A 114,554-nucleotide genomic window follows, 5' to 3' on the forward strand; every position below is an offset into this window, starting at 1 on the left:
TCTACTGCCATCAAAGTTGGGGAGGGGGATGGGCTACCCATTATGTATCTTCATAAAAAAAAAACAACTACTAAGATGTCAAAAGTTAGGTTCTTTTACCCATCAGAAAAATGATTTGTATTTTTTTTTAACTAGTACAGAAAAAGTGAGAGGGGACTCGGCTAATGTGATATAGTAACTAAGGCCATGTTTGGTTCAACTCTCATTCTTTTTCATTTTTATCCAAGATGAAATTCTACAATAGACAATAATGGATAAAAATGGGTAGTATGAGAAAATATTGCTATGAGCTAAACATTTTTTTCCTAAAAATGAATTCTTTTTAAACTAGCAAGTGTCATATGCTCCTCATTGTCGGTATAGATGCTTACCAATGGATGGCCGACAATCAATGCTTGTTGGCATAAGTTTCCACAACAATTTTCCAATAAACATTCATGGTGGTGGTTTATAGACCCACCTCATTGTTGGCATAAAATTTCTTTAAAGAATGAAAAATGAGTAAGATGGGGAATGATTATTTTTCACGTTGCAGGCTATCTCGATTTTTATGCTATTAATTGATTTTTTTTATGAAAATAAATGAAGCCCATGACAAGTATTTTATAACCAAATGCTCTAATGTTATTTATTCTTACCCATAATAAGTGAGAATTTAAAAAATGAGACCTACTAAAAGAGCAAACCAAACAAGGCCTAAGGTTCTTGTTTTATCAACTCAACGTCCATGTAATCTTTTCCCTGACAAATGGAATACATAAAGAATTTTTTTAGTTAAAGTGGGGCTTTGACTCATTAGCCTTCAGGAATGCTGAGTGAGTAAAATCTATGTAGTTAAAACCTCTCCTGCCATCACACCTTGTATAAAGTTCTATGCGATACACGTCTCCTGATCAAAATCAAAATGGTGCACATCACTTTGGAGGGATGCGACAGGATTAAGGCTCTTCCCTAAAATAATAAAAGATTGTCTCAACTTTTGTCTGTAGTTTAGTGGTGAGAATTCCACGTTGTGGCCGTGTAGACCTGGGCTCGAATCCCAGCAGCCACAATCCGACCTTAGCTCAAATGGCAGAGCGGAGAACTGTAATGGGAATGACCTTTTGCCATCCTTAGGTCGCTGGTTCAAATCCTGCAGGTCTCACATTTTTCATTTTTTATTGTTGTCAAGCGTTTTTTCAAGCAAACCTGCATCATAGATGGAAATTTCAAATTATAGTAATTATTATTATTATTAATATTAGGGTAAAATACAAAAACCTCCCCTCTATTTTTGAAAAATTGACAAATACCTCATTTTCATCAATAACCAAAACAGAAATCATGTATAATTACATTTTTATCCTCTTCTAAGTTATTTGCAAAATACCATATCTGATCATTTATCTCTAGTCCTTTTTCATCCCTTCTAACGCCTCCTCTGCCCCATCTCCCTCTTTTGCCCTGGCTACTATCTCACCACTTCTCTCTTTCTCTCTCATACTTCCAATTCTACATCAGCTAAAGGGAAACGAAAAAAATATGGGTTCAGATGGATGAATTGTTATCTTCGTCTTCTTCAAAAGAGAAAAAGCTGCAGCACCAGAAGATATGTTGGTTAGGAGACGAAGGAGAGGTAATGTTGGCAACCCGAAGAAGACACACTCCTCCGCGCGTACGTTAAATAATATGGACCAAAGGAATGGCAGCTCATCTCTCAACGCATGGGCAAACCTCTGGACTGAGACGCCAAATCCTGTCTCAAGTGGTGGAAGAACTATCCCAAACCTGGTATCAAGAAAGGTTCCTTATAGACCCTAGAAGAACAGAACCTCATCATCTCTCTCCAAGCCAAGTACGACAACAAGTGGAAGAAAATCACCTCCGAAGTCCTCGGTCGCACTGCCAAGCGCCTTGGCAAGTGGTGGGAAGTCTTCAAGGAGAAACAACTCAAGCTGCAACAACAACAGCAATAGAAAACCCAACAATAGCAATGTTTCCTCCCCTTGAACCACCCTGACCCATCTACACCCTTGCCAACCCCACCACCCACCACCACTCCTGAACACTCTCTACACGGCCAATACAACCACATTTTGGAAACCTTTGTAGAAAAGTATGTTCAACCCAAGCTCCTCAAGCTCCAGCAAAAAAGTATATTAAATGTTGTTTCACATTTCCATAAGTAGGTGATTTAGTCACCTTGAATAACAGTAAAGCTAAGTCTATTTTTAATGTTTGTTCTATTTCGATACAAGTCGTTGTATCTTCCAAAGTAATTCAGTTCCAAAGTCTGCCGATACCTCTACCTAAGTGAATTAATGAGTCTTCGTTCATGTACGTCGGTTCACTTTCAACCGACTCCATCTTCTATATATCCCCCTCTGTACTGCTTTGGTTAATCAGAGAAAAACATCAGAATACAACTTCATTTTTTCTCTCGATCCATTAAGTTCTATTCAGTTTTCTCTGTCATAATTTTTTGATTTTAGTGTTACCATCATCCGCAAACCATCAAAATACGACCACATTCTTGATGCCTATAGTCATCTCCCACTCATGGGACGACAACTGTGGTTTGTTTTTTCTAGAAAATTACCTAGTTAGGATCCTTATGGAACAAAGAAAATCAAGATCTCCTTTCTAAGAAAATTACATTCTTGATGCACTCTACATTCTTATTTCTTCTACTATTTTTTTCCTTCTACCTATATTTCAGTGATGCACTCATGCTTGATCTTGAAACAATGTCATGGAGCACCCGTGTAACTACAGGTCAACAGCCTGGTACAAGAGACAACATAGTTTTAGGGGGTACCAACGGCCCCAATAAGGTAAATGACCTTCATATATTGGATCTTAGAATGGACCCAACCCAAATGTGAAGGGACCCCACCTTTCCCTCATGAGAGTCATACTACCACAATCATTAGCGATGATAGATTTGTGATATTTGGAGGTAGTGGAGAAGGGGAAACTGAGTTCGTTCTTCCTGGATTCGTCTCTTCCTGGGTTCATTCCTCTTGAGGGCAAAGAGTATAATATATAGATAGGGGTGTTTTAGTAAAAATATGTGTACATTAATTCATAAAAGGGTAAAATGGGTATTTAAAAATGATGATCGATTTAACGTTTTCCATCCTGGTCATTGATGGGAGATATTTGTCAATTTTTTTGAAAATAAAGGGGAGGCTTTTGCTAAAGTGAAATTATCGGTGAGGTTTTTATGATTGTCAAAAACTCCAGGGGAGGTTTTGGTATTTTACCCTTATTATTATTATTATTATTATTATTATTATTATTATTATTATTATTATTTTGTTTTCTTTGAGCATTTTATTAAATTTTGCATTCCACTTTCATCATTAATAAAAGTAATTTTTATTTTAACAATTATTTTTATTTAATATGATGAATATATAACATTAGAAATGTTTCCAAATGTTTTTGACAAAATTTTGTATTTTTATATTTTTTATATTCTATCTTTTCTAAATATTTATTATTCAATTATGACATCATAAATTGATTTGAAAATTTGGATCATTGACCTATCATTTATTATTCAATTTTTTTTCTTATTTTGTTTGTACATTTTTATTTTTTTTTAATTTATTATTTAACTATCATGTCATCAATTAGCCCATTTGACCCAAATTGCTAACCCACCACCCAAAAATGATTAAACCACTAACCGAAAACCGGTGGCTAAAACGGTTTAGGTTCCAGGTTGGTTTTGAAAACATTGCTTGATAAGAAAAAGAAAATTCAAAAAAAAAAAACTTTGATTATTCGTACACAAAAAACAGGCAAGAGACACACTCCTTTATTTTACGAGGTGAGAGAGAGAGCACTTGAAACATGAAACATACCTAAAATAAGCATATTACAAATAGACCCAATTACAATTCAGCTTTCAACGATGGCTCAAAACCTAATAAACCATGCATTCCGCCAAGACTTGGTCGGATTGAAAAATTGTTGAACCAAATTCAACTAGAAATACTAGAAAGTGACCAACTCAGATCGAATTGGATCAGTTTCATGAGTTTGATGAACAATCTTAATTGAAATTAATTATTGTTAGTTTTGTATTACAAAAAATTATTAAAATAACATTTAACACACAAATAATTATTAATTATTTAAAAATTAAAATATAAAATAATCATCAACTCTTATGTATTTATATTATTTAACTTTTGCTTAACAATTCCGTACATCACATTGCACCTACAATAAATCAATTCCTATTGTACCAACAAGGATACGGTATAAACAATCACCTGAACTACTTGGATGACTAGGATTGATTGATTATTGAAAAAAATGTACATTATTCGGTCATATAAGGATTAATTTCAATATTCCATACAAGGAAAAGGAAATTAAAAAACAAAGTTTGATTATTCACATACACAACCCAAAAGTGACGACGATATATTACAATGACATAGACATAATTCTCCAACTTGGCACACAAACAGTACTCATGCACTTCACTCCCTCCAACATGATTTCTGCATATGACTTCTTCAACCAAGCTCTTTTTACTGCTACAGCCTACAGCTGCCACTAGAACTTAATTACTTTCCAACGGTAACACAAAACCTAAACCACGCATTCCTCCAAGATTTATTCAACAACAAATTAATACAAACTCCCAGAAACCCAACTACAAACCCTGCAACCAAGCCGATGTAGAACCACAGTGCTTCATCTTCATCATCATCTCCTTTTCCACTTGGGCTACCAACCAGTTCTGTACCATTATTAACCAAATCAAGTCCTGTGCATCTCCTTCCGGTTGGAGCTCCACATAAGTCGGGGTTGCCCATGTAAATGAGTGAGTCGTCAAGGGTTTCGAGCTGACCGGTCAGTGGAATTGGGCCGGACAGGTTGTTGAAGGATAAGTTCAGGCGACCAAGGAAGTGAAAGCAGACACGTTTGGAGGGATTCCACCGGAGAGTTGGTTTCTCGATAAATCAAGAGATTCCAAACTTGTTAATCTGTCGATGTTCTTTGGAATCCTTCCGATCAAATGGTTTTCTGATAAATTCAAACTCTGCAGTCTATGAAGATTTGTTAGTTCTTCTGGTATCTCTCCACCCAAGTTATTGTTTGAGAGGTCCAAGCTAGTTAGAAGCGAAAGTGTCTTGGTATACTCAAGTTGTCTTCCTTTTGTAGAGACATCGATCTTCTCGTCGTAGCTGAATTTAAGTAGTCTATCATCCAGGTTTCTTTGATTCCAGTGAAAGGCTCCATCCATGACAACATGCAGCTTACCAAAGTCGAGATTTAAAATATCTTTTGTGGTATTCGGATTCAAAACCATGGCAGTAAGATTGCCAAAACAACGAGGGATGGTTCCAGATAGATTATTGTGTGCAAGGTCTAATATTTGTAGATGCTCTACTTGACAGAGTTGTGGAGGAATACCACCATGAAAATTATTTGACCCAAGTCTGAGAATATGTAGATTTGTTAGGTTCTTGCCCATCCATGGAGGGATTCTCCCAGATAATTCATTCTCACCAAGATCAAGAATAATCAATTTTGTTAAATTGTTCAAAGCAAATGGGATCTTGTTGGATTTTAATCTCATAAGAGATTAAATCCAATGGGTTTGATTGGTCAATTACATGAGAAATTGCACCTGCACACTTGGTTGAAAAATCAGTTTTTCTCTTACAAAAAAAAAAAAATCCAGTTTTGAATTTGTCCCACATTGGATAATTACAAGGTTTTTTTTCAGTATTTCAATAGGAGTTGATTTACACTCCTTAGAATTAGTAGAGGAGAGTATGGGGATTCGATACCATGCAATGCGTGCGCACGTGTGTGTATGGTGCAATGAGGCGCTTTAGAGGCGCACTTTGCTCGCGTGCACCTGCGTGGCTCGTGATGGGTGGCTTTGGTTTTGGTGCATTGATGACCGTTGATCACCATTGATGAGATCAACGGTCACGGTTCGATCGGGTGTGATCAAGAGGCACAATTCAAAGTTAACAGTCAACTTTTTAAACAGTCACACCTACCTTTTCCTCATACCTCTTCACAAATTATTTAAGGAGCATGAATCAGACTCCAAAAAACACAATTTCGAAATTCACTATCTCTCTCTCTCAGTCCAGTATGCTACAGTCTCACTGAAGGTTTCTTTGGAGACTCTTCAACTTTGCTGGTTGCAGATTCACACCCAAGGCTCTGTTGTATCCTGTGAACAAATTTGCCTGTAACCCAACAGCAAACTCAGTAAAACTGAGTGGGGGCAAATAACGTTCTAAAGACAGTGTCTTTAGATGCGCCTCAGAGCTTCTCCTCCTAAGTTATAGTGACCCCATCTTCCCCAACAATTTTAGAATGTTATTCTGCAATGGAGGCGGAAGCAAGCATGACTTCGATCAAGATAATGAACCAAGATCTTGTTCGACTAGACCAGTTCGATGGAGCAAATTTTAGCCGACGGCAAGACAAGATGATCTTCTTTCTGACCACACTGAATCTATACTATCTGCTGGACCCGAATCTGCAATCACTTCCTGAACCCACTGACAAAGACTCTGAGAAACTAAAGAAAGAAAGAACAAAACGGGAAGATGACTCACTTCTGTGCCAAGGGCACATACTAAATGCCTTATCAGACCGGCTCTACAACTTCTACAAGAAACTTACATCTCCAAAAGAAATCTGGAAGGCACTGAAATTCAAATACAAGGTGCAAGAAGCAGGTACGAATAAGTATCTTATTGCAGAATACTTTGACTTCACCATGAACGACCATAAACCTATACTGGAGCAAGTTCATGAACTACAAGTGATAGTCAATAAAATTCGATCCCTTAACATCATCATTCCTGAATATTTCCAAGTGGGAGCAATCATTGCCAAACTTCCACCCTTTTGGAAGGATTACAGGAAGAAGCTTCTGCACAAGGCTGAAGAACTTACCTTGGAACAAATTCAGCAACACCTTCATATTGAAGAAGAGTCTCGATTTAGAGACAATAAGGATAAAACCCTAGCTGAAAGGAAAAATAGAACACTTATATAAATGATAAACTACATGTTGTTAAAAGCTAATGCACCCTTAAAACTATGGGGGGAAGCACTCCTAACAGCCTGCCATTTACATAATAGAATTGTTTCTAGAGTTAATAACAAATGCCCATATGAATTATGGATAAGAAGAAAACCTAATTTAGCATATCTAAAAGTGTGGGGGTGCTTAGTATATTATAGAGTTTCATATCCTAAAATAACCAAATTAGGAATCAGAGCTAAGAAAAGTATGTTTGTTGGATATGCATAACATAGCAAGGCCTATAGGCTTCTAGACTTAGAGTCCAACATAATAATTGAAACTAGAGATATTGAATTCTTTGAAAATAAACTGTGTTCGGAACCTGTAGAAAATGAATCCATAGAAAATGACAGAGAAACTCAGATCTCAATACATGTTGATAATAATGAGACTTAAATAAGAAGTGACACAACTATAACACCTACAATAGGACTTAGAAGAAGTCAAAGACAAAGAACAGAGAAACACTTAGGTTCAGATTTTCTCTACTCAGTCAATTGTATTTTTGGTTGAGGCTGATAGAGAGAATATTTTAAATAAAATACCCATTGTCCTAAACTTTGAAAATTACCCAAAAACCTATAGTGAGGCCATGACCTCTAGAGATGCTACCTTTTGGAAAATTGTATTTTTGGTTGAGGCTGATAGAGAGAATATTTTAAATAAAATACCCATTGTCCTAAACTTTGAAAATGACCCAAAAACCTATAGTGAGGCCATGACCTCTAGAGATGCTACCTTTTGGAAGGAAGCTATAAATGATAAAATGGATTCAATAATGTCAAATAAGACATGGGTACTAGTAGATCTGCCTCCAGGATCAAAACCAATAAAATGTAAATGGGTGTTTAGAAGAAAATACAACACTGATGGAACTGTGCAAACTTTTAAGGCTAGATTGGTAGCCAAAGGATTTAGTCAAAAGGAAGGGATTGATTACTTTGACACCTATGCACCAGTGGCTAGAACAACTTCTATTAGAACACTTATAGCATTAGCATCCATTTATCAATTATCTGTTCACCAAATGGATGTTAAAACTGCTTTCTTAAATGGTGATTTAAATGAAGAGGTTTACATGGAACAACCAGAAGGATTTGTTCTTCCTGGAAACGAGAAGAAAGTCTGTAAACTGGTTAAATCACTATATGGATTAAAACAAACACCTAAACAGTGGCATGAAAAATTTGATTCTTGCATTCTAGCTTTTGGTTTTAAACATAATAGTGCTGACAGATGCATCTACTCAAAATTCACTAAAAATTATGGAGTAATTGTGTGTCTTTATGGATGATATGCTTATTGTGGGTACAAATATGGTTGGCATAAATGATACTAAAAACTACTTATCCTCTGTTTTCAAGATGAAAGATTTAGGAGAAGTAGATACCATCTTGGGAATAAAAGTTAAAAGGCATAAAGGTTATGCACTAAGCCAATCACATTATATTGAGAAAGTACTTGAGAAATTTAAGCATTTAGGTTTTAAAGAATATAGCACGCCATATGATTCTAGTATAAAACTATTAGAAAATACTGGTAGAGCAATTGCACAATTTGAGTATGCTAGTGCAGTAGGGAGCTTGATGTATGCTATGCTTTGTACCATACCTGATATTGCATTTCCAGTAAGTAAACTCAGTCGGTTTACAAATAATCCCGGTGTAGAGCACTGAAAGGCAATTGGGAGAGTTCTTGGGTATCTCAAGAGAACCTTGGAACTTGGCTTGTTTTATTGTGATTATCTAGCTGTACTAGAAGGGTACACTGATGCAAGTTGGATTAGCGGTAATGGATATAACAAGTCCACATCTGGATGGATTTTTGTCCTTGGTGGGGGTGTGATCTCTTGGGCATCCAAAAGAAAAACTGGTATATCTCACTCAACCATGGAATCCGAATTCATAGCCTTAGCGGCTGCTGGAAAAGAGGCTGAATGGATTATGAATTTATTATTAGATATAAAACTTTGGCCTAGTCCTATGCCTCCAATTTCCATTTACTGTGATAGTGAGGCAACTCTGTCAAGGGCCTACAGTGGTATCTACAATGGTAAGTCCAGACATATAAATCTGAAACATGAATTTGTTACGCAACTGATTCAAGATGGAGTCATCACTATAACATATGTGAGGTCAAGTAAAAACTTGGCTGATCCTCTTACCAAGGGTTTAGCCAGAGAATTGGTAAGAATGACAACCAAAGAGATGGGATTAAAACCCTTTACTTAGTCACCTGTAATGGTAACCCAACCTGAACTGAAATGCCATCAATATTGGGTTTAATGGGTAACAACAAGTTACAGCAATGTGACTGTTAGCACTGACATTGAGAAATTTTCCATCACAACATAAACAGTGTTGTCCATTATGATGAGAGGTTGAAATAAACTCTTAATGAAGTTCTGAAATGTGTCAAATAACGGAGCACATAGTGGAACTTCACCTATGTGAACATAGAAATGGTGTCGCTTCTCATGAGGGTTTGGGTTTGCTCTCGGGATTATTCATGAAACTAGGAAAGAAGCACATGGCCATAACAGTGCTGAGCAAAATTTGAAGCTCTTGCAGAGACTGAACATTTTTATGGGTATAGGTGTCTCCAGTCTGTCTTGAGAGTAGTTGGTTTAATGTCTTACCACCAATAACTTTGACAAGGCTCTGAGATAACTATACTAACAAGAGGTTTAAGTTGATAAACACCTTTTGTATGCATAACTGTGTCATAGTAGTTTGGATTGAGAGAGAACTATGTAATTGATCAATCAATGTGGGGGATTGTTGGATTTTAATCTCATAAGAGATTAAATCCAATGGGTTTGATTGGTCAATTACATGAGAAATTGCACCTGCACACTTGGTTGAAAAATAAGTTTTCCTCTTACAAAAAAAAAAAAAAAAAAACCAGCTTTGAACTTGCCCCACATTGGATAATTACAAGGTTTGTTTTCAGTATTTCAATAGGAGCTGATTTACACTCCTTAGAATTAGTAGAGGAGAGTATGGGGATTAGATACCATGCAACGCGCGCGCACGCGTGTGTGTGGCGCAATGAGGCGCTTTAGAGGCGCACTTTGCTCGCGCGCACCCGCGTGGCTCGCGATGGGCGACTCTGGTTTTGGTGCGTTGATGACCGTTGATCACCGTTGATGAGATCAACGGTCACGGTTCGATCGGGTGTGATCAAGAGGCACAATTCAAAGTTAACAGTCACCAACTGTTAACAACTTTTTAAACAGTCACAATGGTTGAAATTGTGACTGTTCAAGGTGTCTTCTCTAAACCAGCACCTCCCTTTTCCTCATACCTCTTCACAAATTATTTAAGGAGTATGAATCAGACTCCAAAACACACAATTTCGAAATTCACTATCTCTCTCTCTCAGTCCGGTCTGCTATAGTCTCACAGAAGGTTTCTTTGGAGACTCTTCAACTTTGCTGGTTGCAGATTCTGGCCCAAGGCTCTATTGTATCCTGGGAAAGAATTTGCCTGTAAAGATAGTGTCTTCAGATAAGCCTCAGAGCTTCTCCTCCTAAGTTATAGTGACCCCATCTTCCCCAACAATCTTCGCAAAAATTGTTCTTGCTCAAATGTAAAGACACGAGACCATGTAGAGAACCTATTGAACTTGAAATTTGTCCTGATAGATTGTTACTTGCCAAATCCAACATAAACAAGTAATCGAAATTCTCCCAACACTGAAGAAGTTGTCCAGATAGCTGGTTGTTTGAGAGATCGAGAAACATCAACTTTCTGGCTTTGTAAAATGACACGGGTATGCTACCTATGATCCAGTTATCAGAAAGAATTAAGAACAACATCTCAGGAAGAAAATAGCACATGCTTGAGGGAATATGTCCAGAAATCAAGTTGTTGGAGAGATCAAGGTACCAGATGTTATCAGCTATACTAGGGAACCAGTCAGGGATGGTGCCTGAGATATTCGTGTTGGACATGTCAAGAACAAAGAGGATCTTTTGTGTTTGAAGCCACAAAGGGAACCCTGGCCCCAATTTGCATGATGCCATTCTAATGGATTGCAACTGGAAAGGGGGAGACCATTCCAAGCTCACATTCAATTTCAACAAATTAGAGGAGATAGCTAGCACTTTTAACTTCACGAGATTAGTAAAATGAAGTTCATATAAGACGCCATTCAAAGAGTGACGCAGCGTGGAAGTAATAAACCGGGCTGAGTTCCTTGCTTCCTGCATACTAAGAACCATCTGTACATCAATTTTATCAATGATAGATGGTCTCAAACCGCTTAGATAACGGGTTGCCTGCTGGTTATCACTTTCAGATAATTGATTTCTTTCAGCTAATCTCAAAAATTCAGATGTATATTCATTAACACTACGGAAATCCTGCGCACACCATTGGTAAGATTCAAACATGTATTGTTCATAATCTGGGGGTAAAAATCTACCTCTTATTAACTGTTTCATGCACCTCCAAGTTCGAACAGGACCTCTTCTTTCTCTGATCTAGGTCTCCCTCATCCGTTCCCACCAAATAGATGCACCTCCCTTTAACCTAAAAGCTACTAATTTTACCCTTCGTTCTTCTGGTGTCTCCATGTACTCAAAGAAACGATCGACTTCTATGATCCAATCTAGAAGTCCCTCTATGCCAAGATTTCCACTAAAAGTAGGAATATCTACCTTGAGTTTAAATTCATCATAATTCTTACGGGGATTGAAATTACCTTGATTGTGCCAATTTCTGTCGTTGCCGGGGAAAACTGGAGCACCATCGAATTCTAACTCATCATCACTGTCATCGTCAAGAACTCGACGTCGGACTACAGCGTTGACGGGTGGTTTGTCGTGGTCGTTTCCTTCGATTGGATGTGGATTTTCCCGATTCCGTGGAACAACCTCCCGTAACAAGGTTCGCAGTTGTTCAGCCATCTCTGCCAACAGTTGTTCGATGTTACGTGTGGTCGTGCGCTGCTCTTCGATTGCTCTCCAAACAGCTAGGAACCCCTAATCTCCGTCATGGGGTGGGTTGCGACTGCTACCGTCTTGGTTGGCCATCTGACTGAGCGAACTCCCTCTCTGATACCACCTGACGCAGCGTGGAAGCAATAAATCGGGTTGGCTATGCAAGCATCGGGCGAACACAAGCTTCTAGCGAAGCAAGAAAGAAAATCTCTAGAGGAGAGAGAAAAGGTGGTGAAAATTGAAGAATGCATCTGGCAATTATAGAAGAACTAGGAAAGAACAACTAAGATAAATATCAAACATTATCAAACATCTAATCTGCTATGACCGAATTCCTCTTGATCTTGGTCTTGATAGGATCGAATTCTTTGGCTTGGTCTTCACCGTCCAATCTTCCTGGATCTTTCCCATGAATCTTGGAAATCTTGGATTATCTTGATCTCTAGAATTCTTGATTATCTTGAATTCTTGAATTCTTGATGGATCTTGAATTCTTGAATTCTTGAATTATCCCTTCTTGAATTATCTTTTCTTGAACCTTACCCTTACCCTTATCCTATGAGCTGCCGCCCCATATGGTGAGATGGGCCTTGGGATGGGCCTCCATCAAACAGTTATTTGAGATATCCAAAAATTCCAGTTCTGAGAGTTGGCCAAGGCTTTTCGGAACAGTTCCACTAAAATTATTAGAATAAAGATCTAATGATTTCAGGGATGAGAATAATTCAAGTGATGCAGGGATTTGTCCGGAAAATGAGTTGAAAGAAAGGTATATGTACTCCAAGGAAGGCCCCAGATATTCAAATCTCTCTCCCCTAAGTCTATTTTGTGATAAATCTAATTTGCGCAAGTTGCAGAGGTCCTTCAATGTACTCGGTACCTTTCCTTCAAAGCCATTTTCACTTAAGTCGAGTTGTTCAAGGTTGGTAAGATCAAACAACCAAGCAGGAATTATGGAATTGAATCCATTCCGACTAAGATCAAGGACCACAAGCGATGTGAAGTTGACATGGAGAGGAGGAATGAGGATGCTAGCAGCAAGTCCACACTCAGATAAGAATACTTCTGAAAGAGAAGGAAGAGAATTGGACAGCTCCTGCAACGTACTTGGTATCTCGCCTTTGAATTCATTCCTACTTAGGTCAATTTGTTCAAGGTTGGTAAGATTGAACAACCAACGAGGAATCGTGGAATTGAATCCATTCCCACTAAGATCAAAAACTGCAAGCGATGTGAAGTTGATGTGGTGTGCAGTCGGACTCGGGATGTTGGCAGCAAGTAGTCCCGAATCAGATAAGAATAACTCTGAAAGAGAAGGAAGAAAGTTGGAGAGCTCCTGCAATGTACTTGGTATCTCGCCTTTGAACTCATTTTCACTTAGGTCAAGTTGCTCAAGGTCGGTAAGATTTAACAACCAACGAGGAACTGTGGAATTGAATCCATTTCCACTAAGATCAAGAACTCTTAGTGATGTTAAATTCACATGCAGAAGAGGAGGAATGGGGATGTCGCCAAGGTGACAATCAGATAAGAATAACTTTGAAAGTGAAGGAAGCATGTTGATTATATATAACCAACCACTCACCCTCTGGAACATAGCTGTAGACAAACCCAAGTGCTGCAGGGAAGACAGATGAGAAAGCCACTGTAGGTTATCAATGATAAGGTTTGGATTTCCTCCAAGATCAAGCTGTTTTAAGCTTGAGAGGTTTCCAAGATGATGAGGAACGACTCCAGAGAAGAGTGAAGAGGAGAGATTAAGGTACCTCAAATTTTTCATGGAACCCAAGAAACTTGGGATTTCACCTAGGAAAGTATTACCGCTTAGATCCAGGTAATTCAAGTGTTTTAGATCGAGTAGGAAGGGATTTACCTCACCAGACAGTTCGGAGCTATGAAGGTTGAGCTTCAAAACATGACCTGTAGTGTTATCGCATCCATCTCCAAACCATGCACAACAATCTTCGCCCACCCAAGACGACACTCCGCTTAAGTAATAATGGAGACCTTTCTTGAATTTGATAAGTGCTTGTCGCTCTCTCCTTAAGCAACACGAGTTTGGAAGTACTCCTTTGCTTTTACTAAACTCGTCTGTTAGGAATACAAGCATTATCAGAATTGAGAACCAGCAACTTTTCCATGTCCCCATGGCGTTGGCGTTGGCGTTGGGTTGCATGAATGATTCACAAGATGATGATATTCTTATATCTAGATTAATAGTCAAGCTGGCATCTGCTGTGACTATGGTCACAAATTAAAACATGACATATATCTACTGATTTTTTTCTGAAGATAATGGCGTACGTGTCAGTACCTGCAAATTGCTTTGTGTTTCAGCAACTTCAGTCGTTATCAAGCAGTCCCTTAATTTGTTACTTGTTTCCCATTACCAATTTACCATTTCACAAGGCCAAGATGCTTGAATTTAATTGTACATTAGAGCTAGCTAGTTTCGGGTGTGCTGTACACATGCATGCTTTCTTTGCATCAGTAATAAGGATCCATTTGGTTTGCGGGAATGAATAAGGTTATGGAATCAAAATTAGAATGGGCCATTTCGATTCTAGCAGTTTGGTTGGGTGGAACGGTTATTCCCTTCCCTCCCTTGGTATTGAAATTCAATTCCAGCTGATTTTAATTTTCTTTTCGATCCCTATTTAAACCAAACAAATTATGGGAATGGCCCATTCTGATTCCAACTTTGGTAAATTTTGATTCTTCTGATTCTGATTCCAATTGCAAATTAAATCAACCCTAAATTTGTTTTCAATGTTTTTTAGTTCATTTTTATTAATGGCATTATCCAGATTTAATTTCCCATCCTAATCTAGTCTATATACACGATAGATAAGATTTGGATTCAAAAATATTAATGCATCAAATTTGGATGTAAGTATATCCGTATTAATCTAATCCCTCTGATCTAAAGCCCTACTAACTCCACTTCATGTTTTAACTTTCAGTTAATTTTCAATTTTTTTTCTAGCAAATAGGTTAGAAGGCCTTCGATGTGGATGGTTAGGTACTTTTGAATGATGCCAATATCTGGATCACCACAGAATACAAAATAATGAAATATATTTCATTTTCTAAAAGTAATATTCTATATCTATGCTACTATAAAAAGTGTGAATACCTCTCCATGGCTTTTGGATTTTTTTTTTGGATTAAAATATCCCTACTTTTGAATTTAGTTACTCTCCATTGAGAAGGCAGAAATTATAATTTAGATATTACTCTTTAGTGCATTTCATTCTCTCATTAAGCCTCATATCTAACCCATTAACTCCTCATTCTCTCTCTCATTGAATACTATAGTTAATGTATTCATATCTATCATCATTAAATTTCACTAATTAATTAATTTATGAACACTGGTATTAATAGTATAAAGTTTTTATTGTTAAAATCAAATAAAACTAAATTGGTTTTTCTAAGTGGCAAGTAAGTAGTTCTACCATTTGGGTCAAAATAGGTGAATCCATCCATGATGCCATAATTAATACTAAAAATTGAAAAGTAAATAAAATTACATAAATAGAAAAAAAAACTAAACCAGATTTTCTTATACCTTTGTATCTTTTTTTCTTCTTTATTTATATACTTTACCTTTCTAAAAAAAATGAATAGAAAAATTAGAAAATTTAGGCACACATTTAATATTATATATTGTCATATTAAACAAAAATATGTATGATAAATAAAAATCATTTTTATTAATTATGAAAATAGGATGAAATTTTGAAAATTGATCAATGAATGAAACCATTTTCCTTCCTAAGTGGTGGGTCATCAACCTGTGATGTCATAGTTACATAATATTTAAAAAATAATAGAAAAATATAAAAATACATACAATAGAAAATTTTAGACAGATCACTTGTATTATATATTAATTCATATTTAAAAAAGAAAAGTGTGGTAAACAAGAATTATTTTTATTAATGATGTAATAAAAGAAAAGATTTAAAACCAAATGAGTCAATCCATGCTATTATAATTGAACAATAAAAATAAATAAAAAATAAAAAACTTTAGTAGAGAATTTGGCACATTTGTAATATTATAAAGCCATCATATTAAAGAAAATAAATGTGATAAATAAAAATTAATTTTATTGATGGTGGAAATGGAATACAAATTTTAAATTTGTATTGTAAAGGAAATGTTTTCCATTCTAGGAATGGGTGAAGAATTCAATAGTCTAGGTTAATCCATGTTGTCACAATTAAATAATAAAAAATAAAAAATAGATAGAAATACTGAAATCTATAAAAAAAAAGGCAGAAAATTTATAGGATAATTAGGAGATATCCTGATATTATACATTCAGCATATAATACAAAAAAAATAGTATCATAATTAAATAATGAAAATTTAAAATTAAATATAAACATAAAAGATTATAAAAGATTATAAAAGAAAATAAAAAATCTAGTCACATCTATGATAATATTATTCTTATTACAATTATTATTATCTAAAATTGTCATATGCAATGCACATACACATTTACCAATATCTTAAAAGATACATTAGCTCTAGAATATTAATTAAATGCAAGCCCTTCATTTCAGGGAAGAAATGTATAATAAACATAATTTTTGGTTCATTATTTCGAAAGCTTTCCACCCTGTTCACTAATTGTGAACCCCATTTCTCTTAAATAACAATAAAAGAAATAAGTAAATTAATTAATAGAAGTGAACAAATAAAGATTTTACTCAAATATAAAAATTTCTTGAAAACTAATAAATTCCTTTAAGCTGTATTTGGTTTGAAGGAAAAAGTAGGGAAAGGAAGGGAAATGAAGGGAAACCTTTAGAAACCTTGCATAGGTTTCCTATGTTTCCCTTCCTTTCTCTACCTTCAAACCAAACATAGCCTTCTTTAAAATTAGTCCATGTATGATTGATTATAATCTCACAACCCCCTCATTATAATGAGCTAATTTATTGGATGGTTCAGTTTATTAATAACGTTATTTGAAATTATTTCTAACTTTATTTTTAAGCCTGCGTTTGGTTGCAGTGCAAACTTTGATTTATTTTTTGTTCTAAGTTTCATCTTTCTTATTTTATTTGATTGCAGTAAAAATGAAGAAAAATAAGACCTAAGGCTGAGTTTGGAAGGAATACAAATGCAAATGTGTAGAATGCAAAACCTTATATTTTGTATTATTTTATATGTATTAACACTGTATATATTTGCATTTGTATTGCTTTTAAACTGAGCCTAAAAAGAATAAAGTAAAACCCAAAACAAAATGAAACCAAAGCTTACATTCTTCTACTTTTATGCATTAAAATTACATTGCAACCAAACAGCTTAAGGTTCATATACTTCAATCTTCTCATAGGTCAACTCTAAATTGATCCCATCTATCAATGTCGGAATTAGTTCCAACTACCAAATACTTAACTTACGTAAATGTTAGGAACACGTCATCTCAATTCACCTGAACCCGCACAATACGTTGGATTGTTACCAGCCTACTGAGGACTGGGGAGGACCAGAGGCGCAAGCCATGATCCCAAGGAATAAATAATGGTATATAAGAAGACATAAAAAGAGATTCGGTCTGATCCCAATATGTTCTTGATATGCGGCTGTAGTGGCTTGTTGGGATGGTTGGTGGGATCATCAGATGCGAACTCATAAAATCATTAATTAATGTTGTTAGTTTCGGGTCAATGTAAAATTATTTCAAAACCAAAAAACTCCCTTTGGGTCTTCTTCAAAACCACATCTCTTAAAGTCCAAACAAGTTTCTAGTAAGTCTATCATAAATTAGAACTGAAGTAGCTGTAGCTTATAAATTGCTAGACCTTCTAGGAGGGGCTGACCATGTATGCTTGATGTTTTTGAGTGGTTGGTTCCTTTATTATTTTGCTAAAAAAATCTACAGTAAATTAATGCTTCCTTTAAGAGCATCCCATCTATCAATGTCTAGAGGAAAAGTATAGTCTTTGTGGCAAAGAAACACTTAAATCATCCCAGATTCCCAGACCTTCAGGTCATAATACTTTTCGGGTTACTAGCCTATTGCCAATTGAGGAAGAACAGAGATGCAAGGCATTACTAGCTAGAAGGGTAAATGAAATTAGCTAGATTTAAGAGATCGGGAAAAGATAGAGGAATTATCATAATAACACTCAAATTTTATTATCTATTTAATTGGGTTAGATGATGATATGAGAAAAACTTAACCAATCAACCCGTATCATAGAATTAGTGGCCAATCAAATATCACAAAAGGGGAATCAACTTGTGTTGAAATAAACCCTAAAATAAAAGATTTAAACCTAAGTAGTCATAGTTACAAAACTCATGATCTTATTTGACCATTGAATCATTTAAGTGGTTTAATCATTTATTTTCATTTTAATATTTGAATGTATGTTACAAGTAATGTAATAGGTAATATTTACAAAGTTTAAATTATAATGATAAATTTTGAAGCATATATTAATATATTACAATAATCTACATTTTGACTTAAAAAAGATAATATACATATTAAATTAGTCAATTTAATCAATATATATACTATAACTTTTATTATATTTATTGAAAATCAAGTTTTTGAAATATATATTTGAAAAAAAAAACTGAACCCAAAACCACCAAGACCAGAGAACTAATCCTAAAACCGACCTTCACAGACCAATATAAAAATTTATTCAAAACCAATAAATTCTTGTGGGGCTTTCTTAAAACCAATCCATGTATGACTATAACCTTACAACCCCCTCATTACAATGAACTAATTTATTGGATAGTTCGATTTATTAGCAACAACATTGTTCGAACTTAGAGGCCATATCCAAACAATCTTTTTAGTGGATCAACTCTAAATTAATGCTTACCATTATTTTTAAGGATCCCATCTATCAAAGTCCCCATGGATATAGTTTTGTGCAAAATATTCATTTCCACAAGTGATCTATTAGGCCCCGTTAGCTTTTCGGTAAGTTATTTACCCAAATAAATGCAATTATCTGGGTAAGTTTTTTTTGGGAAACACTTACCCAGGTAAGTGATTCATGTTCTTTCATTTCCCAAGTAAAAAAGGAAATGATCATTTTAACCATAAAAATTCATTATTAAAATGGGCATTTTTATCCCATTCAAGTATTAGAAACTTTCCCCCCAAGTGAGAAAGTTATTTACCCACCTAGGAGATGGGTACCCAGGAAAATAAACTTTCTCTGGTTCCCACATTAATTTGAAAAAGGAACATGGGGTTCTTGGTCAATGGGAACTGATGGTGCGCGATCCAGTCTGTCCTAGTTGCCGGTTACCTCGCTTCTGACGAGATCGGAGGTGCCTAAAACAAGGAAGAAAATGGAGGCTTCCGAGGAGGAACCCGGTTGGAACACTCCAAAGCTCAAGTTAGTGTTCTTCAGAAGACAAGGGAAATGAGGAATTCTAAGACCAGAAAACGCAAGAATCACATACCCTCTTCTTTGTGGGATGGGGGCCTTTTATAATTACCCTATACACTCACTTCCATGCCTCTACCAGGCATCATTACATCTGCCAGATCGGGTCACTTCCTCTGCTAATTGCCAGTTCGGGTGTCATAACCTCCACTGCCAATTGCCAGTTCGGGTGTCATAACCTCCATTGTTAGTTGCCAGGGCCGCCTCTGTCCGTCTGGGATGGTGGTTGTCATGTGTCGGTCCCCTAATCAGTCAGGTGCGCCGCCTTCGAGTACGATCTCCTAGGCGTTAGGTACAGTTGTTCAATCAGGCGACTTGGAGCCGAAGTGGTGTGCGAGGTGAAGTCTTGAGTTCAGATAGAAGTATGGCCCGAACTGCCCCTGGGCGGACAGTCGGTTTTTTGCCTTTGGTGCTCCTTGTAAGGCTCAGGACCTCGAAAGGAGAGCTCGGGACTCTTTAGTTCGGAGCTCAGTTTGTAGGTTCCTTCGAGGGAGCTCGGCTCTTTAGTTCGGAGCTCGGGTTGCAGGTTCCTTCGAGGGAGCTCAGCTCTTTAGTTCGAAGCTCATGTTGTGGGCCTGCTGCCGTGCCGAGCTGGCATTTCTGCCAGGTCACTCTTGGTTGCTTCCATGTGTCGCATGGCCAAGGGGTCGGGTCAAATCTTCCTCCATCAATTGCCCCCCACTCCCCGTGCTCAGGGTCTTGACCCGGCGTGGGGAGTTCACGGGATGACAGGTGGATTTGCCTCGAGACACTTTGGCCTTGATCAAGAACTTTTCTGGTTTGATCTGTTTATGTTCTCGATTCAACCGGGGTTGGCTTGGCTCGACCAGGGGTCAGTCCCGGGCTGCATGTGGCTCACATGCACCAACGATTTTCAAATTTTTTAATTTTTGAAACGTGCGCGCCAAAGTGTCTTTTCTTTGGGGAGTGCGCAACTGACTTTGCGGGGAGCCGTTGGATGGTTTTGATCTTGGCCGTTGATGCGCATGTACAGTGGCTTTAAATAGTGGGAGGACCCCCAGCCACTTTCCTCTGTTATCCTTTAGCGTTTGTTCCTTGAGCTCACGTCCAAGCTGGCCAGCTCGCGTTACTCGTTCGTAGTTCGGTAGCTTTTCCTGGTGAGTCCTCAGCCTTCTTTGTTTTTGATGTCTAGTTTTAGTAGCACGGATAGCCCTCTGGGGGGGTCAGACGCTAGTTCTACGAACCAAGCTGCTGCCCCCGGTAGCCATAGTGAGTTCGAGGCGGGGCCCGAGGTAGAGCTCAAGTTTGAGCCCATAGGCCGAGTCACCTCAGGTAGTTTGGCATCCACCTCTTGTCGAGGTCGGGTGCTAGATAAGTTCGGACCCTCTACTATGATGTCCAAAAGTCTTTGGTCCCTTATCATTCAGTACAACCTACCCGGGGAGTATACTTACTTTTTACCCCCGGGCGACTTTCCTTGGGAGCACGGTCTAGATAAGATCGTGATATTTCGGGAGCAGCTTTTTGTCGGGCTGCGCCTTCCCTTCCATCCCCTAATCGTTGAGGTTATGAACCACTTCGGCGTCACTATAGGTCAGCTTCACCCGAACTATATCCGCAACCTTGTCGGGACCATCTCCCTTTGCTGTGAGCATTGTCTTCCTTTGGACTTAGAAATTTTTTCCGCTATTCTCATGCTTAAGAACCAAGCGGGTCCCCTGCCCGGGCGTAGGAGGGCATACTACTTGTCACCTCGCCCGAGATTCAAGCTCTTACACAATCTCCCAAACAAGGTCCCTGCGTGGAAGCGGGACTATTTCGTGGTTCAAAGTGCTACAGGGAGGTCGTTTCCTACTTAGTGGGGTTTGGCCGCTCCTGATCCCGGTGTTGTTTTAGATGAAGACACAGTGAAGGGCCTCCAGGACTGGGCCCGGCTTGGGCTAAAATGCGAAGCCTATCTGACGGAGGATAAACTCATTCAGGTTGGTCTGAGTTCGGGTAGGTTTCTTGATCAGATAAAGATACCTTTGTTTCTATTTTTATTCCCGTCTTTTGACGCCGAGCTCCTTTTTGCAGGTGTTATGGAGGCAGACAAGACTCGAGGTGCGAACTTGTTTGCTGGCATGAAGCAGAAGAAGCGAGCTGCTAAGCGAGTTCACACCGATCCTTCCCGGGTGGCGGAGCCCGAGGTACCGAGGACAGAGCCTCCTGGGGAGCCCGAGGTGCCCCCTTCAGTTCAGGAGGCGGCAGGGGCTCCCTATGCTGGGGCTCCCTATGCCGACTCTGCCTATACCCGGGCTGCGCCTTCAGGCTCGGGGAGCCACGGTGGGATTGGGAGTGTGCTGACACCGGGCTACGCTCTCCGAAAAGCAAGGCCGCTACTTGTCCTGAGGAGGTCGCGTAGTGGGCCGATCTCCGTACCAATCACATAGGTGCTCGAGCTGCAACTCACACCATGGTGGTAAGTCGGAGTGGGTTTTTTTTTTTTTTGTCGAGCTAATTTGTCCTCGTTCTGGCAGGTGAACTCCTCTATCACGCCTTGGCAATCTAGGCAGAGAGACGCTTGAGACGGGCAGAAGCTGTCGAGGCGGCTTCTCGTGCTATGCGGGCTGAGCTATCAAGGTTTCAGAGGGACAAAGAGGCCTTAGGAATGGTGGTGAGACATATGGCCGACCTGAAGTTGGACTTGGAGCACGAGGTCGAGTACCTTCAAGAAGACATTAGGGAGAAGATGCAGATCTTTTCTCAGGTCATTGAGGAGGCGAAGGTGAAAGACGTTGAGGATTATATCGCCTCGCCACACTTTGACGACATGATGGTGGGCTCGTACAGACGGGGTTTCAAGTTGAGCTGATGGATGATAAGGAACACATACCCTGACCTCAATATCAGTGCCATAACCACCTCGCGCATCATTGAGGAGATGGCTGTCGTAGCTGATGACGATGCGGATTCCGAAGACAAAGCGGGTCCTTCGGGTGTTGTCGAAGTCCCTTCTGAAGGTGAGGAAGATTGACCTCTGGGCTTGTGAGCTCGTTTGTGTTTTTTGTTTGTTTGTTTTTTTTAAACACTGTAAAGCAAACATTTAGCAATGAAGTATTTTTTCTGTTCAAATGTGTTGTGCAAATATTCTCCATTTGCCGAAGTGACTATACCCGAGCTGCTAGACTTGTGCCCCGAGGCGAGTTAACATAGTAAGGCTATGTGCCCAATCTGTCCTCTGCCTCAGGATCCATACTTGTACAGATTGCTTTTGTCGATGAGGTGTCGGGTCATCTTTAGCTCGGTATTCTGCCCCTTTTGGTGCCGAGGTCATCTTTAGCTCGGCATTCTGGGCCTTAGGGTACTGAGGTTTTTGCTAGCTCGACAGTGGCTCATGGCCTGCTTAGTTTGATAACTTATAAGTAAAATCGTCTTAAGTTGACGATGTTCCATGCCCGGGATATCTGCTTACCTTCCAGGGTCTCAAGCTTGTACGCTCCCCCGAGTACTCTCTTCACTCGGTAGGGTCCTTCCCAGTTTGGCCTGAGTTTTCCAATGCCGGGCTCAGGTACCATGATTTTGCGGAGGACAAGGTTACCAACACGAAAGTCTCGTTTCTTAACTCTAGCATTGTAGTACCGAGCTACCCTTAGCTGGTATGCTGCGGTTATGATGTATGCGAGGTCCCTCGCCTCGTCAAGTAGGTCGAGGTTGGTACGTAGCTTGTCGTTATTAGTATTGTCGTTGTATGCTTCCAACCGAAGTGAGGGGATCTCGATTTCAGCTGGGATGACTGCCTCCGTGCCGTAGGTGAGGTTGAAGGGAGTTTCTCCGGTGGTGGTCTTCTATGTAGTTTGGTAGGCCCATAGGACACTGGGTAGCTCGTCCGCCCATAGTCCTTTAGCTCGGTCTAGCCTGACTTTTAGTCTGCTAAGGATAGCTCTGTTCGTGACTTCTGTCTAGCCATTTGCTTGTGGGTGCGCAACCGATGTGAAGTTTTGTCGTATCCCCATGCCTTGGCACCACTCTTGGAATTTGATGTCTTCGAACTGCTTACCGTTGTCGGAGATCAACACCCGAGGTAGCCCGAAGCGGCATACTATGTTCTTCCAGAAGAAGTTCTGGGAATTCCGAGCTGTGATGGTTACGAGAGTTTCAGCTTCAACCCACTTGGTGAAATAGTCTACTACCACTATTAGGAACTTCTTCCCTCTTGTTGCTGGCGGGAATGGCCCGAGTAGGTCGATACCCCATTGTGCGAAGGGCCATGGGATAGTAAGGTACTTGAGGTCAGCGGTGGGCTGATGGTGAATATTGGCGTGTTTTTGGCACTTCTCGCATTTCCTAATTAGCTCGACGGCGTCTGCTTTCATTGTTGGCCAATAGTACCCCTGTCGTAGTGCCTTCTGAGCGACGGCCCTTCCCCCCAAGTGTCTGCCACATAGGCCTTCATGAATGTTGCGGAGTACGAGGTCAGCTTCGGGAGGTCGCAAGCAGCACAGGTAAGGGAGCGTGTAGGATCTTCGGTACAGTCGTCTGTCTATCATAACGTACTTGGCTGCCTGATGCTCTACCCTCCTGGCGGCATTGCGTTCTTCGGGGAGGGTTCCATGTAGCAGGAAGCTCACGAGTGGATCAATCTAGGTCGGTTCTGCTTGGGCGACAGGAGCGACCTCCTCTGCTCCTCGGAGAATGCTGGGCCGAGGTAACTCCTCTATGTACACAGTTCTCATGGTGTTGTCATCGGTGCTGGCTAGTCGGGACAGGGCGTCGGAATCAATTTTCTCTGACCTCGGGATTTTCTTGATGAAGTGTGACTAGAAGCTAAGCAGTGCCTCTCTTACCTTTGCCAAGTAGGCGATCATAGCTGGGTCGCGGGCTTCATATTCTGCTGTAACTTGGTTGACCACGAGCTAGGAATCACTGCAGATAACTATGTCTTTTTCCTTTATTTCTTGCGCTAGGGCAAGTCCGGCTATCAACGCCTCGTATACTGCCTCATTGTTGAATGTCGCGAACTCAAAGCGTAGTGCGTACTCCAGTTTTGTGTCACTCGGACCGCGGAGAACTACACCGGCTCCGCTACCTTGCTGGTTTGAGGAACCATCTACATGAAGGATCCAGGTCTTTTCATCCCAGTTCACACTTGTCCTAACCAGGAGAGATACCAAACTAGGTGCGACCTCACAGGGCTCGGACTCAGCTAGCCTGGGAGCACCGAGCTCACCCAAATTGGGAGCCATGTGCTCAACCGGGCCAAGGTCCTCGGAGCTGAACGTGCATTTTGCAACGAAATCCGCCAAGGTTGGGCTTTGATGGCGGTTCGGGGCTTATACTGAAGGTCGTACTCACTGTGTTCGATGGCCCACTTTGTCAATTGTCCATAAACCTCGGGCCTGAGTAATACTTGCCTCAAGGGTTTGTCAGTGAGCACGGTGATGGTATGAGCTTGGAAATACGGGCGGAGTTTGCAGGCCACAATGACCAGCGCATATGACAGCTTTTCTATCTCTGGATATCTCATTTCTGCTCCCTGCAATATCTTACTAACATAGTAGATGGGTCGTTGGACCCGATCTGCTTCCTTTATCAATACCGAACTGACCACTTCGTCGTTTGCCAAAAGGTACAGTTCTAAAACATCGCCCTCTTCGGGTCGAGTCAACACCGGGATGATGGCAAGGTATTTCTTGGGCTCGTCAAATGTGAGCTGGCAGTTTGGGTTCCACTTGAACCCTTTGCCTTTTATTGCCTTGAAGAAGGGCAAGCAACGGTCTGCTGACTTAGACATGAAGCGACTTAGAGCAGCTATCTTGTCATTTAGCCTCTGAACCTCTTTTACTTTTCAAGGTGGTCTCATATCTAGGATGGCCTTTATTTTGTCCGAGTTGGCCTCAATACCGTGCCAGTTGACGATGTACCCTAGGAACTTACCCGAGGTGACACCACACTTGTTTGGGTTTAGTTTCATGCTAAATTGACGCAGAATTTGCAAGACATAATGCAAGTCTTGTATTAATTCATGCAAAAACTGTGTCTTGACGATCATGTCATCTACATAGCATTCTATCTTCGTGCCAATTAAGGGCTGAAACAGCTTATTCACAAGTCTTTGGAAGGTCGCCTCAGCATTTTTCAGTCCGAAGGGCATGACCTTGTAGCAGTACAGGCCGAACTCGGTTATGAAGGTGGTTTTTTTCTCGTCGGTCGGGTCCATCCTGATTTGGTTGTAGCCCGATTAGGCATCCAGGAAGCTTAGCAACTCGTGTCCCGATGTCAAGTCCACTAGGCGGTCAATCCTGGGGAGGGGGAAGCAATCTTTTGGGCAAGCTCGGTTCAGGTCGGTATAATAGATGCACATGCGCCACCTGTCGTTTGCCTTTTTTATCAGAACTGGGTTGGCTACCTAGCTCGGGTAATGAACTTCCCTTATGAAGTCTGCTGCGAGGAGCTTCTCGACTTCCTCATCAACCGCCCTCCAGCGTTATGGGGCTAGGTTGTGTTTCTTTTGTCTAATGGGTCTGACTACAGGGTTAGTATTGAGCTTGTGAGTTATGAGCATAGGGTCTATGCCAGGCATTTTTGCCGCGAACCAAGCGAAAACATCTAAGTTACTGAGTAAGAAATGCACCAGTTTGGATCGCAAGGGTTCTTCAAGGGATGCTCTGACCTGAAGTAGTCTGGCGGGGTCCTCTGCCGAGACAGAAATGGGAACAGTTTCCTCTGTTCCTGCAGCTCGCTCCTCCTTCTGTTCCGTAGGTCACTCCAGTTCGAGGTCGCTGGTTATTTTGGCCTTTCCCTTGAGGGTGGCAGCGTAGCACTTGCGGGACTCGAGTTGGTCGTCCCGCACTACCCTGATGCTGAAGTCCGTTGGGAACTTCATGGCCAAATAGTAAGTGGACACCATAGCTTTTAAAGCATGGGTGGTCGGCCAACCTACTATGGCATTGTAGGGGGAGGGGTCGCGACCACCAAGAAATCGTGACTGAGTCTTACCGTGCTAGGCCACATGCCGACTTCCACAGGTACTGTGACTTTTCCCAGGGGTCTGACCTCTTCTCCGCTGAAGCCGACCAGCGAGGTGTTCACGGGCTTCAAGTCACTCTCTCGAACTGGAGCTTGTCGAAGGCCGCTTTAAAGAGGATGTCTGCCGAACTACCAGAGTCAATGAGTACCTACCGGACTTCGAAGTCATTGATTTTCATCTTTATGACAAATACATCATCGTGGGGGTAGTGGACCCCGTGTGCATCGTCTTCGGTGAAGAATTTAGGGTCTTCCGTCCTTAGGCCGCTTTGGGGGATTTCGTTTTTCTCTGGCGGCTTCTCGAGTTGACGCACGAGCTACTGCCGAGGTGCACCCTGCCACGACCAATCCTCCAATGATCACGTGGGTTGTTCCCCGAACTGGTCTTTCCTCTGGGGGATGCTTCTGTGGTTCCGCTGGCTGGCTACTGGACCTGGGAGCGTCTTTGTTGTGCTCTCCCTATCGACCTGGCTTATTACTATTATTATTATTATTATTGTGTTGTATAAAATTTCGTAGATATCCGCGACGGATAAGTTTCTCTATTTCATTTTTCCCTTCAGACGGGGTGGCCACTTCACATATGGGGCGTCTTTGATCGTCATTAAGATCTCGCCCCGCTTTGCATTTAAGGGTGTGTAGCCCGTCCGAACTGCTAAGGGAGCTCGGAACGGCTGGCTTGGCTTCGTCCCTCGAGCTGGGTCTTTCCTTCTTCTGTCATCTGGATTGGAGGGCTCGCCTTCCCTCTTCCTTTTCTCGATCCCGCTTTTGGTTCTTTGGTTGATCTTCTCCTCTGTTCTCATGAATTTGTCCGCGAGCTTGAGGAATTCAGCCACGGTCATGGGCTGGTTAATTACCATGTGCCACTTGAACTCCTTGTGTGTTACTCCTCTCTTGGCTGCCGCGAGCTGCACCGCGGGGTCCAATCGCGATATCTGCAAACATGCATCATTGAACCGCTTGATGTAGCCCCGGATGGACTCTCCTTCTCTCTGGACTACTCCGAAGATGCTCTCCTCGGTTCTGGGGCACTGCTTGCTGGTAACGAAGTGCGCGGTGAAGACCTGCACAAACTGGGTCCAACTTCTTATTGACTCGAGGGCCAGGTTCCCGTACCAGGTGCGGGCCACCCCCTTGAAGGTGGTGGTGAAGGCCACACACATGTAGGATTCATTGGCCCTTGCCAGGTGCATTTGGGACTGGAAGGCATCGACGTGGTCGTTGGGGTCGAAGGACCCATCATACTTGTCTAGAGAGGGGAATTTGAAATCCCTGGGCATAGGGACTGCAAGGAGTTCTAATGAGAGGGGGGAAGGGACTGAGAGAATAGGGGCAGCTTTTACCTCGTCCGAGCTTGTCTCTTCTTTACCTTGGAGCTCAGGCAGGATGCGGGTGGAAGTTCGGCGACTTCGCCGGCACCTTCATTGCTACTTAGAGGGCCTAGTATTAGCGTTGCTGGCTTCGGTAGTGCCGAGCTCGATGGGCCCGGACTGTCGGTAGTCTGTTGACTTGAGCGATAGCTCAAACTTGGAGTGCCGAGGTGCTAACTTGGCTGGTAAGGAGGTTCCTGATCCACCGGCGAGTTGCGAGGCGGGGGTGATTGGTCTTTCCCTCCTGCCCGGGGATGAGGCTTGGCTCTTGGAGGGGTTCTAAAGTTGGGAGGCTTCTCCTCGGTGGAGGCATCTGCCCTGAGGGGAGGGCTTGACCGGCTTCGGAGCGGGGTGCCGAGGTGGAAGTTGTGGTTGGTTCAGAGGCAGTTGGGGGAACTGCTGTTGATAGTGATACTGAGAGATGTGGTGCAGTACTTGATGCTAATGGAGCTGATGGAGCTGATGCTGCTAGAACTACTGCATTTGGGCTTGCATTGCCCACATGCACTGCATCAAGTCATCAAACTGGTTTTGGCTAGTCGCCAGGGGGACAGCAGTTGGTTCAGTAAAGGCTGTCTCGACAAGGAGAGGAAGGGGAACATTCACAGGTGCACCATGTTTGGTGCGTTGAGGCTAGGGATTCCGTCCGTCGATAGGGAAATGATGAATTGTCCTATGCACACGGTGGCGGGCTGGGGGTGTTCCCCTACAACATTCAAGTCGGCGTTGTGCCTGCTGTTGCTGGGAGAAGCCATGGAAGCTAAGGTTTCTTTGAGAGAGAGAGAGAGTGTGTGTGTGTGTGTGTTAAAGGTTAGGGGAGGCTTTTTGAAGCATTCCCACAGACAGCGCCAAATGATGGTGCGTGATCCGGTCTGTCCTAGTTGCCGATTACCTCGCTTCTGACGAGATCGGAGGTGCCTGAAACAAGGAAGAAACCGGAGGCTTCCGGGGAGGAACCCGGTTGGAACACTCCGAAGCTCAAGTTAGTGTTCTTTAGAAGGCAAGGGAAATGAGGAATTCTAAGACCAGAAAATGCAAGAATCACATACTCTCTTCTTTGTGGGATGGGGGCCTTTTATAATTACCCTGTACACTCACTTCCATGCCTCTGCCAGTTCGGGCATCATTACCTCTGCCAGTTCGGGCATCATTACCTCTGCCGGTTCGGGCATCATTACCTCTGCCAAATCGGGTCACTTCCTCTACCAGTTGCCAGTTCGGGTGTCATAACCTCCACTGCCAGTTGCCAGTTCGGGTGTCATAACCTCCACTACCAGTTGCCAGTTCGGGTGTCATAACCTCCACTGTTAGTTGCCAAGGCCGCCTCTGTCCGTCTGGGATGGCGGTGGCAGGTGGCCGTTGGATGGCAGTTGTCATGTGTCGGTCCCCTAATCAGTCAGGTGCGCCGCCTCCGAGTACGGTCTCCTAGGCGTTAGGCACGGTTGTTCAGTCAGGCGACTTGGAGCCGAAGTGGTGTGCGAGGTGAAGTCTTGAGTTCGGATAGAAGTATGGCCCGAACTGCCCCTGTGCGGGCAGTTCGGGTTTTTTGCCTTTGGTGCTCCTTATAAGGCTTAGGACCTCGAAGGGAGAGCTCGGGACTCTTTAGTTCGGAGCTCGGTTTGTAGGTTCCTTCGAGGGAGCTCAGTTCTTTAGTTCGGAGCTCGGGTTGCAGGTTCCTTCGAGGGAGCTCGGCTCTTTAGTTCGGAGCTTGGGTTGTGGGCCTGCTGCCGTGCCAAGCTGGCGTTTCTACCAGTCACTCTCGGTTGCTTCCACGTGTCGCATGGCTAAGGGGTCGTCAGGTCAAATCTTCCTCCATCAGGAACCAAAATCCCATTGACCAGATTTCCCCCTATCAAAATCCAAAAAAAGAATGTCCTCTTAATATTATCATTGAATTGATCTCAACCATCTAAGTGATGCATCAAAATTTAAATTAATTTGGGCTATTAAAGCAATTTTTTTTCAATATTTCAAAAATCTTGACCAATTAAACTACCCTTATGGTTTAGCTAGTGGACTAATTCATCCTTATTGTTTACATATTGTCTTGAGTACCTAAGTTTTTTGACAATTGTCTAAAACCTCCATTTCCCTTAACTTTCCGTCAAATTCCATTCACATGTAATGTCACGTGATTAATATATTTTTTAAAATACCTAAAATATGCTTTTCTCGTCATCTTCTCATCAAGAGCTTTTTTTTATTCCAATTTCTGCTCCAGAGTATAGATTTCTCAACTGCAGCACCGTCACCAATGCAACCCCGTTGAGTATCTTGCCTTCGGAAGCTCACCGGTGCAACACCAGCAAACTAGAGACAATGAAAAAATTTCTATGCACTCCCATTCATAGTCATTACCGTTGAGACCGTCACCAGATCTCTCATGATTTCCAGGGAAACTGGACAGAGAAAATAAGGTGAAATATCCAAATTCAAGGAAATCCAGAAAGAAAATCCGAGCTCAAGCGCAAGATTTCAAGAGAAAACAGAGAAAGCTTTACTGATGAAGAAAATTAGGAGATCATCATCTTCCTTCGTCTCCACCTCACAAATCCCCACTTCCTTCGTCTCTGCCTGTTGTTCTTCTGCCCAAGATGATGGACACAGTCCCCCTTGTCACCCCTTTGGCCGAATAAGATGAGGAAAAGAATAAGAAAAGTTGGCTTGCAAAATTATAGAAAAGGAAAGGAATCAGAAATTCTCTTGTTGTATAAAACCACGTGTTCTCCCTTCCCCAAACGAATTTAGAATAAACATTTAGTGTCTGTTTGGCATAGTTGCCGTTGTGGCGCCGCATCAATGCCACATCAGAAAAAATGGTGGTCCGAAAAATGGGTATTTGTTTAAAACCATTTTTCATAAAAAATAGTGCTCCAAGTCATGTGTTAGAAATTGGGAAGGCATGGCTTGGAGCAACACTGAATTTAGCGTTTTCTGGAGTTGCAGCTTGTTGCTACCAATATGAACGTAAGGTGGCATTGGATAATGGGCACCAGTGCTGAAAACGTTTCCTGGAACATTAGTACCAAACAGAAAATATTGCTGTTGCTCCGGGAAACGTCCAACCTAGCAACAACATTTCCAAACATTAAAGAAAGGGCACCGTTTTCTGTGCTTCCAATCACACATCAACAGATCTACAGCATTGATGCCAAATATATACTTAACTTCCAAATTCCAACAGCATCATCCCCAACCTTTAATCGAATCCTCACGTTTTTCCTCTTAAATTTGGGTCAAGTCAAATTCTAGGCATTCCTCATCAGTAAAGTTTTTTGGTTTTTCTTTGATTGAAGCGTTTTTTGAGCAAGATTTTGTAAAGCTTTCTGGGTTTCTTTGATTAAAGCCTTTATGAGCAAGATTTTGTAAAGCTTTCTAGGTTTTCTCTAATTGAAAATTTTTCCTTTCGACGACTTCAATGCTGTAATTCTGTGGGCCTCTATTGCCCTCGGCCCTCTTTGTAACTCTGTTGAGGAGTGAGTCGAAATGAAGACCCCGGCCCTATGCGCTTAATTGAGTACGTTTGTTTTTGCTTTTTGAGTTAAAAGAAGTGCATCGTCTGCGAGAGTCTAGTATTCTGCTAATAGAGAGGGATTGCTAATGATATTCTAGAAAGTCTCCTTTCATGGGTGTTAATTTAATGGGGAATGACGGAAGCTCCATTTATTATCACAGACACTTGCCAAAAATGACACAGGAATTCATCATTTTCGCTTGACTGGTGTTGCTTCATTTTGAAAATTTGGAGAATAATGGGTAAAATAATTTTTTTATCTTTCGGTCAATAAACATTAATGGCAAAAAGGATTTAATCAATTATCAAAAAGCTTAAAAATACTCAAACAATATGTAAATTGACTAAACTTACCCTTAAATAAATCATCAAAATTTCTTATAAATATTAGTAGAAGTAATGTACTAAATAAAATAAACCAACTTCAACCATCCAAATCTTGTTCCAATATTTCATTTAATCCATTGATCTTAGTAGATCACTTTAATGGCTTTGATACAATAATTTGTGATTTCATTTAAATTAATGGACAAGATTAATTGAAATCTCGATGCATTATTTGGACGGTGAGATTAGTTGATTGATCTTAGGAGGCTAGTATATGAAGCAAGTATGAGGTCAGCTCATAGAGAAGCCATCTGCTCCGACATAGCTCCATCTGCTTCTAAATTTCTTGTTATGCCTCTCACGTTGTTTTTGCTGTAGTTGTTCTTCCAATTGATGTACTGGATCTGATCCTTCAACATTGAAGTACCCAACTCTCAATGAATAGTTCCACCCATTCTCCATTGACCCAGGCTTTGTCAGTCCGGATGACCTGGAGATAAATTATACACATCTGGCTGAATTATCTATCATGGTTGAACCGTTGGTGTTTAATACAGTTGGGTTCCAGAGTGAACACTGACATGTTCAACCGTGATAGGTAGTTCAGCCGGGTGTGTATGTTTTTGTCTCCAGTTAATCCATTCCCAGGCCTCGTCAAATCTCTTGTTGATATTTATTTGTTTGCCCATGCAGTTATTGGGTTGGTGTCCTTGATATGATTTAATCTGATCCATTTATAGTCAAATTTGTTGATCCATTTATAGCCTAATTTGTCTTCCCCAACAGGCAACAGGCCACTGACCATTGGCGCTGGGGGTGAAGGGGAAAGCCCAATTAATAGTCATGCAAATATGCACGTTTTCTGTTGTTAATAGTTCTCTCCTATTGTTGTTAGTTGTTACTGGTTGAAAGTGTTACCGGTTCTCACTTTTATGAATCATATGTTCACACAAGAGTTCAATACCACACACTCTCGACACTCTTTCACTTTCTGTTTTAAAACGGTTTGATCTAATACCATAAAGACATTACCAATACCAATCGAATTCTATAAGTTCGGTCTTCAGGAATGCTAAGTAGAATTTACCAATATAAAGTTCTATGCGATACACGTCTCCTGATCAAAATCAAAATGGTGCGCATCATTTTGGAGGGATGCGACAGGATTTCTTCTCTTTTATATAATAATAAAAGGTTGTCTCAACTTGTGGCTGTAGTTTAGTGGTGAGAATTCCACGTTGTGGCCGTGGAGACCTGGGCTCGAATCCCAGCAGCCACAATCCAACCTTAGCTCAGTTGGTAGAGCGGAGGACTGTAGTGGGAATGACCTTTAGCCATCCTTAGGTCGCTGGTTCGAATCCGGCAGGTTGGATCACCTTTTTCATTTTTTCTTTGACCCATCGAATTAAACATACCCTAATTAATAAAAATGTTGATTAAGAACCGTTTAATATTTGTCATCATGTTATCCTTTCAAAATCCTTATTTTGCCCTTACACACACACCTTATCAATAGTTGAAATGGGTTTATAAATTTTTCAAAGACCAAGTCACCCAGTTGCCACCATAAAAGGCTTGGGTGGCTCATATCCATTCCTAACGTTCCTAGATAGCCCACCACAAAAAGACGGAGTGACCTGACTTCCCACCCAGTTGTCTATATAATCGAATCGGATGGGCTCGACTCCAGAGAAGAGTGAAGACGAGAGATTAAGGTACCTCAACTTGGGATTTCACCTAGAAAAGTGTTGCCGCTCAGATACAGGTAATTCAAGTGTCTTATATCGAGCAGGAAGGGATTTACCTCACCAGACAATTCGGATCCATGGAAGTTGAGCTTAATTCACAACATGACCTGTTGTGTTGTCGCGTCCAACTCCAAACCATGCACAACAATCTTCGCCCACCCAAGACGACACTCCACTAAAGTGATAATGGAGACCTTTCTTCAATTTGATAAGTGCTTGTCGCTCTCTCTCTCTCTCTTTCTATGTGATTTGGGGTGACCCAACCCAGCCTATTTGACTCAGCCCATGAGCGTCAAATCAGAGAACGAGATCTACTACAACAGGGGTTACCCTATCCCCACCGTACAGAACCAACTACGATGCACCCACATGACCCTACCAGACCTGTTGTAGGGATACGGCTCTCATCTCAAGCGTTCATCTTCACCTATCTTCGGGCAGTTCAAGTATAAATAGGGGTACTCCCACTCCAGGTAAAGAGGTTACAGAAACTCAAGACCTACAGCTACTGTCATAATGGCTATTATAATAATTGCTATTGTGACTTTAGCCTAGAACTATCTATCAGGATCCTATCTTGATACTCTCCTTTTGTACCCTGTACTAATTTGACCGTCGGAGACTCTGCTTTGGATTCTCACCCGGGGCCTTTGACGAGTTCTTACCTTGCAGCACTTCATCCATCTACCCTCGGTTTCTATCATACTCGGGGTCTACTCCACCTCGGTTTCAACAACGACCTCTCTGAATCTTCAAAGCCTTCAACCAACCTTCAAAACCCAAAGACAAAATTACTTTATTATCCCCGACCATACTGAACACCAAAACTATGTAACTCGAGTGAGTTTGAAAGTGCTCCATTGCTTTACTGAAATCATCTGGAAGGAATACAAGCATTATTACATTAATAGTGGAACAACATTTATTCCATGTCCCCATGGCCGGCCTTCCTGCCGCTTGTTTCATGAATTAATGACTCACAAGATGAAGATATATATACAATTGTATATATATAATTGTATTTGTCGGAGTAATTTGCATTATATCTGCTATTACTGTGGGCCAAAAACAAAAAACATATATCTGCTATTACGTACTGTGGTCGCAAAATATCATGTCAACTGATTTTTTTAAACATATATAGTACATTTACATTTCATTGCAAGTCAACTTTGTAAACAGTATAAGCACAAATGTTTGAATTATATGTTATTTCGATGATTTAGATTAATTCAACTTAAGTGGGTCCAGCTGTAGGTAAAATAGATGACTAATTAGGTACTCCCTGGTTATTTTGTTAGAAGGCCCAAACGATTAATAACTTAGGTTTAGGCTTATTTTAAGTTTTACAAAAGCAGCATAAAGTTCAGGTGATGCAAGTGGTGAGGAAGGACACTAGCCCATTTAGTATTAAGTCAGGCTGGTTCAGGTCGGATTGAGGTCAACCTAATCTAACCTGAGCTGTTAAACCACAACTCTAAGACTTGGATTGGATTGGGTTTAGGTTGATCTGACTACCTTCACTACTTTCTTTTGTTAAATGTTCTTATTTCCTACCCTCAATTAAGAGTTAAGTTAATTGAATTTTAGCATTATTACTTGTAAAAGAATATACTTATCATGTTTTAGAAAAATTATGCCTTTAAGCTTAAATTTTGTGACATACAATACATACATAAATGCATAAATATATACTAGCAAAAACTACTTATTTAAATGCATGAATATATGCATATATATACAGATATACATAAATGCATACATAAATATTTGTTTAATTACATAACATTTGTACATATAAATATGAAGTTAAATCAGTTTTGGATTGTATCGGATTGGTCATGCCTCAATCCTAACCCAACCCCAAGTTAAGTTGAGTTCATACTTTTCAACCCTAGTCCTAACCCAAACTTCAACTCAACTCAACTTTTTTAAGCTAGAATTAGGTTAAATCAGCCCCAAATTGCAGCCTTATCCATGAAGAGACAAATTTTTATGAGTATGCGCACATAGCAATTAATTTTGGGTCTTGGTGCATTAAACGGATGATCGTGATCAATATTTAGATCTATGCAGCTATTAGAAAATTCAATTTAATAGTTGGATTTGAGCATAACAATGGACAGCCAAATCAATGCACTTCATTTCCTTCTTATTCGTGTAATGTGTGCTATGGTCTACATAAGCTCTGATCAATAAAAATAGATAAAATGGTAGTAACTATGTAACATATTTTTGGGGTAGAAAAGGAGAGAGATGGTTACCATGAGCAAAGCCCCTTGGAGTTACTTTCCTCAAATTAAGAAATAGATGAGATGCCATTGAGTAGGTTAAGTTCATTTTTTATTTAAAATTTACTTTTTTTTTAGATCATAAAAAATATAATTCACAAAATATTCAATAAGAGATTCCATGGAGCCTTGGAGGCATATAAAAGATTAGGAGAAATTCAAAGTATCAATGCATATCATACAACATATATCAAGTTTTTTAACCCATCAAAATGTTATTTACAATTTTACATAGATTCTGGGGTGTCTTTATGTTCAAATATAAGAATCAAAATCAAGTTTAAAATATCGTAAATTATAGGTAACCATCAAATGTATAAATTTTTGAACCACACCATTTAAAAAGATTTGGGGGTGAGTCTTGTAATTAGTAAATGCTTATGAACATCCACATGCACCACCGGGGCCAAAACAGTAGAATATTTCACAATTCATACTGGCTTCGCATGCTAAGATTCCATTTGAAGCAAAATGAGTGCTCTTTTCATACCCAATTTGTTTCAAATGGAATCACAGCATGCAAAGGCTATATGAGCTCGTGTGAAATATTCTACTATTTTGACATTAGTAGTGCATGTGGATGTTCATGAGCATTTACTAATTACAAGAATGTTATTATTCGTTACTTTGAATTTTTTTACTAATTACAAGAGTGTCATTGTTTGACACCTTGTGGTTTTTACTAATTACAAAAGTGCCATTGAAAAGTAAATCATTGTCTTTTTTAGTCTTGCATATAGCATTAAGTTTTCATGTAATTACAAAAGTGCTATAAAAAAGTAATGATTAATCTTTCTTTTTGTTGTGTGTATAATCTTGATTTGTTACTTAATTTTAATATTGCCACAAAATTGTTATTACTCTTTTTACTTTTCATTTATTACTTCAATGGGTCAGGTTGGATCCAAACTAATTGAGACAGTTTGGTTCTTGATATATTGTCCCAATTATTATCGAGTCAGAATTGGTTCCACTTACTCTTGAATTGATTCAGACCCATATATATATATATATATATATATATTAAACGTATAATATGTATAGTATATTGTGTATGCATGTATGTATTAAATGTATAATATATTAAATAAATTAATATTATATACAATATTTTTCAATAGGTTAATTGCAATTGGCTCCATTAGGTCAAACTTGATTGTCCTGAGAATTGATCGGTTGAGTTTTGCGTCTAAAGTTACAGACCCTATCGGGTCCAATTCAATTCCGGGTCCTTAGTAATTCTTGTTGGATTGGTTCTAGTTCTACCTAGACCCGATCCATTGATAACCCTATATCTCTCTCCACTTCCACTATAACACCATTTTTTATTTTTCATTTATCTTTATTTTCAAGTTTTCATTTATCTTCAACCACTCTCTCCATGAATTTTTAATATTATTTACAAGATAATAAATATTTTTAATATATTTTTTCAATTAATAAATATAATTAATTAATTAAGTTTTCTAATCATGTTCCATCTAGGCAAGCCCCGAATTGGGATTGTAGTATTAGAAACAAAACCAACTTGGAAACTTGTGGACCTAATGCACACTCAAGCCCGGGGCCAAGCTTGAACAAAAAACCTAGGCCCAAGCTTTGAAATTTTTGGGTTAGGCGGCTTAAGTTGGTCAGGGCCAAGCTTGACTTGGAAATTTGTGAGCCAAATGTGAGCTCAGACTGGGCTAAAGTATTTGGCCAAAGCTTGGGCTAAAAATTTGTAGGGCCAGGCCCAGACTAAGTCTAAACACAAAACTTTGGACCAAGCCTAGAATTTTTGGGCGAAGCCAGGCCTTTTCATCAACATCTCTTTAATATTTCAATTGAATTCCATGGAAAAAAAAAACAAACTAATATTTTAAAACATTGTCTCTCCTCTCACTCTCTTTCTATCTCCAACCACACCCCTCCCTCTCTCCCTCCTTCCCCCCACCCCAGTTTGGTAAAATGTCTTAGTGCATGTCATATATGATTTTAGTAATTATGCATTTGATTAAATTAATAATTAATTCATTAATCATATTTAATCAATTAAGTTAAATTAATTAATTAAATTACTCTAAATTAATTTGTTTCATTTACCCAAGTAGTTGCCTAGGTGAGGAGCGAGATGTGTATTCTCATGCACGAAAACATGAGTGCATTTACCCACGTAAGCTACCAAAAAACAAAAGGATCTTAAGCAATGAAGTATCATTGATTTAAAAGTTACTAGCTGGGACCCATGCGATGCACAGGATTTGTAATTGAAAGATAAATAATAAAAAGGGTCATTTACTAAAACACCCCCTATAGTTTTATGGATTTACTAAAATCTATCATATAGTTTGTATTTTACTAAAACACCACTTATAATTTGCAATGAATTTAACCAATCTTCCATTAGAGGGTAGTGGAAAATGACAGGGTTGACCCTAATGTTCATTTAAATAAATTTAATCAACAGAAAATAAAAATAAAATACAATTTTTCCCTAATAAGACACAAACAACCACTCTATTGGCTATATTTGGTCAATTTTGTTTTTGTACAAAAAGTGTTAAGGGTATTTTTGGAATAAAAAATCATAGGAGTAATGGCAAAACAAACACTCCTTAATGAAAGGTTGATTAAGTAAATAAGTTGAAAAATATATGGGATATTTTAGTAAAATGAAAACTATAATGTAGGTTTAAGTAAATATGTAAAACTATAAGGTGTGTTCTAGTAAATGACCCTAATAGAAACACATAAGAGTATGAAATTATTTTATATTTTCAAATTTTTCAATAATTAATAATTATTCATATTTTATATACTACTTTTAATAAATTTTTTATAATACAAAAATAATAATAATTAATTTCAGTTAGGTTTCTTCGTCAAATTGATGAAACTGACCAACCTGATCAACTCAACTTGAGTTGGTCAGTTTTCTAGTATTTTTAGGTTGGAATTAGTTTAAAAATTTCCTAACTTGACCAGGTTGGATCATTTTCGCTTTCGCCATTTGTAAACTAACCAAAATCAAATGACCTGACAGTTGATATATATTAATATTTTATATTTTAAATATAAATTTTAATATGGAAAAGTGGGAAATTTCCCATATTTCATAATCTAAAACGTTTTATATCATAAATTTAATTTTTAAATCTAGTTTTTAATAATTGCATTGTAATTTTTAAAATTAAAATTTATTTTTTAAGTTTAAATCTTTTGAACCAACTAATCAAACCAAAAAATCAACCCAAACCAATACAACCTGAGTGGGTCAGTTTTCACAAATGGTCTATCGGTTTTAGCTGACCAACTCCCTAACTTGACCAGGTCAATTTGACTGACCAAACAACCTACGGCCAAACCGAACCAACTCATGAACACTCATAATTTCAACAAAATTAATAGTCTCATCTCTAACAAATAATAATAGTTTAATCACCAATAATTATTGAAAATTTATAGCGAAAATACACAATTATTGAAAATATATTGATAATAAAAAATACAATAAGTACTAAAAATATATTAAATTAGTCAATAAATATTATAATCTCAAATAACAGTTTAATCTCTAATAAATATTAATCAATAAGTTATAACAAAAATACAATAAGTACAATAAACAAAATTTAAAATTTTCAATAATAGTAGTTTAATCTCCAATAATTATTGAAAGTTTTCTGTTAAATAAAAAAAAACAAAAGTAAATTTATACAAAATTATTGAAAATACATCTATCACAAAAACTAATAAATAATTACTGAAACATAATAAATATTAATATTAGTACATATAATTACATAATAAATATATATTAAAAGTTTAAAATTATTATTAATAAATATTAATTTTTTTGAAAGTTATTTTCTTGAATCATTACTTGATATAAGTGAAATTAGTTATTTACAATATTATGTAAAAATATTAAATTATTATTAATTTTAATATTATGTTATAATTATTTTTCTACTTTTCAGATTTTTTAAATTTATTACATAATTTATTTATTTTAACTATTTAAAATTAATTTTTGTTAAATATTTTATTATTTAAAATATTTAGTTATTTAAATACTTAAATAATATATAAAATATTAATTATTTATTGAATTTAATTATCTATAAAATCATAATTTATACTATTATTACATAATTTCATTATTAATTTGATAATATATTAAATTATTATTAATTTCAATATTATGCTTTAAAGAATTTTTTTTAATTTATTACATAATTTTATTATTTTAACTATTTAATATCTAATTATGATAAATATCTAGTTATTTAAATATTTAAATAATATATAAAATATTTAAAACTAGAGTATCTAGAGGTGTAGATGCGTGAGTGGGATGATTTAAGTGTTACTAACACTTGCAGAAAAGAGTTTCTTGCATGTAGAGTATCCAATTGCAAATTTAGGACACTGTGCTTATATTATATAGATTTGTTTGAGTTTCTTACATGTAAATAGTTAAATCTTATTGTTTTTCTTTTGATTTTAGGGGAGGAATTAATTACCTCAAAAAAAACATTCGTAAAAATGAAGTCTTTTGCACGAAAACCATACCCAAAAACAAAGGAAGCATTAAACTTAGAGATGACCTATTAGAAGCTTGTTTGGAGCGTATGAACTATGGTTTTCAAAACCGACCGGACCAGATGGTCGGACCAGAAAAACCAGGAGTGACCAGTTCTGTTTTCTTCCAAAAATCGGATTTTCCCCCAAAACTGTTGATTTTGGTCAGCGAACTGCTGAACCGGGCGGTTAACCATTCGAACGGTTTTGACCATTTTTTATCTTTTAATTTTTTTTAAAAACTTTTATATTTTCTTATCAAAACAGGCCAAGCATTCAGTTCGAATGATCGGACCATTCAACCCGATAACCAAACTCTTGACCAATTCGGTCTCCGGGTCAATTTTAAAAACCATCGTATGAACCCTAAGAAATAAAATAAGAAAATTTTCAATTAACGTGTTTGATAAACTGAACTAATAATATCTGTTATCAGATAAATTATTTCATTATAATGAAGGGATTGTAAGGTCATAGCTAGTGATACATACATGCACCGGTCCTCTCTTCAATACCCATTGTCTTTACTGCCCTAACCCATGGTATAAGTAAAGTCAATAGATGGTGACTGGTGAGCCTTGCTGACTGATGAATTGCTTTTCCTTTCTAATTCTCATTTTCTAAGTATTAGATTGCAATAATCCTCCATAAGAACCACCTATTTGTGGCGGGAAATTTCTAATAAGTCAGGAGATAGATGCAGAGCTTAATAATGTTTTGCTTTTTTTTCCATCCCAAGTCTCAACCATAATGCAATTACACTCACTAATTATTTGGACCTAAACCAAATCTCTAATAATCCGATCATGAGGTTAAATCCTCGTCTAAATTCAAATTGATCAGAACTTAAGCCAGTATAAAATTATTTTTATGAAAGTACTTTTATGAAAATATTTTTATAAAAATATTTTTACAAAGTATTTTTATGAAAGTACTTTTACAATATCAATTTTATAAAAGCATTTTTACAAAAGCATTTTTATAAAAACATTTTTATAAAAATACTTTTATACGAAAGTAATTACAAAAGAACTTTTATGAAAATATTTTATAAAAACACTTTTACATAAATACCTTTATAAAAATACTTTTATAAAAGTACTTTTATACGAAACATCTTGAAATGGTGACTGATGAGATAAATCCTTTCTTACTTGAATTGAAACATTTGAATTATTTGGACCTAATTAAGCGGCAACGACTTCAGAGGAACTAGTGTCCCCAGTTTCCTTGGCTCCCTGAAACGTACAGTTGACATATCTTAACCTGAACATATTTCCAAGGGATGGTTCCACCTCATCTTATTGGAAACCTCTCAAACTTGCAATACCTCGATTTTAGTGGTATCCTAGGAGTAACTTTTAACAAACTGGATTGGCTCTCTACTCTATCTTCTCTTGTTCCTAGACCTCTCTGACAACTATCTTTCGCATGTAAATGGGGCTGGTTGCATGCAATTAATAATTTAATATGCTTACTTCCCTTCTAGAATTACACTTAACTGCTTGTCAATTTCTCCTGCTGCCTCCTCTGTTGCACGCCAATCTCACATCTCCTACTGTCCATGATCTCAGGTGGAACTATATTAATTCCACTTTTCCTCTGTCTCTGGTTGTTTAATCTTAGCCACCTTGAGCATCTTGATCTTAGTTGGAATGGTTTTCATGGTTCAAGTGCAGATAATGCTGAGCATCTCGATCTTAGTTGGAATGGTTTTCATGGTTCAAGTGCAGATAATGCTTTTGAAAGCATGACTTCCTTTACAGGTTTTCATGGTTCTTCTTTTTTGGCCAACAAATTTATTGGATTAAATCATTCTCTTCGATTTTTCTTATTTCCCCACTTTAGTGGATCCATCTTTTCCTTTTCCTTGTTGGAGAACTGGATTAAAGGGTAATGTTGATTAACAACATTGCTCTTTTGGATGGGCTAGTTAATGGTGCCACTAGTACGATTACAGGTTTTATCAAACTGAAAAGGATGGTGGTCATGGATATATGTTGCAGTCGGATTTTACCTGTAGCCAAATTTAATTTGGGATTAAATTGGGACGTTTTAAAAATTCAGGTACTGAATTGACATATTTTGAAATTTGGTTATCAAAGTGAGACTAGGCCAAAGTATAGGGTATTTATTTGCAATTTACCCTTTATATTTCAATGACCTAAATCCGACCGACAAACTTAAAACACTAACCAGGTTGGGTCGAATCGGGCTGGTTTGATGAGTTTGGTTCTCTTTGTGAACAACCCTATTGCAAGCTCTGGAATCTTAACCAGGGGTTTTCTGCAGATCCATACATGGGTTTGGGTCCTCCATCACTTGCCACCTGTACAACACAGAATTTGGAACCACCACTAATGGTAACCTCTTTAAATGCATTTCAATGGTTATAATTAAGGACTTTTCACAATCCACTCCACCCCAGAATTCACTTATTAATTCCCCAAGGTTGTGTTTATTTTCTGCGTAAATACGGATAGGTGTAAAACTCTACTCCCGATCTGTATTTGGCGGTGTTTGTTTTGAATGTGATTTTATATTGAAAATCGACGACAATTCCACTCACGGTAGAGTTTTACATTGATAAAATCGATGTACATATTTACATCAATAGTCATGCGTTTTCACTTTAGTTCAATCATTTAAACCGACCTGTATTAAACTCACCGAAAACCTATAACTGCCTGCTAGACACATGATTACACCGCCTATTATCCTATTATAAATTTATAATAGTCAGGCGGTTGACTCGATAGGTTTATGGGCTGATGCAAGGATCCCTGGGCTTCAGGGTGAGTAGATGCAATGGGCCTATGGGCTTGGTTGATCAATACAAATTTGTGAAAAAAAAAAGATGTTGTCACGTTATATAAATGCATTTCAATTAGAAAACTGAATTTGTGAAAAACATCAAATTCAAAGTTGCAAATAGAAATAACAATATGTATTGACCAACTCAAAACGTTTCAAGTAGAACAATCTCTCCCACACAAACTTATTGATCCACCCAAAAAGAAATGGTTATCACTGTACCAAACACCCCCTTAATTAGAAATATTAGAAAATTTGTTGAAAACGAACGTGAGAAAATTTTCCCCGGAAGATAGTTAATGGGTAATTTTTAAAATACATCTGTACAGTAGAAATTACACAGTTCAAACAGCAGTTCGTTTTTACAGAAAGCAGTTCGCAGTGGACCAATTTCCTCTTCCCTGTGTACACTGAAATAATGGTACACAAGGAAATTTTCAATTAGGACAAAAAAAGGAAATAAATAGTAGATGGTAAGGGATTCGATTAAGTCGTGTTCCCTTGCACTTTTTCTTCTCCAATGATCCATCTTGTCAATCTGCTTGGATCTTCGGAAATGTATTTACATGTGGTCGGGAAAATTCCGAGGTCTGCACCAATTTGATTGTACTCTTTAAGAGCAGCTTCCATCTCTGCTTCAATGGCTGCATCATCTGCACCATCTATGTCATTCATGGAAAGAAGATCCGCATAGTATTTCTCTTTATCATGATCGTGTTCAAAGGGTTCCATTGCAGGGCCCTGAAGAATAAAAAGTCAAATAAATGAATGACCACAAAGATAAGGTAAGCAAGTCCATGCATAAAGATTATATGCACACTGTGCATAAATGGATTTCTATGAGAACTGTTCCGAGAAATTAGAAAAGGATAACAAAAAAAATCATGAGAACTGAGTATTAGTGGTGAAGGAAAAGGAAACAAATGCAACAAATGTGTCTTTGAGAGAGTTGACTCTAGAAATTTTAAATTCAAAGGGACACGAAAAGGGAGACTGTTTATAAGCTTTTCAGCTCCGAACTAATTAATTTGCCACATGGTTGATTCCTCAGCCTTTTAGACTTCTTGCTTAAACAACCTGGCTAGCTTGCCCAATCCCATGTACAAATTTAAAAATAAGAGTTTTAAAGTCATAAATACATGAAGAGAAGACTACCATAGTAATCAAAATGTCACCAAGTCTTTAGGACAATTGAGAGTAAAAATTTTGAATTAAAAGGAAAAAACTCTAGTAAACGAAAATAAGTAAAATTAAACAAATTCACCATGAAAACAAAATGAATCAAGAAAATTTTATATAGTATCACCAAATGAAAGATTGGATTGTTTACCTGACACAACTCGGCATAATGCTTGTATATTTCACTGCTTTCATCTTGATCACCTAAAAGGTTTCCACCATACCAACCATTGGCTTCGTCAACTGAGGTCATTGCAAGATACCTGACAAGAAAAAGAAATTAGCATGTTGTTTTTACAGCCTATTATTGGATTATGCAGAACTGATCATAAAGAAAATTATTGGATAATGCAACAAATACCATTCCAGAAAAAAAAAAACAGGGAAAACTGTGAAAGATAAACTGACATGCGAAGATAAGGGAGAATTGGGGGAGAGGAAAAAAAGAAAAGAGATTTCATGCATGTGTGACAGGGTATCTGCTGCTCTGTTGGAAGTACCCGACTTATATTCAATCACAAAATCAAACCCCACGAGTTTGTAGGCCCATTTAAGTTGAGCATTTGTATGGACTTGTTGTTCAAGCAAATGTTTTAGACTTTGTTGATCTGTATGGATAATAAATTTATGACCCAATTAGTAGGAACTCCATTTCTAGGCTGCAAGAAGAAATTGCCATTAATTCCCTTTCATATGTGGATTTATACAAGGATTGTCCACTGAGGGCTTTGCTGAAGTGTGCTATTGGCTGGCCCTCTTGCATAACAACAGCACTTAGGCCACCCCCTCAAGCATCACACTCAAGAATAAAGATTTTATTAAAATCTGGTAAAGCGAGTGTGGGGAGGGCTGGAGAGAGAGTGCTTCAATTGATCAAATGTGGACTGGGCCATGTCAGTCCAGACTCCAGACAAAGGAATCTTTGTGCAAGAGTAAGGTTAATGGGTCTATCATCTGTTATACCCTCTTGTGAATCACCTAGATACATGCCTAGAAATCATCTTAGGCTTTTAACAGTCATGGGCTATGACCAAGACTTGATAGCAGTCACTTTTTCTAGGTCGGCTAAGACCATGTTGTTGCTTACCAAATGACCCAAACAATGAATTCAGGTACCAGGTTTCTAACATTTGCGGGTGGATCTCCCAGGATAATGGGGATCCTGTGATCACTTTGTCTAGATGGTGGTATCCCCTAGGGTTCCTTGAACACATCAGCAAAATCCCCCAAAAGTTGTTAAAGAGCCATATGGTCCTCGTGATGTTACTGGTCCTGAGTTGTTACTGTGAACACTGGGTTATCTGGACCTGGGCCCATACTCATCAAGAAATGGTGACCCGGTTGTCTGCAACGTTTGAACATGGACTGGAGGCCCTAGGCTCAGGAGCCCAGATTTCCTACTCACTTTTTCTACCCACTCTCTGCCCGCCGTGAATTGCAGCCACACATCTCTCAATTCATAATAGAGATGTGGAATTTATTATTTTCGCCTCTCCAACCTCTCCACAAGAATTGTCTCATTTTCTTTTCTATTAGATTTGCCACGCCAGCTGGAATTGGAAAAGCCAACAGCAAGTGAGTTGGGAGACGATAGGACACTTTTCAGCAAAGTGAGTTTGCCACCATAAGAGAGAGATTTTGCTTTCCACAAAGCCAGCCTTTTGTCTATTCTTTCGAAAATGGGCTCCCAAACTGACTTTGATATGCATTTTGCACCTAGAGGCATTCCCAGATATTTCAGCGGGAGCTTCCCCACTCCTCCGCCCACCTTTCAATCTCCTGCACCTGTCCCACAGCAACCAGTTCACTCTTATGTAGGTTGACACGCAAGCCTGATACAATCTTGAACCACCTGAGGAGGGCCATTACAAAATCAAGCTGTTCACGGGAGGCTTCACACATCAGCATACTGAAGTAACAGGACCTTCACCTCTCCCTCCCCAACAGAGAAACCCTCAATGAAACCCCCTGAAACAGCCCTATTCACCAATCTGTTGAGAGCTTCTGTCACACAAATGAACAGGAAAGGAGATAGGGGATCCCCTTGCCTTAAACCTCTTGAACTCAAGAATCTCCCACAAGACATACCATTAACTAATATAGAGAAGAAAGTTGGGGTGGTGGGGCATACCTTCATCCAAGTCCACCACTTGGAGCCAAAATTCATTCTACACAACACGTAATCTAGGAAATGACATTAACATGATCGTAAGCTTTTTCAAAGTCCACTTTACATAAGAGCCCAGCCCTCCCACTTCAGAGCCTTGAGTCAATCAGCCCATTTGCAACTAAAACCCCATCTACCATCAATCTTCCTTCCACAAAGGCTCCTTGAGCGTCCACAATGATGCTTCCCATGATAGGTTTAAGCCTCCTAGCCAACACCTTTGCTATTTTTTAATACACACTCCCAATCAGACTGATTGGTCTAAAATCCTTGGCTCTTCTGCTCCTTTCTTTTTTTTGGTATGAGGGTGATGAAAGTTGAGTTTAAGCTTCTTTCAAGGGCTGCTGACTCGTGAAACTCCTTGAAAACCTTCATAACCTCCCTCTTCAAGAAACCCCAGCACCGCTTAAAAAAGGCCATAGTGAAGCCATCCAGCCCCGGCGACTTGTCCCCTTCCATTTCCATGATTGCCCCCCAAACTTCCTCTTCCGTGAATTCCCTTTCTATAGCACTCGCCTGATCTTCTGACAAACCATCAAACAACAACCCATCAAGCTTGGGTCTGACTGTCCACACTTCTTCATACAAATTCTCATAGTAGCACACGATATGTCTTTTAATCAAGCTGTCATCCTCAACCACTTCTCCATTTAAAAACAGACTTTTAATGGCATTTTCTCGTCTTCTTGCACTAGCCATCTTATTGAAGAACTTTGTGTTTCTCCCTCCTTCGACCAAAGGCATTTGGAACGTTGCCTCCATCTCATCTCCTCTTGGAAAGCGAGTTTGTCAAGGTCCAGTTTTGCTCCTCCTCTCCTCTTGAGAGAGATATCTTTCTTCCTCAGACTTATCAAGTTCTGCAATTACCTCCAAACAGCTCTTTTTTCTCTGATCTGCCAAGTTGAGGGCCTCCTTTTTCCAAGTTCTGATCCTCTCTTTCAATGTCTTTAGCTTTTTGCTCACCACATGAATCTCTTCCCACCAACTTCTTCAAAGATCTACAAAACCCTCTTCTTCAAGCCATGCATTTTCAAATTTGAAGGGAGATGGCTTTGATTGTAAGCCACTACAGTCTAAACAGATGGGTGCATGGTCAGATAAAGGCCTTGGTAAGGCTTCGAGAGATAAGTTGGGAAACCTATCTACCCACTCCGTAGAAACCACAAACCGGTCTAGCTTGACTAAAGTAGCCTCCTCCTGGATGTTTGTCCAAGTATACTTGGCTCCCAAGAGAGGTAGGCCCACCAATTCCCACCTTCCCATAAACTCGGCTAAGCTTCTTAAGCCCCTACCTGGTCTGCCATTTCCTCTTTTCTCATGAGAAAACCGGATAGTGGTAAAATCTCCCCCTACCGCCCAAGGTTTGTCCCATTCCTCTTTAACTGCACTGAGCTCTGCCCAGAAAGCTGCCCTTACACTATTATCATTCGGGCCATACACAGCTGAAATAACAAACTCCCATCCATCCTCCAATACCTGAAACCATACTGAAACGAAAACTGCCCCACCTTCTTGCCTTTTGCCTCCACTTTATTCACATCCCAGATCACCACCACACCACCTGCAGTCCCAACAGCTGGGCAATACTTCCCAATTACAATCCTTTTCCCCCCAAACATTTCTGATTGTTTGAGGCTCAATTGCTTCCATTTTTGTTTCCTGTAGGCAAAGAATATCAGGATTTCACCCCCTTATAAGAGAGCCAGCCACTACACTTCTACGCCTTGAACTTAAACCTCTAATATTCCAAGATAACAGTTTCATTATTAACTTTTTACAATAGAAAAGCAGAACTGAACAGAACTGGCCCTGGCACTTTCCTCCTTCACTCCCTTCCCCTTCTTCCTACCTTCCCACCCCTGTTCCCTGTCCCTGCTGAATCATTTAGACCCCACACAAGTCTGAAAAGCTCCCTCTCTGTTTTTCTACCCTTTCCTCCTCTCTCTTCTAAGACTCTCCTCTCCACCTCCATTAGGTAGGTCTTAGTCAGTTCTTCCATACCCTTTAAGGACACACCCAGAAAAGCTCCCACCTCTAGGAATTTCGATAGAACCCAAGTGGAAGGCTCTTCCATAGGAGGGTTCCCTTATGCAAGCTCACCCCCAACCCTATAATACCTACTGAAATGGCAGAAGCTTCCCCTACCGTTGGCCATTCCCCTGCTCATAAGGAAGCCAAAGGGGTCGTGGTAGGTGAAACTTCTAAAACCTCCAGGTCCCCTCCTCTAGATTGAACAGCCAACTCCATCCTAGGCTCTGTTGGGTCCCTGTAGCGAGGCTCAATTTCTGGCACAAGCTCTTATTCCTGGCAATCTCCCTCACAATGATCGGGCGCACTGATAAACGGAGAAATGGACACGGGTAAAAGTTTGCATGAGTCAAGGGCCACAACGACTCCTCCCTGTGAAGAGGACGAGGGAGACTCACTGGTAAGGCTTTCAATGAACCAACCAGACTCGGCTTGGGGTCGAGTCAAGTCAAAAAATGGATAGCTTGGCACCCAGTTCCATCTGATGATGTGGAGATAATACCCAATGGTTCGCACATGCAACCGTCTCGTGAGTATCCCCCTTCCACCATGCAAGGCTCATCTTGGAAATCAATAGATCTCACCGTCAACCATGCCACTTGTCCCAAGATCTCCTTCCCAAAGTCCATCTGTCTTAATCTTTCGAGGCATATGGACATCAAAGCCTCTAAAACCTCCTTGTTTGAAATTTGAAACTCCCACTGAGACACCCTCGACTTAGGCCCACCAAGCGCCCGCCTCTCCACAACCGAAGAGGGTTCCCCCAAGCCAATCCTTTGGAAAGGCGCCACGTCACCCCCATCGATCATTGGCGCGCGACGCGTTGTCTATCTCAACATACCGTCCACACATGTCTCCTATTTTCTCAACCAACTTAGAGTTCCAGAGGTGTAGGGGTAAGCCAAAGATTTGCATCCATAAGGTTTTCCTTGCCTCTTCATCCCAACAGAGGTCTGCCATATCCCAAGGGACTAGTCGTAGGAGTTCACCGTCTACGTTTCTGCTCCCTGACTTCCAAATCCTCTTTGCTTCTTTTTCAGATGCAAATATAAAAAGAATCCTTGCATTCGGTAACCTTCGTAATCTCAACCCTCCCGAAGGATCCCACTTTTGAAGATCCCAAGCTTTCAGATCTTCTAAGGATTTGGAAGAGATCTCCATCCCCACTAGACATGCCTTCAAAAAATCCACTCTTCTGCCATTATCTAAACCTCCGGCGGTCACATAAAGGCCATCCTTGCGAGCTCTAACCTCCGCTTCTTCCTCCAACGGCCAAGAAGAACTGCTGACAGCTTCTGCGTAAGTTCCCCTCTTCTTTTTCTAGTTCGTCTCTCTTACACCATGAACAGGGGAACTTTGAACACCTTGATTGCAGTGATCATCTGCCCATCCCTTCTTCCAATTCCAGTTGCCTCTGAGAGGTCGTCTATCCTTCAACCAGTGGCTCCTTCGGTTCCTCATCGTCAACGGTCTCTCATCGTCAATCACTTGTCGTTAGTAACACAAGGGAAAAAATAATTTATTATCCCAAGTAGAGATGCAAATCGGCCAGCTTATTGAAAGGATTTTCCAACCTTGGCATCCTTGCCAACCAACTTCTCAATCTCCATACTACCTTGCTCCTACACCCTATCCTTCCAAGGATACCTCAAAAACTCTTTCTTCAACTTCACTATCGCCTTCCCTATTCTTCTCCTCCGAAACTCCACTTGTCTCCACCTCCCCTATAAGCGAACCCAACGCTTTCATGTTCCTACAACTGAAGTTTAGCTGCACAAAAAATTATTAATATAATATAATTAAATTAATAATAAATTACTAACATATTAATCATTACATAATAATAAATTAACTTTAAAATAATAAAACAAAAATAATAGAATACTAATAAATTAATGATAAAATAATAAGTTATTAATAAATATAATAATAATATTATTGTTTAAGTAATAATAAAATAATAATCTATTAATAAAATATTCACAAACTAATGATAAATACTAAGATATTCATTATTAAATACTAATAAAATAAAAATTATATATTCATAAAATATTAATAAATTAATAATAATTAATTACAAATAAAATATTAAAATAATATAATTAAAGTAATAACAAAATACTAACATATTAATTATTAAATAATAATAAATTAATTTTAAAATAACAAAACAAAAAATAAAATATTAACGAAATAATAATAAATATAATAATAAAATATTCATAAATTAATGATAAATACTAAGATGTTAATTATTAAATACTAATAAAGTAATAACAACAAAGCACTAATAAAATAATAATTATGTATTCATAAATATTAATAAATTAATAATAAAATAACAAATAGACTAATACAAAACTGAAAATTCAGTTGATTCCATTCCAACTCCAAATGAACCAAACAGCAACAATCAGAATTCGATTCCAATTCCCAAATAAACCAAACAACTATCAGGAATAGGTGATTCCGGTTTGATTCCTAGGGGTTCTGATTCCAATCCTGTCCGCGAATCAAATGGACCCTAAATTCATCCTCTCAATTGAAGTTGACCTACAATTTAATGCCACCTAAGCAATCATAGCATTTGGAAGCAACAGCACCAACAAAAGCAATCACTCAATATGACCACATGAGCAAAAAAAAATGCAGAAATTTTGATGATTCCTTGTATTTTCCTTCCTGTTCAACTTTCCTTGCTTTTTTACCTCATCTTCTCTACAACCAAATGCTAAAGAAAATCTCTTTCTTCAGTAAAAATGTTATTTTTGTTATTTACCCTGCTTTCTTTTCCATGGTGGAAGTTTTGTGGTTTCAAATTCCCTTTTTCTCCTCTTTAAAACCAAATGCAGTGCAAAAAAAAAAAAAAAATCTCTTTCTCTAGTAAAAAATGAGGAAGAGCTCAAAAGAATTACCTTTGGAAGATATCCTCCTCAGAGTCTTCACCAATAGGAGACAACCAATTTAGGTCACGGAAACAGTTAGCATTTGTCCCATCTTGGGATCCACCATTTGCAATATCTTGTCCAGCAACTTTGGTAGCAGAACCACTATCTTCAAATTTTCTCTGGCCAAAGAGCCAATTTGGACTTTTAAGTTGTATTTCACTGCATAAGATGTATAAAATTTTCAGGAACATTATAAAGCATTCTTTCGGTGTCTAAAATGTTGTCAAGCATTAGAACATAATGCTCTATTTCACCTCACCACTAAAGATTGATTTGTTATCATGTATATGAAAGACAATTAGCAATTTAGCACTAAGATGTTTGTCCATATTTAAAGAAGACCAACAATTGTACCATATTGAACAGCCAGTTCCCAGGATTTATATTAAGTAATTGAAAGATAAAATAGCACTCTCCAACATAATAAGAGAAATAGTGCACATTAAAAAGAATATGGAGATTTCCAGATTAAGAACATGCATGGTATCTGAAATTAATTGCTTTGTCTAGGAAATTACGCTGCATCAGGTGCCATGCCAGAGTTTCCTGCTCCACCGCCTACTTTTTGGTCTGGTTCACTGCAAAGTCTTACATTCTTTATTGAGCTACATGTTCTCTCTATTAGCTTATCAAATGATGTCAATTTCATCCGCAAGAAGTCTTCTCTGCAAGCTGGAATTGGTGCAAGAGTAGTTCCTTTCACAGGTTTAGCATCTGCTTCTGAGCTGTAAAAGATAGAGGCAATAGAAATCAAGGAATAGCAAGAATTTTTAGATGAAAACCCTAATGTGTCTATATAGAATTATATATCAAAATAACTTTGAATAAGTAACTATCTGACTTATACCTTTGATCCAAAACAGGTTCATCTCCAATCCCAGAAACATGGAGATAATAGTCAGAATCCAATTCCCAGAGAGCAGGCTTTCCTTCCTGGGGTTGAAAATAACCCAAAAATCTGGTAAAACCAACAACTAACCTAAGAAAAATTGATAGAAAAATGTGTGAAAAACGAGGTATTAATCCTTACTAAATACCAACAAACTGAAACTGGCAATCCTTATAAAAAAAGAAATTGAAGAGCCTAATGATGGTGATTTTGAAAACTATTGTCCAATTATGGTGATTAAATAAATTTATGTCTGCATTTAGAAGAGCATGCAAAGAAAATAAATAAGAGGATCGCTATGGAATAAGGATAAATTCCTTGAATCTAAAAGAAAACCAAGAAGGAATAAGTACAGATTTATTGCGTCTTGCTTTTCACCATCCGTGTAGGCATTGCTGTAATATCGTTTTATAGATTTAAGAAACTCCCTAGACTGGGTAGTAGCTTTCCATTTGCCTTGCCTCTCTGGGAAAACCTGAGAATCATGTCACAGTGTTGCTGATAACAACATCCAAATATTCAATGACATCAAGAGTATCCAGGTAATAATAAGGCAATGTACCAAGAAACTAAAATGAATATAACAAATAAATCCAAATTCCAAAATAAACAACCCATCAACAGATCTATGTACAGAAAGATCATACAGTGTTGTGAGCTGCAGAGCCTCCATATTGCTGGGCAAGAGCATCACCCATGCTCTGATACATATCCATGAGAGCTGCAGCTATGCTACTATCAGGATCAACCTTAGGCATATCTGTCAAACCCATAGCATGGAGTTGTCTGCCTAAAGCTGCTAAGCCATAAGCATACTGAGCTACATTTGTACGATCCAAGCAGTCAATGCAGTTGGTGCGTAAAACTCCACTTTGAAAACATGGTGCCATGCCATTTTGACCATCTTTCTTGGATTGTTGATTAATCTCAGACTCCCTGTCTTTAATCAAAGAGTTCAGTGCCTCATTACTACTTCCAAGCCTCGCAACATCACCAGAATTTGCTCTGAGGTCACCTAGAGAAGGATCTCTGTAAGAGATGAAAACAACATTTTAAAAGCGCATGGCACAAGAAAAGCACAAAGACCTTATAGCACCAAAGGCACAAGACAACAGGCAAGACCACAGATTTGGGTATGAGAGTGAACACTTCATGAGAATAAAAAATGCAGAGGCTTAGATCTGTATCTAGTCCACCTCTCTCAAGACCCCAGATAGCTGGGACCAACATAGGATATTGGCCTTGTTACATTGCATATATACTGCTTTAGTCCTACTCATTTTAAAACCTTCTGTTTTAAGACATCCGTCCATCAATCAAATTTTGCATTTTATCCATCCTTTGGTTTGCAATATTAATAGAAGTGTACTTTACATTTTCTCAACAAAAAAAAAAAAAAAAACAATTTCCTAACCCAAGAGTTGCACTCTTACTCAAAAGGCTTTCCATTTGATCTGTTGATTGAACAAGGTATTCAATCTCAACTTTCTTCTTTTTTTATTGTTTCAATTTTTTTTCTTCATTATTTTGAACTTGTATAAACAAATCTTTCGCACTCACCTTCATATTATGAAATTATTTTTAGGAATCATAAGAAATTTACCCCCAAAATTTGCATTTTGCTATCTTAATTGTGGAAAAAGCACAAGTACTCATGCTCTGTTGGTGAAGTCGGTCGATCTTGGTTAGAAAAATGTCAAAATCCGACTATTCAATTCAGTTGCGAGTAATGAATTTAAAATATGAATTAAAACCAACCCGACTATCATACATACATACATACAATGGCATAAAGCCTTTCCTTTATTATTTGACTTGTAAAGCATAAAGCCTCACCTCTATTATTTGACTTGTAACAGCCACTCAACTGACATCTCTAAGACTCTATTAAGTTATAATCATTACCCTACAAAAAGTGAAAAAGACAAAATAGTTAAAAAGGCTGCAAAGTTTGAAACCTTACACTATATCGAATTGTGTTTGGGATGGTTCTCTTGACATTACGACCAGCCACGTGTATGTCTATAAGTGGAGGTTTTAATTTGATTTTGGTTTAAATGTTTAAGTCTACAGGTAGGTTTCTAGACGGTACAATTTGATTAGGGTTTAAGTGTAAAGACAGGTCTATAAATAGGCCTATAGACAGTTCAGACTACACAGCTATGACTGCATTAAAAGTTGCAAAAGTTGATTTCGGTTCGGTTTAAGTCAAACTGATTAAACCGAAGTCGATTTAAATAACGTATGTAACTCAGTTTTTGCATATGACCAGTCGGTTCCAGTTGGTCTTAAAACCAACCCAAAAGTTTCGGTTCAGTTGGAAAAATTAAATAAAACCAAACCGAACCGAACCAACCCATGAACAACCCTAATTTTAACCAGTTCAGATGTTATGGTTGCACCAGGCCTGTCAGGCTTGAAACCAGACCAGACAGTTGGGCCAGTAAACCAATTACCCAGTCAGAATTCTGATTTTTAAATAAACTGGTTCCTGAGTTTTTGAAAACCCTTAATGAAACAGGATAATTTTTAATGAACTGTCTAGTTCTCAATGAGCCGCTTGGGCCATCCATTTAAATGAAGTTGATATACAAACCACTAAGCGCATACCAACTTGTAAGCACCTGTGTTTTCTGTAATATTTATATGGCTATTATTTCTAAGGTTTTTTTTTATAAGCAATAAACAATTTTATATAAGGAAAAATAGAAATTTACAAAGTTGGCATCCCAGAGGTTGAGAGGGCCAGGTCAAAAAATACATCAAAGTGTGCCCCCATCACCCCATAATAAAATATTATCTAATTTAATTTAAAATGCAAATTAGGTGGCTTAATTATATATTTAAGCATGATGTTACAGATCACTGGATCAACCCACTGGTTGACCCATCCAATCCATTACCATGTAATCAAAACGGTTTAATTTCCAGTCACCAAATTAGGTGGCTTAATTATATATTTAAGCATGATGTTACAGATCACTGGATCAACCCACTGGTTGACCCATCCAATCCATTACCATGTAATCAAAATGGTTTAATTTCCAGTCACCTGACAACATGGCATTGCACAGTTAAAAAACATAATAACCTAGTCTAGCGCCAAAAATTTTCATTTCTTTTTTGGTTCTTACCTCCTAATTTAAATATAGTTGAAGGTTAAGAAGAAGGGACCCAACAAGCTTTGAGAACAACAAGAATAGACAAAATGACATTCAGATGCAGCAAATAGCTGTAAGCCACCATATATTTTGTGCAATTACAGAATTTTATTAATCATCAACAGGAAAAGCTCAGGAAATAGGAACTAGAAATCCCCAAGAAGGTAAATCCTAAACACCCCTAATAACAGACTACTATTGATAAAATATAACAACTAAAGACCCATAAAATACCAAAGCAACTCGGCCCTATACCAGCATAACTGATTCTCAAATATAGCTTACCACAGCCATCCCCTACCTTAGCTAGATTGTCAGCCACAGAATTGGCTGGTCCTGATTTCCAGTAAAATGAAGTGGTCACTCTTGAGACAAGGAACTAGCTTCCTTGATATCACACTAACTCCCGAGGAACCACTTCTCCCAGCCTCGTCCACCCAATAAACCACTAGGCAACCTACCTCGACCTCCACTTGACAGTACATACCAGATAACCAACAAGTCTAACATGAATACTTGGTCACACTACATAAAATATATTAAATCAATGCAGCATAAACAGGCAACCATGGAAAATAGCTGCCATCAATGTAAAATTAAGTAAACTTGCACTCATGCTGCAAGAGACTTTATAAATGAGAAACCTAAATGGACCATGGATAGTATGCTAGCTTCATCAGGTTGAATATCAAATAAGGTTGGGAAATTCTGATATAGTTAAATGAATTCTGACAATTTATCAGGCACTGTAGGATATTGCTGAAGGAAGAAAATTGTAGTAAAACACATTTAGTTCCCAGTAAATCAAAATTACAGCTTCCTTATAATGCTGGAATTCAAGGTCAGTCATTTATATAAAAGAATTTGTGCTACAGGTTTGACAGAAATTGTAGTAAAACACATTTAGTTCCCAGTAAATCAAAATTACAGCTTCCTTATTATGCTGGAATTCAAGGTCAGTCATTTATATCAAAGAATTTGTGCTACAGGTTTGACAGAAATCTGCAACCCTATTATTAGTACACATTTATGCATATGTGGATTAATTAAATGAAGAGCTAAATACCTTGTCGTGCTTGTTCTTGTGAGCTGGGTTGCTCTACGTTTAACATTGACAGGCTTTCCACTATAGAAGAAACCCGTCAGGTCAAGTGCTTCACTTGCCACAGCACCCAAAACAGCCAAAACATTGGCAGACTTGCTTTAAGAACCAAAAGGAAACAGGATAATTAGAAAATAGAAAAAAAAAACACGATCACCATGTATCATGACAAGAAAAACCGTGCACATGCTTACCTCTTGGCAAACTTGTGAAAATCCCAGTGTATAAATTTCAGATGATTCTCTTCTGAGAGAATCTGATTTAAATAACCAACTGCATTTGCAAATTCACGACGTAACATCATCTCTCGAGGCCTTTTCTCAACAGTCTGCATTGTTTAATCATTGATCAGGCTCCAAATAAATATGGCATCACAGATTAGGCTCAAACTATTATATTCTGCATACATGGATTAAGCAATTAAAGTGGAGATGCTTGACTAGGTTCCCTTGAAAGCAAATTATCATTTTTTTATATTTATAATTCAACAACTGTTCATAATGTTTATTGCATTTTATACCAGAAAGTTCTTTTGGATCCACCTATCTGGCATATGATTGTGGATTAAAAAGTTATCAAAGGCTGTGTTTGGACCAGGGAGGGAGATTATCCCCCCCCCCCCCAACACACATTAATTTGATCCCCTTCCTAGAATAATAAGACAAATCTTCAACAAAAATATGAAATTGTTGGAGAAATCCACAAAAATCTAAGCATTCAACATTAATTATTATTCACAAATATTAGTCACTTGACCATTTACAACACAAAACAGTAACACCTAAATCACTATTTTAAGTCCACCAGAACCTGTCATACACTTACCTAAACAATTATTACATACTAGGTTCCTAAAGACCAGAACAACAGTCCAAAGTAATTTTTACAGCCTTATCTTGGGATAAGTCTTTTTGTCAGTTCCATATGACACAACTCAATTAAGCAGAAAATTGCACCAACCATTAGGGTTTGACTAAATGTTTCATGTTTGAATATGGACAAACTTCAAAATAAGGAGAAAAGCAATAAAAAAAAAACAATACAACTAAACTTACTAGACTTAAAGCATATTAAATCATAGTGAGAACCAAAAAACATCTATAGAATCTTTTTTGTCCCTCGAGTATCTAATGCATTTCCAAAATATTGGTGATATACCAAGGCTTGTTGAAAAATTAAATATCTAAGACTTGAAACTTTAGAATATAATCAAGAATTTTTAGAAAATCATTCAAAAAAATTTGAGAACCTTTTCTTGAAAGAACAAATAGGGATTCTTTGATTGGATAAATGGCTTAATGTTCTGAATATAATTTACTTCCTAATTAACTATAATTCAAAAAACAGGCATATAAGCACAAAAAAAAAAAAAAGACTTTCAATCTAACCAACACGTAGTAACAAAAAGAAAGAAGTTAAAATGGCAAGTGATGCATATGGAAGAGATGAATAAAAGACCAAATGTGAGGTAGAGAGAGAGATACCTGTTTAAGCCTTTTAATCTTTTCTTATTTGATATGCACAGTTATGTGATTTTTTTAGTCTTAAATATACAATTGTACTTCTTTTGACAATCATGAAGCTTCATTAACAAATTCCATGTTTTTATTAACCTCACTGATTTCTTTAGGATTTCCAAACATCTTAACAAAATTAGCAAAATATCCCCAAATTTCTCTATCTCTATATGGTGAATCATCCATTAAGATTAACATGTTCGCATTATCAAATGATATATTTGGTGAAATTTCCCTGAAATATCCCCATGTTGCTAATTGGCGATATGAAATCTTCCAGGAATCTTTTTCCATAACTCCCCGATTTTTTGCCGATATATTGGCAGTAGTTTAGATTTCATTGATAGACTACATATTTTTTATCAGCAGAAGAGTATATTTATTAGATTTAAAGAAATATGTAGCAGTACAAAATGATGACAGGGATGTCATCCCCAGGAGGTTATCAAATTACAGTTACAAAGAATTCCCAAAAAGGCTGATAAGTTCCCAGCATCCCAAAATACATCAGATTACAATTTAGCCCAAAACAAGCCATCTCTATCAGCTCCTTGCTTTGCCAATACATCTGCCATTCCATTTGCAGACCTTCTTATCCACCCAAAAGTGGAATTGAATCTCTTTGCCAAGGTGTCGATCTCCCTAAAAGCATGTCTGTATTTCCATGGAGCTGATCTGATATTCTTGGACCAAGATATGACTAACTGAGAATCTCCTTCCACTTCCAATTCCCTTACTCCAACTTGTACAGAAAGCCTTAATCCATGTAAGAGAACCATCACTTTATCTTGTACTGAACCTCCAAAACCAATTGGACCTGAAAATAATGCCACCACCACTCCTTCATGGTTTCTAAAAACACCTCTTGTTCCTGCCCTTCCTGGATTACCCAATGAGCTACCATCAAAGAAAGTTGAGCTTCAGTTTATTAAAATATGGAGGTTTCCAAACCATTCTTACACTTTCCAAACCATCTTATTATGTCATTTGTTGAGAACTCTCGAAAGAGATCCAAAGTTTTTACCCAATGTGTTGTTCTTACTGTTACAGCTTCAAACAGTTCCTCCTTTGATTTCCTCTTCTCATTCAAAATTCTATGGTTTCTTTCTTCCCATACAGTCCAGATCAGTGCTGCTCTTGCTGTCCACATAACTCTTCCTCTCTTCTTTTGTTGACTTAAGAAACTGGAATTGAATAGGCCTACCACATCCTGTGGAGTATTCCATTTGCAACCAATGAGAGAAGAAGCCTATTTCCATATACATGACACAAAAGGGCAGGTAACAAGTAAATGAGGACTAGATATCAAAAAAAAAAAAAAAAGTAAATGAGGAAGGGTCTTACCACTTTCCTTGCAAAGGATACACTCATGAGGAGAAAGGCATTTGTTTGGCCTTCTTTTTTGTAGCAAGTCACAGGTGTTGATCTTCCCAAGGAGCACTTCCCAATACAAAGCTTGTACTTTAGGAGGGATAGGTTTACACCAGATTTCTTTAAACAAGAAGGTTTCCCCCATAGGCTTTGACAAGACAAGAAGGTTAAAGAACGAAGCACAAGACAGAGGGCCATCAGGTGAAGAGAACCAAATTCTTCCATCTAGAGAGTTAGGGTCCAAGAAAACATTTTCCAGCTTTGATAGTAAGAGGACAAGGGAATCAAGCTCAGAATCTCTCAAACCTCTCCTAAACCCAAAATCCCAATTTATACCAAGTTCCATTGATAAACCAAATTTTGAAATGGGTTCAGCCTTGTAATTGGATAAAGAGAAGAGTAATGTGATAGATCCCCAACCCAAAGATCTTCCCAAAATAGGACCTTTTCCCCATTGCCCACATCAAACCGAGTGAAACTAAGAAAAGTTGGCAATACCTCTATTATTTCTTTCTAGGGGAATCTTGAAGAATGATGAGTTGCCAAAGTTGCATCCTAGCCATTTTCTGTCATACCATGAATGCTTTCTAAACGAAATCTCCAAAGCCATTTTCCTAGTAGAGTTGTATTTCTCTTTGTTAGATTCCCAATTCCAAGTCCTGATTCTTTAGGGTTTCATACCTATTCCCATTTTATAAGATGATCTCTTCTTTCATCCTCCGGTTCCCAAAAGAAATCTCTCATAATTTTCTCCAAGTTCTTTGCAATCCTAACTAGTATTCTAAAGGTGGAAAGGAAGTAGGTAGGCAAGTTGGCTAAGGTGGATCTAATCAGAGTAATTCTTCCTCCCATAGAGATGTAACTCCTCTTCCAAAAAGCTAACTTTTTTTCTGAACCTTTCTATTACAGGTTTCCAAAAGCCTTCTAACCTAGGGTTACCCCCCAATGGCATACCAAGATACTCTAGGGGCCAACTCCTAATCTCGCAACCTAGTATATCTGCCACCTCCTGAATATCTTGTTCTCCCATATTAATCCTACCACACAACTCCTTCCCCAATACACTTTCAACATTGATACCCTTTGGAAACCAGCAACTAGAAGTTTTAAGTTCTTCACATTGGATTCACTACAGTCCTCACAAAAGATGATTAAGTCATCTACAAATTGCAAGTGGGTGACAACAACCTCCTCCCTACCAACTCTCCATTAGACCTGTTCATGGGCCAGGTCGGGCCGGTTTTTCACTCTGTATTAACAGATTTTTTTAAGGCCCGAGCCCAGCCCTCATAAAAAGCCCGAAGACTGGGCCTGGGCCCAAGCCCGAAATTTAGCCCATATTGTTACTACTGCTGAAACGGCTGAATAGAGAGAGAGAGAAAAAAAAATTATAAAGAAAATAATAAAAAATGTATATATTAAATTATAAATATATATATATATACATTTCAATAAATATTATATTATTTATATATTTTATATAATATATAAAATACATATTATATATTTTATAAAATATATAATGCTGAGTCGGGCCGGGCCTTTTTGACAAATCCCGAGCCCGGCCCGAAACACAGTCAGGCTTACTGTGTTAGGTCCGAGGTCAGGCCCATGGGCCTAATTACATGACCAAGCCCAACCGGGGTGTGGGTCGGGCCATCGGGCTACCCGGCCCATGAACAGGTCTACTCTCCATCCTCTAAGCAAATTATTTAGATCAGCCTTAACAATCATTTTGCTTAGCACTTCAGCCACAAAGGTAAAAAGGGATAAATGGGGTCTCCCTGCCTTAATCCTCTTTTTGCTAGGAAGAAATCCTTAGCGACTCCATTTACCAAAACCAAGAAGTGTATTGAGCGAATACATCCTTTAATCCAATTCCTCAACCTCATGCCCAACCCAAACTTTTCCAAAAGAATTAGAAATAAGGACCAATCCACCATATCATAGGCCTTTTCTAGATCTAGCTTACAAATTAGGCCTCTCCCTCCTTGTTTTTTCTTTTCAGCCACATGCTCATTTGCCACAAGGATTTGGTCTATTGTTTGTCTCCCCTCTACAAAGGCTCCTTGGCTTTGGGAGATTATCAAAGGTAACTACCAAAGGTAACATAGATTTCAATCTTCCTACCAAAACATTAGCAATGATTTTATAGAGACTCACAATAAGGTTTATGGGCCTAAAATCCTTTAGGGTTTTCGCCTCTCTCCTTTTGGACACTAGAGCAAGGAAGGTAGCATCCGTGCCTAGTGAGATTTTCCCATTGCAATGGAACTCAAAAAACACCTCCATCAAGTCAGCTTCTAGGATCTACCAACAATCTTGATAAAAAGCTATAGAAAAGCCATCAGGACCTAGAGCTTTAGCTCTCTCCATTGAAAAAACTGCTTCACGGACCTCCTCTACAATGAAATTCCTTTCAAGAAACGCAGCTTGGGTTTGAGGCACTCTAATCCAATCCAAATCTTCCAAGTTTAGGTGGCTGTCACCTACGGTGGCAAAAACTGATTTAAAGTGATCCACAAGACATTTAGCAATTTCCTCCTCCCTGTCTATCACCCGACCTTCAATCTCAATGTTGGTAATTAGATTTTTTTCTTCTTCTTCCATTTGCCAAAGAGTGAAGAAAAAAATTGTATTACCATCTCCTTCCAAGAGCCATTTACATCTTGATTTTTGTCTCTAAGAGATTTCTTCCTTCCTAAGGATCCTTTCTAGCTCTACTTTTAGGCTCCACCTCTCTATTCTATCCTCCTGATTACATTCTTTTCTGGACTCTTTTTGATCTAGCTCCCTTTCCTTTCAACGATTCTTTCTTTCTACTCCAATCTTCCAAATTCTTCTTTATTCCACTCTTTAATCCTTTCTTGATAGACTACATATTTAAGGTTTAAAATTTTAGAATATTATTAAAAACTTTTCAATATTTCATTAAAATCATCATAATGGCTTACCATTTTGATATGATTTACTTACCAAGTAACTATAATTCGAAAGAAAAAGGAAAATGCATATAAATATAAAAGAACATTCTCAATCTAATCAAAATATATAGTAGCAATAAAGACAAAAGTCAAAATGGCAAGTAACTTGCATATTTATGAAAGAGAAGGTGGCTAAAGACCAAAAGGGAGACAGAGAAAGATACCTATTACACTCTCGTAATTTTCGCATATTTGATTTATACAGTTTTTTGTTGTGGTTTTTTTAGCCTTAAATGTGCAATTGTATTTCTTCTAATGATTTCTTGAAAGTTTATTAAATAATCCCACATTTTTAGAAAACTTTCCTAATTATTTAGATTTTCCAAATATCTTAGTGAAATTAGGGAAATATCTCCAAAATATTTCCAACTCTACATGGTGAAATGTCCATCTATATCGAAATTGCGAACCATGGTTATAACAGCAAGAGTTCTTCCCTAAACTTATTTCTACCATGCTTCCTTGCTTGAATACTATTTCCAACTTGATCTTCATTAGACTTGCATCTCCATCTTTATTTTTTTGATGAATAATAATAAGTTTATTGATTCATAAGCAAATTAGAGTGAGTTCATACATCATCCCAACGAGAGGCGTGAGTTGCATCCCCTCCTTGAAACTTACAAGTAAACTAGGAAAGAAAAATAAGAATCACAACTGAGCCCAAAATAATTCTTCCCTATTTACCCCTTGCTTAGCTAACACATCTGACAAGGTATTTGCTGATCTCCCCACCCACTGTACAGTGACCAACATATTCCTTGTCAACCAACTAAATTTCTTCATTTCATTCTTGTATCGCCACATAGCCTCTTCAGAATTTTTCAACCAACCCACCACCACTTTGGAATCCCCCTCGATTATTAGGTGTTGTACCCCCAGTTGGTTTGCAAATTGGACCCCTTGTACAGCAGCTAAAAGTTATGCCCTGATGGAATTCCCAATTCCCAAAGGACCTGAGTAGAGCAACAAAATCTCTCCCTTCTCATTTCTCAAAGCACCCCCCACTCCGGATAATCCTGGATTACCCATGTTGCTTCCATCAAAGTTCAACTTAATTGAGCCTTCGGGTGGAGGAGACCAGCTTGTAATTGATTTGGCCTTTAAAGATGAACACCTTGCTACTGCTGACCAATTTCTCCAAATGTCATTAAAGGAGAATTGATGAAAGATTTCCAAGGTCTTCAGCCAATGTATTGCCCTGTTTAACACACAGTCTTTCAAATCTTGGCTATTCCTTTCCTTATCTTGAAAAATTCTGAGATTCATTTCTTTCCAAAGAGTCTAAGTCAAGGCAGCACGAGCACATCTCCACATAATTCTCCCTATTTTTGTAGGACAATAAAAGGTAGAATGGTTGAAGAGCATGTGAACTTCTGCTGGTAGACTCCAACTACCCCAAACAACGAAAGTAGCCAAGCCCAAAGGTCTGTAGAAAATGGACAAGATACTAATAGATGGTAACAATCCTCACCGTGAGCTCTACAGAGGATACACCAATTAGGAGAAATACAGAGAAAAGGTCTTCTCTTTTGTAGGTTGTCTAAAGTGTTTACTTTCCCATGGAAAACTTCCCAACAAAAAGCCATAATTTTGGGGGGAACTGGCCTACACCAAATTTCTTTTGACGGAAAGGGTTGGTGAGTAGAAAGTTGAGAGATGGACTTGAAAAAAGAAGCACAAGTGAAGGTTCCATTGGGTCTAGGAGTCCAAACCCTCTTATCTGGCTTGGAGGGATCCAAACAAACCTAATTAAGACACCCAAGCAAAAAAGAAAGAGACTCAATTTCAGAATTCCTAAGTCCTCTACGAAACCCAAAATCCCAAGTAGGATCTAAGGGTGTTCCCAAAGGTGAGACAAATTTTGAGACCACTTCTTTTTTGTACAAAGAAATAGAAAAAAGCAAAGGGAACAAATCCTTTAATGGTGAGTCTCCTACCCAAATATCCTCCCAAAAAAGGATAGAGTTGCCAGAACAAACTTCATACCTGATAAAATTGAGGAATTGAAGAAGGGTGTTGTGAATAGCCTTCCAAGGTGCTGCTAGGTTAGCTTGCCTCGATACACCAGCATCCCATTCATTCTCTGACCTCCCATGAATGCTTCCCACCACCCCATGCCACAATCTCTCTCTTTCCAAAGGCCATCTCCACAACCATTTCCCTAACAGAGCTTGATTCTTTCTAGTTACCCTCCCAATTCCCAAACCCCCCTCTTCTTTACTTCTGCACACAATTTCCCAATTAACCAAGTGATCCTTTTTCTCTTGTCTCGGCTCCCATGCATCTCCATCTTTATTCTTCATTATTAACCACCCAAATTACCTTCCTTCACCCTAGAAAGCCCACCACCAGATTTAAAAGTTGCAGTACCCCATATCTGTCCCGTCAAGTTATATGTAGGGAGAAAAAAAAAAAACAAATATGCATATATGTATTTCTAGATGTACTGAAATGTTTTCACATATCACCACACACACACACATATAGCATTCTTTTGCTCCCAATATATTCTTCACCTCTTCTCTACTCTCTCTTCTTCACAGACCTAAATCAACAACTAGATGTATGTAGCACATATACAATTGTGCTGCTTCGAACCATCAAAGACAAGAAATATACCACTTTTTCAACTTGTAAGGGCTAATGTTCTGTGCATGGTTAGAAGAGAATTATGAACAATCAGTATGGTCATAGAGTCAACAGACTCAATACAACACAAAAACATAAGGAAATGTAGCATTGAGCTTTACAGAATGCAATAAATAGCATATTGATCATCATCTAAGCCTTATTCCAACTATATGGGGTCAGCTACATGAATCCTGTTTCACCATTCTGTTCTATTTAGATCAATAAATAGCATATTGGTCTAGATTAAAAATACAGAAAGCCATATTACAATTAGCTTGAGGAGACATATACTTAGAAGGAATCATAGTTCTATATAGAATTTTTTTGCAAATAAGAGAAAATCCAACTAGTACTAGATGCATAGCACAGATGGACGATATATTGTATCACAACTATTAGGTTATGCTTTTTGAGTCCAGTAACTCAGTATAACCAAAACAAGTAAGGCATGAAGTGGAAATACACACACAAAACTGAAGAGCAAAAATGAAGGGGAAGAGGAAATGAAAGACATTACTTCTCTATGTGCAAGCAACAGTCTCAAAACTTAGGGGCATTTTTAGATGAATCCAGGAACATACCTTAATTAAATTAAGTACAATAATTGGATTTCCATATCTCTTTGCCAGGTCTTCAAAATGCAACTTGGTTGCCTGGTATGTAGGATCATATCTTTGCACTGGAACCAGAAAAGAAAACAAGCATCCAGCAGTTATGAGCTCCAGCTAGATCTAACAACAAAGAAAATGAGCATTGAAAAATGAAAAAAAAAATGGCATCATCTGGATGACCATACAGATTATATCAGGCTTAGGACTGAATCTAGAAGCTTCTTGAGACCAGAAAAGTGGAATTGAACCACGCATTTGAACTACAGAACTCATTTTTCCCTTGCATGACCCAGCTTCTTCATCAAGGACTATCTGTTCAGTCTCAACATCATTTGCAACCCTGCCCCGGTCATTCACACCCCGTTTCAAATAGCTGTATTTCATGAAAAATGAAAATGAATAGCATAGTAAAAATATCAAGACACTTATACTAATGAATAGCATAGGAAAAATATCAAATGGCCCCTTAGTACACCCAGAATTTGCAAATGCTCAATGTAACAATTCCACATCTGCTTTCTCGTCTATATAGGAGTCATTTTCAGAATCTCATATTAAGTAAAAGCTTTAGTTTGTGTTTTTGTTAATCTTTTACTAGACTTGGGGTCTGTGTGCTACCTCATCACTCCTTCCATCTACTGTAATTCAGCAGTTTTCATTATTTAAAAAGTTTCTTTTCTTTTATAATTTACTATCAAAAAAAGGTGTTGCCAGAAGTAAATGGACATAAAGTTGGTAACTGAAAAAGTATTACTAGTAAGCAAAAAGTTAGGCCTATTCTTTTTAGGAGAAGATTTCACAAGGAAAATATTGTTAGAAATTGAAGACAGAAGGGAAAGGAGCTACCAAACTAGTGTTTTTGTTGAGTCCAAGAAATGTGTCTTCAGTGGTGTGGGCTGGAATAGAAGAATTTCTGAAAGTTTAGTGGTGTGTGGAGAAGGGGAAGATGAGATTTAAAAATTAATAATTTTAGTTTAAACAGTGGAGCTGAAGGTTTCGTAGCAACCAATATTTTTTATGAATGAATGGTATTTTATTAAATAGAGATAGAAATAGTACAAGCATGAAGCACCCTAAGAGGAGGCATGAGGTGTTACCTCCCCTTAAAGGTGGTTCCAAACCCAACTCTTTTCAGATTACGGTTACAAAATAGCCAAAAACAGAGAATCCCTTGAAGCCCCTTGTTTAGCTAAAGAATCTGCCAAAGCATTTGCCGATCTACTAACCCACTGAAAGCTAACTGACATGGTTCTCGTAAGCCATTTGACTTTTTTGATGGTGTCCCTATATCCCCAAACAACAGTTTCTTGTAGCAACCAATATTGTGAGAAGGGGTGGTTGGTGTTTTCATATGAGATGATCAGGAGTGCAGGGATGTGACTGTGTACTCGATTGGATGAACTACAATGTGGTTAATTGTTGATTTGTTGTAGAGATGATGCTTAGTGGATGTTTCAGTCATATTTCCTGTCTTTGCCATTTGAGATTTATAAAATGATTATATTGGGTGTCTATTATCAAGGGGTGAATGGATGATTTGTTTTTGGTTTTTCTTCTCCGAAATAGTTGTCAAGGCATCACTAGATGTCTGCTTAAGCATCACCCAGGCAACTAGGCACCCTTGGCTGGGATACCTTGCCTCAATGCCATGGTTTATATAGCCATTAGGCACAAGACAAGCACCTTATTGTAATATTATTGCTATGGCCACATCTTATTATTATGTGTGTTAATACATCCTATAATATACTCTTTTATAAATATAGATATATGTGTATATTATGTATACTGCTTATACTTTGTTTAAGGGTTTTATCATTAAAACATAAAAGACCCAATGTTTTTAAGAAGAGAAAAGGAATTAAAAAAGAGAAGGATAAAGAGGTTTTTTCAATACTCCTTCATGTTAAATAGAAAAAGAGCTTTGCCCCTTATTCTTTTTCCTTTTTCATTACTCTCTTAAAAGTTTTTTATTAGCATAAAATCATAACCTTCTTTAGTAGCTAATAATTTTTAACATGCAATCAATTAAAATACTTATTATGATATAGTGTCATGTTTGAAAATTTGAAATTAATTCATTAAAAATGTCATTGTCTTTTAGATACTATGATCTGAAAGCAAATTCAAATTATTTAGTGAACAGCATTGCTATTTTCCAATTTATATGCATGATAATTTGTAACATAAAGTTAGGGAACTAACCTGAAATTATTTTTTTTTTTTTTTGCAAAATCCTATCACCCAGTCAACTAGGAACTCCACTGTCGCTTAGAATCACCTAAGCACCTTGACAACTCTCTCTCTGATGATTACTTGTCACCTTTTCTTGTACTTTCACTTTTCTTTTAATGAATAATGAATTTAAATCTTTACTATCAAGAAAAAGACTAAAACAGAAGATGTAACATATCAGCCACCCAAGGTTACTTGCACCACAACATACCGCGTTCCTGCAAAATGCCGAGAACGTCTAGAAATGAGAGAAACACTGAATTCCCTCCCAAAAATTGATAGTTTTACCTGCCATAAACAAAAAAGTTCATGACCCTTAAAATAGTTGTTGTAAGATCTTGCACCTAGTTCAGAGTATGTTCAACACCTTGCAATCAAGCAATAATAGTAATCTGAACAATCAGTAACAATAATTACAATGAGTAAATAATTTCAAACATATAGAGATCCAATTTCACTTGGAATCAAGTTCTTCAAACATTTATTTATATTTGTAAATTAAATAATTAGCATAACTTATTTGTTAAGCTGAAAAAGTAGTGAAGTCAAAAAATCTGTAGCAAGATAAAAAGGACTTTAACCATAGAAGGATATATGCAATCGTAATATTTTTTTGATAAGCATATACAAAACCATAATACATAAAACAAAAAAGAAATAATGTCTGTTGCTTGGATGGAAACAGGGCAACCCCCTTATGCTGAAATCATGCTGCAATTAAGAGGCCATACACAATATTAGTTCCATCTATCTGTGGTCTTGGGAGGGGTGGACTCGATATAAACCTAACCCTTCGCATTTTTTTCTTTTTTCACAAAGTGGTCATTCTCAAACTCAAATCCATACTCTCAAACTTGCCATCCCAAGGTTTTACCATTACACCAAGCAACAGTATAATGTTACACTGCAGTTACAAACTCAAAAAGAAAAAGAAAACGAAAAATATGCAATCTCAGAATTTTAACCTATATTTTGTTTTCTACTGATTTTTTTTATCAATAACAGAGATTTCATTAAATGATTAAAGACTGAAAATACATAGAAAGGGAGCTAAAATAGCTTAACTCCCCATAACTGTCACTAGACACCCAAAAAATAAAAACAATTACAGCTGAGCCCAAAAACAGAACACCTATTCACCCCTTGTCTAGCTAAGCCATCAGCAAAAGACTGAAAGAGTTTGCACTTCTCTTTATCCATGTGCATTGGACTTCCATGTCTTTGGTCAACCATTTAAATTTTCTCTTTTCATTGCTGTAGCTCCATAATCTTGAGTTGTCTTCTTTTAACCAGTTTATTACAGTCTCAGTCTCCTTCTATGATCAGCTTGTTTATGTGCAAATCCTTAGCCCTTTGAATCCCTTCCAAAGCTGCTAAAATCTCAGCCCTCAAAGAGTTTCCTGTTCCAATTGGCCCAGAAAACATGGCTAGCGCATTCCCTTTTTCATCCCTCATGACTCCCCCAATTCCGGAGGGCCCTGGATTGCCCATGCTGCTGCCGTCAAAATTCAGTTTGGCAAAACCAAGAGGTGGGGGGTCCAGTAAGAGCTTCAGACCTTCCTAGCTGAAACTGAATCTGCAATTTCCTTCCAGTTCCTAAGCAGGTCATCTACTGAAATTTCTGCAAATAGGTCCAAAGTCTTCAGCCAATGAGTTACCCTTACATGAATCACTTTTATAACTGCTACCACAGTTCTCTCCTTCTCTGAGAGGATCCTTAAGTTCCTTTCTTCCCATATAGGCCAACAAACTGCAGCCCTAACACATCTCCACATTATCTTTGCCCTTTTTTTTGGCTGGTTAGAAGGAAAGGAGGTAAACAAGCTTTGCACATTCGTTGGAGAGTTCCACCTGCACCCAAACAAAGAAGTAAACCATTCCCAAATATAATTTGCAAATTGATAGGAAATTAGTAAGTGAAACCCAGACTCACCAGCAGCTTTGTAGAAGACACACCAATGAGGAGACAAACATCTATTGGGTCTTCTTCTTTGAAGCAAATCTCCTGTATTAACTCTTTCTCAAGAAGCCTCCCAACAGAAACTCCCCACCTTTGGAGGAATAGGTTTACACAACACCTCTTTAACAGGGAAAGACAAGCCAATAGGAATTGTGTTATGGCTCTAAAGAAAGATGCACAAGTAAATGTACCCGAGGGAGAGAGGGTCCAAATTCTATTCTCTGCCTTTGATGGCTCCAGGAAAATCCCATTAAGGATTGAAACAAGGGATAAGGTACTATCCAATTCTGTGTCCCTGATATCTCTTGTCAGTCCTAAATTCCAACCAAACCCGGAGGTAGAGTTAGATGGTACAAGGAAGGTAGATATTGGTTCATTCTTGAAGGTAGAGATAGCAAAGAGAGTCGGAAAATGTTCTTTTAAAGGGGAATCCCCAACCCAAACTTGTTCCCAAGGTGGCCAAAATGCAAGTCATACCTGATCTAGAGAGAAAACTGAGGCAAAATAGCTTGTATTACTTTCCATGGAGATGCCCTTGTAGCCCTTGCCAGAATGCCAAAGTCCCATCCATTCTCTACAAGCCCGTGAATACTTCCCACAACTTTTCTTTTTCTAGTGAGAACCCCCACAACCATTTCCCTAATAGAGCCAAATTCCTCTTCCTTATGTTCCCAAATTCCTCTTCCTATGGTCCTTTTTCTCTTCCCATGGTTCCCAAAGGAAATCTCTCATTAATTTTTCTAGCTTACTAGCCACTTCTATCGGGATCTTAAATACCAACAAAAAGTAAACAGGCATGTTAGCTAAGGCAAACCTTATTAGGGTAATTCTCCCTCTAAGAGAAAGATAATTTTTCTTCCATGAGGCAAGTCTCTTCTCAAATCTCTCCACTACTAGGGTCCAAAAGCCACCTCTCTGTGGATTATCTCCCAAAGGCAGGCTAAGGTAACTTAAGGGCCAGTTGGACACTATACACTCCAAAATATCAGCAAACTCCAGTATCTCCCCTTCCCCCAAATTAACCCCCACTATACAACTTTTCTCGAAATTTACTTTAAGATTTTACATTTGCTCAAAAAGGTGATTAGTGAGTTTCAAGTTCCTAATCCAATCAATATCCCCACCTTCATAGAAAAGAATTGTATCATCTGCAAACTGCAAGTAAGTGGTACATTCTCCCTCCCAACTCTCCACTCCCTAATTAGATTCCTAGAATCTGCTCTAGAGATTAGCCTCCCCAACACTTCTACAACCAAGGTAAACAAAAAAGGAGAAAGAGGGTCTCCTTGTTTGATTCCTCTCAACACCGGAAAAAAGTCCTCCACTGTCCCATTCACCAAAATAGAGTAATGACAAGTCCGAATACATCCCATCACCCAACTACACCATCTATCTCCAAACCCAAAGTTGATCATCACCTCCAACAGGAAGGACAAGTCTACTAGATCATAAGCCTTTTCTAGACCCAATTTGCAAACTACCCCCTTTTTCTTTGATCTCTTGAAATCCTCTACACTTTTATTCTCTATAAGAATTCGATCTGTTATTTGCCTTCCCCTTACAAAAGTTCCTTGATTATTTGCTACAATGGTAGGGAGCACCTTCATAATCCTCAGAGACAAGACCTTTGCTACGATTTTGTATGAACTATTTACAAGACTGATTGGTCTAAAGTCCCTCGAGTGATTTGCTTCTTTTCTCTTGGGAACCAAGGCTATGAAAATGGAGTTCAAGCTTAGGTGATCACTCCTCTATTATAGAATTCATCAAACACCATCAATAGATCCTCTTTCAATATCTCCCAGCAATCCTGATAAAAAGCCATTGTAAAGTCATCTGGGCCTAGTGCCTTTGACCCATCCATAGAGAAAATAGCCTACTTCACCTCTTCCAAGTCAAATCTCCTCTCCAACCACTCCCTATCCTCTAAGCTCAATGATAGCCCATCTAGTTCTCAATCCACACTCTATTACTTATGGATCTTCTAAAGATAGATCTAAAATGTTCAGCAAAAGCTCCTGCAATCTCATTTTGATTAGATAATGTTACTCCTTCAATTTCCAAACTTGAGATGAAGTTCTTCCTCCTTCCATTTGCCACAACATGAAAAAATTTTGTATTCCTATCTCCCTCTTTTAACCACTTACATCTTGATTTTTGCCTCCAGCTTATTTCCTCCTTGAGAAGATAATCCTCTAACGGTTTCTGCAATCTCCATCTAAGCTTCTTGTCCTCTTCTGTAAGACATCCCCTCTCTTCCTTCAAGTCCAGCTCTTCAATTTGTGCAGTCACATATTGTTTCCTTTCCTCCAACCTCCCAAATTCTAGGATGTTCCAATCCTTAATTCTATTTTTCAAATATTGGAGTTTCTTGTGGAATCTCATTCCACTCCACTCAATTGCAGGATTGCTCTCGATCCACCATTCTTTGACTTTCCTAATAAACCCCGGGTGACCTAGCCACATGTTTCAAACCTAAATGGAGCAAGCCCTGCATTTCTTAATTATTCTTTATAGATCACAATAGGCCAATGATCAGAGGTCACCCTCGAAGGGCTCTCGATGTCAAGCTTTCCCAATGCTCTTCCCATTCATTTGAGAAAAGAAATCTGTCTAGCTTAGAGCAAACAGGATTCATATAGAGGTTGGACCATGTAAATCTTCCATGTGACAATGGGATCTCTTTAATCTCAAAGGCATCCACAAACTGGTTAAATTTCCTCATACTAGTGGTCACCCTGTGCCTAGGATTATTTGTCTCTTCTGAGAAACTGGTTACATTAAAATCCCCGCCTATACACCGCAGTCCCTCCCACAGTCCCCTAATATCACCCAATTCTTCCCATAGTTTCCCCCTCTCTCTATAATCATTTGGCCCATACACATTTGTTAAAACCCATTCAAATCCATCCTCCACTTGCTTAAACTTTACTGAAACTGTAAATTGCCCTATCAATTCCTCCAATCCTGTGAGGACATCATTCTTCCACATTGTCGCCGTACCCCCTGCTGCCCCCCAGGAAGGAGCCGCAGCCTAACTGATTCCCCTAACTCTCCAGACACTCCTTGCCCACCTGATATCAAAGTCTGCCCTCTTGGTCTCCTGCAACACTACCACATCTGGATTTATTTTCTTGATTGCCTCTTTAATGACTGCTCTCTTTCTAGCACTTACCAGACCTCTAACATTCTAGCTGATTATTTTCATTTTCTCTACCTATTACCCCTAACCTCTGTTGACCTTACTTGTTTGCTTTCCTTCTCTCCCCTTTAATATCAAAGCTTTTAACTCCTTCCACATCCCTCATTAGTCTTTCAACCTCACTCAGCTTCCTCTTTTTTACCTTGCCAAGCTTTTCCACAAATGTTGCCACAGAGTCTTCACTACTCAGTTCTCCTTTGTCGGGTTTCTTATTCACTCCTTCGTGCTTTTTCCCTTCGAACTTCCTTCATCCTCTCTAGATTTTTCAGAGTTTACCTCTTCTGCCCCTTCCTTCTGTAAATAATTCTCCTCAATTTCATTCAACAACCTCTCCAGAATTTCCCAAATTCTTTTATTTCTCTTTGCTTCCTCCCACATCCCCTCCCCACTCTCCCTAACTTCACTACTCTCTCTTCTCTCTTCTTCTTCAACAAAGGCTGCAACCTGGAGTTTGCTGGTTTGGAAGGGGAGTGCAGGGGGTATTAGTGTGGTCTGTTGTGCCCTGTTTAGGGGAGTGGGGTTCACCTATCTCATTGGCTTGATTCTGAAGAGAGTATCTTCCCGTCCCTTGTGTTAAACAGTGAGTCCTTCTTTCACCCTTTTGTTTATCCCTCTACTGTACTCCTGTCTTGCCGCTGAGAAGTTTCAGGAAATTGCTTACACACTTCCTAATCAACAGAAATATTTGGTAATGGCCCTTCTGAATGTGAACGAGGGTTTCCAACTCCAAGAGTTTGACTGTGCTCTTGACTGTCGTTCCTCTGTCAGGCTGAGATAGAGTGTTTCTTTGATTTGTAGCTTCTACTTCTCCTTTAAACAGCGACTCCAGATTTAGAGTTGCCTCAAGCTCTTCCTCAGACGAAAACTCATCCCCAACACTGCCTAAGCTAGACTTGTCTTCAGAATCTTCATCACTTTCGACTTCCTCCAAACTGCATGCTACCCAGTCCTCCCTCCCTTTCCTCGAGTCGATTTCTAGTGTACCTTGGATTTGGCTGATCCTGTTGTTAGATTTTAATCTCATAAGAGATTAAATCCAATGGGTTTGATTGGTCAATTACATGAGAAATTGCACCTGTACACTTGTTTGAAAAAATCAGTTTTTCTCTTACAAAAACCCAGTTTTGAACTTGTCCCACATTGGAAAATTATAAGTTTTGTTTTCAATATTTCAATAGGAGCTGATTTACACTCCTTAGAATTAGTAGAGGAGAGTATGGGGATTCGATACCGCGCAACGCGCGCGCACGCGTGTGTGCGCGTGTGTGTGGCGCAATGAGGCGCTTTAGAGGCGCACTTTGCTCGCACCCGCGTGGCTTGCGATGGGCGGCTCTGGTTTTGGTACATTGATGACCATTGATCACCATTGATGAGATCAACGGTCACGATTCGATCGGGTGTTATCAAGAGGCACAATTCAAAGTTAACAGTCACCAACTGTTAACAACTTTTTAAACAGTCACAATGGTTGAAATTGTAACTGTTCAAGGTGCCTTCTCTAAACCAACACCTACCTTTTCCTCATACATCTTCACAAGTTATTTAAGGAGCATGAATCAGACTCCAAAAAGACAATTTCGAAATTCACTATCTCTCTCTCTCTCAGTCCGGTCTGCTACAGTCTCATAGAAGGTTTCTTTGGAGACTCTTCAACTTTGCTGGTTGCAGATTCTCGCCCAAGGCTCTGTTGTATCCTGGGAACGAATTTGCCTGTAACCCAACAGCAAACTCAGTAAAACTGAGTGGGGGCAAATAACGTTCTAAAGACAGTGTCTTCAGACGCGCTTCAGAGCTTCTCCTCCTAAGTTACAGTGACCCCATCTTCCCCAACACCTGTGAGGGCTGGACGGCCCTAGCAGAAGCTGCTTCAGCTCGAAGAATCCATTGCAGAGATCCCTTTGAGCCCTGCTCACAACTTTGAGTCTGCGAGGTGATACGGTCATTCGTGCTCAACGGAGAAGAAGATAGACGAGCTCTATCGTCTATAACCAGAACCTCTTTTCCCTGAACCACGTGACTACTTAAGTTGTCACGTGAGTCGGTGTGCTGAACTTTGGTCGGACCGCTTTGCCTTCCAGTTGAATCAGATTCGACAGCTCCTCCTAAACCTTTGGTCAAGCCACTCCCCCTTTTGGCCACATAAGCACATGAAGCCCAGGTCTCCTCCTTTTCTTTTAATTCAAAAAAATTTGAATTTCTTTAATTGGCTTACTTAAATTTTGGTTTACCTTCACCGACTTTCCATTTTCCCATTTAGAAATGTTCAAAAGAACAGAGTTTCCCATCACCGAATGTGTGCCATGTGTAACCCAGCCGCCACATCAGCATTGTCTTCAACCTTGGAGCTTCGTCCCCAAAGAGTCGCTTCCACTTCTGAAATCAGCCAGACTTTGTACCAGGCCTCACAAGAAAGAACTTCAATTGACCTAGGAAGAGTTTCTGGTTTCACCCCTGCGATCCTAATCTCTGCGGCCTGTAAGTCTTGTAGCTTTATTTTCTCCATAACTCCCCCCAGCATCCTCACTGTAAACGCCATAGTCGACTCATTCCATAGGTGGAACGGCAGTCCAACCAGTTTTAGCAGGAGAACTGCTCCACCTCATTACACAGCGGCTTCCAATTCTGAAATTGGACTAGCCCCTCTTCATATTTGAAAGTCGTGAAGCCCCGTTTTACTTCATCACCAACAAGTAGAATCACCTTCCTGTCTGAGAATGGTTTTAAGGCTACCTCAGCTTTTAGTTCCAGTTTATTCATCGCCGTATCTAACAATTTCCTCCAATCTTTATCCTCTCTATTAACTGTTATAACCAACCTCCGCTCCCACACACTCTGCTCAACCTCAATCATCATCTTCTTCATCACACTTGAACTTACAACCGCTCCACCCCGAAGAGCTTTCTTGCCTCAAAAGCCTTACATCCCAATTATTAACAACATTTTTTATAATTCTTTTCCCAACACCAGTCATATCATCTAAAACCAGTCCTTGAAGCATTTGTTTAGGTAAGTAACAAATTAAGAATTAAGACCTACTTTATCATGATTATCTAAAAGGTCAAAGTGAAGTGCTAACAGAAAGAACAAAAGATTATGACTGCTCTTCACATACCCCTCCCATTTGTTCTCAAATGGTGTGATTTTGCACTCATCAATAAGATCAGCAGAGAAAATTGAATATGATTTTGGGTAAATCAAGAGAACCAGATACCCAAAAATGTGGTGTAGTGCCTGATTAACCAACAATCTCATGTATGCTCTCTTGGCCTAGGTTGACACACTTAGAAATAAGCAGTTAGCATATTTTATTCAGCCCAACAAATATCATTGAATTTTTTTTTCTCTTTCATCAACACTTGCATTTTTTTCTCAAATAGTGTGATTCCATTATCATTGATAAGACCTGTCAAGAGAGTTAAATATAATTCTGAGTACATCAAGAGAATCAGATATCCAAAAATGTGGTATAGTACTGATAAACTAACGATCTCATGTATTATCACTTAGCCCAAGTCAAGACTCTTAGAAAAAAGCAGTTAACTTGTTTTCTGGAAGCCTAAGAAATATCATTGAATGTTCTCTCTTTTTCTTCCCCCCTCTTCATCAATAACAGAGACTCTATTAATCTAAAAGAGTAGAAAAGTACAAACATAAGGTGTACCCAAAAGGGCAGAGCAAGACCAAGAGAACCTATATACAGAAGACAGCCCAAAACTGATGCAAAACGAATCAAAACAAAAGAACTATGAAGGAAGGGGTGTATCCTAAAACAATTCAACCTACTATACCCATTCCCAATCTAAAGTGCTTACTGATATCCAAATTCATTTGAATGGGATGTTCTCTCTGGTTTCTGGATAACAGGGTTCTTGCCTGTTAGTAAACAACCTAAAGCTCAAGGTCCCTCAGTTTTCTGTGTAAACCATCCAATAGTAATATATGGATCTATCTCAACCTCCTTTTGTACCAGTCTAATATTGTTATCAATTAAATATTGAAGTACTGCATTTTTTTTCAATAACTATAAGTTTCATTAATAGATGGAAATAAAATAGAGTACAATAAGAGTATATAGATGGTGAGAGATAAACCCTCTTATCTCTCCCCAAACTACTCTTCCTTATTACAGATGAGCCCAAAACAACTGATTTCTTCCCTCCCCCTGTTTAACAAGAGCTTGGCAAAGGAATTTGCACTGCTTTTAACCTATTGTATCCTCACTTCCATGTTTTGTATCAACCATTTGAATTCCTTCCTTTAATTATTATAGGTCCAAAGTTTTGCCTCCTCACTTTGTAGCCAAGGAATTTGCACTGTTTTCAACCATTTCCTTATTACAGAGCCCAAAACAAATGATTTCTTCCCTCCCCCTGTTTAACAAGAGCATTGGCAAAGGAATTTACACTGCTTTTAACCCATTGTATCCTCACTTCCATGTTTTGTATCAACCATTTGAATTCCTTCCTTTCATTATTATAGGTCCAAAGTTTGGCCTCCTCACTTTGTAGCCACCCCACAACCAACTTGGAGTCTCCATCTATGATCAGTTTTTGAATGTTCAGATTTTTTGCTCTTTGTACTCCTTCAAGCAAAGCCATAATCTCTCAGCTCTTAGAGAATATCTTACACCTATTAGTCCTGAGTATAAAGCCAATATTTTGCCCTCTTCATCTCTAAACACTCCTATTCCATAAAAGCCCAGGTTGCCCAAACTACTTCCATCAAAGTACTGCATTTATCTCCACCTGCACTGAGTCTCAATGACCCTACTAGAGCTAAATATGTTAAAGAATTTCCATATCATCCCGAAAGATTCTCCCACTGATGATACAGGTTTTCCAAAGGAGCAACCATCAAGATCCAGGATCCATATATACTCCTTTTCCACAGCATGGAGGGTCTTCACCACTAAGATATAACACATAAAGGATATCACTACATAGGAGAACCTTCAAACCAAATCATCAAAGGAGAAAGCCCTAAATTCCTCCCTAGCCCCCAACCCAATGTGTCACTTCTAATAGCAATAAGATCCATCAATACATCCTACGTATGCTCCCTGTTGCTAAACCTATAGCACTCCTCTCATCCCAAATGATCCAAACAATAGCTGCTCTAGCACATCCCAACAGAATCTTTCCCTCTTTATCCAATAGGGAAAAAATATATGCAGAAAATAAGCTTGGGATGGTCTTGTCATTGCCAGAAAGATCCAAAATAGAGCTAAACAATGCCTCTAAACCCTTGAAACATATGAGCACGTAACAAAGAGATGAAAAGCCACCTCATTGTTGGCCTCATAAAAGACAATGAATATGAAACACAAAAAGCAAATTTTCATTATATGCTAATGCATTTTACCAGTGTTATAGTATCATACAATGCATTGAAACTTTGATATTTGATGAAAACCACCACATCATCCCACTAAACTGAAAGCTATATTCATTGTCTCTCTATTCATATGGCCTACTCGGTGTACTTGTTTTACAGGTCAACTGGAAAGCCCATTTTACCAGTCAGATGGATCTCCCTTATGAGTCCAATCAGAAGTCCATAGACACTCACATCAAGGAGTGAACCTAGAATAGAAGGATGGGCCAATTCCAAAAAGTTTAAGGGTCCCTTTTGAGTTCTTCTGCAATCCCTCTTCAAAAGGACTTGGAGATTTATGACTTTAACAGAAAATATCAACTGGACTTAAGTTTAAACAGTGTAGAAGGATTCACGTAGTGAACCCCAAGTGTTAGAACAAAGCTAGGTTGAGTCAACCTAAGCCAAGTGCCTCAACTTATTATCATTTGCTCACGAAGTCAAAATTAAGAAAAGGCTACAAAATAAACAATAACAAGAATGAAATAGGCAATGAAAATACCTAATTGTGGCAATAACCAAACCAGCTAAAAGCTATTTTGGATTAAGGAATAAACATGTAACAAGTACTCCTGATCCAGAAAGAAGATCCAAAACCATTCATACTTGAAAACCAATGCTGCATACTTTCTATGATAATGCACAAGCAGAGGATTCATCCGATAATGGAGAACTGAGATGGAGCAAAAAGCTGAGTACCTGTTTAAAATGTCCATGGACCAGTGCAATAGTCCATTGAGTGTTATTACATCTAGAACGAATTGCTTGTGTTAGAAATGCATTCCATACAAATATGTTATCATATGGCATCCTTTCCTCACCCACTGCTGTGACATTTTTCTGTAGGCTTCGCATTATGGGATATGTATAACTATAGAAAAAGTCTTTGGTCAAATCCACACTGGACAGGAGCTTCTTATACCTACAAACAAGGAAAGAAATGTGTTTGACTATATCCAGCAAAATTAGACAGATATTCAAGTATAGGAGATGGCTACTTATTAATGATCAAGAATATAGCTTGACAAACAAGTAGACAGTTTGCTGTCCACCAAAGAATTAAAAAGGGACAAGGAAAAAAGAGAAAAAAAAAATTTCCACTCATCAACTGATAAAAAAGAAAAAGAAAGAAAAAATTTCTTGCAATTAAAGCAGACAACAAAGACATTGTCCCAAATAAAAACAAAGACATAAGTCACTTAGAGAAGAAATAAGTGAAAAAGAAGAAGAAAACGATAGAAAAGCCAGGCTACAACCAGAATTCACTAAACCGAACTTTTATTTATAAAATCAACTTTTCTAATTACAATTACAATGAATTTATTTATAGACATAAGGGCTTGGATCTTCCTTTACAAACTCCAAACTAACTAGGGAAATTGACCCAAAACAATTTCCAATTGTTTTAGAGTTTAGAACTAAAACAAACCTATAGGTAATCCATAGGGACTCCAATAAGGACCAACTCCTAAAAGATAGCAAATAACCTGTTCTTGTTTTTCTTTCTTTTTTTTATTTTGTTTGAGCAATACATGACCAATAACCCATTAATAGTTATACTAGAGCTAAACAAACCAGAAAAGATAAAAAAAATAAACTCCAAGAGAGCCCAAGAGAATAGAAATACTGAAATCCTGTAGCAGACTGAATGGCAAAACAGGATTCATGTAGCCAACCCCATATAGTTGAGATATAGCTTGGATGATGATGATGATGATGACAGTTAAAATACATAAGACTTACAAGGTATTGGTCTCATTGGATAGATAACTCAATAATCCATCTATTGACACCAAAACTATGTAAAACAGATAATATTTGGCCACCTGAAAACTAGGCAGAGAGGGAAAATGGCACGATTGCAACTTTTGAACTTTTCAAAAATCTAAGTGAGCAAACAGAGACCCAGCAGGTTATGTAGATATATAAGCAGAGAGAGAGAGAGAGAGAGATGAAAACAGTTGTGCGAAGGGGGAAAAGCTGCCAACTGGAGAGAATAGAATAATAGTCTCTCCCAGTCAACCAAGGTTAATTTATATTGAACTTATAAAGAATGAAGAATTGCAGATCTGCCCCCTCTTTAGTGCGTTAAGTCCTATAGACCATAAGACAGATCTATTTTCGTCTTCTTCGAAGGCTGCTCATGATATTCGCCTGAATAGTGGGAGACAAGAGAGGACTCCTATTCGGGGATGGTCATTCAAGGGAGAAGAAAGGGTGAGAAAGAACACAGCTCTGTACCTGAGGACAAAGAAGGTAAAAGTTTTCAAATAAAACAATTTGAGAGCTTACAACATCCATAGAAAGAGGAAGAAGGAGGTTTGGGAGTGGGTGATTACGAAATTTGTGGGATCAGAAAAATCGAGGGTCTACGATCGTCTGGAGGTTGAAACAAGGTTAATGGAGACAGCTATTCATGCTCTTCTTTGGGTTTCTGAAGAAGGCAGAATTCAAGAGAGAGCTACTGTCAAGGATTCTGTTGAAAAATCTGAGAAAGAAACTTTCAAATCTTCAGATGGGATTAAGGAGGATGTTAGAATGGAGGAAACAGAAAATTCTGATAAGGGAGGAATTCCATCAAAGAGCAAGGTTTTCTCATGCAGCTTTGATAGCAAGGAAAGGACACAGGAAGCGGGGGAAGTAACAAATGTCAAGAACTCTAAGAGGGAGGACAAAGAAGAAGGATTGTGGTCTACAATTTTGATAGGAAAGCTGGGGATGGACTTAGTCAAAGCTGGGGAAACACAAGGCAGCTTGGAAAAAATCGAGAGGTTCCAGTAGCAGGCAGATTGTTCATGTAACCAAGGTTTTTCATCTTCTCAAGGTAGGGTTGATCAGGGATGGTCCTTGTTGTAGATTTAAGAGAATCTACAAAAGGAAAGGATCAAAGGCTACTACAAGACTTCAGAAATATCAGACAAATAGCATTGACGCAATTTGTATAGAAATTGATGCAGGCAAGAAGCCTCAGGGTATCGAGTCAGTTAATCAAGATGAGGGAGCATTCACAAGGGAAAGGGAGGAAAGGAATAGGACAGAGTCTTCTGGGAGAAGTTTGGAGGAAGGGAAGGTGATAATGAAGGAGAAACCTATTGACAGTGGGGGAAAGAATGAGAGAAAAGGAAGTGCCAAGGAAGTGATTGGAGACGAGAGCAGAGAGGGGGAGAGAGAGATAGGAGGGAAGAAAGACAACTCCAAGGATGTTAACGATATGAAAAGGGAAGAGCCGATATTGATAAATTGGTAGATAGACAGGTGGCAGTTGGGAAATATCTTGGCCTTTTCCTTTTTGGGAGGAGAGGTGGTGATGAGAAGGCAATAGAACAATTTGAACAGAATATAAGGCAGGAAAATAACAAGGGAAGAGCAGCTGGGGAAGGGGATGGTATTTGGGAGGAAAACGAAGGAACGGAGACAGATATCGTTGATGAAGAGTGATGGAAGATATGGTTTTCAATGCAAGCGAGAGGGTAAGGTTTGGAGGTCCGTGGATGCTATTTGTTGGTTCCCGGGTTCTTGCTGTTTCTTTCTGCATTTATTACTGGTTTTTTGTTGTTTTATCTCAGGTTGTTTGGAGTGCTAATTGTCTAGGGATTTTTCTTGGGTTTAGGAAGCTTGTTCGTTTTCTGTTCTGTCTGTTGGTTTTTTGTTGTTTTATCTCGGGTTGTTTGGGGTGTTAGTCATCTAGGGATTTTGCTTGGGTTTAGGAAGCTTGTTGGTTTTCTGTTCTGTTGGAGGTTTTCTCTCAACACTGTCATTGGCTGTAATCGTTTTTTCTTTTTTACTTATCAAAAAAAATATACAAGTGAAGTGCCTCATCTACCCTTACTTAAGTTACATTGATAAAACAGGTACTATGTAAGGAGCAGGCAAATAAGTAAAGATAATAAAGACCTACTTCATTAATAATCAGGGACATTTGTTCAGACAGAAAAGAGACCTGCTTCCTCACTCTACTTTAGCAGGGCGGAATTTACCATTCCCACCTTCAGTTTCCAAAACCCTACAGACCATATATCATCCATTGCCTTACAGTGTGCATATTGTATGCCTGTTTATGCATGCTCCCAAAATTTCTCACATGGAAGTTGTTGAAACTTGAAAGGAATCCAAGCTGTCTCAAGACATGTCTGGGAAAGGGTTTATTGTTCAATAAACATGACAAGTTAGCAGTTAGAGCACATTTTGATGCCGACTAGGCAGGGTCTGCAAGGGACAAAAGGACTACAGCTAGATATTGCACATTTATTGGTGGAAACTTGTTCACCTAGAAGAGTAGAAACAAAAAGTCGTGGCTAAATCTAGTGCTGAAGCAAAGTATAGAGCAATGGCTCATTGTGTGGCTGAATTGTTGTGGATTGGATTCTGTTAAAGGAATTGGAAATTCATATTGATAGTCCTGTTAGACAGTTTTGTATGCCCTTAGCTTCAATCAAAATTGATGTACTTTATGAGTTGATTGTAAATGAATAAAAGTGCATATTTGATTCATGTTCCCTTGGTATGTTTCTGTGTAATACCCTTAAACTGGACACTTATTGAGACTTGTGTTAGTTTAGAATGTTCACAGCCAGTGGGTCGATCTGGGGAGACCTATCCTGACAAGGCTGACACTGTGGTGCCACCAAGTCGGTTGGAGTGGCTTGTCTCAGCTACCGGGGTGAGACCCTAGGCACATACAGTGTGGGATTAATTGAATCTTTGAACTGGACCAGATTTCCAGTATTGCCCTGGACCTTGGAGATTGATGGGCAAAACTGGAAAGTTACACCCGACCTCTAGACTCGATTATGATACTACACTAGGTGTCGGATCGGGCTATCTTTGATGTACCAATCAGTGAGATCCTTAGCGGGGGTCAAAACCTGGGTATGTTGGGACAATCCGAGAATTCATCTAAGTGGGTGATTATAGTGACAGAATCAGCCCATTTGTCGGACAAAAGTAATGATCGGGGATGCACTCTCACTGTTGGAAACCAAGACTGCCGGCAGCCGATTTCAACCGTTGAGATTTGTTTTGCAAAGTATATTTTATATGATATATAAAAGTATATATATTATGGTTTCTAAAATGTTTGCAAAAAGGTTTTAATTCCCGGGATCCATATAAGTAGAGAGTGCAACACTGTTCCTTGCAGCCGAGGGAGAGGTCCTCTCTTGTCGGGCAGTGTATGATCATTAAGGGCTGAGAGGTTAAGTATAAGACCATTGAGGATAATACCTGATGGGCTAATCTTGCATCTGCCCACAGTCCTTGGGTGTTACAAGGTGGCTTGGCCCAGGGACCACTTAGGGTAAGTGTTGGGCCCATAGAACCCATTCGATGGGTTTCAGGGGGTGCACTGTCTTTAACAGTGTATTCGACCAGACCTTGTAACAAAGGCTGGGCCGAACCCATGTGGCTGATGTGTAGATCAATGCTTGGGTCCCACGCCATACAAGGAAGCCCAACTGGGCAGCATTTAGGAAGGTTAAGTGAGCACATAAGCTTAATGGGCCTAAAGCCCATTTCAAACTGGGCTATTTATTTAGTTAATTAAAGGGGCGAATTCTGAGATGGATTAGCAGATAGGATAGGGTCTTAATCCTATCCACTCAAAGAATCCAGATCTGAATGTGATTCAGATCTAATGGGATTAGGAGAAAGCTAATCTAATCTGCAGATAAGATAAGGGTTTATCCTTATCACTAAAAGAGAAGGCTGATCCAAATATGATTTGGATAAGCAGCTCCTAATGGGATTAGAAGCTGATCTTTTAATTAACAAAAGAAGGAGGGGGCGGCAGCCTTTAGGAGATATACATCAGATCCTCTTTAGTGCTGAAATCAAAAAGAGAGAATTCTACACCCTGCGAATACTCTCTTGCCGCCTCCCTGTTCTTGCCGCCCTGTTTGCCAGTTCGATCTCCAGTTGTGAGAGAAGTCAATATTGGATCTTGACATCAGTTCTTTGAGAAATGATTGAAAGGAAGTTGTGCTCACGTACCATTCTACTGATTCTTGCAAATGACAGAGTTCTTGGGGAAGAACACTGTTGATTCTGCTCCATCCTGCACTGCACCATCTTCAGTGGGAGCAGTCTTTGGATCCTTCCTTGGGCGTGAACACCTTCGTTGGGAGATATCACTTCTCCGTATCAGGTATAATTCTCTCATATTCCTTTTGGTTCAGATCTGGTTCATTTTAAGGTTCAAGAATGATCCTTGAAAATATGATTTTCTAAATAGGGAATGTGATTCCCAGTTGAAGGGAGAGAAAAAATTTTGAAATTCGCCCCCTTATTCCGCAATCTTTGGGCGTCCATGGGATGGATCTCTCATCCCTTCAAGTCCCTCAAAGCTTTACTGTGACAATCAAGTTACTATAACATAGCAAATAATCCTGTTCAGTATGATAGGACCAAACACATTGACATTAATAGAAACTTTTTTGAGAGAGAAAAATTAACTGATTATATTGAAAACAAAAAAAGTAAATGAGATGATGTACAAGATAGACACTTTGTTCAGGAAAGAATCATCTCAGGAGATTTATGCATCCCCAACTTGCCTTTTGGAAAGTAGCTAGCCAATGTCTTCACCAAAAGATCACCTAAGACAAGATTCCCTCAGTTGTTGGGCAAGCTGAGCATGATAGGTATCCATGCTCAACTTGAAAGGAATTGTCGTATTGAATCTAAATGGACCTGGACCATTATATGTTTTAAATCTTTTATGTTCTACCCGCCTATGAGGTGCATTATTGTACTTCTATTTTTTTTGAGAAAAAAGTTAACTTTATTCAAAAAGTTAACATTATTGTACTTCTATAACATTCTAAACTCTCATTAAATATCAATTAGGTCTAGACAGAAGCTATGCTGCCACCCATATTCCTGAAACCTCTCTTCAGTCTTCTCATCTCTTCTTCTACCTGAGTTGCTTCAATTGATTTGTGGCTTTAAGGTGGGTTCAAATGGCCATTCAGTGTTTTAAAAGCACAAGGGCCAATTTGCGCCTAAGGCGCAAGGTGAGGCGCGGGCCTTTTTGAAGCAAGGCACAAAATTACAAAAAAAAATGTCGAAAAATTCAAAAAATGCCAAAAATTTTAGAAAATGCAAAAAATCAAAATTATTAAACATAGTGTTAATAAAAAATATAAAGTTAAATTTTAAAATAAATGTTTAAAAAACCTATTATCTAAAATTAAAATACATAAACATAACATGTAAAGTGTATTCAAATGAAAATTTAAAAATAAAAGCAAATATATAAAGCATTTTCAAGCATGTAAAACCCACAATCTCTTTTTTCCTCATTGCATTGCTTCAAGTAGCTAATGTGATGTAAAACGTATTGCATTCTTGATTCTATGGGTCGCCTTTGTACCATGTCCCTCGAGGCAAGCCCAAACAAGTCCATGTTAGGGTCTTAAATTCTCATTTCTCACATAAAAAATAATATTTTATAACTTTAATTGCCTTTTAAGAAGATATTTTATTGGAATGAATGAATGAACAAAATTAGCAAATAGGGGGTTCTCAGAGCTTCAGTGAGTGAGCGAACAAGGTGCACCAGGTGTGCACCTTTTGAAAGGGGTGTGTCTAGGACCTGGGTGAGGCGCATACCCTAAAATGCGCCTCGCCTGTGCGCCTAGGCATGCCTTTTAAATCATTGTGGCCATTGAAATCTCATCTTCAATATGTAGACAGCACTCTCATTTTCCTTGATGCATTGGTTGAACAGGTTCTGAATTTGAGGGCTATTTTGAATAGTTTTGAGCTGTTAACAGAATTAATGGTCAACTTAAAGAAAAGTGTAACGATAGGAGTGGGAGTTGGAGGATGATTTGCTGAAAGATTATGTTGTGTCTCTTTATTGTAGAGTTGGGGAATTCCCTTTTACCTATTTGGGGCTGCCAATTGGGAGTTTGGGACCAAGGCATCAGCAACATCTACTTGAGTGGGTGGTTTTTAATTGATTGTTATTACTGTCTAGTTAGATGGTGGGGCATGTCTTTGTTCTTGTGTTTTTGTTTGTTGGTTCGGTTCTGTTCTTCTTTGGTGGGGAAGGTGCCATTGGCATTTAACCGCTTGTTTGGTTGGGTGAGTAACGTGACTTATGATGTTGAGGGGGTGGATTTCAAGTTTTTGTGTTTTTCTTTCTCTTGGGTGACCACTGGTCACTTTCCTTGTATGTATTTCTTTTATTTTAATAAATTCTATTTTATTAACAAAAAAATGGAGAGAATTGATAAAAGGTTGGCAGGCTGGAGGGGAAGATTCTTGTCCTTTGTGAGAAGAATTACATTAATTAAAAATGTTTTGTCTAATCTGCCCATATATTATTTATCCTCTTAAAATTTCCAGCTTCAATGGCAGATAGGATGGAGAAACTCCAAAGAGATTTCCCTTAGGGAGGAGAGGGGAGTGGAAAGAAATTTAGATATGGAGTGGTTAGATTTGAGTGGGACCTTAGGGAGGTGTCATCTTCATATGGAGCATATCTACGGAGGGGCATTATGTTATTTCATCAATGTTTCAAGAGTTTAACAAGGTTTTATGTTGGGTGATGGTTCTAGAATCAGAACTGGGAAGATGATTTCTGTGGAGTGAGGAAGCTATTTGATCTTTGTCCCAAGTCTATATAGGCTGAGTACACATAATATTGAGATCAATCAATACAATAAGCTGAGAGGAAAGCAGTTAGTATGGTGTCTGAAGCTTAGGAGACCTTTACTCAATAGGGAAATGGAAGATGTCTCATATTGTTGAGTAAACTAGAGGAGATGAAGGTCTCTACCACAGAGAGAGATGAATTGTGGTGGAAGGAATGTAAGAATAGGAGGTTCTTAGTCAAATCTTATTAAGATGGAATTGCAAGGAATCAGATGGAAACTTCATCCATTAAAGGAATATGGGGCAGTGCTAATCCCCCAAAGGTAGATGCATTCACATGGTTAGTTGCCAAGGACAACATATTGATAGAAGATCATTTAAGTGGTAAAGGATTGAGCACAGCAACTGGATGTTAAATGTGTCTTTAAGAAGAAGAGAATCCGGAACATCTATTCATGTCGTGTAAAGTGATTGACTTCATATGGCATTTCTATTATCTCTTTTGAAAATGCAGTACATCCGGCCCAATGATCCAGAATAGATTTTTCCCAAGTTGCCAAGGATACAAGGAAGCCAAAATCAGTTGGAGTTGTATCCCTTTTGCAATATGCTGGGGAATATGGAAGGAGAGAAGTGGGAGGTTGTGTCAAAACATACATAGGAGGATTTCTGATCCAAAACAAACAAACAAACCTAGGAGGATTGAAAAAATCATGACTGATATAGGAAAAGTGGTTATGGCTGGTTTGACCATATTTTGCTCAAACAAGCAGAACAGGGTTTGGATATAGGTTTTGCGAAACTATTGAAAATCCAATTATTGTACCTTTGAGTATTTATAACTAAGTTGTAACAAGGTGTTACCTGACTGCTTAATTCAGTTGTACTCATTTTTGTTCCCGTGAACAAAATTTTGTTTTGCTATCAAAAAAATAAGGCAAACATTCAGAGGGGTTCAAATCTGTACATACAAACAGATCAGGATTCTGGACTTCTGCAACTCCTATGGTGGCAGGGATTGTGCAAACATGAGTAGAGGCATTAAGCCTCCTCTAAATTAATTTCTAATTTTGGAAATTTGAACAGAAAAAGAATAAATACCTAATCAAATGTATTTTCTCTCTCTCCAATCACCCCCTCCCTTCACTGCCCACTCTGGCTGCAGACAGCTATGGTAACAGCATAGACAAAATAAGATGGAGATAAGCATGAATTGCAAACTAATATAAACCTAATGACTAAAATGTTTTACTATGCAGTCATGTCTGTCAATTTCAGCAGGACATAACCAAACATGCAGTGAAGAGTTATTCCCCATCATAGCAGCTCATCATGAGCACACACTTCACTTAATGCAATGGATCCAATTTTGGTTTTTTTTTATTTTGGTTTAATTACTATTGGGGGGGACAAAGCCAGCTACTTCACAAAGGAACCCAGCATCATGATTCAAGCATCTAAAGCTCAGGTGATGAATCTGGTATAGTATCAAGTCATTATAGGAAACAATAAATGAACACAATGGCAGGATGTTCAGGGAGCTGGAGATGAAGAATCATGTGGATAATGTAGATAGATGCTTATTATTTGCTTCCTGAGTCAGATGGTGCCATGGAAGTGGAACAATTTCTTGGATTTGGAGCTTTATCCCGTTGGGTTTTTAGATCTGGATCGAGGTTGTGTGTGATGTTGGAGTGGGTCTTGCTATGTCCTTTCTGTAGGTGGTTTTTATTAGCCATTGAGTTATTTGTGTTGGCTGTTTTAATTTTGGTTGTCTTTCTTTTGGGTGATTTCTTATAACATTTCTTCGTATCTTCTTTTTTATTTAATAAATTTTATTTTTTTATGAAAAACAAAAAATTTGCCCATCACTCCAACCATTAACTTCTATTTTTCATGTTTTCTTTCTTCTGCATTCTCTTCTACAATTTTTTCTTTTTTTTTTTTTTTTTTTTTGCTAAATCTCCTCTAAAAATGTTACTCTTGATTGTTGTAGTACCATCTCCCATGACCTCTTCAAGGGAGAACTTTTTTTCTTTGATGATCTGTCCATCTTTGTCACTTTTTCTTAACATTTTCAAGAGACATTCTCTAATAAAGCTTGAATTAATGAAGAGTTTGGTGTAACCTTTTTTCAGTCTATTAAGGTTTTGCCCCCATAACTTTTTCTCAGGGATTATGAAATTAAAAGAATTAATTAACCAAGCCTCTACTTCTGTTCACAGGCTAACACATGAGCATTGGCATATGTCCAGATTAGATTGCATGTAGAGAGCATTGTGTATAACAAGCTGTCCAGAGCAGATCCAGCCCCAGTCGGAGTTCCTCTTTTTTATATAAAAGCGCATTATTAGTGGATCCCCAAACCTCAAAATAGAATGAGAAACTATAAGCACGTAAAGCAGTAATAAAAATAATGACAACAACAAAAATAGTTGGACCAAGAAATGGTGGAATACCTTAGCTCAGTTTTGGAATGTGCTAAATCAGTCTGGATTGATACATGAGGAATAGTAATTAACTGGCTCTCATCTATGCTATAAATTGCGTGCCCACATATACTGCCAATTTGCCGACGCTTTGTGACAAGAATCAGATAATACGATTCCAAGAATTTAATGCAACCTAAAATAGAGGAGAAAAGGAAAAAATAATATGTTCAGATGGCAATAACAAAAATTATATTTTCACAAGAACGTGAGGCGTTAGGAAAAAATAAAGTATCACCTGCAATCCCAAAGACCTTGGCAACAAATGTGAGGCCTCCAGTGGCACGGTTGCCTTCGCTGATGCGTTGGAGCAAGCTTTTAACTTCCTGCTGTGAGTAGACAACCGGATCCTCACTGATATTGAGTTCTGAAGGCTCACATCTGTCTATCTTCAAAACTCGGAAGAATCGTTTGTTCCGGTCGCTCCCAATGAGATAAAACCTCTGCTCAAACCAAAAACCACATCACCAGAATTTCCAAAAAAAAAACATAAGCACGCAGTAGAAATAAGCAAAAAAAATGATGAAATTCAAAAATCATTACTTGACGGGTTTCGTAGAGTTTAAATTTCTCGAGAGAACACGAGTGCGGATCAATATCCTGGTCGTTCGCCGAATTATGCATGAGCGGAGTTAGGGTTCCCGAATTGAGCTTCGAACTCTCGGATTTCGCCATGAAAGTGAACGAATATGAGCTCGAAACACTAAAACATCGCTAATTGATATCTCTCGCGCATTTTTTCACTTTTTCCGGTCGACGAAGAAAAACAGAGCAGGGTTTACATGGAGCCGACGACTCGTATCTAAAAACGGTCAGAACTGCAAAAAGGCGTAGGAAATTTCTAACTTTTCATTGATGTTTTAAAAACGACTCGGAATTCGGAAACGGAACTGTTTTTTCCCTCCAGATCACGGATCAACGGTTCAACGTCCGGATCAAACGGTTCAACCAATAATTTTTGCAAAACGCTGTCGTCATCTCATAAATAAAGAACAAGGGTTCGATAGTCGGAATCGGCAGTTGCGGAATCAAGCATCATAGTTTCAACAGTCTGAGTCCACGGAGCGGTTCAGTAATTCATTTATACCTCACGCTCAAGTATACGAAATTTCACAAGAGAACCAATTTCAACGAATGGAAACATTATCGAATATATTCCGTTTGAGCTTCGGGAAAAAGAAAAAAAATGGCATTTGATTGATATCCTACCGTGAGCAGCCATGGCGGGAGTTTTTTTTTTTTTTGGTAAAAAGAGAAAACTTTATTTGCACCTACAGAAAGGATGAAGAACGATATAGATTTTCGAAACAGAGATGTTCAAATGGGCCGAACCACAATGAGAAATGGCTGGTCACCATAAAGTAATTTTCAGGCAAAATAGCCGCACAGTGCTGAAAATTCAGAGTGGAGAAATGCCTTGCAAGGCTACTGATATCTGACCAGATGTTCTTGAGGGGAGAGAAACTCCGGATTTTGCTTGTTTAAAATATAATGGATTGCCGACAGTGAATCTGACCAGATGTTCTTGACGAAACTCCAGCACTTAAGAGTTTCGTGGCAGCCAAGTCTTATTGCTCTGGCTTCTGCATCTAAAATTGACTGGCATCTTACTCTTTCCCCTTTAGCACTCAACACTAGACCAGTGTTACTTCTAACAACATAAACTAAACCAGCCCAACCCGAGGTATTATCAAAACTTGCATTACAATTTACCTTAATCCAATTTGAAGGGGGGGCTTCCAGCCACAGTTTGTAACGTGGTTCACTGGTGGATCTGTAGGTTGAGAGGCTGCAACCTGGGGACAGAGCTCACCCCACATGGCTAAACTTTTCTGAACCACTACCACTAGGCTTCTGTATATTCCTTTGAAACAGTAATCATTTCTTGCCAACATATAATTGATTGGAGGGCTGCCCAGTCTGCAAAATCTCCTTCTAGGTAGCTTCTACTATCAAACCAAGTAGTTATCCACTCCAAAACGTGGTTACTATTAATCTGATCAGATCTTAATGCTAGCAGGGAGTGGATCCACACAGCTCGCGCATAGGGGCAGTAGAGCAGGAGGTGTTGGACATCCTCGGTTTCTCCACACCTCTGACATTCCCGGCTTATGTTCAATTTCATTTGAAACAGAGCGGAGTTGACTCCAATTTCTTGCCAGCAGACTCTCCAGATGAAGTTTCTAATTTTGAGCGGGATCCGAAGCTTCCAAATCTTCTTCCATGGGGCCTGTGGAGCAAGCCTAGGATTTGAACCTTCCAATAGATATCGACAAGCTACTTTGTAGCCAGATTTTACAGTGCATTTCCCATCACCTGAGAAATGCCAAATTAGAGAGTCCTCTTCATCAATTGAGCCCAGTGGAATAGACATAATGTCTTTAACATCTTCTTGGTTGAATAGTCTTGTGAGAACTATTAGGTTCCAGCGACGAGGATTTTGAAGCACGAGATCTTGAACCTTAGTGTACTGGCAGTCCAGGGGCCGTGGGGAGTGTATTTTAAACTCGATTGAGTGAGGGAGCCAAGGCAAGGATCCTCCCAAATATTCACATCCGCACCTGTACCGATTCTCTAAATAAGGCCTTTCTTGAGAAAAGACAACTCATATATTAGACTTTGCCATAACCAAGAGGAATTAGTCTGGTTACCCACTTCAATCAAAGGCCTATTTGGATGGTATAAGGCTGCAAGCAGCCGTCCCCATAGTGCGTTTTTACTATGGATTAATCTACATGCAAGCTTGCCCAAAAGCGCCCAGTTGAAAGCTCTCAGGTCTCGGAAACCCATCCCACCAACTGCCTTTACAATACAAAGCTTTGACCAACTAATCCAGTGGATCCTTCGCTCATCTCTTCTTTCACCCCTAGAGGAAATCACAAAATTGGCTATTCACTTCCTTACACATGCCTAATGGAAGCTTGTAATGGCTCGTGTGGTAGAGTAGAGAAGCAGTGGCCACTGTATTGATGAATACTTCACGACCTAAACCAACACGTTTAGGTTTTCCTTTTCTATGGTTTTTATTTTTAATTATTTTGACAAAGATAATAAAATAATGTATAATTTCTATCTAATGGAGCAAAAGTGTTTGAATGAAAGGTGTATTACGTGTCACACAGCTATTACTTGTTCACTCATTCTACTTATCTAACCTGCCTACTACATCCAGACCCCTTTCTTTTATAGATTCAAAGACCTTTCTTGAGACCTGATGTTTATTCAATGATGCAAGGTTATTGATGAGGGCGGATTTATCCTCCAATGACATTATGACACGTGGCATCTCGGAACAACTAGGTGACATCCGGAACCACTTTGGCAACAACTTGCCTTAGCCAAGATGATGGTGTCCCAGTTGGCGACCTGGCACAGGCACCGACCTGGCGACCTGGCACAGGCGCCGAACTGGCAGCCTGACACAGGCACCGAACTGGCAGCCTGGCACAGGCACCAACCTAGCGACCTAGCACAGGCGCCGAACTGGCGGCCTAGCACAAGCGCCGACCTGGCGACCTGCGAGACGTGTTCGCCAACAAATTCAGCATGCATATCCCAACACTCCCACGATCCTTGGAAATTGGCCCATGTACCGAACGATCCAGAGGGTGGTCAACGTGCATGGAGGTTGCCTTCGGGAATCTCGGACCACTTAGGTGAAGCCCACGCCAAACAATGCCTATACAAAGGCACCAACCCTAATGACATGGAGGGGGCAAGTAAGCATATTCTAACTCTCATACTTTTGTGATTTTTTGCTCGCAGTCTACTATGAGAGTACTGACTTAATCATCGGAGCAACCTCATCGGGTTAGCCACCCCGGGTCCTCTGACATTGATTCCTTGCAGGTCTCTAAAGAATTACGAAGCTCGACAATCAATCCAGCTCGGTGGTCTGGTCAACTCGGCACCTAGCCTACCCCCAGCTTGGCCTAGTCAACTCAACACCTAACCTGCACAGCTCGGCCCAATTAGTTCGGCACCTAACCTGCCTAGCTCGGCCCAGTCAGTTCGGAACCTAACCTGCTCAGCTCGGCCCAGTCAGTTCGGCACCTAACCTGCCCAGCTTGACTCAGTCAGCTCGACACCTAATCTGCCCTCAACTCAGCCTGGTCAACTCGGCATCTAGGTCCTCATCCAGCAAAAGTTCTCCACTTATGCCTCCGAGTTATCGGCCACTTGGAAGCAGACCAAATGACAAGGTACTTAACCAAAAATTGATTCATCAGTTATGATATGTACCCTCCCTCTTTAATGCATCTCTCTCTCTCTCTCTCTCTCTCTCTCGTGTTCATGTTATTAAATAAATTTATAAAATAACGTTTAGGAAATTGATTAACTATACCCCGTTGTCTTAAAGTACCTTACAATTGACTAAATCTTTCTTACCATCAATGTCCATTTACGGAATAATTAAAAATACTATTTTGCCCATCACTCTCTCTCCCTCCCCCTCCCTCTCAACACTTCCTCTTTCTCACGAAGAAATGGAAGTATGGTACCATTGGCTTCAAATCTGTTTTCTAGACATGCATATAGTCAAGACTCATGAGGAATTAGAGATACTTACCCTTCTCTATTGACTAGAGAAATTCCCAATGAGAACCCAAACATCGGCGTCCACAATGAGCTTAGACTCGGTCTCTCCTACTCTCATCCCAACACCCAACCCATCACAACCTCACACAAACAATGAGATGCACTTTCCATGTCATTTTCAAGACAACCAATGAGATACACTTTCCAAATAACCTAAATAATCTCTTCTCCTAAAATTTTTCCTAGATTACCTCCCCCACTATCCCCTACTTTCTCCATAATTATCTCTAATTCCTATTTATCTAGAAAAGTTATCTCTAATTTAGTAGAGAGTTTATCTGCTAGGTTATCCCTAATTCCTATTTATCCACTCCCCTACTTTTTATTTGTATCTATATAAAGAAAGTTTAGATTAAAAAAATAAAAAATTATTTAAATATTCTAACAAAATTATATAATAACTTTAAAATATTAATTAAAAACACAACAAAAATAATTTTATATTTTTACAAAATATATCACAAAAATTACGTGTTAACAATTCAAATTATGTTTTTCTAGACTATCAATTTAAATGTTTTTAAAATATTTAATAATATGTAATAGCTTTAAATAAATAAAATTCAAATAACAAAATATTTTAAATATTTTATAGATTATTTAAATATTTATCATAAGTAGATTTTAATTTAAAATAACAAATTTATGTAATAAATTAAAAAAAAATCTTCAAAGTTGAAAAATATTTATAACATAATATTGAAATTAATAATAATTTAATATAATACAAAGTTAATAATGAAATTATGTAATAATATTATAAATTATGATTTTATGGATAACTAAATTCAATAAATAATTAATATTTTAAAATTTAAATAATTTACATATTATATATGTATTTAAATAAATAAATATTTTAAATAATAAAATATTTAAAATAACTATATTTTAAATAGTTAAAATAAAAAAAATTATGTAATAAATTAAAAAATATATCCTGAAAATTATAAAAATAATTATAACATAATATTGAAATTAATAATAATTTAATATTTTTACGTAGCATTATAAACAACTAATTTCAATTATATCAAGTAATAATTCGAGAAAATAACTTTCAAAAAGTAATATTTATTTATAATAATTTTAAGCTCTTAATCTATATTTATTATATAATTATATATACTAAAATTAATATTTATTGCATTTCTGTAATTATTTATTGTTTTTTTGTGATAAATGTATTTTCAATGATTATGTATAAATTTATATTGTTTTGATATTTAACAGAAAACTTTTAATAATTATTGGAGATTAAACTACTATTATTGAAAATTTTAAATTTAATTTATTATACTTATTGTATTTATTATACTTGGTATAACCTATTGATTAATTTTTATGATATATTAAATTATTATTTTAGATTATACTATTTATTGACTAAGTTAATATATTTTTAGTACTTATTGTTTTTTTGTACTTATTATATTTTTTAATTATCAATATATTTTCAATAATTGTGTATTTTCGCTATAAATTTTCAATAATAATTGGAGACTAAACTATTCTTAATTATTTAACTGAGATGAGACTATTAATTTAGCTGAAATTATGAGTGTTCATGACTTTGTTCAGTTCGGTTGTAGGCTATTTGGCCAACTAAATTGACTTGGTTAGGTTGGGGAGTTGGTAAACTAAAACCGATTGACCTTTTATGAAATCCAACCCACTCAAGTTGTATCGGTTTGGGTCGATTTTTGCTTTGGTCAGTCAGTTCAAAAGATTTAAACCTAAAAATTTAATTTTATTTTAAAAATTATAGTGTAATTATTAAAAAATAAATTTAAAAATTAGATTTATGATATAAAACATTTTAGACTTATTTTACAACTTATTTATTTAATCAACCTTTCAGTAAGGAGTGTTTGTTTATTTTGCCATTAGACCCATGATTTTTTCTTCCAAAAATACCCTTAACACTTTTTTTTGTATATAAAACAAAATTGACCAAATATAACCAATAGAGTGGTTGCCCGTGTCTTATTAAGGGAAAAATGGTTTTTTTTATTTTAATTAAATTTATTTAAATGAGCATTAGGGTCAACACTATCATTTTCCATTGTCATGTAATGGAAGATTGATTAAATCCATTGCAAGTTATAAATGGTGTTTTAGTAAAATGCTAACTATAGGGTAGATTTTAGTAAAAACATGAAACTATAAGAGGTATTTTAATAAACGACCCTTTCTATTATTTAACTTTCGCTTAATAAATCCTTTGCATCGCACAGGTCCCCATTAGTTCATTCTTAAATCTTTTTTTTTTTGTCTATTTGGGGTTTTTTCACAACTCTACCCAATGAACAATGAAGACGAAGAATGACCGTTTTTTCCTTTTAGTAAACGACCATTTTTTCCTTTTGGGGAACGTTTTTTTCCTAAGGAACAATGAAGACGAAGAATAAGAAGATGGGGTAAGACAAAAATTTAATGATATAAGGCATATTTGTGTCAAGTAGGCCACTCAGTAATTAAGTAGGTTTTGAAACCATCTGGTATATTTAAGTTGGGATTCTAGAATTATGATGTTGGACTTATAGTTTATTATAATTTTTTTTAGTATACAAGATTAACCTTGTGATTTTTTATCCAAATGGTCAAAACATTCCAGTCACCGTCCATTGGCAATCTAGTTTGGGTTAACATCAAACATGGTAGTAAGTAAAATCCATTGACATTGTCAAAGACCCGTCAACCTACTTGACCCAACAATGAGCCACACGCTACAAATTGCCTTATATTTTTACCATTTTCAGGTTGAAACTTTTGAAGTTTTTTTTTTCTTATTTGCATATTAAATGACCAAGTTCGACCATTTGGTTAATTCAATTATGTTTTTAAATTTATAACAAAAATAGTAAGCACAAGATAAAAAATAATAATTTTTTCGACCAATTTTCCCTTGCTCAAAATCCACCCATAACTAGGGGCGAGCATGGATCGGTTTGGTTTGGTTCCATACTTCCATGGTAGAACCTGGAACTTACTATGTATGGGTCAGTTCTAGGTTTTAGAAGCGAAACCTACCCTATGAAGGTTGGTTATGGCCTTAGCGGTTCTAGGGTCTGCCCATGGAACATATTCTTTATTTATTCTCCCCCTTCAAAAAAATGGCATGTTCTTTAAAATATAGATTTTCAATAAATATAATATATAATTTAAAACTCATATCATCTTTATTGATTAAATTGAATAATTTAATCTATAGATTATCATAATATATTAATATATGGTTCAAAATTATCTTTATAATTTACATTTTGTAAGTATCACTGATGGAGGGTGATTTGGCCCGACCTCGCAGCACGGGTACACGTGGGCGTGACCTTGCTCAAACAGTGACTCAGCATGACAGCGCAACGAGCGTGAACACAAATCGGAGGGAAGGTCCCATTGAGTACAGCTCGGCAACTCGGTGGGTAAACTACTCGTCGGGAGCCGCCTTACCCGCACCTCCTCCTCGGGGTTAAGGCACTTTGGGATGTCCCGAGTTTAGGATGTCCTTACCTCTCTGAAGGCCCGAGCTCCCCCCAATGGACCTCGGGCCACTCCCAAGCAAGAACGCACCGATCCATCTCTGGACACCCTGAGGCATGGACACCTCAGGTCAGCCAGCTCGGCATAACCTGCTACAGGCAGCTCGTCACTCAAGAGACAGCCCAGCTCAGGGTGATTCGTGGAAGGGTAGTTCGGTATACCATAGGAAAGCTTCCTGCTCGACCGTCGTACCTGACAAATCTGTGGATAGCAGACATGTCCCTCGTCAGATAGCGTCGCGCTTGTCACCTTCATAAAGGTGTCTCGCGTCTGACATGCATGTACCCTACAACGATGGCCCCACGTGTGCCACCTCAGCCTTGCTTGTAACGGTTGTGGCAGGCTGACAGTGGCGGTTATACCTGCCCTGTCATAAGTCCGAGGGACTGAAGCAATGGAATTCGGTTATAAGGGATCATTCTCAAGGAACAAGGTATATTCGAATCACTTGCGCAGCCTTCACTCTTAGCCTTCTGTTTCCCTTCTCTTCTTGCACACAGTACTGACTTAATCATCGGAGTGTTCCCGCCAGGAAACCCCCTCGGGAGTTCTTCCTCTTTCCTCTCGTCTCAGGTACCTCTCAGGAGCCATGCGAGTGCCGCTAGGAGTGACCGGATTGTGCTACATCATTTGGCGTCGTCTATGGGAATCGCTTCAAAAGGCCTTTCTCTCTAAACTTTCACAGTTCTCTTCTTCCTTGAAAAAATCCAGCACTCATGGCTTCCTTTAGCAACGTTGGACGAAGAGCGGAAATAGATAACTCCAGGGAACAACCCCAGCTTCCTACTGTCTGCATCGAACAGTTCACCGTCTCCCTCAAGGCGGACGGAATCCCCAACTTAAATGTGCCTCTCACAGTGGCACCTATTGTTGCCCCACTCCCTGCTACAGTCGAAACAACGTTCATCGAACCTTCGGTCGTGCCCCCAATGGCCAACCCGAACCAATTGGAGGACTTGGTGCAGTGCATGTGGGCCATGCAGGCCCAAATGCAACAGTTCCAACTGCTTCAGCTCTATCAACAACACGTACTGCACCAGGTCTCCCCAGTATCAGTATCAGCAGCAGTTCCCCCAGCTGCCTCAACCTCAGCTTCAACAGCCGCAGTTCCCGCCCCGGCATGCTGCCTCGCAGCATGCTAAGTCTCACTGTCAGGACGAGCGCCCCTCTGGCCAAGGAGAGGCCCCTCAAAACTTCCCAAAAACCAAGGCCTCCCCCCGCGGCAGGCGAGAGAGACTGACTACCTCGGTCTTGCCGCGGGCGAACAGGTTGGGAGGACCCCAGCTCGCCAGGTCTACATCACCTCGGCAGTTGAAGCTTGAAACCCCACTCTTTGAGAACCGGTTCGAGATCCAGGCAACAGACTTCAAACATGACCCCTCTGTCTGCAACCATCACCAGTAGACCGGGCTACTTCATGCACAAACCATTCCGGACAGCGCAGAGGTGAGCAACACGAATGCCGAGCCCACCAAGAAGCAGAGACGCCACCGCCGAGCTTGCCGATCTGTTACCTGCGATTTGCCCGGGCTTGGGGGCAAAGAAGAGGTAAGCTCGGCCGAAGTCAAAGCTCCCCTCTTCTCAACTCCATCCCCCCTGTCTTCCGAACTCCTGGTAATCCCAATGCCCAAAGACTTCAAACTCCCCCCCTCTTGACAAGTATGACTGGTCGTTTGACCCAAATGACCACGTAGATGCCTTTCAGTGACAGATGCACCTGGCGAGAGCAGTGAGTCGTGCATGTGCGTGGCCTTCTCCACTACTTTTAGGGAAGCAGCCCACACGTGGTACCAGAACTTGGCACCTGGGTCGATAAGAAGTTGGGCGCAGTTCACACAAGCCTTCACATCCCACTTCGTCACCAGCAAACGGTGCCCGCGAACTGAAGAAAGCCTCCTCAACTAGTGCAAAGGGAGGGAGAGTCCATTATGGGCTATATCAAGCAGTTCAACGATGCTTGTATGCAGATATCGTGCATGGACTCCGTCGTACGCCTTGCAACAGCCAAGAAAGGTGTGACACACAAAGAGTTCAAATGGCACATGGTCGTCAACCAGCCAGCGACCATAACCAAGTTTTTGAAGCTCGCGGATAGGTTCATAGCCACCGAAGAGGAGATAAACCAGAAGGGCAAGGGTGCGCCCGAAAAAAGAAAGAGGGAAGGAGAGCCCTCCAGTCAAGGGGACAGCCGAAAGAAAAAAGATACAGTTCAGGGGGAAAAGTCGGGTCAATTGTTCCAAGCTCTTGTAATGGATTGAGCTGATTACACCCCATTGAACGCGAAGTAGGCCGAAATCCTGATGGTGAACAAGGATGCCCTGTACGTCAAGTGGCCACCCCGTCTGAGGGGGAATCCCAATGAAAGAAATAAGGGTCTATATTGTAGTTTTCACAAAGATCACGGTCACAGTACCGAGAGTTGTAAAAACCTCCGTGACGAGATAGAGGAGCTCTTCCATCACGAATATTTGAGAAACTTTGTACAAAATAATAATAACAATAGTAATAGAGCAGGTCAACAAGGGGAGCATGGTAAGGATGCTCCCGAGTCCAGCAACAGGCCGGCCGAACAACCGCAGATGCAGCCTCCAGAAGAGAGGCCAGTTCGGGGGACCATCCACATGATAGCGGGAGGTTTGATCGTTGCGGGTTGCACTTCAGTAGTAGCTTGGACGTCAGTTCGTGAGGCCACCCGGGAATATCATAACCCCCTAAAGCGGCTGAAGACGGGAGACCCAATTTTATTCACAGAAGACAATGCGTGAGGGGTCCACTATCCCCATGATGATGCGCTCATAATAAAGCTAAGAATCAATGACTTCGAGGTCAGGAGTGTACTCGTTGACTCAGGCAGCTCAACCAACATCCTCTTCAAAGCTGCGTTCGACCAGCTTCAGTTGCAGAGAGGTGACCTGAAGCCTATAGACACTCCTTTGGTGGGTTTCAGCGGAGAAGAAGTCCAGCCCGTTGGGAGAATAACAGTACTTGTGGAGGTCGAAACATCGCCTTGTGTGGTCAGATTCAAACACGACTTCCTGGTGGTCGCGACCCCCTCCCCCTACAATGCCCTAATGGGTCGACCGATCACCCATGTCCTACGGGCGATGGTCTCCACTTACCATTTGGCTATGAAGTTCCCAACAAACTTCTATGGGGTAGAACGAGGCAACCAGCTCGAGTCCTACAAGTGCTATGTTGCCACCGTGAAGGGGAAAAACAAGGTGGCCGACGACCTCGAACTAGACCGGCCCATGGAGCAAGGCGAAAAGTGAGCCGCACCCACGGAAGAAACAGTCGCGGTCCCAACCTCAGCAGTAGACCTAGCTCTAACGCTTCAGATCGGCGCTTCCGTCTGGGAGCCCCTATGGTCCAAACTGGTAAGCTTCTTCGGTGCCCTCATCTTTAGAATTTGGATCATCTTTGGACTGACGTACAATGTCGTCAGTGATCCGCGAAGTGGTGATGGCGCTCGTATCCAGGTCGGGGTAGAGATGCCTGATCAGCCACCGACTAATCTTGAAGCCCTTACGATAGGCCTCCGTCATCACGTCGTCGAACCTTGAAGGATTAGCATAGTCAAGGACGGCCCGAGTCTTGGCCTCCTCGAGAGCACGCTCGAAGATTGCAGTCTTCTCTCTTATGTCTCCCTAGAGATACTCCACTTCATGCTCCATCTTCCCCTTCGCCTCTTTGAGGCCTTGCACCTCGAGCTTCAAGGCGTCCCGCTCAGCCTTGAGTTTGTTCACCTCGAGCCCTAAGGCCTCTTGACCGACCTTGAGACCGTTTACCTCGGCCCTCAGCTTGTCCTTGTCTCGGGCCAGCTCCCCCTTCTCTGCCATTAACACGTCGATGAAGCTCTTTTGAGCCGAGGCGTCACTCTCCAGGCGGTGGACCTAGCAGCGAGCTGCCCTCAACTCGGTATGGGCGGCGCGAGATGAATTCTCAGCCTCCAAAGCCTGCCTCAGGTGCCAATCTGATTGAAGAGTCAAGGCGTGAATGGCAGTGTTCACCTGCAAAAGGGAAACCGGTCAAAAGGGAAACAAAAAAAAAGAGAATAAGAAAAAAGAAAAGAAAAGAGAGACTCACCATCATAGTATGAGTGGTAGCTCAGACACCGAGCTGACCAAAAGTGAGTTCGGCCCACTCGCTGACCTCCCCCGGGTATGCAACCAGCTAGCTCTTCTCCAAGCTGCGCTGGGGGTTCAGAACAGTTTGACTCCCCTAGCCTTCCGAGCTGGATGCCGCCATCTCCACGACAAGGGTGCAACTCTCAGAGGTCTCGGCAACCACCTCTGCAGCACGAGCCTCGACAACGCTCTCAGCAACAGGCTCGGTAGGCTTGGCAGCAGGTTCGGTGGGCCTAACAGCAGGCTTCGCTACCACCTCGGGCCCCTGAGGCACCGCCTCTCCTTCCAAATCGATGACAGGCTTCGTTGCTACCTCGAGCCTCTGAGCTGAAGTCTGTGGAGGTTGGGCCTCGGCTGAAGCTCGCGGGGACTCAACGCGCGCCTTCTTGGCTACGTGTTTCTTTCTCTTCATCTGGCATAAGAGCTTATGGTGGTCTATTCTCTCCGCCTCCAAACATGACATCAGTAACCCGAAGTAAACATACGAACAGAAAGTCGAAGTGAAGGAAAACCTACCCGGGCTCAAGCTCGCCTGGACGAGCTTCTCCTCATAAGTGAAGTCTTTATAATCCAACCCGAGCTGAGCTAGTGACTAGAGCACCTTCTTGGTCTTCCTATCTAGGATTACACCGGGGTCTTGAATGGCTATCCTCCAATCGGTGGGGAAGGGCCACCCCGTACTGCTCCGGACTACGAAGTAGTCCCGCTTCCAAGCTGGGACTTTGCTCGGGAGCTTGTGCATGAGTTTAAAGCCCGAGCGGGGGGACAAGTAGTAGAATCGCTTGTGCCCGGGGAGAGCACCTGAAGCACTCTTCTTTATGGCCAAAATGGTGCTGAGAATATCTAAATCTAGGGAGAGGGAACGGTCAAAACAAAGAGAGATGGACCCCATCACATTTCGTATGGAATTTGGGAGGAGTTGGTCCAGGGTAATGTTGAAGTGTACCAACACCTCAACGATCAAAGGGTGAAGAGGAAGTCGGAGCCTGGCTATCAGTTGCTCCCTGAAGATCACGATCTCGTTAGGACCGAGCTCCCATGGGAAGTTGCCGGTGGGAAGGCTATACTAATATTCCTTAGGGAGGCGGAACCTCTATATGAGGTCCTGAAGCCTCTTCGAGGTCATTATGGAAGGTATGAACTGATCTGGCTCCCGACCTCGGTGGGAGGCAGACACCAGATGACCCGAAGCCACCCGAACTTTGAATGGTTGAGCAGCAGAGGAGCCACCCCGAGCCGAGGTGCCTACCTCAGGCTCGTCGATAAGGCCGTCTATGCTAGACGACATAGTAGACTAGAGGGAAGAAACAAATTGAAAAAGGGAAGGAAGCTCGGGAGGACTCACCAAAAGAAACGCAACCGAACTAGGAGAACAAGACGAACCGGAAGACCCGAGCTAAGAGACCCCCGGCGTGAGCTCAAACACTGATGACAAGAACTTTGTGGCGAAGAAAATGGCCAAGGGTCCCCCTATTTATAGCCATAGCTGCGAGTTCCTAGAGGCAAAAGCGGTTTAGCGCGTTTTTGACGTCCGCAAAGTCCAAATCGCGTGAGATCCGTGCATAATTCGAATGCGACTCGGGACCTTTTTTTATCAAACCGGGCGCTAAACCGGTCCAGCTGGATGGAGCGCGCGACAAAGTGGCATGAATACCAACGCCAAATCCACTCGTCGTGTCATGACCTCCCCGCGCTGGGTCATCGTCGCCAGCGCGGGGAGTGGGGGGCAATTGATGGAGGGTGATTTGGCCTGACCTCGCAGCACGGGTACACGTGGGCGTGATCTTGCTCAAACAGTGACTCAGCATGACAGTGCAATGAGCGTGAACACAACTCGGAGGGAAAGTCCCACCGAGTACAGCTCGGCAACTCGGCGGGTAAACTACTCGCCAGGATCCGCCTTACCCGCACCTCCTCCCCGTGGTTAAGGCACTTCGGGACGTCCTGAGTTCAGGACGTCCTGACCTCTCTTAAGGCCCGAGCTCCCCCCAATGAACCTCGGGCCACTCCCAGGCAAGAACGCACTGATCCATCTCTGGACACCCCGAGGCATGGACACCTTGGGTCAGCCAGCTCGGCATAACCTACTACAGGCAGCTCGTCACTCAAGAGACAGCTCAGCTCAGGGTGATTCGTGGAAGGGCAGTTCGGTATACCACAGGAAAGCTTCATGCTCGACCGTTGTACCCGACAAATCTGTGGATAGCAGACATGTCCCTCGTCAGATAACGTCGCTCCTGTCACCTTCATAAAGGTGTCTCACGTCTGACAAGCACATACCCTGCAACGATGGCCCCGTACGTGCCACCTCAGTCTTGCCTATACGACTGTGGCACAGTGGCGGTTATACCTGCCCTATCAGAAGTTAGAGGCCCTAAAGCAATGGAATTCGATTATAAGGGGATCATTCTCAAGGAACAAGGTATCTTCGAATCACTTGCGCAACCTTCACTGTTAGCCTTTCGTTTCCCTTCTCTTCTTGCACACAGTACTGACTTAATCATCGGAGCGTTCCCGCCGGGAAACCCCCTCGGGAGTGCTTCCTCTTTCCTCTCGTCTCAGGTACCTCTCAGGAGCCATGCGAGTGCCAGCTAGGAGTGACTAGATTGCGCTACATCAATCACCTTTTACATTAGTTATTATACACATTCAATTATTAAAACAAAAAAAATGATCTAATCACTTAAGTAACTCAATGGTCAAATAGGACCATGACCTTTGTAACCATGAGTGATTGGGTTCAAACCTTCACACCCTCAAAAGTATTTTAAAGTTTATTTCAAGGCAAGTTTGGTTCCACCGAGGTCAGTTTCACCAAGGCTGGTCCATTGGGTCGGTTTGGGTAGGGTATTGGGTAGGGTCAGTTTAAGGTCAATTCAAGGTTGGCTCCATTTGGTTCCAGGTAGAGCATACCCATTTGCTCACCCCTACCCATAACACCATTTGTATTCTCTTTCTCCTTCTTGGTTCACTATCTTCTTTCACTTCATGCATCTTTGAAAAAAATTCTCTAAAGCTAGGTCTCTTTGAACATTTTTTATGCAAATTAAGTTGTAAATACTGCTTATGGAGAATAATATATGAATGTGAAAAATAAAGAAACTAGTAAATGCTTTAACTAAACAAAATATCCATTTCAATCTTTTCCCTTCTTAATTGAATGTTCCATAAAAATCTAATTTGAATCTTTGAAATTTATATATTTAATTTGATTTTGTAATATGAACATTTCATTCTCAAGTTGCATAGAATTTAACCTAGACTCAAAGTGAATATCCCTTTGTCTCATTGTGCAACTATGCTTTCCAATCCTCTTGCAATAAAATATGGAAATGAGGCATTGGTCAATTGCTATCTCACTCAAGCTATATAATCTATTAAGTCCATCGGATGATAAGACCTTCTTTATTCCAGTAAAGGTTTGGGTAAAATATCTATATTTGGTGATCTAGAAAGTTGAGGGGATGATTACATGATGAATTAAGGCCCCGTTTGGTTCACAAGAATTGGAGTCCGAAATCGAAATCAGAATGGGCTATTCTGATTCCAACTGCTTGATTGGGAAAAAATGGAATCCCATTCCTCTATCTAAGAGAATGGCCATTCCTTGCCCCTCTCGTGGGAATTAATATCTCAATCCTACTGATTCCATTTTCATTCCTATTCCTGTCTGAACCAAACAAACTATAAGAATATACCATTCCGATTCCATTTTTATTTGAGTGCTTTTACAAAGGTTGCAACAAAGTCGTGATTGTGGGAATATCCATCTATTTGATTGCAATGCATTGATTAGTTATGCCACACTATCTTAGTATTATACGAGGGGGATTGTGTGGGAACGCGGTAATATGTCACATGCTTTTTTCGATCTCACGTGCATCTTGAATATGCTTGGTTACCTATTGTTGTTAGTGACTCCATTTCACACTCAAGGCTTAGTTTGGAAATAATACAGACACAAATATGTACAGTTAAATACATACAAAATACAACGTTTTGCATTCTACATATTTGTATTTGTATTCTTCCAAATTAAGCCTAAGGCTGTGTTTGGTTGCAGTGCAATTTTATTTACACTAGTACAAAAGTATGGGAGTGCAAATAAAAAAATGCAAATTCTTGTTTAAATTTATTTTGAGTTTTACTTTATTTTGCTTTGTATCTTAATTTACTTCATTTGTACTACAGTCAAACAAAATAAGCTAAAATTTGACACAAAAATCTATCAGAACTTACACTCAAATCATTTGTACTGCCATGGTTTTGCATCAGTGCAAATTTATTTGCATTGCAACCAAACATAGCTTAAGATATAAAGAAATTGAGGGTCCATTTGGTTCACAGTCAGCATTGGAATTGAAATTGGAATGGTTCATTCCATAGTCTGTTTGGTTCAGACAAAGAATGGTAATGGGATTTGAAATTAGCAGCAATGGGATTTCATTCACAAGGGAGGTGGAGGGAATGAGAATGGGATTGCAATTCTATCCAACCAAACAGTTGGAATCAGAATAGCCCATTCCAATTCCAATTCCAAACCCCTATTCCCACGATCCAAATGGAGCCCAAGATGCTTGCTTCACATGTCTATTCATGCCTAATGATAGTGTTCTACATATCAGTACTCTTACACAAGCATGCTTGGTCATTGGTAAATATTTCAGTCCTCACTAAAGTATCAAGATGTTATATTATGGTCATCGAAATAGGTAGAGAAATTGGGTGAGTAATTGAAATATGGAATAACAATATCAGGGTAGGGTCATCAATCAAGGTTCATGGAGACCTTTTTTGATGAGCCAAGTTCAAATGACAACTAAAATATTTCCCGTGTGTGGCAATGGTATCTTGTGAGAAAGTATTGTTGGTAAAAAAAATCTAGACTCGTGATGTATAGCTTCAAAATCCAACACTTTATATAATTGATTTTTTGAGTGATTTGTTGATTTCTCGAAAAACGGCCAATCAATGATTTTTGAATCTTTTATGTGGCTCAAACATATAGTACCAAACATCACTATAGTTGGTAAATACTTTAACTCGTTGTAGTGGAATTTGTGATTAAGCCCCTGTTTGAGAACACTTATAAGAAGTACTTCTTTTAAGAGATAGGACCACACATTAAGTGGTTTTGTGTGTTTGGTAAAAAAAGTGAGAAATAAGTACTTTTTTTAAAGTACTTATTTAAAAAAGTGATTTCAAGTTGGCTTTTTTAAAGAAGTACTTCTCCAAAAAAATGGGATGAATCAATCCCTAATATTTTATTGTAATACCTAAAATACCCCCAAACTCATTCTCTCATTTTTCTCTCCCTCTCTCTCCTTGTCTCTATCTCTCCCCTAACACGAGAACATGATAAACCGCTGTGTACCTTCTCTGTGACATGGTGGCCCCTTTCTCTGAAGAAGTTGTTCGTCGACACCTTCTTTACAGCTCCCTACGAGAAGGTGATCCATACTCGAAAGTTGATCACATCTTTTCTGAACCAAGAGATGATGTACCAGCTCGTGGAGAGGTTCGACAGGATGTGCAGAGAGTGCTTCAGAGATGATTGATAGGGAAGAAGGAGGTGAAGACCTTCCCGTTTATCAAGAAGTACGCCTTCGCCATCGCCTGCGATGTGTTTGCAAGCATGGACGACCCCAGTTGACAATCCCACCTCCTGGAAGAGTTCAACGTGTTGCTCAAAGGCGTGTTTCAACTTCCCATCTATTTTTTCGGGCACAAGGCACTACAAGGCGGTGAAGTCCATGGCCAATTTATGTCGAGGGTTGATCAAGGTGATTGAAAGCAAGCAGAGGAGTGAGACGATGAGTGAGTCATCATCGAAGGATCTGATCTCGCATTTGATGAAAGGGAGAGACGAGAACAGGAAGATATTGAATGATGAGGAGATTGCAGACAATGTTATACTAGTCATGGATGTCAGGCACGACACCAACAATTCTACCATGATGATGCTGATCAAATACTTGGCTGAGATGCCCTACTGCTACCGATGAGTCCTCGCAAATATGTTCTTCTGTAATTTGTCTCTTAGTAGAGCATTGGATTTCTTGGGTATCTATATTGGGTCTAACATTGAATTGTTGGTTAGCAGAGCAAAGGGACATAGAGTTGCAGAGGAGACCCGGAGAACCATTGAACAAGGATGACATATTCTTTGAATGTGGTGAATGAAGTATGCAAACTTACACCTCCAATTCAAGGAAATTTTAGGAAGACCATAGTAGACTTCACGTATGATGGATTTTCAATCCCCAAAGATTGGAAGGTAAGCTCTAAGAATATATGGATGAGAGAATCACAAACAACTGATCAATGAATCGTTTGTAAATTGTAATCACTTGGATTCTTCAGGTTTGGTGGAGTGCAACTTCAACGCATAAGGAAGCAGAATATTTTCCAAATACAGAGAAGTTCAATCCATTAAGGTTTGAGAGAGACACCCCAGTTCCCTATACGTTTATTCCCTATGGAGGAGGCCCCAAAATGTGCCCTAGTAGAGAGTTTGCTCGAGTTGAGATTCTGGTTTTCTTATACAATCTAGTACAAGAGTTTAGATGGGAGCTTATTATTATTATTATTATTATTATTAATTGGGTCCACATGGCAATTCACGTGTGGGTCCATGTGGGCTCTCAGTTGTCATGAAATGGGGTCTACGTGGACTCTCAATTAAAATGTATAGCATAACATGTGAAAGCATTGTATATATGTATGAGTGAAGTGAGGGCTAAAATTGTCATTTGTGTCAATATAAGCACTTATGAGGAAAGTAGCTTACCAAACATCCTCACCCCAATAAGTACTTAAAAACATAATAAGTGATTTGGAAAATAGGTTATCAAACAACTTTAAGTGATTGTTAAAATAAATACTTCTAATTTAACAACTACTTAATCATCAAACAAGGCCTATATCCCATTGTCAATAGGGTTATGGAAGAGAGAGAGCTAAAGGGGTGTTTGGGATGCTTTTAGAGAGATATTTTTATTTTTATTTTACAAAATTCATTTTATCATTCCAATAATTAATGAAAGTTTATAGTAGTCCCATTTACGGTATTACAATATCTTCCACTTGTTTCAAAATCACCTTTAAGCTTGTATTAATGTAAAGTGGTGGTGAGGCACTTGTCTAATTTAGGTTCTAGAAGTTGGTAGAGTAATGAAGTTGGAACTAAAAAGTAAAGGAAAGTCATCAAATCTAATAATCAAGGGCATTGAGATTGTTTCTAAAAAAAAAATTGAGGAATAATTGGATCTTTCTTGAGATAGAATAATAATGGTGATGAGTGCGCTAATGCTCTTAAAGACGACTAAGTATATGTTTGGTTTTGTGGGTTTATAGATGGGTCATTTATTGCTTTAAACGTTTATTTGTACAACTTTACTTTAAACATTCATTGCTTTTGTTATTTGGTTGGGCAATGGTCTAAACGTTTTTTACTTTCCACCTTAGATTAACATCTCATAGAAGTGTGCCATGTAAGCATTTCATTTCAATAAATGTTTGGGTGTTGGGGGAAACAAGAATTTGGTGTTTCCCCAAATGTTTGGTGCACAAAAATCCATTTTTATGATTTTTAGTGTTTATTTGATAAACAGTGAAACCAAACAATGGTATTATTCATAATAAACAACAACGCCAATGAGGCACTTAGACCTGTTAATGGGCCAGCTCGACCCAGCCCAGTCTAAGTCGGGCTTGGGCAGGATTTCAGGCCCGTGGGTTCTAGTTCGGGCTTTCTCAAAAAAAGCCTGACTTGAGTCCGAGCCTGACTTAATATTGTATTATATCTAATAAAAATATATTTTATATAGTAAAAAACATATATATATATATATATATATATATATAATATTTTTTTTCTTTATTGTTCTTCTCCTTTTTCAAGTAATAATGAGGTCATTAATTTTTTTTAGGTTTTGAGGTATTTTAATATAAATAAAATATATTTTAATTTAATTAAAAAGTAAAAAAATATTTTTTTCCAAATTTCTAGCCAGGCTCAAGCTCGGACCCGGGCTTCAGGCTTTATATGAGTGCTGGATTCGGGCTCAAGACCTAGGCCTGATGGTCAGGCTAGGCTCAGGCTTGAGCTTGAGCATGTTCTATTAATGTAAAGGCAAAGCTCGGCCCGACCTAGCCTGTGAGCAGGTCTAGTGGCGCTGATACGACAACATTTTTCTCAATAAATGCCCACAAACCAAACACCCTCTAAGTCCAATGAGTATTTTGGACCAAGGAGTTATATTGTGTTATTAATATATATACATATAAAAAGTAATAAATATTTATAATTTAATTTTTTATATATAATAATAAAATTTTATTTGTATAAAACATTTAATTCATAGTTGAGGTCAAGTCGAGCTGAGCTCGAACTTCAGGACTTTTGACTCAAGTCGAATTCGGACTCAAGTTTCTAGTTTGAATCGAGTTTGAGCTCGAGCTCAAGCCTAATAGTCTATTAGAGAATCGAGTTTGAATGGCCAGATATTTGACTCAGCTCGACTTGAATCTACCCCTACCTAAAGGTGAAAACATTGGACTTGTGCCTGGCCTAGCTTGAGGAAAAGTCCAAGTTTTTCATCCTAATCCCAACCTAAGCTTAATACAACACAACTCATGTTGGGTTTAGGTCGAGTCAGGCTTAGTCGAGATTGGACAAATTTGAAATAATTTATGTATATATTTTCATGTAGTCATCTTTTATTGGGTTTCATGGCCTAATTTAAGTTTAAAATTAATTAAAAATATCTACAATTTTCATTAATACATGTATATACGTATTTGTTTGAGTGGGCTTGACTTGGGTTGGACTGCGCTTGGGTTTGGATTAAACTACGCAAGGCCTCAACCTAAGTCTAGATCAAGCGTGATATTTCTGGCTCGTGCCTAGCCCACAGCCCCAAAACAGAGGCCCAAACCATGTAAAAGCTTAGGATGGGTCAGAGTGGGCTCGGGTTGGGCCCACTCAAGTTGCACTCCTACACCTGAGTAAACTTGACCCTAATATAGGGCCAGGTCAAGTCAAGTTAATATGAATTATGACTCATTGACATCTCTACTTTGAGCCGACTAATATGATTGTTTTACATATCCATTCCATGTTTAATGGTTGTGTTTAGCATGTCCATGCTCTTACAATATAACAACTATTTTTTCTTGATTTTTGGCATAAAACTCATACTTGGAATAATTTGATCGTCTAGTTTTTGGTTTAACAGTTGGCCTTGTTTACCCTATGTTCTTAACATGGACAGGGTAAAGTACGGACATAAAACTTCCAAGATCCTTACATTCAGACGACGAGGACCCACCATACAATGGACCACAAAATTAAGACTATTAATTAAATAACAACTTGAAACCAATGTTTAAAAAATTGACTCAAAAACATAACTTATTTGGCCTTTTTTTTCAGGTCAGTGGTTCAATTGTATGGGTCAAATGGTTTGACCTGAAACTATCTTAAATTAATTAATGAAAATGTAAAATATTAAAAATATACTAAAAAAATAGATGAAATATGAAATAAATGCAAAAAATAAGCAAAATTTTGAAAAAATAAAATAAATTGTAATGGATTAGATGTCAAACTTAAAAGTTACAATTAAAAACTCTTCAAAAATTATTCTCGTTTCAAGTTTCAACTAATCAACCACATGAAGGACAAATCAACAAATGGTCATAAAAGTTGTATTTATTTGAAAGAAAAAGTAGGGGCCTTCCATGTAGGCAACACATTAAAAATTACATGAATGATAGAGCATTCAAAAAAAAAATGTTAATATTCAAGTTTAAAAGCACTGAGCAAATATACAAGTGGATGAGAAATATGAGTATGGGTGTTCCATTGTTTTGTTCAAATCGCAAAACCAAACTGAATTTGCGGTTTGCACATGAAAACTGTTTGATTCGGTTTCGTATTTTCCTAAATTGTGATTTGCGGTTTTGGTTTGGTTTCATGGAGTTTATAAACCGAACCGAATCATAAGCCGAAATTTCATACATAAATGATGTATAAATGATATAATGTAATATATCTAAACCAAGTGTATAAAATTATAAATATATACTAAACCTTTTATTCTATCATAAAATAATGGCCCAAAGTTCCCCAAACCATACCAGAAAGTGCACCAAACCATAATAAAACAGTTTGGGTTGGTTTTCATGCCAAAATGGTTTGGTTTGGAAATTTATTAATCCATAATTTATTGGTTTGGTCTGAGATTTTCTTTAAATCGCATTGAACTAGACCGTAAATACCCTTAAATATGAGGAAAAAAAAAGTAGAAAATACTTATAAGGTTGTCATTGCAACAACTTGCCACTATAGGAGTTCACATCTTTGCCCCACAAGGTGGCGCCCCACAACGTCCCATATCACATCCCCACCATGTATTGGGAACATCTCCGATGATAGTACCAAAATCATTGATATCATAATTGGGAGATGTTCCCAATACATGGTGGGGGTGTGATGTGGGACGCCCCCTTGTGGGGGCATATCTGAACTCTCACTGGTAGTTGGTTTTGTCCATTGTTGTCCTTATTGTTGCACTAACTCACTATTTGTTGTCAAGATGGCGCCCTAGTAGTCACAAGTTACTGTGTTTTCATTGACATTTAAAGTTGCTACAACCAAGGGGTTGAGCCTCTAAAGAGAGTAGAGTTGGAGAATAGGGTAGAAGAGTTTCAGCACTGCAAAGAGTGTACCAGAAAGAAAAAGTGAAACTATAGAAATAAATGAAGAAAAAATTAAGGGGGCATTCTTTTTTTGGATTTTGAGAGGGGGAAAGTTGGTCAATGGGATTTTGGTCCCCATTGACAAAAAATCCCATGCCCATTTTTCAGATTAATGTGGGGACCAAGAAAAGTTTATTTTCCTAGGTGGGTAAATAACTTTCCCACGTCGCTAACACTATGATGGGACAAAAATGCCCATTTTAATAATAGATTTTTATGACTAAAATGGTCATTATATTATTTACCTGATAAATAAAAGAACATGGGTAAATGCATTTACCTGGGTAAGTGTTTCCCATAAAAACTTACCCAGGTAATTGCATTTACCCAGATAAATAACTTATCAAAAAACGAACAAGGCCTAAGAGATAAAAAGAAAGTCCATAACATTGTCGGATGGGATGTTTCCTTTTTAATTTATATTTTGTTGTTTTAAATTAATTTTAAAACTATCATGCAAATTGCTAACCAAGTCTAATGGTTCAAAGGTTTAATTGTGCAAACTGGTGATCATACCAGTTCAAAGTTTTATATATATAAGAAAATAAAGGGTTGGTTTAGTTCCGTGTAATGGGTGCTTGAAATCAGAATCAAAACTGCCCATTCCGATTCCAATTGTTTATTTGGTTGGAATGGGATTTCCCCATATAGGGGAACAACCATTCGAGGCTCCCCCCTGTAATGGGATTCCCATTACACTCTTTAAAGAAGTAAAACTCATGACAAAATCCCCCAAATTCCTAATATTAATAAAGTATTATTAAATTATTAATAAGATATTAATAATAAGAATGATAATACATTGATAATAAAATATAAAAAATTAAAAACAAACAAAGATATCAATTGTTAAGTAATGATAACAACAATGTATAAATAAAAATATTGATACAATATAATTAAAGCAATAATAAAATAACAATATATTAAGAAACTAACAATAAATACTAAGATATTAATTATCAAATACTATAAAATAATAATAACAAAGTACTAACAAAACAATAATTATATATTCATAAAATATTAGTAAAATAATATTAAACTAACACAAAATTGTAAAATTTCAATTGATTTTTTATTCCAACTCCAAATGAAGGAAACAACAACAGTAATCAGAATTTGTTTCTGATTCTTAACAGAAGCAAACAAGCATCAAGGATAAGTGATTACAATTTTGATTATCGGGGATTCTGATTCCGATATTGTCCACAAACCAAATAGACCCTAAAAAACTATAGCGGGCTTTATATAAAATCAAAAGCATGTTAAAAATTTTTATCAAATTATTTGATGCTTAGGTCAATAAACTATTAGACAAAAGTCTAAAAATAATGAAAGAATGAGATGGTTTTTAATTGATCGTGGTGATGTTTGGTAGTGTGGCTATTCATTGAAGATATATTTTGTATATGTTTTTTCTTAAAAAATGAAAAAAGTAATTGATAAATGTTTGTTGTTGTTGTTTGACATATATGCGCCATTAGATGCCATTAGGTGCAACATAAGCTAAACGTTAAGGCCTTGTTTGGTGTGTCTTTTAGCATGGGGTCTCGGCTTTGTAGAAGTTCGACAACTCGCGTTTTGGTATTTTCATCAAAAGCCACAACCCCAAAAAGACCCAAGGTTAATCAAATAGTTTTCAAGCTATTAAAATCTTGATGCAAAAGTTAACATCGTCTTTTGATTGTCAGATCTTCCAAAAGATATTTCAAAAAAAGACTTGCTAAATGACCCCTAAATAAACGTTTGTGTGTTGGGAGAAACATTAAAATGAATCTTTCCCTAACAGTTAGACTCTCATACAATCTCATACAAACCAAGGCAAACGCTTATCTAATAAATGTTTAACCAAGGCAATGCTTGATACTATGATCATTTATTGAAAAAGCATATTTGCACATGATTTACCATAAAAGGCGATAAAAATATTTGATAAACATTTTTTTTCCTTGTTATTTAACAACCGTGGAGATTGGACACCATGTAAGCTGAACACATTAAATAAATGCATAGGCTTT

At 38.9% G+C, this 114,554-nt stretch overlaps 2 protein-coding genes, 2 non-coding genes and 1 pseudogene across 5 annotated transcripts; 3 read left to right on the forward strand and 2 right to left on the reverse strand.

Moving 5' to 3' along the window:
• Positions 1–4,894: 4,894 nt before the first annotated feature.
• Positions 4,895–14,157, reverse strand: LOC148863964 (receptor-like protein EIX1). Its single transcript, XM_088976293.1, has 4 exons — positions 12,889–14,157; positions 11,619–12,014; positions 10,722–11,270; positions 4,895–5,563 (listed from the first exon to the last, which is right to left on the reverse strand). Exons 1-4 carry the CDS (start codon positions 14,155–14,157, stop codon positions 4,895–4,897), a joined length of 2,883 nt encoding a protein of 960 aa, XP_088832419.1.
• An 18,683-nt stretch (positions 14,158–32,840) lies between these two features.
• TRNAH-GUG (transfer RNA histidin (anticodon GUG)) lies at positions 32,841–32,912 on the forward strand. Its single transcript has one exon. It is a non-coding gene; the product is annotated as a tRNA-His (tRNA).
• Positions 32,913–32,914: 2 nt separating this feature from the next.
• TRNAY-GUA (transfer RNA tyrosine (anticodon GUA)) lies at positions 32,915–33,005 on the forward strand. Its single transcript is given in 2 exon segments — positions 32,915–32,951; positions 32,970–33,005. It is a non-coding gene; the product is annotated as a tRNA-Tyr (tRNA).
• A 10,298-nt stretch (positions 33,006–43,303) lies between these two features.
• On the reverse strand, positions 43,304–91,088 carry ATSAC1 (Phosphoinositide phosphatase family protein). 2 transcript variants are annotated; one of them, XM_088979697.1, is made up of 16 exons: positions 90,044–91,088; positions 89,739–89,943; positions 89,471–89,636; positions 79,113–79,335; positions 68,090–68,166; positions 65,829–66,016; positions 65,614–65,711; positions 56,721–56,854; positions 56,491–56,625; positions 52,911–53,292; positions 52,617–52,738; positions 52,222–52,332; positions 51,893–52,099; positions 51,342–51,533; positions 44,380–44,491; positions 43,304–43,790 (listed from the first exon to the last, which is right to left on the reverse strand). In XM_088979697.1, exons 1-16 carry the CDS (start codon positions 90,173–90,175, stop codon positions 43,536–43,538), a joined length of 2,739 nt encoding a protein of 912 aa, XP_088835823.1. In that variant the 5' UTR covers positions 90,176–91,088; the 3' UTR covers positions 43,304–43,535. The 2 variants fall into 2 exon arrangements, with proteins under 2 accessions (XP_088835823.1, XP_088835821.1); XM_088979695.1 differs by having other exon boundaries at positions 52,222–52,353; positions 90,044–91,041.
• Positions 91,089–104,058: 12,970 nt separating this feature from the next.
• Positions 104,059–108,426, forward strand: LOC148863968 (beta-amyrin 28-monooxygenase-like; annotated as a pseudogene).
• Positions 108,427–114,554: the final 6,128 nt, after the last annotated feature.

This window comes from Nelumbo lutea, chromosome 3 (assembly GCF_056320005.1).
Source record: "Nelumbo lutea isolate HS-2025 chromosome 3, American lotus-T2T, whole genome shotgun sequence".
NCBI lineage: Eukaryota > Viridiplantae > Streptophyta > Magnoliopsida > Proteales > Nelumbonaceae > Nelumbo > Nelumbo lutea.

Coding starts and splice junctions, on each gene's coding strand:
- LOC148863964 (XM_088976293.1), bottom strand. CDS start 14,157: ATGGGGACATGGAAAAGTTGCTGGTTCTCAATTCTGATAATGCTTGTA. Junction 12,015..12,888: donor AAAATGGCTTTGAAGGAAAG/GTACCGAGTACA, acceptor ATCGAAGAGCAG/CGCACGACCACACGTAACAT. Junction 11,271..11,618: donor AGACACCAGAAGAACGAAGG/GTAAAATTAGTA, acceptor CTTAGTATGCAG/GAAGCAAGGAACTCAGCCCG.
- ATSAC1 (XM_088979695.1), bottom strand. CDS start 90,175: ATGGCGAAATCCGAGAGTTCGAAGCTCAATTCGGGAACCCTAACTCCG. Junction 89,637..89,738: donor CAAGGTCTTTGGGATTGCAG/GTGATACTTTAT, acceptor CCTCTATTTTAG/GTTGCATTAAATTCTTGGAA. Junction 52,739..52,910: donor GCTCTGCAGCTCACAACACT/GTATGATCTTTC, acceptor CATGATTCTCAG/GTTTTCCCAGAGAGGCAAGG.